Below are 144,179 nucleotides of genomic sequence, written 5' to 3'. Positions count from 1 at the left end.
GTGGGAGGAGACATAGCTGGCATTTCATTCTATAAACTATCAGATTTTTCTGTAAGACTTTACAATGTATAATAGTCCTATAATATTCAAAAAGATTTAGTGATAAAAAACACATATTTTTTTCCTCCATTTTCCTTTCAGCAAAGAACCAGAAACAGAGAGGTTCTCCTCCAGCCGTTGCTCTTTTGGGGCAACTCTCTGCTCTTATAATTACTTGCCCATTGGGTGGTTATCTACCTCCTGAGGGTGCACTGCTCTTAGAGTTGTGTTTCTACACTTTTCTTTGCCAAGATTAACTGATTTGTGCTCTTTCTTTAAGGTGTGAACTGACACCTTAAACGATCCAATTTATTTATTTACTTATTCATTTATTTCATTCCAAGCCCTTTCCTCCTCTCCTCAAAAGCATCTTGGGTGGTTTAAAATGAAACCTTCTTTCACAATAATGACACCACAAGAAACTATAGAAAAGGCACTCTTGGGCAAAGTAAAAACCAAAGACTATGGGCTCATCCAGAGGAATCCCCTCTCTGCCTCCACTTCTACTCTGTGGACCACAAATCCATGAGCAGTCTTACGTGAGGCTAGTCTCCACTTTTGTTCAGCGGATGCTCCCTTACAAATTCAAGGAATTATTTCACACATTCTCCTTTCCTAAGTCATCAGTCTCCCTCCTTTAATTGGATCATTTCCAACACAGTGTGAATAAACTGTAATTTTGGTTATGTTAAAAAAAATTAAAAATCCTCTTAAACTTATGCTCTTCTTCAGCCACTGATACTTTCCCTGCTTTTGAAAAAACTCTGGCAGTGCATACACATTTAGGATTTAACCATTTATCATTACATATTGTCCATCTTTATCACCTTGTTTATTGTTTTGAAGTAACAAATCTGCTATTTGTTAGATATTTTTCTGGTATTTGAAGTTCACAAAATCACTCAAGTCTTTTTGGTATTTGTATGGTATATATTTTTTCATCCTTTTTGTTTTAACATTTTCATTTTTAAAGTGAGTTTCTTAAGGAGAGTATCATGTTGGGTTTTGCTGTTAAAATCAGTCTAACAATATCTGTCTTTTAATTTGTATGCTTAATTATTGATATGGTTAGATTTAAATCTTATAATTGTTTTATATTAGTTCCATTTATTCCTTCCTTCTTTCTTTCTTTCTACTTCTTCTTCTGTCTTCTTTTGGATGACTTGAAAATTTTTCATGCTTTCATTTTATGGCTATTATTGGCTTATTTAAACCCATTTAAAAATGTTTTAGTCATTGCCCAGGGTTTAAAATATGTATCTTCAACTTGTAATGGTATGCTTCAAATAATATCATATTATTGTTCTGGTACTGTCAAAATCTTAACATGTTATATTTCTAATTTCTTTCTTTCCTATTTTGTGCTGTTTTGTAATTATTTTACTATGGATTGTGCCATAAACATGCAATATATTACTACTAGTTTGCTTTAGAGTCAGTCACTTTTGAAACAATTCAACCTTGAAAATAATCTTTTAAACTTACCTTCATTTTAACAACTTCTAAAGCTCTTAATTTCTTTGGGTATATCCAAATTTATGTTTGGTACCATCTTCCTTCTATCTGATTAATTCCCTTTAAACTTTATTGCAGCCATACATCTTTAGTAACGAATTCTTTTGGTTTTAATTCTTATGAAGAACTCTTTTATTTCACTTTCATTTTGTTATTGGGTTCTGAGTTAAAAGGTTTTGTGCCTCACCTTTAGTACTTTATTGTCTTCTGGATTGTAGAGATTCTGGTGAGAGTTTTGCTGAATTCACACCTGTTCCTGTTTGTAAAGTTCATCTTTTTTTTTTTTTTTTAATCTTTGGTTTTCAGCAGCTTGTATATGGTATTTATGGTTTAAAAATACTTATATTGGAGGAGTTTTCTGAAATTGTTAGATCTATGGTTTGATGTCTTTCATTATTTTGGGAAAATTTTTCATGATTACCTCTCTAAATATTTTAAATATTCTGTGTTTTCAATCTTTTATTTAGGAATTTTATTAAAGACAGTGTAGACTATTTGGTATTGTCACAAGGCTTTTAGACAAGCTATTGTGATTTCATGTGATGCTTTTATTGTGATTTGATGTGTTGCTTTTTTTTTTCTTTGTGTTTCTGTTTAGGTGATTTTTATTGAAATCAAGTTCACTGCTTTTTCCCCCTTAGCTATGTTGATGTACTGATGTGTCTATCGGAGCAATTCTCCACGTGTGTTACCTCTAACATTTCAATTAGACTTTTTTGTATAATTTCATTCTATTTACTGCAGTTCTCCATTCTAACATGGATATCATTCCAGTTTTCTACTAGAGGCTTTGACATATTAATTAATCTTAAATTTCTGTTTGACAGTGATGACATCTGATACCTCTGAACTATCTGAGTCAAGTTTTGGTCATTAATTCCTGTCCTTACAGAGGGCTTTGCTTGTGTTCTTTGTATGTGTCTCTTTCTGGCTGACTATGCATGTCTGTTTAGCAGAGCGGAGGCAGAGGTGCATGTGTCCATGCCCACAGGCAGGTGTGCCTCTTCTGCTCAGCTCTGGTGTGTGGGTCTGGGTCCCTCTAGTCAGGTGTGGCTGTGCAGGTGTCTGCAGTGCCCCAGTGCTCCCTGGTCCTCTAGTCCTTCCTTATGCTTGGATGGTTGCTGAGCTGCTGGAGGGTGGGTTTTCCTCAGTGTTCTTGTTGGGTTCTCAGAAGTCTGTGCCACAGAGGGGTCTCCTTCTGTACTCTTGTCTTTCCATAGTGCTGGAATGCAGCTGGCTGTGCTCAGAGCTCACTAGCCTGCTGGGGGTTGGTGGTGGGTTGTCTCCTGTTTAGGCCCAGTCTCAACGTTAGGCCCTGTGCCTGGATTTCAGGATTTTGGCTTTCGTGTTGGTTCTGCTCTTCTTCTCCATGGCCGACAGATTCTGTCTTAGTGGTTTCCTTGTGTAAGAAAGTTTTCTGCCTCCTGCTCTGCGGTTAGTGACCTCTGATGGCATTTATAGGGGACCTTGGCCCAGGACTGTGTTCCGCCCCTTCCTCATGGGGAATGGGTTGATCTTACTGTTCTCTTGGCAGCAAGCAGTCTTCACAGTGCGCTAGGGCCACAGGGCCTTGCTGTCCACCCTTCCCCCAGCACCTCAGGCTTTCCTCAGCAGGAAGCAGAGTCTGGGTAGTGCTTCTGCCTCTCCCATAAGGCGGCTTCCCCTTTCCTACAGGATGGCACCCTGAGTGGAGGTCCTGTTCCATCTCCTGTCTTTCTTGTGAACGTCCAGTGGAAGTACAGGGAGAAAATCCTTACAGTGCGTGTAAACTCCTCTTTTGTTTGTGGCCCCGACACTGTGTACTCTGGGGCCAGCCAAAGTTGGCTGTAGTGATTTCTCACATTTTATAGCTGCTCTTATGGTGCACAGCATCCCCTCTGCCCTGGGTCTGCTGCAGGTGCGCCCAGGTCTGTCTTCCCTAGGATTTTAACACTGAGGACACTGTGGTTGTTCTTGGTTATCAGCTGGGTTCCAGGAAAGTCATCATTGGTGGCTGATCTATAGCTGTGGCTTTTTATTTTTATCAGGTTTAGGTGACACCCTTTGTACCCTTTTGCACATCAGGCTGGGATGCAGATTTTTTATGGCACAACACTTGGAAAGCGATGTCGACTCCCAATCTCTCTCCATCCTCTCCGGGATCCACCAGAGCAGGGCTGCACCCTCCTCTGCTACAAAGTTCTATCTCTTTCAGGGTCTCCAGGGAATTCTGCCTTGTTGGATTCAGTAACTTGTTCTGAGTCCTCACCTTACTTCTCCATGGGTGTGGCCTTCCTGAGATGGTCCCTCACTCCCTCTTCATGCAAAGGCTTTCTGTACTTGCGTCCCAGGATGTTACACTTGCTTGATTTCCCCCTTCCTCAGAGGCTGCTTCTGTGGGGTGTGTGTGTGTGTGTGTGTGTGTGTGTGTGTGAGAGAGAGAGAGAGAGAGAGAGAGAGATTGGGGATTGAACCCCAAAGGACACTCTCCCACTGAGCTACATCTCCAGCCCTTTTCATCTTGAGACAAGGTCTTGCTAAATTGCCAAGGCTGGCCTCACACTCAGCTTCCCAAGTTGGTGGTCTCCCAGAGATGAGTGGCTACACCAACCTCGCAGCTCCTTCCTGATGGACTTCTTGGTTCCTGCTCTTTTCCTGACTTCTAAATGTTGACTGCTCAGAACTCAGTTTCTGGGTCCTTTTTCTTCTTTGACTACAGTTACATTATTTTTTAATGGGTTTATTAGTGCATTATAGCTACACATAATAGCAGGGTTCCTTTTGACATAATCATACATAGATCTAATATAATTTGCTCTACTTCAGTTCCCCACACTTCCACTTTATCTCCTCCTCCCCTGCTTATCTTCCTCTACTCTATCGGTCTTCCTTCTATATATATATATATATTAAGTTGGTGCTTTATAAATATTAAGGTGCAATTCACTGTGGTATAATTATGTTCTTTTTGTCATCTCGGCTGGTTTCAGGGTTTTAGTAAGCACCTATCCACTGACAACCTCCTCTGGACTTATATTTCTATACTACTAGACATCTCATTTGAATGCCTAAGAGACATCTTAATTTAACTTGTCTAAAACCAGCTCTTCCCCCAGCCAACCTGTTCATCCTCCAGAGTTCCCAAACTTAGTAAATGTGTTCTCAGTACAAGTCCTTGTGCTTGCTCAAACCTTGGAGTCATGCTTGGCACCTCCTCTCAGACACACCTAACCCACCCGCAAACCCCGTGGACTACTCGCCAGAACACCCAGAACCCACTGCTTCCCGCAGCCTCCCCCACTCTCACTGTCATTCGAGCCACGGTCTCTTTGGCTCATGTTATGGTAATGGAGTTTTTACTGGTTTATGTTCTTCTGCCTTCTTTTCCCTATCCAGTCTATTCTCAATGCTACAGTCAAACACAAAGCAATAGGAATCATAATTATCAACGTGGTTTTTCAATCAAACATTAACCAAGTTATTGTCTTAAGGGGGTTTTGGATGGTAACCAACATGCCAAATTAATTGACCTTAAGGTATAGGTATTAATGGGGTGGGCCTTATCTAATCAGGGAGCCCTTTAAATGCAGAATTTTCTCTAGCTGGTGTCAAAAAGTGATTCTGAGATTTGAAGCATGAGGCAGGTCATAGTACCATTGCTGGATTTGGAGATGGAGGCGGGTCACTTGTCAGGGAATGTGAATGGCTTAGAGGAGCTAAGGGGGGCCCAGGTGACTGCTAGCAAGGAAACGAGGATCTAAGTCCCACAGCCACCAGGAACTGAACTCAGCCAACAGCCTGAAGGAACTTGCCAGTAAATGCTTCCTTGAGGCTTCCAGAGAAGAGCCCAGACGGCCCAGCCTACAGTTCAGTCCTGTGAGACCCTAAGCAGACAGCCTTATGAGCCTGCCTACGAGTCTGGCTTACAGAAGTGCAAGATAATAAAAGTGTCTTGTTTTCAGCGACTAAATTTGTGGTAATTGTACAACAACAGAAAACTATGTAAGGAATAGCGATGGCATGTGGCCTCTCCATCTCCGAAGCCAGCAATGGTGCTAGGAAAGTGGTTCTTTTGGTGGAAACTGCTGATTTAAAAAAGTAATTCAGATTGTGTCTTTCTTCTTTTTTTTTGAGAAAATGGTTAATGAATGAAAAAAAAGGGCAAATAGCCTTTTGCATTAAGAGTAAATATGATGGATCTTTATGTATTTACTTGTTTTGGTGTTGGAGGTAAAAGAGACAAGGTGGTGGGTTGAAATGTTCCCATTACCTGGTAGAAGAAAGGTCAGCAGTGGCTGAGGGAGCACAACTTGGTTCTTGCTTGATGTTCTTAAGGAATACCTTATCTGGTACTGTATGTAAGATGCATTTCAGGCCATATTTCATAATATATTAAATAACACTTTCATAGTAGATGCAAAAGTTATATTACATGATTTTGGGGTTTGATTCTTAATAAAAATTGAGAAAATAATTGAAGCCAGGGAAAATCCCAAGGTGACTAAATGGTAATATTTGCATTTCTATTGTTAATTCCCAGAAACGTGGCGACTGGATCCAGTAATGCTAGCAACATAGGCCACCACACAAAGGAGAGGTCACTGGCAAAGCGCAGGTTCCTTCTCTAAGCCTCTGTTTTCTTTTTTTTTTTTCAAAAGAGCGATAGGGTCCTAACTCTTCCCAGAACTGTTGTAGGTACAAAGATACAATTTAAGATGCTGGCTAACTGCTGAACCAATCCCCTCCTTTACCAAATGATCTTAGGTGCATTTTCACCACAGAACCAATGGTTCTGTGATGTGAAGATTCTCACCACTCTTTATCAGACGAGGCAACCAAACAAAAGATCCACCCGAACTAACAGGGGGAGATGGCCAGCGTCACTTTGGAGAGTTCTTCTTCCTGCCCACGAGGATGTAAGCCACCCTAAAACTTAAATAAGTCTCAAATAATTAGTGAAGAACAAAACACAAATAGCCAGAAATATATTTACAAAAGCCAAGTCCCTGATAGATCTAGTCCACATGGGGCGCTGAAACTCAATAAAAGAAAGATGGCTCTGGTGGTTTATTTAGGGGGTACATGAAAGGCAGGGAGAAGGTTTCAAGGGCGGGGTCTTGCTTGGTGATGACTAGCAGTCGGCAGGTTGATTGGCATCTTGGCAGGTCACACCCATCTCAGGTGCTGTGTGGGACCTTTGGCAGAGCTTGAGGGGGAAGTTCACCTGCATCAGGTGGTCAATCCCTGTGGGAGTTGGGGGGTGCCACGGGAAGTTCCCAATGCCAGACTGTCCCCTCACTAGACTACAGTGTGCCACAATGCACCACGTAGTTCACACACAGCCCTTGGATGGCTCGTGACACAGAGCCATGACTTACTCTTCTGTCTCTTCCTGCATTCTGTCCCCGAAACCATGCACTCTCTGGAGAGGAAGACTCTCAGGTGGTGCAAACTCAGACACCAGGGCGGATGCTGCCGGTTCCGGTGGCCTTTCAGATGCTCTGTGGTCCCTCCACCTAGACCCAGACCCTCTGCTGCTGCACATGTGGACGGAAGTAACAATCCCTAGGACCAGTTCCACTCCACTCCAAACCCAAGGTTTTAGGATCAGATGAATTCCCCCCGGGTCAGGAGAACTCGACACAAATTGCTATTTTTTCATAGGTAAAGGGCAAAATATTTCATTTTTTTCCCTCAAAAGCCAATATTTGATCTTTATCTGGAGCTGAATGTAAAGCCCCTCCTAATGTCTAGTTCAATAAATTGACTTCGTTCTTCAAATTTGGCCATGGCCTCAGGCTGCCAGGGTGTGAGAAATGCCTTACAAATATCAAAGGCCAGCGAGTGCACTTCCTTCAGTGTTAGGCCAAAAACAGCCAGGACTCGGGGGATGGCCTTCTTGTCCTCCTGGCCTCCTTACTGGAGGATGGGGTACAACCTTGGGGAATGGAGGTCATGTAGCCTGGGGCTTCCAGAAGCACTGCAGCTGGGGCCCAAGATGGTACAAATTCAGGGTCTTCTGAGAGCTCCGGACCTCAGCCTAGGACACTTTATCTCTACTCCTAAGGTCTAAGCAACTGGGAGCAGATGAAGCATTTGTTTCATGGTCTAACAGATTGGCCAGTTGCTCAGACAAGCCAATTCTTTAGGAAAAAATATGCCAAGAAAATGCAATTACATTTAGCTGGAACCAAGAGCCACACACAATACAATAATGATGCCATCATTTATTTTTCATCATCCTTCGTGCCGAATACCATATGTGCACTTTGTGTCATTTATTTCACTGTGTGTCAGGGACGCCTGTCGGGGAAGCTAGGAGACAGCCAGGGAGGACCTGACCGGCCAGCAGCCCGTTGAGGGAGGTGGAAGCAGGCCCTGCTGGGGTCCAGACTTGAGTTGACCATAGCCACAGCTGGCACCCTGACTGCAGTCTGGGGAAGACCCTGAGCCAAGTCCACACAGTTGAGGACTCTCTGATTCCTGACCTTCAGAAACCAAGATCACAAGTGTGGGCTATTTCCACCTGCTCCGTTTTGGGGTAATTTGTTGTGTTGATAGGTAACTACGATAGATAACAGCCACGTGCTTCTCATGCAACACTATTCTGACGATAGCTGATGGTTTCTCATATTTTACAATAAAGGCCATGTTCTAAGTGCTTCCCATGCAGTACCTCGTGTGAGCTTTGGACAACAGTTTGTTGTCTGCATTTTAGAGATGAAGAGCAGGAACAGAGAAGGCAGGGTCCTGGCCCACAGCCTCGAACCTCTGAGTTACATGTTTGAAATGAGATCTTCCCCATGTCGTTTGCCTTCAGGAAAGGCCACAATGAGGGAACCCAAGTGTGCACCGGAAGCTACTTGACCGTGCTTGTCTGGGCTGGCTGGTGCTGCGCTCAGGTGTGAGGTGGAGGTGACTCTGGGATTTGTCCTCCTTGGAGCAGTGGAAGACGGTTTCCCCTCTGTGTCTCATTCTGAGACCACACAGAGAGGGTGGTGGCTGTCTGGGGCATGTACTTCCAAGGGGGCAGATTGAAGCTCCTGAAAGTTAAAAGGAAACTGTGAGACAGTCTCATAACCCCTGGCCTTAGCACTGGTCCACCACCATTTCTGCCCATATTCCATCAGACAGAGGGAGATACACAGCCCACTCCCACATCAATGGGGCAGTTGTGCTGATCCATAATCCAAGCTCCACCTCCAGTTCAACAGCCGAGAAATCACAGGGCCCAGGTGTGACAGGGCCAGAGCTTAGGTGCACCTCTCTGTGGCTTTAAATCCTGTGCTTTCCCTTGAAGGCAATCTCCCTCAGGCCTAATATTGTAGGGTTTTGGGATTCTCTTTGCAACAACAACAAAAACTGAGCAAACAACAAAGTGCTTTAAGCAAAGCACCTTGCATCCAAGGTAAGACTAGTTAGAAAAGGAACCTCCCCTGGGAGCAATCAGAGGCCTGGTAGAGTAAACCAAAGGAACAGGGGGCTGAGCATGGTGGGCTCAGGAAGTGAGGGGGCCCAGGCCAACAGGGAAGGAAGGCCGGTGAATGCGAGGGTGGCGTGAGCTTTCTAGGAAGCGGAGAGGCAGGCACTGAGCAGGAACTCCATGGGTTGTTCTTGGGGCTTGTGGCAGAGGGGGCTGTGTGTGAAGCATGGTGGGAAATTCTGCCAGGGAGGTGACAACTCACTTGAAAGATTATGCCAAGTCCCCTTTCCTTCCCCTCCACCACTCCTGAAATCCAGGAAGTCAAAGTCTTAGAGGAACCACTTTTAAAAAAATATCTATGTCTCAGCAGCTGGGCAGGCTGAGGCAGGAGAATGTTAGAAGCCAGCCTCGGAACCTAGAGAAGCCCTAAGCAACTTAGTGAGACCAACTGTGTCTCACACAAAAGGACCAGGCAAGACTCAGTGGTTAAGTGCCTATTGCATAGGATGTGGGTGTTTCCCCCAGAAAACCAACCCCTCAGCACGCAGGAGAAACACGCCGAGTCAAAGGCACGGTGGCAGGTCTTGTGAGGACCAGGTGAACACAAGTGCTCTTCAGAAGCCCAGGACCCGGGGATGGTGACCAGGCTCACCTGAAAGGTGAGGAGGGCAGGGCCAGGTGGAGGCTGGACAGGGAAGGAGCGAGGTGTGCAGGCTGGTTCAGTGTGATGGGGAGGCAGGGTCCTGGCCCGAGGAGCCCGGTGAGAATCCACCACAGTGGGTAGGAGGGATGGCGTCAGGCTGCTTCCTCCGGCTCCACCCGCCTCCTGGGGTTGCCATTCCTCTTCCCTCTGCTGCGGCTTCCTTGGTGATGGTCCCAGCGGTTTTCCACCAGTTACTGCTGGTGGTCGTCTTTGGCCAAAGGTTTCTTCCTATGCCTGGCAGCAGCTGAGACCCACCAAAGCCCTCTCACTGGGTCAAGGAGCCAGTTCCCTTCACTCTTCCTCAAGGCTTTCATTTTATTAGAAAAATTAATGAAAAATATAGATTTTTTTTTAAATGCAAAAGTCCCTCTTCCCCAGGCCTTGTGACTTTTAGGACTTTGAGATTTTATTCTTGTCTCCAGCTTTCGAGGTCAGCCTGAGGGGTTGTGAGGGACTTCACTGAATGAATCAGGGGAAGGAAGGTCATCTTTAGACTCTGCAGGGAATGTGAGATTTTCTCCAATCCTCTTAGCATCTCTAAAGGGGAAGCCTCACACCTCTCAGGTTGTAGGCAAACAAATCAGACCCAGGGAGGTTTAAAAATTTGCCCAAGGCCACACAGCTGGGAACAGGTAGAATTGGAGTCAGGAGCTCTGTCTGCCTGGGCCCAGGTCAGGGTCTCACGTGCCCTGCTACCTCCCCTTCCTTTATTCCATGAAGGCTGAGGCACCTGCAAATTGCCACTCCCCAAGGGTCATCAAATCTGGGCCACCTGATTGCCCCACAGCAATCCCAATGACAGCAGAAACACACCTGGTCCCCTGGTCATTGCAACATAGCTTATTTCACTTTTCACAGATGCCCACACCAAAACACTGTTTTTTATTTATTTTATTTTATTTTTTTAAGATGCCTCAACCTTCTGCAAGAATATCACATCTGTGATTGTTAAAGCTGTTGGGATATCAGGACACTGGACTTGGTATTTAGTGTCCCCCTCACCCCTGGCATGGTCTGATAACTTCTGTGGTCACAGGATCTGCAGAAGGTAGCCTACTCAAGGCATTTTGGACAAGGAACAACAGAAGCCAGAGAAACTCTGGAGTTGTGTGACTTGTCTCTTTGATGCTCAAATGCCACAAATGACCATAAACAGTAGCTTCTACCTTGCCTTGTGTCACTTTAACAATGGATCCATGAATGGCAACATGGGGAAGGAGCAAGAACGCCTTTCCTTCAGGGAACTCCATGCACATCTACCTCGCCTTTCCTCAAACTCTGAAAACAGAAGTAAAGAAGTAAACACAACCCAACAGAGAGAACCAACAGCATAGGTGCTGACGTGGATGACAGGTGACAACACACGTCTAGAGGTGTTCAACTTGAAAGCAAAGCCAGGCCAGTCCTGAGGGTTGGGGACAAAGTCCAGGCTGCTCTGCCTCCTCTGAAACTCAGGCGTGCTCTAGAATTAGAGGCCTGGGCACAGAACATGGTGACACTGAAAACAGGGGACCTGTAAGTCTGCATGAGGACAGGGTGTCTCTCCCTAGATGCCATCCTCACACCACACAGGAGCGTTCCCCCCTCCCTGGAAAGAGACCGTTTGTTCTGCACAGAGAACAGGGAAGCCAATAAGAGAACCAGACTCTCCCGCCTCTTAAGAAGGTTCGAGAGATGGAGCAGCTGCCGAAAAAACACCTGTGATACCCGAATCTTCCATTTCCCAAGAAACTTCTGGAACTCTGCCAGTCATCCCACAATGAGTGAAGCAGCCGTGGACAAGCCCTGCCAGACCCAGGAGCTTTAGTGGCTTCCACTTAGACAGGTTCAGACACAGTGGAATCACTTGAAGAAAACCCCCACCAGGACAGGAGGCAGGGCAGGTGGCCCAGGGGCTGAAGGGGGCTCAGGGCAGAGCCTGTGCTTAGTCAGGCCCTGGCTCAGTCCCCTCCCCCCACCCCCACCCCCCATGCAACTCAGAGGGAGTAGGAACAATGAAAGTCACCAGAAAACTTCAAAATAAGCATTCATATTCCCAAAGGGAAAAAAGAATAATGCAAATAGTGCATCTACGATACAGGAATGGACAGCTGTAGGATTTAGGAAATGTTGTAAATGAAAGGCATGGTGGCAGGGGTAAGTCATTCACGAGAAGAGTCACGAGATTAAATGGGAAATTAGAAAGTTCACGGAAAGATAATACGTGTGGGGAATAGAAGAAGAAAGGCAGTAGGTGAGAGATCAATCTAAGAAGCCTGACACCTGATGGAAAGCCAGGTAAAGAGGAGAGGAATTTTTAAAAAGTGGGTATGTCTCCCTCCAGGGAGACGGAGTAGAAGTGCCCCTGTTCCTTCACTGGGAGCAACTGAGACCCTGGGCAGCGTGAGTGAGGCCGACCTATGAAGCTTGCAAGGTGGAGAGGGAGGTGCAGATCACCAGCGACTCGGGACCTAGCTGAGCCATGGTAGGGAGCGCCTAAGTTTGCCTGCTGCCTTGTACAGTCCAGACTCAAAAAGACTGGCAACTCCAAAACCCCAGGGAGTGTGGATAAAGAACCCCCCTTCTCCAAAAATGTCTGCTCTGCCTAGCGAGCGATCAGAGAGAGGCAGCCTGGAAAGACAGAGACGTTCAGACAGGAGCGCCCCCCTCTAACTAGGCACCGCAGAACAAGCCATGGCCCATGACCCCCATGCTACAAGGGCTTAGTGGGACCCCAGACTCCACCTCGTGAGCCTGTGGAGGTCCAGCTGGTGGTATCGGTGAAGGTGAAGTGGGGCTGACATCCCTACTGGGCAGTAACACACCTCCTGTGTCCCCCAAGATGCCAGTGGACATCAGGTGGGCAGCCCAGACGCCCCTCCCAGACAGCAGTAATGAAGCCCTCTCCCCTTTCCTGGGAGGAGGGACAGTGCCCAAGGAAGCCTAGTAGAAAGCTGGGACTCGCACCATTGCCAGAAGCAAGGAGGCGACCACTTGGTAGTGTCAGTGGAGGTCGTGTGGAGAGCTGGAGCCCCATGCCCAACCAGCACACTTCTAACCAACTCCACTGGCAGGAATGTCCCTTGCTAGAGCAATGTCTAAAAAGGCCAGCTAAAACAGAAGGTTTAAATCAGACCCAAACTCCTAAAACATAATGCGGAAATGTCCAGGGATCCATGAAAAATCAGTCTTCTTACTGAGACATAAGGATTTATTGGTTCTGTCTTGTGAATTTGAAGAATGAGGTCCACAGACAGGAAGGGTGAGAGCAAAGTAACAAAATTATTAAATAGAAAGAAAGTGGAGCTCCCACAGGGAGGTGGGTCCCGAGACAGGGTTGCCCACGGGTATCTGTTGTCCAGGGGTTTGTGTGATATTGTTAGAGGGGAGTTAGGTGACCTTGAAGTCCATAGGCTGGAGGTTTTCAGGGAGTGGTCTTTGAGTCCAGTCACGCCAGGACACCGGGTGTTCATGAGCCCCTGTTCAACCAGGGTGTCGATCGATCGTGTGCTGCTTTGCTCCAGGGACTGGCTCAGGATTCTGGTGCAGACCTTCAGGCTCAGTGCAGTCACAGGTCACCAGCTGTCTACTCCATTTATAAACTCCCAGGCTGGGGCGGGGGACTTAACCCTGTCTGCCGAACATGTTTCCATCTCTGCTCTCAGTACCCAGAGCCAGGAAAGTCTCAAACAAAATGAAATACAAGACAGATGTCAACAGTATGATCATGATATGACAGATGTTAGAACTACCTGATAAAGATTTTTAAAGCAGCCATGATATAAAAACTGTCAACAAATAATTAGAGACACTCTAGTAATAATGAATGAAGAGGTAGGAAGCCTCGTGAATGTTTAAAATTAGAAATATATAGAAGCTCTAATGAGGAACCAAATGGAAATTTAGAACTTTTAGGACTGACAAAAATAAATAAATAAGAAAGGCTCAGTGGATGAGCTCCACAGCAGGATGGAAGAGACAGATTCAGAGGCTTAGAAGACAGAACCACAGAACCAGAACCACAGAACCCGCCCCATCAGAACAGCGGGGAGGAAGAGGACCCATGAGAAGGGAAAGCCAAGCAGGGGCCCCTGTAGCCAAGGAGAGATCCGGCATTCCCGAGTCACCGTCCCAGAGGAGGGGCCGAACAGTCCTCGAGGGTTAATGGCTATGAACTTCCCGAATTTTGCAAGAGAAATAAACCTAAAAACCAAGAAGGCAAGGGAACCACCAACAGAATAAACCCCAAACTCAAAATTCCTCTCCAACACTCAGCACGATGAACTTCTAAAATCTAAAGACAAAGAAAAGGGTCTTCAAAGCAGACGCCTTATTCAGAGTGAGAAGTAATTCACGTGACAGTGGATTTCTTACCTGAAACCATGAAGAAGACCAAGAAGAAGTGGCCCAATTTTCAAAAACTGAAAGATTCCTTACCCAGAATGCAAGCTGAACCCAAGGAGGTCCCTCCATGCCAAGGAGTATTCGTCAGCAGTAAGGGAATGAACACAGACGTGCCAGGTACCCTACAGAATCTCCACAGAATTATGCCCAATGAAAAGAGCCAGTTCCAAGGACAAATTATACAGTTCTGCTTAGAGAGCATTCTTGAAAAAAAATTATAGGAAGGGAGAACAGATCGGTGGCTACCAGGAGTTAAGAACATAGAGAACTAAGCAAAGTCTTGCACCAACAGCTAAAAGTGATGTGACTTATAACTTCCTGGGAAAATAAAAAAAGTGTATATTGAAAAAAATCCGGCATTCTAAGTTCATGACTTGGCTCAGCTCTGAACATACTTAGATCATCAGAGCATAATACAGAATACTGATTTAATCAATACTTGTGATAGAAATATAATGAAGGGAGGGGAGAACACAAGTAAGAGGTTGTGTAGGGGCAGTTTAACAATGATAACTTGCATTTTATCTAATAGGTTTAGGTAATACACTGAGACATTAAGAATGATAGTATAAACATTTTAGGTAGAAATTTAATATGTGGAGTGAATGCAGAGCATATGGCTAAGAAAGTGAAGTTGGTTACTTTCTGTGGACAGAGCAGCCGACTGCTGATTTGATTGTAAATCTTCTGGTAACTTTAGACTCTGAGAGCCATCATATGAATTACAGTGATGAAAAAAAAAGGCTTTAAAATTGGGAAGGAACAATCTGGATGCAGTTTTCTGGGTGGGTCAGGCACATTATCAGGCCCATATTCATCCAGGGATATTTTAGATGACATTTTCACACCTTCCAGAGAATTCTTCAGCTCTCTGAGTGCAGGACTGGGTGCTCCAGCAGCTGGGCCAATGGAGGCAAGGAAGGATGGTGGACGTGCATTGATACTTGTCTTCTTGGCTCTTCCCTTGGGCTCCTCTGCTCCTCCTCTGTGTGGAGACAGATAATTTGGGGCTGTAGTAATAGAGCAGATCCATGCACCACCCTGATGGTCTTCTTTTACTCCTTTATGAGCTGCTGAGGGCTGACAGACTGAAAAACAGTTGTGTTAAAATGCAGCTGCATGCACAGCTATACCAACAAAGAGGGACAGGACAAAGAACCAGCCCCAGAGATGGTTTTTCAATGGGATCAAAGGAAGAGTCATTTGTTGCTGCCCTTACTGTATTATAGGCTAAGATTTCTGTTTTGCACCATGTTCTCATAATTTGAAGATTTCTGCCAATAGGTAGTTGATCCTTTATGTGTCATGAAGCTGAGAGTTCACAAAGCACCAGCTGCCTGTCCACATGGAAAGAAACAACACCACCATTTTATAGAAGTGAGATATGCATTCATTTATCCATCTAGATAAAGAATTAGTGGAGGAAGGATAGCATCTTCAACAAATGGTGCTGGGAAAACTGGAAATCCATATGCAACAAAATGAAACTGAATCCCCTCCTCTCACCATGCACAAAAGTTAACTCAAAATGGATCAAGGACCTTGATATCAAATCAGAGACTCTGCATCTGATAGAAGAAAAAGTTGGCTCCGATCTACATATTGTGGGGTCGGGCTCCAAATTCCTTAATAGGACACCCATAGCACAAGAGTTAATAGCAAGAATCAACAAATGGGACTTACTTAAACTAAAAGTTTTTCACAGCAAGAGAAACAATCAGAGAGGTAAATCGGGAGCCTACATCATGGGAACAAATTTTTACTCCTCACACTTCAGATAGAGCCCTAATATCCAGAGTATACAAAGAACTCAAAAAATTAGACAATAAGACAATAAATAACCCAATTAACAAATGGGCCAAGGACCTGAACAGACACTTCTCAGAGGAGGACATACAATCAATCAACAAGTACATGAAAAAATGCTCACCATCTCTAGCAGTCAGAGAAATGCAAATCAAAACTACCCTAAGATACCATCTCACTCCAGTAAGATTGGCAGCCATTATGAAGTCAAACAACAACAAGTGCTGGCGAGGATGTGGGGAAAAGGGTACTCTTGTACATTGCTGGTGGGACTGCAAATTGGTTCGGCCAATTTGGAAAGCAGTATGGAGATTCCTGGGAAAGCTGGGAATGGAACCACCATTTGACCCAGCTATTGCCCTTCTCGGACTATTCCCTGAAGACCTTAAAAGAGCGTACTACAGGGATACTGCCACATCGATGTTCACAGCAGCACAATTCACAATAGCTAGACTGTGGAACCAACCCAGATGCCCTTCAATGGATGAATGGATTAAAAATGTGGCATTTATACACCATGGAGTATTACATAGCACTAAAAAAATGACAAAATCATGGAATTCCCAGGGAAATGGATGGCTCTAGAACAGATTATGCTTAGTGAAGCTAGCCAATCCTTAAAAAACAAATACCAAATGTCTTTTTTGATTTAATGAGAGCAACTAAGAATAGAGCAGGGAGGACGAGCAGGAAGAAAAGATTAAAGTTAAACAGAGACACGAGGTGGGAAGGAAAGGGAGAGAAAAGGGGAATTGCATGGAAATGGAAAGAGACCCTCATTGTTATAAAAAACTACATATAAGAGGTTGTGAGGGGAATTGGAAAAAAAAAAAACAAGGAGAGAAATGAATTACAGTAGATGGGATAGAAAGAGAAGATGGGGGGAGGGGGGATAGTAGGGGATAGGAAAGGTAGCAGAATACAACAGTTACTAGTATGGCATTATGTAAAAATGTGGATGTGTAACCGATGTGATTCTGCAATCTGTATTTGGGGTAAAAATGAAAGTTCATAACTCACTTGAAACTAATGTTTGAAATATGATATGTCAAGAGCTTTGTAAGGTTTTGAACAACCAATAAAAAAAATTAAAAAAAAAAAAGTAAGTGCCTATTGAGGTGAGCATGTTCCTGGGCACCAGGATTTAGAGATGGAAGTTGGGATCCTTGAGTTTGGGGGTTCAGTATCTTAGGAGAAGACTGAGGTAAAAGTGTTATAGAGAAGGTTGAGTACACACTCTCACCAGTGCACCAAAAAGGGATGCCGCCCACTCATCATTCATTCATAGTTCAATAAACACTAACTTAGTACTCAGTGCTCAGTACTGACTGGATGGTGGACATACATCTAGGGATAATCTAAACTTAATTCTTGTTTTCAGAGAACTTGGAGTGGAGTCCAGTGGTTCTTGACAGGCACTGGAATCACCTGCAGGGAGGGAGGTCTGTCATGGCCAGATCCACTGTATCTTGGGGCAAGAGAGGGGTATCAGGGCTATCTAAACTGTCCCAGGGACACCAACATGCAGACAAGGCATGAAGTATAATGTCCTGAAGGATCAGACGGACAGGAAACAGTCCATGGTGACAGGACTGCTGGGGTAATGAGGAACTCAGTGATGGAGAGCCGAGGGGGGATGGCTCCGCACCAGCCACCTGGCCACAGGAGGCTTCTCCCAGGAGGTGAGGCTTAATTTGGTATCTGAGAAGCAAAGATCTGGAAAGAGAATTTCAGAAATAAAGAAGGAAACTCCATGAGGAAGCAAGGAGTAGAAGTGGGCTGTGGGCCTGAGACCAGAGGCTGTGGGCTGTGCACCGGAGCCTCCCTCGGCTGGGGAAGGAGCATAGTCTGGGAGGTGCAGAAGCCTAGACTGCTTTACATAAAAATGCAAGGGATTTGTTAGTGCTGTTGAGAAGGGAAGAGGATAAAGATGAGGGATGGTCAGGGAAGGAAGGAGTAGGGGCGGAGGAGCCACAGTGCTGCGATCTGAATTTTGAATTGTGGGTAAGGTGGGGGCACCTTTTCTCTCTCCCTCCCCTCCCCTCTCCTCTTCTGTCCTCTGTCCCTCCCTTTCTTGCTTGCTAAGCATTCAGCATGTGGAATGCTAGTTCTGGGAGGATGTGGGTGCTGCGAGGCAGACTGCTCTGTCTCCACAAACCTCCAGAACAGTGGCTGGGTATACCTGGGTGTGGCCACCGCACCATGGGAGCTTTTCCAGTGAAGAAACTGAGATGCCAAGGCCTAAGGTGGGCGCCTGGCTGTGTGGCAGAGGCAGCGGGAGTGCATTAGCCCACCGGAAACATAGGATTTGGGGCACAGAATTTACCAAACCTGGGAGCTCCTCTCTCTTTTGGTACCCCAATATTCTGGCTTCTTCCCTCTGGTATCAGCTCACATTTTGTCTTTAACTAGGGATGAGAAGAAGCTTTTGGAAACATCAACATGATCAGCAAAATAAAATAAAATAAATAAATAAACACAAGCACTCTTTCAAGACTTCTCCTTACAGGTAGGATTTAGCCTCCTCCCTGGCCAACAAGCCCATGTGGAGGGGTGCCCCTGCAGCACCCTTGCCCCTCTCCTCTGCTCTCATCCTTTGCAGGCCCTACAGAGACCCCTTGGGAAGCAGAGGTGCAGTGAGTGGGTGGGTATGGTCTCAGGCTAAAGCCTGCTGGTGTTTCAGTCTCCTCTGCACAGTGGCCATGGCCTGGCCCTTTCCTTGAGCTGTTGTGACACTCCACTGGCATAGCACCTGGTCACGGCATAGTCCCCTGTGCAGGTCAGAGTGCTCCAGGAGGGGCAGGTGCAATTGGGGTGGTGTTATCAGGTACCTGGAGCTTTCCTCAGCTCGTCCATAAAGTCCTGACGTGCTGCCTCTGCCCACAGGGAAGCCACACAGGGTCATGTAAAGTTAGTCCTAGGCAAGCTCCCCACTTCAGAGAGGAAGGAAGGTGTAGCAATTCTTAGAGATAAAATTTGGTTTAATTCATTATAAAAACCTTATTAATTTGTTTAGCACATTTTTTAAGTCAAGGAAGAAGACACACACACACACACACACACACACACACACACAACATATATGCTGCAGTCTGACTGGGCACAAAATAACCGAGCCGCCACACAGCCTTGAAGGTTCAAAACAGGAACTACTTTATTCTCTGCACTCCCATGAATGCCATGCGTGGGCTTTCTCTCTGGACACACCACACACCAACTGGAAATCCCTCCTCTGGAAATCCCTCCTCTGGAAATCCCTCCTCCGGCACTTCCCCAACCAATGGGAATCCCCGAGAGAACTCCAAAGTAGCAGGCCTAGGGGGACAGCAGGGGTCTAATATGCAATTGAATACTCAGCTTAACATAATCGTTATCATTTCAATGGCTTGCTAGTGTCACCTCTCAATCACTCTGTTCTGGCAAAAATGCCATGTGTCCTTCCACCTTGCTATGGCTCTCAGCACATATACTAAAAAACATGGCTAGGATGTGGGCTTTATTATTTCTAGTTGCTTTGTTAATGCTTAGGCTTTTATTTTCTTGTTTTCTTTGTTAGCTTTCTCTTGTAATAATCAAGGTATCTAAAATATGTTAACCTTGGTTTTGCTTCACTTAACATTGTAAGTAAGCATTTTTTTTTATGTTGCACAGTGATTCCTGATATTTATAGGGTGCTCACTACTTTCCAGGAACTGCCTTAAGAATATTTCTGGGGTGCTGCTACCTGCATCTTGGAGTGGATGAAGCCACGGTCTAGTGGGTTCAGCTGGCTGCCCACGGTGATGAAGCATGAAATGGCAGAGCTGGGTTTGAGGGGAGGTTTGTCTGATGGAGACCCTAAGTGTCGGGTGCCCACCCAGCCCTCCCGCCAAGGACCTTTGCGCGAGGGGGCAGGTAGAAAGTGCAGGAAGCCAGCTGTGCCAGCATTCCAGAGCAGCCTGGCCCCATTTGGGGTCCTGGGCAGCAGTCCTCAGTGGAGAATTCCAGGAGGGAGCGTCACTCTCAGAACCCATTTTTGTTCTGCTTACATTGAAATTACAGCTGGATTTATGCTGGGGACTGCTTCTGATTCAACAGTACGACACTCTCATATTCATTTCTTCCTGAGAGTTCCTCCTAAAGTTTAATTATAGCAATGTTTAAAGAGATGGTTTAGATCTCTCATGGCCTAGCTGGTTCTATGCCGCCTGCTGGTGTCTGCGGTTCCTGGTCTTTAAATGATGTCTGGCCCTTCCCACTGCCTTGTATAGGACCCAAGAGGCAAAGTCACCTGGAAGAAAAACATATGTCCCAGGTGTTCAGGATGGTCCCCAAAGTTGCTCACCTGTTCTCTAATGACCTTGACTTGAACCTAGCCCCTCAAATTGGTTATTAGTCAAGAGGCTTTTCATTGTTGTTGTTGAAAGTGAGAGAAAACCAACCAGCTCCAAAATACTTCAGCTTACAGAAGACCCATTAGCTTTTCTGGCAGTACAGTATGATGGTTAGCTTCAAGCACAGCTGGATCCAGGATCTCAGATTATGTTGATAGCCTATATTTCTGTTTCTCCTCATTCTGCCCTCTTCTCCGTGTTGGCTTCAACCCAGAGGAGGGTAGTTTAAATCTCTCCAGCTCAGAATTTAGCAGAAAAGAGAGAAAAGGTATTTTAGTTTTTTTCCAAAATCAAAGTCAACTCTTCCCCTCTCTCTCCTGCTTTTGCTGGAAACAGTGTGTAGTGAGAGCTGACTGTAACCTGAGTCACTGTCCTGATATTATTTTGGGGAAGTTCTAGAATTCACTGTCATCTATAGCCAGGGAATTTCCCCGCAATATCCAGGACTTTCCAGATGTGGTAGCACTCAATTTGAGATTTCAAGGGACTTTCTCATTCCATCTTTTTCCTGGGAGGGAGCTGGGAGGGAGGGAGGAAGAGAGAGGAGACAGAGCACTCTTGGTGGCGGGCTCTGCCGCGCCTGTCCCTCTCCTGCCTTTCCTCCAACCTTCCGGTAACCCTGAGAGGGGAGCATTATTATTCGCATTTTACAGTCGAAGAAACTGGCTCAGCCACTAGGCAGAAGGGCCTGGGGTGAAGCCCACATGTGCTGGCAGGAGCCTGTGCCCTGGCTGGCAGCCCAGCTGCCTCAGGGAGAGGATCGGTCCTGCAGAAAGTGAGCTCATGGAGGAGCGGGCCCTGATGGACGGACCATATAATTTACTACCCTCCCTGGGGGACCACTGATACTGAAAGGGGTGCTCTTAAGCATTTACAGGGCTTACGGGACCCGCTGGGGCTCTCCGGAGCTGAACAGGGTGCAGATCACTCTAAACAAAGGCTCCTGTGTGAAGGCCACGAGAAGACGTTCCTGGGCTCATCTTGCTGATGAAGAGGTGGAGGCACCAAATTATGGTGCTGGTGCTTGGGCAGCTGCCTTCTCACCAGAGCTGTGCCCTCCCCAAGCTCATGCCTCTGTCCACCACAGTCCTGCCTTCTAAAGCCCCTGACTTCCTCTTCTCTGAAGTACAGCTCCCCTGGGAGACTCCCTCTGGGTCCAGCCCAGGGACGGGTGGGGAGGGAAGTGCTTTCCTGGTGCCAAGTGCAGGAAGCTGGGCCAGTCCCGGATTTTCCTTCCCATCTTGTCCATTCCTTCAGCCAGGACCCTCCTCACACCACATGTTCATCTCCTCAGTTTACAGTCTCCTGATCATGGCTTCAAGTCATGCACATTTATTGAGAGAGAAAAACAAAGATAAAAAACAACCAACCAACCAAACACAAACCCTCTAGGCCAGAACCTCTGTTAAGTGTTGGGACTGAGAAGAATAAGGCCCAACCAAGTTCTGAGTCCCCAGAACCTCCCAAACCAGGGCAGGAGGACAGCTCAGTAACCCAAACAGGAGGCGTTGGGCAGGAGAGAGGGCATGATCTCGGGCACAGGGGCCTGGGGGTCAGTGGACTTTAGAAGAGGTAGCAGCACCAGGCAGTTCTACTTACCTGTTCCCCTGCTTCACATCCACCTGTCCATCCACCGGCTGTGTTTAAGTACATCTGTGTCTAAGAGTCCTGACATCTCAGGGTGGTCTCCCAGGTACGGCCAGCCTCTGTGCCAGGCGCTAGGTATAGGAGTGAGCGTGTCTGCGGGGAGCAGAGTCTCCTGAACTCAGGCTCCTGATTGTACTGAGCATAACGGCCACTTGGGGAATCCCTCAGCACTGCAGATACCTGACCTCGGCCTCATAAACTCTGGGTTACTGACTGAGGAGATGCTCAGAATCGTCCCTCCCGGGCACCTCCCTGGTGAAGGGAGGGCACTCACATCTTAGGGGCATTGCTCCCACCCATGTGCAGTGGCTTGGAGAGGTGGAGGGAGCTGAGGGTCAGTGTGGACATTTCGGGTGGAGGCAGATTTTAAAATTTCAGAAGAGTGAGAGAACCGAGTGTTTAGGGAGGGAAAGCCTCGCTGGTCAGGTCACAGGATGCAGGGGACTGAGACACGTGGCGGGGCATGAGTTAAAAATGACTGGAAGGTAGAAAGAAGCTGAGTCGTGATGCAGGCCTCAGACTCACGCTGCCAAGTGGCTTTGTCTGATAGGCAATTGGAGATGAGAAGGCGTTTAAGGAGTCACTCAATAACAAGTTGCCCCTGAAGTTCTACCAGCTGGGCCTCAGACATTTACTAACCCTTTATGAGCATCAGTGTTGCCGTGAACAGCAATTCGCTTCAGATGGGAAGAGCAATGTAGACATTTGACCAGATTAAGTGGCACCCAGGCTCAGCTAATAGTAGTCCCCATGTTTGCCTGAGGTTTTGGGGATTCCAAGAGGGGTACAGGAAGTGAGTCAGCTCTCACTGAACAGCCAAGCTCCTGGGCCCTGACACATGGGGCTCCTTAGAGTGAAGGGATCACAGGGAAGGAAAGCAGGGACACCTAGGTCCCAAGTCTATTCTGCACAAAGAAGATCAAATAAAGGAAAAGAAGAAAAAGCAGAGGGGCCTCCCAGGAGCAAGGCTGGGAGGAGCCTGTATTCGTGATCACCGCAGCCGGGTATGGGTGAGATGTGCCCACCACCAGGCCTGCACCCTCTCCTCCGTGTTCCCTGCTTTCCCCTCCTGAGCTCCTCCTGCTCCTCCTGCTCCTTCCCAGTCTCTGCTCAGATGCCTCCCCTGGCAGCCAGCTTGCTGCAGCCCAGGCTCCATGGTAGGCAGCAGGGGCTGCATCTCCAAGCTCCCTGGGTTTGGAGGGCAGGCTCCGGGCACCTCCCCTGCCACCTGGCTTCCAGAAATCCTGCCTTTTCCAACCTTTGTTGCTTTTTCATGGCAAATGCCCAGCTTCACGTCTTCCCTGTCAGCTGGGTGTAGGGTTCTGGGAATAATACCCTCGATTACAGGGTCTGCTTCTCTCACTAATGAAGGAGCTGGTTGGGTGCCTAGAAGTCTATTAAAGTTGTTGATTCATTAATTTTTTTCTTCTCTCTCCCTTGGCCTAAAGATGCCAACATCATCATGTTACGATTTGGTGGCTGCCCCTGGGTGATTCAGCTAGATGGGAGAAACCTGCAGAGGAGGGGTGCAGGGCCCTCAGCACAGTCTCCACCCCGACCTTCCTTCCCAGGTTCGGGGGGCCCCTGTGGTGGGCTCGGCAAAGCAGGTGCAGCGGTGAGAGAGACGTGGTCCTGGTTCCAACAGAATGCCCAGTTGTTTTAGTCAGATTCTGGGTTGTTGTGACCAAAAGGCCTGGCAAGAACACTTAGGGGAGAAGAAGTTTATTTGGGGCTCACAGTCTCAGAGGTCTCAGTCCATAGATGGCCAACTTCATTGCTCTGAGGGGAAGCAGAGCACCATGGCGGAAGGGTGTGGAGGAGGAGAGCAGTTCAGGACATGACCATCAGGAAGCAGAGAGTTCAACTTACCAGGGACAAAATACAAACTCCAAGGGCTGGCCCAGTGACCCAACTCCTCCAGCCACTGCCTGCAGTCACTACTCATGTAATCCATATCAGGGGATGAATGCACTGAATAGATCAAAGCTCTCATAACTCAATCATTTCATCACTGACCACATGTTTTGGGGGACACCTCATATCTAAGTGTCGGGGGAGACTCATGAATGAATGCATGATCCTAGGCACATGAACCTCCATTCACATGCCAGAGCAGGTGCTGTCTGTGTCCCCCTGATGCCAGGGATCTTCTCCATCATGCACGCCCTCTTGCTAGCTAGGATCTGCCACTCTACTTTGGAAAACCACCCATGGTCCATGTGAGCCTCTCTGCCTCCCTGGGCTCAGGGATCAAGAAGGGCTTGGGGACTTAGTGGCCCTGAGTCTGTGACTGACAGCCTCCTTATCTTGGGTTGGGACAGTTCCAGATCTGCTTCATAGAACTTTGCCTGTAGTTGCACCTGTGCTTGGCCTTTTCCCTGTTCTGTTTTCCTTTCTCCTTGTCGGTTTCTTCCGAGGGCTCATCCAGAAATGACCTCCTGCCCATGAGTCCTCATCTCAGGGTCTGCTGATACACCCTGTAAACAGACCCACATAAGAAGAAGAGAAAAAAAAATGTCAAAAGAGCTGAAACTGTAGCCACCTCCTGCGGAATGACTAATGTCAGCAGGAAGAGAGACTAGGGAACATAGATATAGACCATGTAGATTTTTAGGATTCCCACAACTTGAGTCCCACTTTCTCGAGGTCAGCATTAGAGGTCACCTTCTGAAATCTGGCCCCAGGCTTGTGACCTAGATGTGGTCAATCTGACTCGCCCATGCTGGACTCTCACCCTGGAGCTGGAAGCACAAGATGGCACAGGGTCTCCTTCTCCGGCCAGGTGCAGCAGGCGTAATCTCTTCATCAGGCCAGTCTGAGGCCAGCATGGGGTTGCTCCTGCAAGTCAAGCTGGGTTGTTGTGACCCTCCCTGAGATGTGGTTGGATGTGCTCCTCTTCCCTATTATTCAGCTTCTATTGACTGCAACCAGGTGTGAGGGAGGGTGGGAAGGAGGGAGCGTGAGGCAGCAGAACCCTGTGCAGAGGAGGGAGCCCTGCAGGGACCAGAGCCAGCTGGCTGTCCAAGAACCAATGGCCGTTCTCATCTGTACACGTCCCCATTCAGACATCCACTCCCTCTGAGATCTGGGACAAGTCACTTCTCCTCTGCAGGCCTCAACCACGTGCTCCTCCCTCAGAGCAACTGCGTCCTGGGCTGAGCAGTAAACACGGGCCCTCCTCTGTGTCCTTTCTGGAAGGGCAGGACCTCTATGGCCAGAAGGCAAACTCACCGGCAGCTCATCAGGTGCTGGGTCCACAGGAGGCTGCCAGACATTTTCACCCTCGGGCTGCTTCTCCAACTGGATTGTGTGCTGGTAACAGGGGAATCTTTTGGCAGGCATCTCACTCTTCCTTATTTTCCCAGATTCGTTTGATTCCTCCGATCTTCCCAGGGTCCAGCTTCTTCACCTCTCTCTCTCTCTGCATCCATTGATCAGTTCCCTCTAGTTTTCTTCTCAGCACAACTGGAGGCTGGTGAGTCACAGAAGAAGTTCAAGTTCTTATCTCCTTCCTAGGAGAAAGGTTTATTGGGCAGCACTGGGTCCAGCCGTCCCGTGAGAAACCCAAGAGCCTGGTGGCTCCAGGCAGACAGGAGCTGACTCCTGAGGACGGCAGAGGGCCTGGCAGGGTCCTGTGCAGCTCCTGGCACCAGGACTCTGGCTTCTACTGACCTCTGCCTTGCCAAGCCTGAGTGGCCACATGTCCCAGGAGAGTGGTTGGGGCTCCAGCCACCAGGTTTGTGTTCTAGTCAGAAGAAAGGAGAGGGACATAGATGGGCATGACCTCTACCTTTGAAGATGTTTCTGGAAAGTTCCAAAGAGCATCTGTATGATCAGAAATCAATCATGTGACTGTACAGTCTTAATTTCGAGCAGCCTGTGCCCCCTAAAAATCAGAGATGAACCCCTAAGGCAGAAAGAGAAAGCAAGTGGTAGGGGCCACTTCAGTCTCTGCCACAGTGAAGAGGAAGGAAAAGTGGCCCTTGCTGGGCCAGCTTCAGAGAAAAACACGGACCGACAGGAGGCATCTTCCTGCTTTCCCGGCCACCTTCGACTGTGGCAGCCTGATGGGAAGCTTCTCTCTCTCCTCCTGACTTAGGAGAGACCACATTCCGTCAGCCTGGCCTGTGTCTCTGATTCCCTTGGTGGTGGGGCTTATGGGTTTGGGGAGGGTTGGGAAGGAGACAGGAAGGCCTCCCACCATCTCGAGACCCCAGCGACCCCAGAGCTTGCACACACCGAGCCGAGTCTGCCCTCAGAGGAGTCCAGCACATGGTTCCCATACAAGTCCCCGAGTCCTCCCCTCCCCAGCTCCGATCCCATGGAGTGTGAGGCTGCGTCTCTACTCTCATCATGAGCTGGTTTCTGTGGCTTCCTGACCAAGTACCAAAAGCAAGTGGCTGAAAACCACAGAAAGTTTTCTCACAGCTCTGGAGGCCAGGCTGACTCCTTCCAGGGGGCTGAGAGGGAGGATCCACCCATATCTCCTTCCTGGCTTCTGGTGGCTGCCGACTGTCCCTGGATGTCCTTGGCTAGCAATGCACCACTCCTGTCTCTACCTTCCTCTTCCCGAGGTGTTCTTCCCCAGGAGTGGCCTTCTTTTAAGGACACCAGCCACTGGATTTAAGGTCTACCTTAACCCAGTATGACCAACCCTCACTTAACTAGTCACAACTGCAAAAACCCTATTTCCAAAAAAAGTCATACCCTAGGAATTCATGATAGGACCTTCAATCAATATAGCTTTGGGGGAGGACATGGTTCAACCTGTAATGTGTTGAAATGATGAGCTGTGACCTTTGCTCTTCTCCTCTGTCTTTTGTTTGTTATCTGACCCAGACAATTCCATCCTTCACCCAGTCACCTGCTCAAACTTCCAGAAAAATGCATGTGACTGTAAAGTCTCCTGCTTAAAACCCATGGTTTTCAGAATAAAGTTCAGATGCATCAGCATGAAATAAATGCCCTCCCTGGTGACCAGACCTCAACTGGGCTTCTCAGTCAAGCACCCTCCTGGAAGCCCCATGTCAGGTTCACTTACTTGTCATTAGATTTCCTGTTATTCCTGGCCATCCCCATGTGCAGATGTCTTCACCTCTTCCTGGTTTCCCTCCATACAAAGTGTGTTTCTCTCTTCTCCCATCGACCAACTCTTCTCAAGTACTAGAGCCCAGTTTTAGTCTCACCTGCCCTGGGAATCTTCCTTGTTCTCATCTCTTGCCCTTATCTAGCCCCAAATAATTTGCACATTTCCTAAGCTCCTGTAGTTCTTGCATTTTGCTGACTGAGCTCCTGTCACTGTGTACCATGGGAAAGGTTGCCTGTCTCCAGCAGAGTATGAGCTTCTTATTTTGGGGGGCTGAATCCCTCTTAGTCCTGAACCCCCAATACCATTTCAGAATTTTACACAGAAAGTGCACTATAGTTGCTTGGAGGGTGAAAGGATGGATGGGTGGGTTGATGGATGGATGGGTGGGTGTAAAGATAGACAGAAGGATGGGTGGGGGAATGGATGGGTGAATGGATGGGTGGATATAGGGATTGAGGGTGGGTGGGTGTGTGGAGGGTGGTCAGGCTAATGGATGGATGGGTGGATAGGTGGATGAATGAATGGATGGATAGATGGTAGGGTGGATGGATGAATCGATGAATGGGTAGGTGGATGTATTGATGGGTGAATGGGTGGATGGATGGGAAGATGGATGACTGGATGGAAAGTGGATGCATGGCTCCTCCTGGGACATTGGTGCAGCAGCAAGTGACCCTTGGGCACAGGGTCAGTTTAGAAATGGTGCTTGTGGTGGCAGCAGCTGCAGTGTCCTCTGAAGGGGAATCCGACTGTTGTATGGTGTCAGTCTAGCTTCAGCAGCTGCTCTTACTTTTCATCCTTATTAGGAACTCCTTTTGGGGTTAAACAGGTCCCTGTTGATTTCTGTTGTCACCAAGAAACCCTTGGTCATTACAGGAAGCAACCAGGTCCAGGGTGTATGTGTGGAAGGGGTGCGGCCAGGAACTCACCACGATATTGTGGACATTTCAAGCTGGAACCTTATCTCTCAGGGTAAGAGCGCTGTCCATAGTCCTGGACTACTACCTGATTGATCAGTGCTTCTTCCTGCGTGCTGAATGGATATTGGCAGACTGGTGCTGCCTGGGTACTGATGCATGGATAGATGAAAGAGTATGGGTGGATGGGTGGATAAATAAACACATGAGGGGGAACTCTGATCAGCTTTCCTACTGGTCAGGTTTTCAGCTGTATCAGGCACTTTGACTCTCTGAGATCCTAAATTTACAACATAGGTTCTGACCTGTAATACACAATATTGGGATACTTTGTTATTACTTCCATTATTTTACTCAACACATAATTATTAGACACATATCCAGTAGATAGCAAAGTGAAACTATTAAATTCACACCTTTAAAATATATGAGGTCTGTGTCTAACTACAACTAAAAAGTAAATATTAAAAAAAATACATGAGGTCACATTCGGATGTGGCTCTGTGAGGGAAAGGATGGGTTTGAAGTTCCAGCTGGCTCATGTTCACTGGCAGTATGGACAGGCCCCCATAGCCAGGGAGATTTGGAAGCTCCTGGGATTTGTTGGTGAGATGTTCAGGAAACCTCCCAGGATGAGCAGTGCAGACTGAGCACTCTCCACACCTCGTGGAGTTAATTGATTCAAAGTCCTAGAAACCTCGGGAGGCTAATTGCTGGAAAGAACTGTGCTCAATTGCAGGCTTCGGATCCGATAAGCCAGAGAAATATGCATGAGCAAAAGCATTCACGGGAGAACTAATGGGTGCACCGAAGGGAAGGCAAGGTAATTAGGGGCTTGGAGCCTTCATCAGTAAAAGGCTGGAAATGAAGCCCGGGGAGGCCAAGGAACAGGGAGAACACAGATACGTCTCTCCAGCCCACATGCAGGAGCAGAGGTTCCCGTTGAGGTCCAGGACAGGAAGTTGGAGTGCTTTAAGGGGGAGTTTGTCAACCTCATGAGCCCTCAGCGAATCCCCAGGACAGAATACTTCAAATTGAAATTACATCTTCCCCTAGGAACATTACTTCTCTCTAATAGTCCTCCTCCTCTGCGAACTTTCATTTTGGTTTCTCTGAGGGTGTTCACAGATATTTTTAGACATTTTCCCCCTGGAGAAGCCAAGGTGCGGGGTGGAGTAACTGACCAGGGCCACACAGCCAGCATATGACCAGACACAAGGAAGGTGCCATTCTGTTGACGAGTGACTCTCTTTCATGAATGTCTAGTCATGCTCAGAGGTTTGTCCTACACGCTGTATGTCTAGTTTATAATGTTTTATTGGAATAGGGTCTGCACACGGATAAGTGCACATCCTGAGTGTACCAGGCAGATGTGTCATTGCAACCAAAGACATAAATGATCCAGAAACTGAACAGGAGACCGAGGGAAGCCCTGGCACCCCCTGCCAGGCACAGATTCCCCACTCCCACACTCCTTCCTGCAGTCTGCTGGTTTTTCCTGGTTTTGTGCACTACATAGAGGGAGGCAGAGCCTCGGGTCTGGTTTCTTTCACTCCCTGTTCAATTTGGGAGAGTCTTTCTGGCTCGCATTTGGGCTTGTGGGTTGTTGGTTCTCACTTTCTCTAGGGTGCTATTAGGTGAAAGTGCCACGATTTATTTATTCATCTCCCATGGAGAGCATGGGGGCTGTCCCCACTGCAGGTCACCATGGACAGTGCAGCTACAAACATGTCATTACGTCTCTGAGTACAGACAGGTGTGCTGTTCCCAGGGGCCCGCCCTCAGGGGTGGAGCTGCTGGGCCATGGGTGTGCCTGTGTCGCTGTTTATTGGGAACTGCCAAACAGACCTCCCAAGCCGCAGTGCATGACCACCCCTGCTGCCTGCCGCCACCCCTGTCCCCAATACTTGCTCTTTTCCATAGTTAGAGTTTTTGACATTGTAGGCTGTGGTGCTATTTCATTGTGATTTTAACTTGGACTCTGCTGATGACTAATGAAGCTGAGTACATTCACATACTTATTAAGTAAAAATGGCCAGTGTCTTGGTCAGCTGGGGTTGCTATAACAAACTGCCACAGACTGGGTGGCTTGATTAACAAACTTTATTTTTCTCACTGTGATGGAAACTAGGACGTCCAAGATCAAGGTGCTGGCAGACTTGGGGTCTGGCGAGAGCCTGAGGCCTGGCTTGCAGATGGCTTCCTTGTTGGTGTACCCACAGGTGATGGGGAGGGACAGAATAAATGAGGGAGCTGATATCTTTCTCTTCTTGTAAGGACACTTACCTCATCAGGGGGGTTCTATCCTCATGGCCTTAGATAAAAATGAATTGCCTCTCATTTCCTGATATGATCACTTGGGGGATTAGGGTTTCAAAGAATTTGGGGAGGAGACATTGAACTTTTAAGTAAGGAACAGGCTTGTCTACTCTCTCCTGGCATCCAAATCTTGACTGCAGTTGCTAGTGGGAACCCACTTGGTCCAGGCTCAATCGTAACTTTAACTCCGGAATAGTAAGCACTATTAAAATAATTCATCTAGTTACCTTCATCAAAATTAGATCCATCAGATTTACTTAACTCAATTGGTTAACATTTATCGATTAATCTTTAACCTACTTTATTATAATCATCCTAGGAAAAGAACTCGGGTGAATTTGTTAACAATGAAATTGGACGATGTCTGTGTGCGTGCAGGTTGAGTGCACACACCACGTACCCTCACGGTGCTTCCTGCCCCTGGCTTCCTGTCTCCCCATCCTGCCTTCCCAGCTCCAACTGCAGGAGAATTTGCAGAGCCCTTGTGTAGACCCAGCCAAGGAAAACATTTCCTCCCAGACCCACCTCTGTCTCCCCTTCATTCATTTAGTGTCTGCTTGCTGGGGCTCTTCAGTGCCCTGTACCTTCCACGCACAGCATCCAGCCTCAAGAGCCACCCTGGCTGAGTTTGCAGTCTTCATCTCTGTAAAGTGTAAGAAAAACAGAACTGATCACAGCAACCAAGCCCCAGCCCCGTGCATCAGGGCTTTCTGTGAAATACCAAACTGTAAACTATGTTTCCCAAATGAATCCAGATTCAGGCTTATTGTCCAGGCTTGGGAAGTGGTTTAGCTCCCTCCCTCCTCCTTCCCTCTCCACTAAGCCAGGGCTCCACTCTGTGGGAGAAACAGAGACGGGACATCGGTGACTCGAATTCACGTCCTTTTCATCATAGAAACCAAGTAAATGCTGGAGTGAAGTACTGTTGAGAAGTCAAGTTGTGTTTGCAGAAAGACCAGCTTCAGGAAAGGGAATTGACTCATGATAGCAGGGCTCGAGGGATCTGAGTGGACTCTGAGGACATTGCAGGAAATTATCTATGGAACTCCTGAGAATCTTGCTTCACCAATGAATGATGCCAATAGGCAGCTCACATAGCTCATCTCCAATGCAAGGAGATATCACATTCTCCCAATCAAATTCTTAGAGGCAATAGCTTACTTTCACTTTTCAGGGACTGAGGGATTTCAGAGGAGGGGAACTCACCCTAATCTGGACGGAGGGTGAGATGGAGGTAAACACCATTCTAGGGCCCATCTTTGTTATAATCTATAAAGAGGGGGTAATATCGTCTCCTGAGTTCCTTTTGGACATTGTGCAATGTATAACCAGAAAAATAGCCTCTTAGTTGACCAGTCTCTTTTCTGACTTGCTCATTGAGGTTTTTCATTAAACGAATCTCACTGTGATACCAATTTAAATTTCCACCAGCAGAAGCCAGCCACATCACGTCTTCCAGCTCTTATCAGCCTCAGAGGGGCCACTCTCATTCAAAGACCATCCATGAATCTACGTGGTACAGGAAGGTCGAGGGCTAACTTATATTTGAGGTCCTCAACGTCTGGCCTCCAATCTTCTGCCATAGCCTCCTGCCTCCACCTGAGTTGTGGGCAGATCAGAAAGGATGTTGGTTTTCTTGGTTGGAAAATGCCTTTGGCCTCATCTCATTGTGGTGGACCCTCTCCTCTGTGAGCAGCCTCCCTGGTCCGTGGCCCCTTTGTTTTTCCTGCTATACTTTGGGAGTTTTCCTGTGCGTTGGTTTTCTGGCTCTCAAACTGATCGTAAATGTTTCCAGAATGGCCTTTCCTGACCACGGGCCCTGAGAACCATGCCCGCCCCCGTACACCAGGCCTTCAGGGGGGGAGTGCCTGAAAGCACCATGGAGCCAGAGCGAGTGGGGCCCTAATTAGATTTTTGACCTTCAGAAATGTCTTTTCAGTATCCTCATCCTTAACGGGAGTGTGATCATGCCTGTAGCATTCTTGTGAATAAGAAATCCAGAGTATTTATCATGTGCCTGACATGTTCAGAGTGACAACAAGTGTCGGTGCCTGAGGCCTTCTCCAACAGGACTCCTGTAGACATGGACTGCTGCCCCTGGACCTAGTGATCTACTAATAACACAGTCTCCAGAACTAACACAGCTACTTACTTATCATTGTAGTTTGCAGAGAGGGAAGCGACGACATCACAGAAGGTGAGGTGAGGTGCAGAGCACGGTGCAAGTTGAGGCAAAGACAGAGCCCAGCTCAGAAGGATCAAGTGCCCAGGAGCCTGATGACAGAGGGCTCCAAATGAAGCTGGGCACTGTAGGGCAGAAGTCACCCCCTGGCTCTTCTCAGGCCAAGTCTGGAAGTGTCACCTTGCAGACAAACATGGGAGCCCCACTGGCACTTTGAAGGGGTTTCAGAGCATCCCCACCTGATGTGAGGGGGGAGGTGAGTAAAAAAGCCAGCCAGTGCATCAAAAGCTCTACTGCTGTGACAGGCAGCCATGAGTCTCCATCTGGCTGGATGCGTCCTCCTAAGCTACAGCAAGAACTCTGCCATTTTTCTGGATCAGGAAAATTTGTCCTAGACTCTGGCTGATATCCCCATTTTCCCTGCTAACATAGAATCAGTCGTCATCAGAGTATTGGTCTAGAATTCTCTTCCTTCAAGGCGGTTTTATTTCAGGGCCTGCTTTGCCCTTTTAGCTCAGATGAATTTAATGCAGTCAACTGATGTCCTTAATTTTGAATTTTGGAATGATGAAGCAGAGGTCTTCATAGACTCTCTCCGGGAGGCCTCTGGATACATTATGCAAATCGACTCCCCTCTCCCCTAAACTGCGTGCAGGGGAGGCCTGCACTTGGCCAATCTAGGAGCTTGCTTGCCCACCCCCCTCTCTTTTACACACACGCACACACACACACACACACACAGGCACAGTCACATTCTCCTGAAATTCATGCTAAAATGGATGTCTTGGGCTTTTCCTGGTTGAGGTCAGAGACTGTTTAGAAGGATATTGGGAGAGTTATGGAAAAGGGACAGAAGTGTCAGGAAAAGGGAAAGAAGAGACCCTGTCCCCAGCCTCTTCTGACTTCAGTTGCTGGGACACGAGGACTGGGCAGTGCGAGTGGGTGATGGGCAGCTCTGGGCAGCCTGTGTTCCCTCTGCTCCTGTCTGTGTGCCCTTGCCATCCCCACGCCCTCCCGCTGGGGCTCCTGGTCATTATGTTTATGGTAACTGCTGCAGGAGGACATGGAGCTTGACCCTGGCTGGAGAAGCTATTAAGTCTGATGCTCCCTCTGAGAAAACTCCCCACACAGCTGCTGCTCGAAGCTCTCTGACCTCTCTAACAGACCCAGGCAGCTGGGGAGAGTGGTCCTGAGGGCTCCGTGAAGGGAGAGGGGCCTGATGCCCATTAAATTGGAACATGCACAAGGACATAGGAAACAAGGGGGAATAATGTCACAACGTCGTTGGGGTAGGGTAGTGGGGACCTCGTCCTGGAAGGAGGAAGACCCAGCTAGTGGCAGGACCTGGGATGAGCCCTTCTGTCCTTCTGGGCCTGGATTTCCTTCTCTGTGAAGTATGGAGATTGGTCCTCATGAGTACAAAGTACTCTTCACTCCGGGGAGAGTGCTGTGAAAGAGTACACTGTTCCAGAGCTTCCTGAACTTTCTCCTCTGAACTTTGTGCAGAGCCTGTGAGCTTGCCATCCTGCTTGGTCATGAAGCACAAAGTGCTCCAGAGACTTATAAGAGAAAGCTCAAAGAAGGCCTGGCCGTCCTGTGAGTCCAGCCCTGCTCCCCAGAGGCAGCCGTCCTGCCTCCCGCACTGCCCTTGGCTAAGCCCCGTCACCACGGCCAAAGAGCAGCTCAGCTCGGCAGGAGTCACTGGGAGATCAAGATGGTGGAGGTGATTTGTGGACTTCATTTCTTGTTATCCAGGAGCCATGAAGAAGGAGAAGGAGAGAAAGAGGGGAAGGGGCATGAGGAAGAGGACTGGGGCAGGAGGGAGGGAAGGGGGAAGAGGAGGAGAGGACCAGGAGAGATGATGATAAGCATCACTTCTGGTGTTTCCTCCTGTAGCTGGAGAAGCAAGACATGCAGGAGCCCGAGCTCAGCTTCCAGGCACTGGGCGGGGGTGGGTCAGTTGGCCGAGGTTCTGAAGCCCTTCGGACTGGGGGCTACTGTTGAACCAGGGCTGTGCTGCCCTCTGGATGCTCCTGACATTCTCTGAATGCCTCTCCATGGCTGTCAACATCTCCCACCGTAACTGCTGGTTGACCTTACTGTCTCCTCATCCAAACTCTGAATAAACAAGGAGGGAGAGTGGAAGAGGCACATTTCCAGACCTTAAACGGTGACATCCTCTGTCCTGCTTCCAGTGCTTGAGCCTCCTCTGCTGTGTTTCTGAGAGGCTATCTTCTCTTCTTCTGAGGCAGGGGTGACCACCTCTCCTGCTGCCTGGGGCAGGTAAAATGACAGGCCTCTAGACATGTCCGTGTCGAAGCCCTGGATCCTGCAGGTTAGGCTACCTGGTAGGCTACCTGGTAACCAGGAATTGGCTTGCAGAAGGGACTAAGTTTGCTGATCAAGTGACTTCACGGTTTGGGTGGGCCGTTGAAGGTGGTAAAGTACATGGTAGTGATGCAGCGTGAGACGCACTTGCCCACCATTGCTGCCTGCGGGTGGAAGAGGAGACCAGTAGCCAATCCACGTGGGCACCCTCTAGCAGCTGGAAAAGTAAGGAATGTATTTTCCCTTCAAACTGCCCAGAAGGAGTGTAGCCCTGCTAGCACCTTGATTCTAGCCCACAGAGACCCACTTTGGGTTTTTAAACTATGAGGCGATTGTCTTAGTCTACTTCTACTCCTCTAACCAAACACCTCAGACTGGGTAATTCATGAACAACAGAAATTCCTTATAGTTCTGCAGGCTGGAAGTGCAAGATCAAGGTGCTGGCATGTGGGGTCTTGATGCATCTTCTCATAGTGAGACCCAGGAATAAAGGACCCACCTAGCTTCTCAACCCCAATGGTCAGGTACTGATTCCACCCACATCCTAACTATCACTCAAAGGCCCCCACTCTTAATGCTGTGACATAGGGGAGTAAGTGTCAACATAAATTTTGTAGGGGCAAAAAACACCCAAACCATATGAATAAAAGACTTGTAGTATTTAAAGCTGCTGTATCTGTGGCAATTTGTTACAGCAGCAAGAGGAAACCAATACTTTCCCAGCTGGGATCTTTCACATGGGGCCCTGTCCCTCTCCTCTCCATGGCCCCTCACCATGGAGTGATACCCAGCAGCTACCTTTGATCCTGTCCTCTCAAAGCTGGGAGAGAAATGGCTCCATCAGTCTGGCTCTTCAGATCACTTTCCTTTTGATCTCACTTGCCCGTTCCTGGCACCACAACTATCACCATGGAATCTCCCACTACTCCTGAGTCCTGACCTGGACAGCCTCTACTTCAATGGAGGAAAGCTATTGGCAGTGCCTCCCAATATCCACCTTTCTCTTGGTAAAGCTTCTCCAAGTTCCTCCTGAAGCACCCCCCACCCCCATCCAGGCTTGGTGCATGAGCGTGGCATGAATAGACTCTGCCTCTGGCTGCAAGAATGGGCATGTGACCTCATCTGGTGAATTTCAGCCCCACCTTCCACTGGCCAGAAGTATTGGTTCAAAGTGCCCTTTGGCGGATTCAGGCCTAACAGTCTGCAAAGGGACACTTGCTGGAGATGCTGAGAAACAGGTGTGTACCCTTTCCCTCTCAGCATGAGCAAAGAATGAAAGTCAGGTCTGATCAGAACCACCGTGAGAGGCCTGAGGGTAAATCCAACACTGAATATCAGTCCAGACACGAAGGGCCCAGTCCCAATGACACCAGGTGAACTCCTGGATTCTGCACTTTCTGAAGCCAAACTCCCCTCTGGGCCTTTCAGTTCTCATGTTCATAATTTTCAATAAATACTTAACTCAGTTTGAGTTGGCTTTCTGTTAGTTTCCATGAAACATCCTGAGAATTTCATCTTGTATTACATGGAACCGCTCTGTTTATGAGTTGATGCCTTTCTGTTTCTTGAGTAGGTTTTTTTTTTTTTGGATAGAGGAGAAGAAATAAATGTATGCAGTAGTTACTTTCACCTGACAGGCTGTGTTATATTTTAAAGACCTAAACAATACTTTAGTGGCATTTCTCTCTTACCCTCCAGATCCTGTGGGGATGTATGCACCTGATGTGAGCAATATTGGTAGAAAAGTTGAGAAACAATGAAGAGATATTGCACAGAGGATAGCCAACTTATCCCTTTTATTTTTAATTTTTTTTTCTGATAAAGATAAATATTTGGCTAACGTGATTGACAAATTGAATTCTTCCTCTGTTTCTTCATTTTCACCTCCTGAAGCCAAGAACCCTTAGAAAGATGATCATGCCTTGGTCAGGAATACTTTTTAAGGGGGAAAGTCAATTAATTTAAATGTCAGTGTCAACTTAATGTCAATCTGTAAAGTTGGAATTTTACTTCATTCAAAATGTCAACCCCTCTTTCTCTATGATTGATAGGAAATTGAAAATGACTTATCTAGATAAACATACATCCAAGGTAGACTCCTAGAGAATCTAAGAATGGGGATAAAGAGCCCTTTAATTGGAACTATGACAGCCAGTGGGTATAGAGTCAGCTTATAAAAGTCATGGTGATGGTGTCTGTTTAACTCTCAAAGCACAGTGGCCACTGTTACAGGACATGAACAACTGAATCTCAGGCATTAGGCCAAGAGGTATCTGGGTCCTCTTACCAGGTGTGGCCATGAGCAACTACTCACTGGGGCTATCTTGCTGGATGGGGGGACTGGACCCCAGAGGTAGCTGGATGGAGTCTCTCCAGAGCTATGATTGTGGTGAGGGACAAGCACACCAAGGCTGAGGGCTGCCATGGACAGGAGCAGCCCTGTCCAGGTGATTCCTGAGCCCAGGGTGGAGAGAGACCATAGGAACTGAGTGGGTTCAATTCAGAACTGAGGATGTGAGAAATCAGCAAGCACTGAGACCTTCTTGGGGACTGCTGGCCATTGAACCAAGACTAATTCAATCACTCAATGAAGCAGCCAAAGACTGGATGATCAGGAAGAAAGTTCAAAGAAGGAGGGAGGTGTTTGAGACCTAAGTTTCCGAGAGTATGGACTTCCATAGCATCACTGGGAGAAACAACGGGCTTGAGAATGTAAGTGTGGAAAGACCTAATATCTTGTTTGATCCAGAGATTGCAACATCCTGGTCTTCCAGATGCTCACTGATGAAGAGGCTTATCAAGTAACCAACACTACCATATTTCACCCAGAGACTTTCTCTCCTTCCCCCCCTCTTGTTTCTTTCTCTACCCCTTTCTCCCTCTCAACCTCTGGTGTCTGTGGGTCTCTATCTCTTCTGCAGTTGTTCCCTTTTGAGTCTTCATGCTTCTCTCTCAGCATTTCTGTATTTGTCTGGGTTTCACTCTGTGGCTCTTCTTCCCCTTTCCTCTCCATATCTCTCTCTCTGCCTTTTCTGTGTCTGTGTGCTTGTCTGTCTTTCTCTTTCTCTGTATGTTTTTCACTCACTCTGATTCCTTGTATTGGGGTTTATGAAAGAGCAAACAACTTTGCCTGCAGCCTCCAATTCTGTTGTTAAGTACAGGAGGTGAATTCATGTCTTTCTTTAAGTATGAATGGAAGTGCCCCACTCCCCATGTTTCATTACCCTTTGCTAAGAATAACACCAAAAACAAAAACAAATGAGAGAGAGAGAGAGAGAGAGAGAGAGAGAGAGAGAGAGAGAGAGAATATGAAATCATTTTTTTAACTAGTTTTTTTGAGAAATGGGGAAAAATCCTTTCTTAAAAATAATATATCAAAGTAATGCATGAAGATTCAAAGCCGAGCCATCCATATAAGTTTAGGTTAAAACTTTCTAATTTGGAAGAAGAAAACAATAAGGGGAAAACAGCTGGACTTCTGAGAGTCCCCCAGTAGTAGATCCAGGGCTTTGTTCCTACCTTCTGGGTAATCTCAGTCTTGTTAATTAGAGGGGACCTGGCAGACTATTGTGTACTTTCTAATACTCATCCTCTCTCAGTGGCAGCATTTTAAATCTTCTTTCATGTTTTCCCATTGTCTTCATGTTTGAAGAATATTTTTACTGGATGTAGAATTCTAACCCTTCCCCCACAACATTTAAAGCTATGTTTCCACTGTCTTCCTGGCTTCATTGTTTCTGACAAAAAGTTAGCAGTCTTTGAATCTTTTCTTCCCCAAATTATTTTCTTTCTCTTTGTAACATTTTTCAAGATTTTCTTTTTGTGTCTTTAGCAACTTTACTATATTGTGCTTGGGAGTGGTTTTCTTTAGGTTTCAATGCGCTTTTAGAATCTGCATTCACAGATTTCACCAAATTTGGGGATAGAGAATAATATTATTTTTTATGTCTTCCCTGATTTTCTATTTTTCTCCTTCCATGATTCTAATTACTTGTCTAATACACTCTTTTCATCATCCAACAAGACTGTGAGCCTGTGCGCATTTAAAAAATATTTCTCTCTTTCTCTAGTTTTTCAGACTGGATGAGTTTCGTATCTGTTAATTGTGTTTGATCTCACAGATGACTATCATTTTCAGTGTGTATATCCAGAACTTGGATTGTATTCTGGAGTGATACAGCATAGACTATCAAGTTTTCTGCACTCTTCCAAAGAGTATTTTTCTTTCCCCTCTTTCCTTCCTTCCTTTCTTTTTTCTTTCCCTCCTATTTTCCTTCCTTGAAGTTAGCTGAAACTCAAAATTCTGTTTCCCCTTCAGTGATAGCGGTTAAATCCTACTGCATTTTTCAGCCTTAACTGGGATACTTGACACTTGCTCCATGCACATGAACTTGGGGTACCAGCCAGAGATTAGGGCAAGAATTTAGATACAGAATTTAGGACTTTGCTTTCCTGAAGATCTCCTTTCTGTAATTTCTCCTGTTTCAGTTGGTGAACTTAGTGTGGAGCCTTGAACTTTAGCCTCTGCCTCTTCAGCAAGACTCTGGGTTTCCATCTGAGTTCTAAACTCAACTAGAGGAACTGACAGATTCTGCCCCCATGCAGAAATCCAGAGAAATGGAAAAGTCATTCAGTGTAATTCTCTTTTTCCACATGTACAGTCCAATTTCTGCCCGCTCTTGGTCTTCTCCAATACTTCTGTATGTGTATAACATAACCACTCTTCCCCCAATTTATATGTGTGTGTGTGTGTGTGTGTGTGTGTGTATTCCATTACTGTAAACAATGTTGTAAGATTCAATTTTACTAGACAGAAAAATGTTCTGTCTAAGCCTAGGAAGGATGAATTATGGCTGTGCACATTTTTTACTTATTGTTTATGGCTGCAATAGCAGAGTTGAGTACTTGCCACAGAGATGTGCAAAACTAATCGCCTGCAAAATCTAAAATATGTACCATCTGACCCTTTACAGACCATTTGTCCTTCCCTCAATCTTCAGGAAATATCTAAACCGTATCCTAGACAATTCTACATAATGATCATGTTTTGTGATTAGGAGTTTGAAGAGAATTAGATAGTGTATAATGTTACTCTTTCTGGCAAGAATTTGGCTAGAAGCAGTGAGTGGATATTAAATAAGATCAACATGCCTGGATAAATGGAGAGAGAACCAGGGCTTAAAACCCTCATCAAGCTCACACAGGTGTGAACCCAGATACGGGCATGGCCTACTCCATATTCCCAGGAGGTTCATGTGCTCCCTCTGCCCCACAGAACTGAGTCACTCTTGGAGAGAAAAGTCTTTTGTGAAGCTTTGTGGAGAGAGCCATGATCCGTCTGACTTGAACCACTCAACACTCTTCTGAATGCCTTTTGGGTTCAGAGCCTCTTGAGGTCAGGCCCAGGGCCTCGGCCCTCCCTCTACTCCTTCTTCATGCACTTTCTTCCCAGGTCTCTTTGAAGACAGGGACACTGGCTCTTATGTCTCAGCTTATCAATTTCTACTGCAGCCAAGGCTACAGGAAAAGACCCAGCTATTCTTGAGGTGTGTTTCACACGGTATTTGCCAAGTCATAACCCTGCTTGTCTTCTTCCTAAAACATTTTCTGTTTGTCAGTTCAATTGGGTGGATGAGAGCCCCCTTTAAGATTAGCAGTTTTGTGCAAATGTCCTTGTTCTTACAAAGCAAAGAAACATTTCTCAGGCTAGAAGGCAAACGGTCAAAATTAGAATCCCATCTCTGGGTACTCTTACTTCTTTCCCCCAAAATGTGTTTCTGCACACGAAAGCGTCATTTGTAATTTATTCCTAATATGCTTCTTGGTGAGGGGCAATGGGAAGCAGAGAGAGCAAGAGGCTGAGTAGGTGAAGTGCCATGATGGGGACTTCTGTGGAGGCTGATGAGGCCAGAGGACTCACAAACAGCAGAGTCGAGTCAGGATACAGGACTCTGAGAGGCAGGGATGTTGGCATTTGAGAGGTACATAGTTATTGAATTTTCCTCTGTTCTGGTTACATGTCAAATTTATATCAGTCGCTGGGAACTCTGCTATGAATTTCCATTTTATGCTTACAACTACTTACCTACCAATTCTACTCACAGATCCCAGACACATCTCAAACTGTGTCAAAAAAAAAAGTCAAAAAAAATGAAGGCAGGAAGAAAGGGAAGGAGGGAAAAAGGGATGGAGAGAGAGAGAGAGAGAGAGAGAGAGAGAGAGAGAGAGAGAGAGAGAGATTCATTCATTCACTTCCCTTCTATAAAACCTGCTTCGCTCTTTTGACCTGCCTGTCCCCAGGGTTCTGCTCTTCCCATTGCAGATGATGCTTTGTCCTGCTGGAGAGCTGCACTTGGAAGCAAACACTTTCAATGTAAAGTCACAGTAGATGTGTTTGCAGTTGCTTTATAATCACAGGGAGGAGACCACCTAACTTTATGTGGGAGGTCAAAATAAGGCCTTGTGTGAAATTGTTTTTTTCTTTAAGGCAACAGGGATGTTTTGCTTTGGTCCAGTTTTACCTGGGCAAGCAGGTGGAGGAGGGAGGGAAATCGAGGATGAATTAGTTCAAGCCTCTCCTCAAAGGAAAAATCTCCATCAAGCCCCCAGTGAGCTTGTAATCCCTCTTCTCTCATTACCAGGGAGGCAATTTTTCCTGCTTCTGTTTCTGTCCTCCTCAAATGGTTCATTAACTACTGAGCAGTTCTCCTCCCTGGGGTCTGCTATGAGATGTCTACATAAGGATTAGGCTGGGGTCTGACTCCTGGAAATGGTCACCTGGAAATATGGGTAATCAGTGGGACCAGGGGCCTTTTACCTGCCAGCACATTAGGGCAGGGCATAGCTCAATTCTGGAGAAGATTGTGTGTGTCAGTGTGTGTGTGTGTGTGTGTGTGTGTGTGTGTGGTGTGATGTAATGGAAAGAGATAGAGTGATGGAGACAATACAGTTGTTTTTAAAATCCCTTTTGTTTACCTCTGCTTTGGTGCACAGAGGATTACATTTCTTATTCCATTGAAATTAAATCAGAATCATGTAATTGCATTTTGTCTAATGAGATGTATAGAAATGATATAACTACTTCCAGGCTGGATTTTTATTAAAAAGTACCTGATCCATTACTCCTGTTCTCTCTCCTCTTACTGCACAGCCCTACACACCATACTGAAATGATGACACCACAAAATAGGGGAACATGAACTACATATATGAAATTTATAATAAGAATCCACTGGCCCATTGGACTTCATGCGTACTAAGATAAGTTGTGAAATTTTGAGTTTTGTCTGTTGCAGCAGCAAGAGCTTACCTACCCTGACTGACATACATAACTGTAACATACTTCAGCTCACACCTGCAATCACAAACAACCCTGCAACATATTTGTACACACAAACATGAATAGAAAATGTCATGTTCATAGATTGACACACTCTTTACACAAATACAAACAAAAACTCAATTCATGCTCACATATTTTGCTCTAGCATAATGGAACACCATTGACAGGCCATGGATAGACAAATATGGCTACATAGAGTGATCCAGTTCCTAATCAGCTGCATTTCCTGTAATGCAAGGCTTAAACTTCTTAAACCACCACAACTTTAGTCCACATCAAAACTCTGCTAATCCGCCTTAATGGGTAAAGTCTCCATGTGGAAACTGCATTTCTATCTAGATGCTAGAGACACTGAAGTTATTCCCCCAAGGCCTTTCTAGAGTGAAGTTTTGTTTGGAAATAAATGTCCTATGATACCACGACTTTCTCTGTATGAAGTCAGCCAGACTGATGGACAGAGGCTACAGGGTGTCCCTGACAGACAGCATGACAATTGAAGGGCTTAGAGTCTGAGTCAAAAGACCTGGACTAAATCTCTGGCTCTATTAGCACATGGTTCTGGGGGTGATACACCAGCTCTCTGAGCTTCAGGGTGCTCATGGGAGGTGCTTGGAGGTGCGTGCTATAAAAGCTCCTGGCAGCACTACCCTGTAATGAGCCTGGCTGGAGAGGTGGCATTATAGAGGTGGGTGGGCCTGGTCTTAGAGCTCATGGGGCTTTCTGTTTTGGAAAGAATCTACATGTAGCTTCTCCAAAGCCCGCTCTGTGCCTTGTCAGTGCTGCTGCTCTCCAGGGATGAATAGGTGCTCGCTACAGTGACACAGAAAGAGATGGCAGGCGAAGGACCCAGCACTCACAGACACCTGGGGGTGAACAGCTGGGCCTGCTCTGTGGGTCTTGGAGGACAATTGACCTTATTTCCTCAATTTCAGATGCATAGTTCCATATTTTAAAATTCTATATGAGTCTTGAAACCAAGGAAATACAATATAATACATGAATTGGCCTTCAAAGACCTATATTCCCAAACATAAATATAAGATTTTTTGAAAATGTGACTTAAAAGAATAAGAAACAAGGATCAATGATCCATAGAATAGAAATCCCAAGTGATTTTAAATAGCCTATTTGTGTGTGTGTGTGTTTTTGTTGCTAAATTTACAGGCTGGAATGCTTCTAGTTTATACATTTAGATTGGACTAGGAAATAAAGAAATAATTTCTGAACCACTCTATCACCTAACTTAAAATTCAGGTCCACTTTTTTTGTGAGATCAAGAGTTTAAGTTTCAATAGCTCTGGCTTGTGAGTTCCCCCTCTTGGGAATAATTCATGAAAAAAGATATCAGGGAGTTTGCAAAACAGTAGCTCAATTATTTTGATTTCATAAATAAAGGCATGGTTTCACTTTGGTTTTGATGTGGACAATTATTTCCTGTGACAGCGTGAGGGTCATATTCTCATGACTTTCCCACATCAAGCTGTTTCTCAGCTCACTTTCCATATCAAGGATCCAGGTTGCTCTGCATATCTGGGACCTTGGTGGGACCTCAAAGGCAGAGGTAGACCCATCCAGGTGTACAATAAAAAGCACGTCAGTCATCAGCATTAGGAGCAGGACCAGCATGGCGAGGTCGGAGGATGGGCAGAGAGGAAGTCTCAGGAAAGCCAGAAAAAGTTTTAACATTTTATTGAAATTTAAGAATATAAAATGGCTGAAAAAATTAACAAAAAACATTATCAATAGTATAGGTTCATTAGAACAAATACAAGAAATGTCATTACCGTGTGCTTTCTTCTTGTGAAGATGACATGCCTGCTAGTCAGGGTTCTCACAGGTGCACCCTCCCTCAAACACTGCCTGAGACACTCCCTTCCCCTTGGGAGCACTTTCCTGGCCTGTGAATCCTCTTACACCTCAGTGTGATTCCAAAAATTTACCTTTATGGTCAGAAAGGGTTGATGGCATTCCTCATTTCTGTCCAATAGTGAAAAACAAAATTCCTTCTTGGCTCTCCTTACCCTCACCCTGCAAATTCTGTTGTGTCTCTGTTCTCCTTGATCCCCCAGAACGCGGGCATGGTCGAAATTTGTTTAAGAGCTTTTATAAAACCGTGGCCTGCTCTTCTAAGTGCCGAGGGCAGCTTGCTTACACTCCTTCCCATCACAGGGGTCTGCTTTGCTTTTGGAAACGGAACGTCATTTCCCCAAGAGGGGCTGTCCTTGTTCCCCTGGTTCTTCACACCCTCCAGCTGTGGGCAACCTGCTTGGGTTTTGTCTCACTTTTAAGTAATGACATGGGTCTGAACACACCTGCTTTGTGTTTGACATGCATCTTCTCTGGGGAACTTTGCTTTGTGACAGTCATTGTAATAGTATTTGATTAAAAGAAGAAGTTCTTGGCATTGCTGCCGAAACTCCCTGTGGGCTGGTGGAGTCTGAGCATTGAAAATCATGTTTTTATTTGGATTCAGATAGCCTGAATAGCCTGATTGTATATATTGTAGTGGATTTTTTTTTTCTTTTAAGCTCTGAAGTAATAGTCTGGAGTGTACGTGTCCAGTGAACAAGAGAGTTTACAAACATGCATCAGGTATTGCTCGCAGTAACAATTTTGGCATGTGGATGTAGTAATGGTTACTTATTTTTATAAATGAGAAACTAAGGGTCTGAGAAGTTGGAGAGCTGTCCAACCCTCTGTTAGGAGCTTCTGATGAAAGCTTCAGCAACTGAAGGAAGGGATCAGCTCTATGGCTTTGGAAAGCCTTCCACAAGTCAATATGACACAGATATTATAATTCTCAGGTCTATGTGTTAATGATTCTTACTTCTTGTTTCTCCTGTTACATTAGTTATAGTAAAAAGCTATGATGAATTAACAATAAGAAAAAAAATTCCAGGTCTTAAAGAACAAAGATGTTTACATCTTGCTCATGTAACAGGTGAAAGCGTTCTACCCAATGGTACCTCTGAGGTAGCATTTAGGGATCCAAGTTCCACTCCCTGTGGCTTCTGGGACAGTACATCCTCAACGGCAGAGGCAAGACGGGTTACTGCAGGTCCCAAGTCCTGCCAGTGGGGAGGAAGGGGAGAGGAGGGGGCAGCACCTGTCTTAAGGCACCAGCTTGGTAATGGCCCATGTCACTTCCCCATGGGAAGTATGGGAAGGTAGGTTAAGATTCTCCACAAAGAGAGTATCCTAAAATTTCTATATCCTAGCAATCTGACTGCTCTGTTCATTTCTTCAGAGTGGGCTGCCTGTGGGATTCACTTTCTTAAATGAGTTGCTTCAGTGAAGGTGGGAACCATGCATTCCACCTCCAGGACCCGGCATGATTGATGTCCTGCATTTTCTGGAACAAGAAAAAACAGACATTCAATAATTAGACGATGACCTTTGTGACTGGGGAGGAAAAGGCAGCATTAGGTTTTCGGAGGAACAGTGACGGTGCCTTCCCCTTCCCCTTCAGTTCTCGGTGAGGCAGGGCAGGTGTGGAGGCTGAGTGGTTCCCTTCTGCTGTCCCCACGTGCTAGACTTAAAAGGAGACCTTTGGGCCAGTCAGTCCAGGGACACTCAGCTAATTGAGCAGAAAATGTAAGGAAAGGGTCTTTCTTTGAAATACAAAAAGGGAGGACAAGCAGAAGGTCGCAGACATGGAAATGTGGATTAATTATAAGTGCCTGAGATTCTGCCCCAAGTGACATCTCAGCTGTGCCGGCTTCACAGCCCATTGATCCCTTAGAAAGTCCGCCCTCACCTCACAGCCAGAGATCACGCTGGCTCTGCAGGGGAGAGCTCCGTGGGTGCCCCGCGTCAGAAGTCACAACGGGATGGTTCTGACCTCGCCGTCCCAGGAGATCATCAGTTCAACCACAGACTCACAAGTTCTTTCAGTCACAGAAAGTTCTTGAATTTTGGTCACAAGAGGTGACACCTCTGCTTTGCAGTCCACTTCTGTGGCAAAAGTCTCTGGACGCTGGGGAGCACCAACCTGTTTCTGGATGTCTTCTCCCTGCACCTGTGTGCTAGAGGACAGAGGCTGAATGACAGCCACTCACTGAACTGACCGAGTGGTCCCTGTGAGGATGTGACAGGATAGAGCACAGCAGAGTTGAGGGGCACACTGCCCTCTCCTCTCGCTTTGTGGACCACCCAAATGAGGCCCTTGGTGAGTGGACTAGCCTAGAACCCAGCTTCTCTGGGTTCCCAGCCCCAACTCCATCCCTTCGATGATGGTGATCCGCCAGGAGGGTTTGCTCTGTGGAAAGGATTTTCACACCTGATCTGTTATCACTTACAGTGTAGTTCCTTCTAGAATGTTCTTTTCTCACTGTTGGCTCCAGGAGGCAGCTTAACCTGGCCAAGGGACACTTGACCCTGTGCACTGCCACATCCTAGATCCCCTCTTCTCCTCGACTCTGAGGTCTTGTTCTCTGTTTCCTTCTATTTACTCCTCAGGGTTACATGCCTGTTCCCCTTCTCTCTCATCACCCTTAATTGTTGGTGGGCACTCTCTCTCTCTCTCTCTCTCTCTCTCTCTCTCTCTCTCTCTCTCTCTTTTCAGCAAGAATGTTTTCATCAGATTTTTAATCCTATGACCATAGTACCCGATAAGAAGGACTTAGGTGAGAGAATGTTTATTTGGGGCTCACAGTTTGAGGGGTCTCTCCATAGATCACAGATGGCCGACTTCATAGCTCTGGGCCCAAGGTGAGGTGGCGCATCTCAGGGGAAGGGACCAGCCCAGGAAAGCTGTTCAGCTCATGGCACAGTCAGGAAACAGAGAGAAAGGAAGGGATCCTAGGGAAGGTGAGCCCTCCCAGGGCCTGCCCACAGGGATCACCTCCTCCGGCCGTGCCCCTCCTGGCCAGTGTTCACCACCAAGTTAGTCCATTCGAACTGGGATGAGTCGATGAGGTCTCAGCTCTCAGTCCAATCACCCTCCTCTGACTATCCCTGCACCGACACAGGAGCTTTGGGGGACACCACAGATCCAAACCATATGGGGATTCTTGAAATGAATGGATGGGGAGTGAAAAAAAATGACCAATCAAAATAATTTGTATTTCAACAGCTTTCGTGTCTGCTCTCACAATCTGAGTGTCAGCAACTCAGGGACAGGGACCCTTAGCACTGGACTGAGGTCCTATTCACACTGTGATGGTTTGTTGAAAACATGGCTACAGGATGTGACTTGGAATTCTGTAAGTGCCTACCCTTCTCCGTCCTGTGAGTTCTTTCTCTCATTTCACCTTCCCTGTTTAACATCTCGGAGACGGAGACTGACCTGTGTGCAGAGGTCGACCTGAGCCCAAGGCCTGGCTGGCTCCCTGCCCCCTCATCAGCAAGAATGGATGGAGGAACATCCATTCTTGACAGGCAGACCTTAGATCCAAGGGAGAGACTGGGGAAGGAGTGAGCACAGAGGAACCCAGGACTGGAGACCCCACCCCTGCCCCTGCCCCTTAGAGCCCCGGTCTCCCATCCCTTTTGATGGAGTCCTTCGAGAGTGGGGCAGAAACATGTTGAAAGCCACAATGGTCCGAGCTCCCACATCCCATCTCCTCCTGCAGAGGAGACGAGAGGAGGAGCAGAGCATCACTGAGTCTGCAGTCCCGGCTTCAGAACCGGACATGTGACAACGGGTCAGTGAGAATCTCTGCTTCTCATCTGCAAAAGGGGTTGCCCTGTCTGCCCTTCAGGGCTGTGGTTAAGAGGCCGTGAACATGACATTCCTGGCCGAGCAGCTGGCTCAGAGCAAGCAGAAGGTCCTGGCGCTCACGGCTGTGGCTGTCCTGTCTTCCGCATTCTCCGGGGCTTTCCAGGGGGTGTGCTTGGTGGCAATAATATGCACACACCTGAGTACAACTGAAAGCCTTGCCAGCTGGTTGTGTTCTTGGAGGGACAGTCACCTTGCAAGAGTTGATTTACAGAGGGAGTCTGGGTTAGCCTCTCTCCACCCCCTTCCTCCTTCCCTACCTTCTTTCTTCCCACCTTTTCCCCTCGCTCCCTCCCTCCCTTCCTTTCCCACTTTCTCCCTTGAGTTTCCTTCGTTTTTTGTCTTCTATTTATTTAAACATCACATTTACTTAGAATTTACACGCTGAGTGAAATGAGCCAGACTTAGAAAGTCAAGCGTCGAGGGCTTCCTCCCCTACGTGGAAGCAAGAGAAAAGAAGAGGGGAGTGTGCTGTGGGTGTGGGGGTTCTGGGAAAACAGAAAGCAGATGAGTGGGGCAGGGATGGGAAAGGGGGTCTGCAAAGCACCAGTTTAAAAAGACAATAAACAAACAGACCAGCTGAGCAGAGGAGGAGAGAGGAGGGAAGGGAAAGAGGAAGCACTGGGGACTGACCGGAGCAAACTGTGTCCTATTCATACACGATTTTGTCCAAACCAACCCCAGTCTTACATATAACGATAATGCAGTAATAAAAACATTTTAAAATACTTGTATTTTAAAGTTTTAACAACTTGAGGCAGCTTGTACCATAAAAACAAGTTTTTGGTGACACTGTCTACACAGGCCAGAGGACTAAGAAATGTTCTAAAAGGAAGAACTGGGTTAGGAACATGGATGGAGATCCATTCTATCAAAACTTTCAACATTTGTAGGTCATTATATCAATATTAAAAGACGCAGGAAGAAGAAGTCAGATAGTCTCTACTTCCCAGGAAGTTACTGACTAAGAAAGACAGAAAGTCATTGAAAAATATCCATTGCAGCATAACATAGGCAGAATCCAATCTCAGGATTATAATTGAGCACTAGATTTAGCTGTGCTTCCTGGAAGCCAAGGCAAAAGTGTGCACAGAATATGGTGAATTCAAGCCTCCCTTTATCAGATGGAAGGGTGCATGAAAACCCAGGCAAGAAAGCTAGACCTGGAGTCCTGCTGTTAGTGACCAACATCACAGTGATGCCAGGCCACTCATAAGCAATCCCGAACTCGGAAGTGGTGTTGATAGCACATTCTCTCATCACGGAGCTACAATGCCGTCATGTGTGTTTGGGGTGGGAGAGGGTGCCACGCCATCCATTCAAAGTTGCAGGAATCGTCATGTAATAAAATGTTTGATTTTGCTGTAGGAGTACCTTGACCTCCTTTTCTGGCCTCTCTTGGCCTTGATTTTGTTCCTGACTTCCTGCAAGGTCCCTTCTCACCTGGGATGCCCTCTGACTTTCCAGGACTGTGCACTCTGCTGCCATTACGGGCTGCCCACTCCTCAATTACACTATGGCCACAGGCTCCTTGATCTCTGTGGGGCCCACCTGGGGAACCCACCTGTTCTCTGGGGTCTGATCTGTAGGAGCTGCTCTGAGAACAGAACAGCTCCTGAGAGGGTCTGGGCAGCTCTCTATCCAGGACCAACTGCTCATCTCGGGCTTTGGCTGACCCTGACCATCCTATCACAGTTGAATTATTCTCGACCCATGCAGGAGGCCGTTCGAGGAACAAAGCACACTCATCTCCTTCACACCAACTCGGTGAGATGATGTGTTTTTCTTCTGCCTTTTCCCATTTTACTTTATATAGTGAATATTTCTCTGTTTTCATCAGTGTTGCTTTTGAGCATGATATTCTGTCCTATATATACAGTAAAAAATTCTCTCTTGAAGGATAGTTAGGATGTTTCCAATCTTTATAAAGCTACATTGTGAGTTTTTATGTAGAAACCTGGGTTTCACATTGTTGTGGTGTCAACTGATAAATACAATCAATAAGAGTGTAAGTTATTGGTTATAGAATAGTAAAAAGTATAGATTATAGACATAAGATTTTGATAAGTCAGATAAGACAATTATAAAGCAAGAATTGTCATGGACAGGCCTAAGACTCCATTTTGCTGCCTTTTATTAAAAAAAAAAAAACAACTTTCCCCTTCTCGGTCTATTCCCTAAAGACCTAAAAAGAGCATGCTACAGGGACACTGCTACATGGATGTTCATAGCAGCACAATTCACCATAGCAAGGCTGTGGAACCAACCTAGATGCCCTTCAATAGACGAATGGATAAAAAAAAATGTGGCATTTATACACAATGGAGTATTACTCCGCATTAAAAAATGACAAAATCATAGAATTTGGAGGGAAATGGATGGCATTAGAGCAGATTATGCTAAGTGAAGCTAGCCAATCCCTAAAAAACAAATGCCAAATGTCTTCTTTGTTATAAGGGGAATAACTAAGAACAGAGTAGGGACAAAGAGCATGAGAAGAAGATTAACATCTAACAGGGATTAGAGGTGGGAGGGAAAGGGAGAGAGAAGGGAAATTGCATGGAAATGGAAGGAGACCCTCAGGGTTATACAAAATTACATATAAGAGGAAGTGAGGGGAAAGGGAAAAATAATACAAGGGGGAGAAAGGAATTAAAGTAGAGGGGGTAGAGAGAGAAGAGGGGAGGGGAGGGGAGGGGGGATAGTAGAGGATCGGAAAGGCAGCAGAATACAACAGACACTAGTATGGCAGTATGTAAATCAATGGAAGTGTAACTGATGTGATTCTGCAATCTGTGTACGGGGTAAAAATGGGAGTTCATAACCCACTTGAATCAAACTGTGAAATATGATATATCAAGAACTATGTAATGTTTTGAACAACCAACAATAAAAAAAAACTGTTAAAAGAGCTGTTTCTAAGAAATTAAAATGAAAGCTTTTTTCTTATATTGTTTTATGTGCTTTGGACCCCACAAAATGTACTCAATCCAGGATATGGTGGTCTGGGTGACCCAAGACTTTGAAGTGGATTCTTGCCCCCACTAACCACCTGCTCAAAGTCAGTTGTCTAACACCTACTTGGACCCAAGATTCAGTTAACTGAGTGGCAAACTAACTTTTTTTTTTTTTTTTTGCTTCTGTAGTTTGCTTGCTTGCTAACTGGAAAATTCCAGTCCTGCTTTGGGCTTGCAGGTCCCACTAGCTAACTATTGTTCTAGCTTCTGTGATGGGCTGACTCGCCTGATGCCAGGAAAAGCCCCTGAGCTGTGGTTTTCGTCCTTCAATTCTGAAGGCACCGGCCCTGAAATTGCTGTCCTCCCACAGAGCTTCAGTCTCTCCGGGTGGGCGGCAGGCCCTGGCCAGGTAAATAAAGCTCTCTTTGATTTGAATTCAGACTTAGAGTGTTTTCTGAAGTGGTTCCTCCTAACAACATCTCAGATTGTTGTCCAAAATTGGAAATCCCCTAGAAAGGGGATTTCTGAGTTCAAGTTTATGAATCATTGGGAGAAGCTTGAGAAGTTTTGATGTCCACCTTACTGGTTTTATTTTGAAGTGGGTCCCTTTACAGAGGTACCTTTAAGAATGCTGGAGGGGTCCCTCTCACTGGATCCATGAAGGGATTCAGTCTGAATAGACAGTGCAGTCTACACACCCACACACCACACACATCTCCACCCACCACCCCTAGTGACGTTCATTCCTCCCTGGCTACTGCACCCACATGTGCAATGGTGAAACGTGAGGAGGCCTGCCCCCTTCAGGGAGGGCTCTGGTGAGCAGTTAATTCTGCTGATTGTGACAGTGAACAATCACTGTGTGCCAGTATTGCTTGACTCTGTGCCTGCTCTGTGTCACTCTCCATTGATCCAAGTAGTTCATAGATCCACCTGTGGGGCATATTTCCCATGAACCTCTGCTCCTCCCAAATATGCCCTCCAATCCACTCACCTAGTTGAGACCTGTTTGTTGCTGAGCCATTCATACTTTCATCAGGGCTTTGCTGCTCTCTGAGCAGGCTTTTAATTTTAATTATTTGTTGAGCTTTGGCATGTAGCAGCTTCTGTACTTTCAAAGTGACATTGTATCATAGTGGTTTTTGTGACTGAGCACTGAGGAATGGCTGGCTTTTCTTCGCCTTCTGGTGTTTCTTAGTGGTGAATGTGCCTGGGTCTGCAAAGTCCAGAGCCGAGTGGGGGCAGGAGTGGAGAGACGCGGAGCCGGTCTACAGGTAATAAAGACATCACGGCAGACCTCATATTTCACAGGCAAAGAAACGCAGCATGTTGGAAACTGAGGGGAAAATTTAGCGCATATGTTTGGAATCTATAACAACCTAATTTGCTCCCCAAAGACAGTTCTGCAAGAAGGAAAGTCGGTTTGGTCAGACAAAGCCAATTTTAAGGAGCTGGAGCTCTCAGCTCAAGTGAAATTGTTTGGGGAGAAACCTCCAGTGGAAACCAGCAAATTCCTGCTTTGTAAACACTGCCTCAAGCTGGTTGCTTGCTGAGAGCCAATGGAGACACACCCAGGCCACCGAATGTGAATGCTTGTGCCACTCAGCATAGAGGAAAGGGTTAGTCTAATTGAGACTTCCCTGGTTCTGTGGGGAAGCTGAAGGGAAAGCCACACAGAGACTCATGAGCCTTCATGAAAGTTTAATTCAGTTTTGTGGAAGGGAAACAACTTTTATCTGGGCTTGCTGTGTTTAATATTAAAGTGAGGCTGAGGTCCAGAGACAGGGACCAGCTGGGGAAACCATTACCCCACAGTTTGATTCTGTGTGCGCGTGCGTGTGTGTGTATGTGTGTGTGTGTGTGTGTGTGTGTGTGTGTGTGTGTGTGCATGCGTGTGTGTGTGTGTGGGGGGGATCCAAGAGAGAGTCATCAGTGTATCAGACCCAGAGTCTAGGGTGTAGGAGCCTCATGTTCCCTAAAGGCCTCCAATTAGCCTTTTCTCCACCGCCTGGTGCTTAAGGAGCAATCACAGAGATGGAGTACAGCGTGGGCAAAAGTCCATCTTCTTAATAAACTTGGAAACGTGTCACCAGGCCTTGGAGTTTGATGTGTACTCCAAATTCACATTTTAAAATAAATTGTTTAGTTATCTTGTGTAAACCACATTTTATTGCTTTGCATTTTTTTACTCTAAAAGTGTTAATTTATGAAAAGGAAACACTAAAACCAGGTCACAACTTTTATAAGCCTGTTTTGGCATTTCCCCACATTTTTAGTATAATAGAAATTTAAGTGAGAAGTGTCTGGGCTGCTAAGAGGCCCTGTTTGAACTTGAACCCACACAGCATCCACAGCAAAACAGTGACTGCTGATGGTAACCAGGACTAGTCCGTGAGTCCTCTCAGCCCCATGCTGCTGTGGGCTCCATAACATCACTCCCAGGTATGAAACGTGCTCTCCGAAGCCACTGCACCTGAGCGGTGGGCAGGGCAGAAGGCCACTTTCAACCCTGCACTGTCATTTGTTCCCTTCCAGGTATGTTTTGCATTCACTGAATCGGCTGTGTTTGTTCCCAAACGAGTTTATGCCACTTGTCCTCAGGATCAAAAGTTTAATTAGGGAACATGATGAAATACTCTAGCAGAAAAAAAAAAAAAAACATTGCTAGTGCTATAAACAATAAGGTGAAAGCTTGGGAAAGGATTCACTGGGCACCTACTAGGATCTGGGCTTGCACATTAATCACCTTTTCTCCTTATAAAATGACTCCAAAACTTGGATGTTCTTACCCTTACTGCAATAATCCTCAAAATGATGCTCAGAGGTTGACGGTAACAGACTCGAGCTTACACAGTTGATAAGTAGTGTAAGCAGCCAAATATGAACACAGGCTGTCAGACCCCACAGTCCATGTGTGCCGTCCCACGGTGCATACGCAGCCCTGTCCACACTTGGCATTGCCCTGGCCTGTGGAGCAGGGCTGGAGAAGTCAAAAGCCTTTGCCCTATAGCAGCCCCGAGTCCTAGAGGACAAGTATACAAGTAAGCAAACCATGAAAACTACCTTCCCGTCAACACTGTGAGATGGGAGCCCCCCCCCCCCCCCGACGGGGATCCTCACCCAGGGCATCTGATGGAGCAGCAGCCAGCTTCCTCAGAGCCTATTCCTGGTGACTGCAGCAGGGGATGCTCCCCTTCCCCAGGCCCGTGGGTCTGGATGACACTGCTGCTCCAAGGCTTCCCTAAATTCTCTTTTAATTTTCTGCAGGGTAAATGGAGTTCTGTCAAAAGGCTAGAAATCGCTGACCTTGCCTCACACGGCAGAGCAACAGTCCTGGCAGGAGCGCGGCAGGGTGGGCAGGGGCTCCAGGGATGCTCCCAGGATCATTTGAAGTGAGAAATGCTAAGCCTGCCATATTTAACGGCCGGTCTGGGAGTATGGCTGGAACAGAAAGCGGCACTTCCCCTTGACTCTCGTGTGCCCTGTAACACTGCCTCGGGCCTTGCTAAGTGGTGACTTCATTCTCACTGAGGATGGGGCCAAGGAACCAGCAGAGATTCTCAGAAGACCCTGGCCTGCTGAGCCTGAGGGTTTCTTTCTTTCCCCCTCTCACTTTTAAAGACATTGGCCTTTCTTCATGGGGCTCTCTAAGGTTCTTTGGTGCTACGAAAAGCAACAGAAAGTGTTCAAATAGCCCTAGTGAGAGGACAGGAGGAAGGGACAGTCTCTAATGGAACCTGGTGCCCTGGTAAAAGCCTGGGTCCTGGGACCTCTTTCCCCTGTGGCTAGCTGTCTTTTAGAGTCGAATCTCTCTGACTGGCCTAGGCGGCTAATGGGAAGTTCTCCCTCTACATGGTGCTCTTGGATTAAAGGCTCTCTCAGTTCCCAGGATGGTGGTGGGCAGGGATGTCAATCAGATCCTGTGATTACATTCCAGCTTGGCTCCAGGGAGCTGCGCCTCTCCCACCCTCTGCGGCCCCGGCAACTGAGGGATCTGGATCCACAGTGAAGATGTTCCCTTCCCCACCTGCTGACATCAAAGTCTCTCCCATCAATTACGAAAAAATAAAAGTAAAAAATAAAATAAAAGCTGCAGAATCAACACTTTAAAAAGCCTTCTTCTTGCCTTTTCAGGATGTCTAATTAGTGATGTGAGTGGGCAATTTGCTGCAGCCCTCACTGATTAATTTATCAAGTGCTGAAGCCTTTCTAGTTTGTCTCTCATTTCAATTAGCTGAGGGTGGGGTGTGACAGGCGAGGCAGTATCTGGGGAACCCCTTGCCTCTGCATATCACGTGTTGCCCTGGCCCATGGCTCCTCTACCTCCCATGCCAGAGTGAATTATCCAAATTCACCCAGGCCAGTCCCTGGGTACTCCTCCCATCCCACCTTTCCTGGTATGACTGGCCCAGGCAGACTGTGGCTCAAGACAAAGCCACAAATTCATTAGCTACCCCAGAAGAGTCACAGCCACTGATATATTGTCCCAGCTCCTCAGCCTACCACTTGATTAGAATCAATTTGGTTCTTGACCACAGATCCACTTGCACCGTTTTCTACTGAGTGCAAGCCCGAGCTTACATGGGCCTCTAGTGCCATCATTGCAAGGTGGCTTTTTTTTCTGTTGCGATGAAGGGTAAAGGGAAAAAAAATTGCACCAGAAACTTGTTAAGATGGCAAGACAGATATTATTTGAGCTACTGCAGTAAGGGAAAAAGAACCTGGGACTCAGTGGTCATGGTACAGTATAGAACTATTTCCAAATACAGCAGGGATTTCATAGCCAGGGAGCAGAGTGAGAGGGTCAGTGGATGGAAGAGTACTCAAGAGTTTGATTGGAAATCAAGCAATTGGAAGTGAGCAAGTGAACTATTACTGAATTCATTGGACAGGAGTTTTGCTAAAGGCAGGTCAAGGACTTGGATGTCAAGAGGGGGATGAGGAACTTCATCAGATATCAAAAGTTGGGGATTTTCACAGACTAAACTCGCAGTCATCAGGCCACGGGCAGGATGGCAGGCTGACATCCAGTCAAGGTCAAGAAGGGAGCTCAGGGGAGCTTCAGTAAAGTAGGGTTTTGAGCAGAGGAATGACCTCCTTTCTCATTGATAAGATTGGTTATCATTTCCAAGAGGATTACAAGAAGATAACAATAGAAATAGAGTAATTAGAAGTTTGCTTTGCTAGCGCAGGTGAGAGGTATTAGTAACTTACACAGGAGATGCTTAGTGAAAATGGGCAAAAAATGTATCGATCAGAAAGTGTTTAGAAGGGAGGATGTGGGAATCTTTCAAATGGTTGAATGTAAAGGTGAGCATATTAGTCACCTGCTTTCAGGGAATGAGGAGAAAGTCAGTAGTATTTAAAGCATCCCACGTACGGTAAAAGTGGAATCCAATTGATATTAAAGAATGCAGTGTTTAATAAAGATATTAGGGAAATTGGTTCCATAGGCTAAGAGCAAGGAGAGCCTGCCTGGAGGTGGTGCTTGAGCTGAGGTTTGTAGGTTGTATGAAAATCCAATAGGCAGAGAGGGGTGAGCAGAATCAGAAGGCAAGGGGTCAGAGAAACAGGATCTGCAAACATACGAATGGAAGTGACTGCTAATGAAGACTCTGTCAATGAAATGCCAGCTACCAGTGCCCCACACGATGCTCTAAGGCCTAGTCGGATTTATGTGGCTGACTCCCGGACACAGCCATCTGTAATGAAGAAAAGACCAGGGTCAAAGCTCTAATTACTAGGAGGTAGTGTCCTGAGACAGAGCTGGTGACCTAGTCACCACCTTCCATGACAACAGGAAGGCAAGAATTCCACAATATGACTTGAGAGATGTTTATAACTCTCCCAAATCCCAACAAGGTACCTAACTCTTCCCTTATTAGCAAGGACCTCAGTTAAATGTAAGGAATAATAGGAGTAGAAGGCGTGGATTGAGATCAAAGTCTGACCTTGAGAACTGTACTAATGAAAAGGAAGACTCTATAGGACAAGATCCACAGCTGCTGGGGACTCCAGGAACTTCGGAGGAAGGAACTGAGATGAGGCGCGAAGGGGCTTCTAAAACATGTTCTGAGTGTCCTTGAGGAAGAGACCTTTAGATTCCTTGTTTATTCATTTCTCAAGCCATCTATTCGTTTATCAGGTATTTATTGAACACCTTTTGTGTTGCAGGCAGTTTTCTGGGCACCTTGACCCTGACCACATAAAGCTAGTGGGGAAAGCAGATAAGAATTGGACCCCTGCCACAATAGAGCAAATGCCTGAGAGTGTGTGCATGGTATGTGATGAGGCTGAGAGGCCATCTGATATGTGATTGGACTGAGAGGTCATCATCAGAGAGTGTGTCATGGGGAGTTCAATGTAGGGGTGTCTTAGAAGAGTCCCATGAGAATGTGATGATTGAGCTGAGAGCTATGGCATGGGAAGGAATAGATTAGGTAGGAGGTGATGGGAAAGAACCCCCAGAAGGTGCAAGCATGCACAGAGGCACTGGGGCTGGAGGGCACTGGACTGTCTAGGAACAGAAATAAGACCAGGCTGGCTCAAGAGAGTATGTAAAGGAAAGGATTGTGAGAGATGTACAGAAGAGAAAGGCACCAAGACCCATGGGCACTGTAGGCCATGCTAGGTACATTGGCACTTTCTCCAAGCACAATGAGAAGCCATGGAGATATTTTAAGCAGAGAGGTGATATAAGCAGGTGTGCATTTTGCAAGGACCCCTCTGGTCTCTTTGTGGAAAGCAGTTTGGAGGAGAACATCCTGGGAGTCAGGTGAAGGGAGTGTTGCAAATTCCAGATGATAATCACACACGATTTGAACTGGAATGGGAGTTAATAATGGACTGAAGTGCCTTAGTGTGAGAAATACTTGAAAGATAAAATTGTCAGGACTTGGAGATGAGTTAGTGATGGGGAGAGGGGTATGGGTTGGGTAATTGTGAGAATAGGGGCTCATTTAGCTCACGGTTCTGGAGCTTGGAAGTCCAATAGCATGGAGCCATCACCTGCCCAGCACCTGCTGAGGGCCTTCCTGTTGGGGATGCCATGGTGGAGGGCCACTCTTGCCATAACCATGAATCAGTCCACCAGTGCATGAATGGATTGGTCTCTTCAGAGGGTGCCTAGGACCAAGTGACCTCCTAAAGGTCCCATGACGCAAATACCATTCAGGTAAGACCTTGGGGAGTAAGTTTTGAATGCAAACTTAGGGGAAAGGTTCTTCCCATACATCTTCAGGAGGACACTTGGATGTAGCCTTGCCCAACCAGGTGAGGGGGTCATTGCCTGAACCAGGATCCAAGATGAGATACAGTTATCTGTAAACAGGGGCAATCTTGTCAATCCTGCTTCCCTTGCAGACTTGCTACCAAGCCCCAGTGAGATGAACCCTGGCCACACTTTGTAAGTCATGTGGCGCCACGAGGCACAAGCACTTCATGTTTTCCCACCTGCTGTTGTTTAGTGGCTGGATGGTGCTCTGCAACCAAATTCTTTTAGGAAATCTAAATTCTCACGGAGGAACAAACAAAACAAGTTCATCCCATCTTGGCAACAGTCAGGAAATTCAGTCATAATAACATCCTTGGGGCAGAAAAAATTCTTTGGCCAACAAACACTACAGCCCACTCAGAAACTTCAAGTTCCAATTCAGCTGAAATGTTTCACATTTGTAGTTCTTCTTATAGTTGGCAATAGATAATAGAGAGAGGGGAGGAAGCTTCCCTGATAATTAGACTTTTTTGCTCTTTCAAAATATTATTTTGAATGATAATACCCATGTGATTCAGAACTTGACTCAACTGGCTTAGAGGTAATGACAAGGTGGCAGCTATTTGTACCACCGAGTCTCGGTCTCTTTCTGTCTGTCTCTCCAGTGCTGGGACTGAACCAAGGGCCTCACACATGCTTTTCTTTTCTCTAAGGAGACATGTTTATTTTTTTCAGCCTTAGAATATAGCACAACTTATGGGTTTTATTTTCATGGTGTCCTCCAAGGAAACTCAAGGGCATGGAGTTATCACTAGGACATGACCTTCAAATTTCCATCAAGGCTTATTATTTGCATGGAAATGTCCTTGATTCTCCAACCCATCCCAGGATCCTCCTCTGTTAATGTTTCTGAGAACAAAGTCCATCCTCTACAGCATCACACTAATGGGCTATTGGGATATGACCCTTTTGGTGTCTTTCACCACTTCCCACAGTGTCATCTGACCCTACAGGATCCTCCTCACCATACACAGGCACAATGTGCCTTACCAGCAGTTAGCTTCTGGCTAATTTCATTTTATGCTTCCAGAAGAGCCTACCCCAATCCCTCCTTGAGCTCTCTCAGTAGTCGCGTGGGCTTCTATCAGCCACCCATGAGGCTTGGTGTTGGCAGGAAGGTAAGACCCACGTGGGATCTCTGATTTCGCCACGCTTATTAGCTCTATGACCTTGGCTCAGCTGCTGTTTCTGACTGTTGTGTTAACAGGCCTCCATCAAATCACACCTTCTGGTATTCATCCCTGTGCACAGTCCTACCCTGCATCTGGGCTTGACCCTGTGAACTTGCTCTGATCAGTGGGTCATCAGTGAACTGAACCTGAACAGAGGCATAATGAGTGCACTGGACCTGGTGAAGGAGACCACACAGAGGAGACCTGAGGGTTTGGCCTCCACCCACTGCCGGGTGGGAGTGAAACTTCAGCCGCAGCTGAGCCTCCAAAGGAATCCAGCCACATGAGTGGCCTGGGTGAGACCAGTCTGCCCAGGTGAGCCCATTCCAAAGTACATAATTGTGAATAACTCACAGTTGTTTCAAGCCGATGAGTTTAGAGAGTTTGACAAATGGCAACGGAGAACTGAAATATGTGGTAAGCTGGTTCAGCTCACCAGAGCACAGACCACAGACCACAGAAGCCGGATCTCTAGTGAGACAATGTGATTTTGAACTCCTCATTCTGCCACACTCACTCATGGTGTGACCCACCAGCTACTCCTGAAGACTTTATCCCCAGAAAGCCCTCTGTCTAAGCAGACTCCTGCTCATTTCAGATGGCTGGCCCAAGACAAGGGGATCCAGGAAACTCAATCCCACACAGAAGAGCCTTCCTTCTGCTGCTCCAACCCCTTGCTCTTCTGTGTGGGATTTAGCTTCCAGTTCCCTGTGTCTTTCTTGGTTTATTCGTGTATTTTTCTTAATGGTGCCATCATGTATGAAATGTCGTATGTCCTTCAATGCCCTCTTTGTTTCCTTTCTCATTTCTTGCTTTTTTTTTCTATTTTAGCCTGCATTTATTCTACTTTATCTTCTATCCATTTGTTGGGTTTTTATTCTATTGGCAAATGTTCTACTTCCAAGAGTTCTTTCTACTGTCCTGAATGTTACTCTGATATATCTTTGTTTCTTTGATGCATATATCGTGTCTCTGAGGATATTGATTGAAGAAAAGAATAGATTTACGGGAACAGTTCTTAAAAATGAATCAGGAAGCTGTAGATTCCTTTCTAAACTTTGAAACACTGAAAATTAGGGTGCTCTCTGCTCACTAAAGGCTTGTGAGACTTCACTTCAAAAATCATCAGAACCCAGTATCTTCTTTTTAATTTTTATTTTACATTTTCCAAGTTTTAGCTTTGATGGTTGGTCTATCAGGACTTTCTTTTCCTTCCATAGCCAATATCGGTAATTTTCAGAAAGTGGTGAATTCAATGCAGAGTTCTGCGTACTCCAGCGCTCCTCTTCTCACCTCCTTGGTGTGTCTCTGTGTCTGACGCTCTGGTCCTGATGGAGAGATGTGTTCAGGAATAACATGGATTTGCTTCCAGGGCCCAGACTTCCCACTCATGGTTCTGAGATCTTCAGTAAGTCACTCAAGCTCTCGAGCTTCATCACAATTCTGCCTCAGTGTGAGAATTAAACATATAATCCATTAGAAAGTATGTAGCAATGGTCAGTAAGTCTTCATGGAATGTGCTCTAGTCAACTAGAGCCTGAGATTTTCCTACACACACTCACAAGCCCAGAGGGGAATGAACAGCTGAACCGTACCAGACAGAGTGCACTCCAAAGCCAGAGCCAGACAGCAAGCTTTGAATACCCACCGTGTGCAGGGACCACACCAGGGGTGGCAGACACAGTGGTGAACAGGAGAGACGTGGCCCCTGTGGTGTTCACAGCAGAGTGGGGATCCTTGGAAAACACCCAAGGACCATAGCTTCCTCCACTGGCAACCCCCCGCCTTCTCGTCACACCTGAAGTTCCAGATCTCCCTCTGGCCTAGAACCCCCCTTCTGACCCTTGCCACCTAGGCTACTGCACTCTACGTTTCCTGTCAGTGAGTATCCTCTGATCCTTTCATCTTCCTGAAGTTTCTTTGAACAAGCGAAGCTCATGCCGGCTTTGCGCCCTGGCACTAACTCTGCCCACTGCTTGGAATGTCTCCGCACACGTTTTCACAAGGCTGACTCCTTCCCAGGCAGATTTTAACACACGTTTTCTTTCCCAGGAAGTCCTTCCCAGGACTGTCGCCTCCAGCTGTCCCTGTGGTACACATCACAACTCCATGGGGGCTTCACCCCCACCAAGTTTATGCCAATCAGAGACAAGTTGGCGGGGGGGTTCCTGGTCTTCTCTAACTTGCACTTTAATAATCCCCCACCCAACCCCAGTCATTGGATCATTTCCAGCCTTTAAAATGTATTTCACTGTACTTGACACCATGTAGAGTAATTTGATTATTTATTTACTTGCTTGTTATGTACCTGCTCACACCAGCAAGTAGGCTCCACAAGAGCAGGATCTGTGACTTTCTGGTTACTACTGTGACCCCAGTTCCTGTAGGAACACCTGGAATATCACAATTACTAAATAAATATGTATCCATCCACTCCAAGGGCTGAAATGAAGTGAGGCCTCAGAGAGGAACTGGAACCAGGAGATGAAAGGTCCCGTGCACCTGGTGACAAAGCTCACCTGCCTCTTCTTGTCTTGGTCTCCCCATCTCTGGTTCACTTTGTGCTCTGCAGATCAGCCCCCAGCATGGTAGCCTGCTTGTCGGATGGACGATAGCTTCTGCCACATTTCCATGGTACCAGTCCAGCACCACGGAGGCCACAGTCAGATACCTCCTGGGTCTGATGCCAACATTCAGAAGGGGGAATGTGGTGATTTCAGGATAGCCAGGGGTGTGACAGGCCAGTCGGCTCTGTTCAGGACAGGAGGCCCATGATGACAGTGGCTCAAGTGAGGGGAACGAGGGCACCTTCTCAAGAGAGATCTGTGACCTGGACTGGTCTCAGCTGTTTCTGACACAGTGGGTAGTGCAGCCTTGGCTGTAGCTAGGAGCTGAGCCCTGTACTCGGCAGAACTGGTCATGTGGTAAGAATCCAAGTTGGTGTAGCTTTTGGCAATCAGGCGTGTGATGTCAAGATAACATTCCAATTTACTTTTCTTATCTGAGAAGGAAAGGCACTGGCTTCCATGTTCCTGCGGTCCTTTCCAGCACCGCCATTCCAGCAGCCTGCTGCCCCCCCCCCCCCAGGTGGACCTGTGCTCCCACGGGTGCCACCTGCCTTCAGCTCATTCTCCAGCCACCGTCCAGCTCATCCCGCTGGCCCTGGCAATGTCAATGCTCGACTTTCACACTGTCCACCAGGGGCTGCAGCACGCAGAGAAATGTCAGAACTGAGGCAAAAGCAAAAACCAAATCATGCTACTCCTCGGAAAAAGAGATTGCTGTATTCTAGAACATAACAAAAACCACAGAAGAAGACTACTAGGAGAAGTTCAGACCTATAGAAAAAAACAAAGGAAGCATGTTTGAGCGGAAATGGAGAGGCTGCAAGAAAAGGTGAACTCAGCCCAGAAAATGATCAGGATGCTCAGCTAGAGAGTCCAGGGCTCCCAGATAAAGACACTGACAAACGGATTGGCGCAGTCCACTCCGCCAAGTCGAGAAGCACTGAGACTTTGGAGAACAAGTTCTAGGTCCTCCAAACATCTCCGACATTACCCCATTAGTGCCTTTCTCTGTGAGAGTGCTTAGAGCTGTCTTTTCAGCTAAAAGATCATTAAAAGCAGAGAGCTCTGTGCAAGTGGGGGATCCAAGGAGACTCAAGTGCTTAAGTGGTTCTGGCTGCTATCAGCAACTGCTGAGATGCCTGGAATCAGACAAAATTAATTGAACAATAGAGAATTGGCAGATAATGGAAAGGAGGCACAAGACAGGTGACCTGGAGAAATGCTGACGCTTCGATGAACTTTCTCTGTTTCCTCCCTAGGGCAGAGACTACTTCGAATGTGTGTGTCACTTTCCGTCCTAAAGCTGGCATGGTGCCAGGCACAAAGGAGGCATGACTTGCTGTGGAGGGAACATCCATGTTGGAAGTAATGATGCTTGATGTGCCCACAGACTCTGCAGAGACTTCCTTTGTAACTTTTTGGTCTGATGTTCCTCTTTAGCCAACCTGGATTCTCCAGGGTTCTCTCACACTGAGAAAAATTCATGTGTGCTTTTAAAGTCTTGACATCTCGGATAAAAAAAAAAAAAAGAAAAAAAAAACTGCCAATGAAGCTTCTTTTAACAACAATGACCTTAGAAACTCTTTCAACTCTCCTTGGAAATGCTTTAAATAGAGTTTGATCATTTTCAGGAAAAAGTACAACTATCTCAGCTTGGCGATCAATGTCCATCACACTCTGGTCTCTGGCAACCGCCAGCTCGACACTGGGCACTTTTCCATCTCACACCCCGAAGTTACCTGGGCCTGCCATATTTCCACTCGCTTCTGCACCTTGCACATTCTATTCTCTGCTTCGCAGGGTCGCTCATTCTCCTCCCCCATGAATCCTTGCTTTTTCATCCCATTAGGGGTCCATGTAGATGCATGTCACTGTTGGTCCTCTTGTATGCCCCCTATCACACACTGCATGATAGAACTCTAGGCTGTGTGTCATTCCTTCTTTCTTCAACTCTAGTTTAGAAGCTGCTTGAGGTTAACATTCTGTCTTTGTCATCACTGTACCCTCAGTTTGTGTGGCCAGGTTTTATATATTCTAGGTCATCCAATGAATGAATGAGGTGAAAGGCTAAAGATCAATCCAGGAAGATCAGGATGCTTTTATGCTGAAGGATCTATCCTGTCATTTCTGCACTGTTGTACTCTCCTGGAGCACCCGACTGAAGTTTCTCTCTGGGTATCTGAGGTACACAGTCATTCCTGGAGCTTGTCTAAGAAAAAAAATCAGAGTCAACTTAATAGCACCATGTGGAGAGGCTACAGGGAAGTCACATGAGGAAATAGAAGTTATTCTGTCAGGATTTCCTTCTTGACCCTGGATTCAGGCTACGATATTAATGATACTGAGAAAGAATTCAAAATAAATGCAGAATTAGCTGATCTTGTGCCACCTGTCAGTGCTCGCAATTAATAATGTAAGCCAAGACTTCAAACACTGCTGCTTTTCTCCTCTAGGGGCAAGGGGAAAGTTGGGAAGAAGCCTATCCCAGCTCCAATGAAAATCATTTTTTTTTTCTAGTTTGAAGTTCAAGTCAAACATCTATATCCAGAGTCTCACAGCTTGTTATGGAAGTGGTCAGAAAGGATGAGTGTGTGGATGAGGAGATAGATGGACTGGTGGACAGATGGATGATTGCATTGATAGTTGGATGGATTGATGGATGAGAAGGATGGGGATGGGAGGGAAGAACATTGACCCAGAAGAATTGATTGAACTTGGTAATTCATTATCTACTGGGGACAGAGAAGACAATGAAACCAAATATAAGTCACAGTTTCTAGCCTAGGAGAATGGAGGAGGAAACTAGGGGAGGAAGAAAGGTCAACTGCTTTAAGAGTAGTTCTGTGCTTAGGCTCAGAGGAGAAGCGATTTTTCTCTTTCTAAAACTAGGGATTTATTCTGATTGTAGAAGAAATTTTTATCAGAAAAGGTTTCCATGTGTTTTCAGTGCTGCCCGTGGAACTTAATATTTGTTTTCCACAACATTCTACTCACAGGGTGAATGGCTGAGTTAATAGTACATAGGCACAAGGATGTACAGGTGTGTAACCTGAAAGTGTCTCAGGTGTTCAGGAAAACCAGAGGTTCAGGTATGTGACTTAGTCAATCTTTCTGGATCCTGAGCCATGACTATTTAGGGTTGCCGACACAAGTGTTGAAAGTGGGAAAAATACATTAGGAGAATCTTATTACCTTCAACAATTAGTATTACTGCTCTAGACAGAAACAAGCAATGCAAAGCCCACACTGAAGAGAACAGCAAGGCGAGGTGTTAATTTTGGCCACGGAGAGAGGAATGTGAGGGCCAAGACTTGTCATTCTGCCATCCTCCCCCTCAACCACCTCCAGCATTTGGCAGGGCTCCACTGTGACTCAGAAGTGTGGCAGAGCAGGGTGATGAGTGTGAGGAGTATGAAGTCACCAGCCTTTGCACTCACCAGACTCACAGGGATGCCTCAGGGAATGAATGCACCCCGCCAACCTCCTGAGGGAACGGCTTCAGGGCACATTAATACTACGTCTAGATTGGAGGCTGGAACCGTGCCAAGAGAAAAATTAGCTGTAATCAAAGCCACTTGTCAAGTAGGATGGCCCAGAGTGTAGAGAAGCACGTAGACTCCATGGTCGGTGGGGCACTCTGACTGCAGGATCCAGGCAGCCGGTGGTCACCTGCTGAGTCACAACCTCAGGGAGGGTGGGGCTGCTTGGTGCTGCTCTTGCTTGGGTTTCCCTCAAGAGAATTCCTGCCATCAGCTTGTCTGCCTGCCATCCCAGAAAGTGGCTCAAAAGTACCTGTCAACCACAGGGAGAGACATGGGTCGCCCTCTGCCTTGCCTTTCTTTTCCTGGAGAAGTGGAAACAGAGGAAAGCAATATGATAGGAACTAAGGACCTCTGCTTTGGTTCTTAGACAAAAACAATTTTGTGACCCAGGAAAATGATGGGACTTCATATTTCAAAATTCAAACTCTAGACAGAGGGAAAGGCTTGGAGTGAGGAGTGAGTCCCCTAGACAGACAGAGAGCCAGAGGGAGTTTCATGAGAAAGCCAACTCAGGAGAGACTCCCGAGGCTCACAGGAGCGCTCTTCTTTATGCCTGCAGAAGAAGTGCTGAAGAGAGCACTCTCCAGCTAAGAAATTCTTGGGAAGCCTCATGTGGAAGTGAAAGCCTCAGATTTGGAGTCAGCCGAGCTCTGGGTTCAAATCCCTGCCAGGCCACTCACTAAAAGGAGGGTGGGAATCATTGATTCTGCCTCTGAGCCTCAATTTCCTCGTCTGCCATCTATGTCCTCTCTGTGGAGCCTGAAAGCAGCATCTGGTGAGTGCACCATGCCCATTCGGTACAGGAAAGGGGACTGGGAGGCTGCAGCAGGCAGGGTGAGTCAGAGCCGAGCTTCAGGGAGAGTGAGGCTCTGGAGGACTGTAGGTCACAATTGTGGACGTTTCTCCTGAGTCCCTGTCACTGAGCCTGTCTGAGACTATGTGAGCAGACTGACCCCTCACCCCCGGCAGGAGCTTCTGAGACTGAGTTTTCAAGGGTGAAAGTCAGCCCTTCTGTCTCAGAGCTGCTTTTCCCCAATAGAGCAGGCAAGTGCACTGCCTGGGGTCTTTACACAATAGGTGGTCAGGGGTGAGCCATTTTCCACATGCCTTGCCCCCACCCCCTATCTCTGATAGGTAACCTTGGGCCTTCTGAGTGGGCTCAGGACTCTGACTTGGCAGCCTGTCTGTCCACTGGGAATACTCAGTGGCAATGGCTGTACCAGGACAGTTGAGACAGACCTGTTCGAAAGAGAAAAACATCAGGTTCTGCAGGCTGTGACCTTCACCCAACCAGGGGGAGCCCGTGGGTGAGAAGGGCTCAGTGTGGAGGTCACTCCAGGCAGCACGCTTGCTGCTGGACACCCTCTGCTCCGGCAAGGTCATGCCCACCTTTGTCCGAGTGTCGTGGTGAACCCCTGACAGGGGCCGAGCACTGGGCTGGGCTCTGGAGCAGTGAAGGAGGGTGCTTACCCTCCGTCTCCAGGGTTCAGACATCCAAGGAGGAAGCGGCCACAGAAATGAGTCAGCATAACATGGCGTTTGTCAGTGAGCAGCGGGAACACCTGCTGGATGCTCAAATCTGGAGTCCTGTTGTCCTTTTGAATGCCTTCCTGGCTGGAGGGAACGTCATCAGCCCAGCACGGATCTTGTATGAAGGAGCCCTACAGGACAAGGTGCAGGAGAAGGTACAGGTCACTAACACCCACTTGACAGTGTGGATGTAAGAGTGAGGTCTTTGTTCTTAAGGTCCTCGGGGAAGTTTATTTGTACATGAAAGATAACTCACAAGTCACCTTAATTTTAAAATTTAATATCATGTACATTAACTTGACACAATAAAATATATTCTTTCCTAAGCCTTGACACTCAACCTACAAATTTTATTCTTCTATTTGCAAAATAGCAAGAATTGACAATTGATTCTAAGAAGATCTTGAATATTGCTTAGTCACATTTATAAACTTAAGGATTTTCAACCATCTTTGTAATTTTGATGCAGTCTATTTTTTTGTACTTTGATTAATAAACCAGATTCCCTGAGTACTCAAGTCTTATAAAGCTAATATATTATTATATTCATAAACATCAGGTGATTCTTATGGTATTATATATGTTCAAGTGCTGCATATAAATCTAGCAAAAATTCATCTTAAAACAACAAGTCTAAATCAATTACTAAAGTATAAATTTTAATGGTAATCACAAAGTTTAACTGCTATCCCAATTAAACAAATTCTCTGAAGTACAAAAATTTCAATGTAAATCATACATTTCTATTATAGTAATAATCAATAAAAACTGACCATAATTATTTTTCTCAGTGGTAAAAATATGTTTAAAATTATACAAGTGCATATATTAAAATATTAACAGTTGCTAATTTTGGGTAGTGGGATTTTGGCTTAATTTCATTTTCTTGTTCAAAACTTTCTCCATTTTCTAATGAATATGCACCACTTTTTAGAAAGGGACAGACTTAATTTTAAAACATTTGGTCAGTACCTGTCCTGGGATGGGCCTTACACTTGTCTCAAGGGGGTCTTTGATGGCTAGATACTTTGTATTCTCTTCAGGGGCTGCTAGAGCTAAGGCCTACTCAGTTGCAAGCAGGTATCATGGGGAATGAATTTTATCAATTTATTTCTTTTTTATTTATTTATTTATTATTATTATTAGTTGTTCAAAACATTACAAAGCTCTTGACATATCATATTTCATACATTTGATTCAAGTGGATTATGAACTCCCATTGTTACCCCGTATACAGATTGCAGAATCACATCGGTTACACATCCACTTTTTTACATACTCCCAAACTAGTGTCTGTTGTGTTCTGCTGCCTTTCCTATCCTCTACTATCCCCCCTCCCCTCTCCTCCCCTCCCCTCCCATCTTCTCTCTCTACCCCATCTACTGTAATTCATTTCCCTCTCTTGTTTTTTTTTCCCCTTTCCCCTCACTTCCTCTTATATGTAATTTTGTATAACAATGAGGGTCTCCTTCCATTTCCATGCAATTTCCCTTCTCTCTCCCTTTCCCTCCCACTCTCGTCCCTATTTAATGGTGATCTTCTCATGTTCTTCCTCCCTGTTCTGTTCTTCATTGCCCTCCTTATATCAAAGAAGACACTTGGCATTTGTTTTTTAGGGATTGGCTGGCTTCACTTAGCATAATCTGCTCCAATGCCATCCATTTCCCTGCAAATGCCATGATTTTGTCATTTTTTAGTGCTGAGTAATTCAGATAGAGCCTAATATCCAGAGTATACAAAGAACTCAAAAAATTAAACAATAAGAAAACAAATAACCCAATCAACAAATGGGCCAAGGACCTGAACAGACACTTCTCAGAGGAGGACATACAATCAATCAACAAGTACATGAAAAAATTCTCACCATCCTTAGCAGTCAGAGAAATGCAAATTAAAACCACCCTAAGATACCATCTCACTCCAGTAAGATTGGCAGCCATTATGAAGTCAAACAACAACAAGTGCTGGCGAGGATGTAGGGAAAAGGGTACACTTGTACATTGCTGGTGGGACTGCAAATTGGTGCGGCCAATTTGGAAAGCAGTATGGAGATACCTCAGAAAGCTGGGAATGGAACCACCATTTGACCCAGCTATCCCCCTTCTCTGTCTATTCCCCAAAGACCTTAAAAGAGCATATTATAAGGATACAGCTACATCGATGTTCATAGAAGCACAATTCACAATAGCTAGACTGTGGAACCAACCTAGATGCCCTTCAATAGATGAATGGATAAAAAAAGTAGCATTTATCAATTTATTTGTGTGAAGGTACTTTTTAATATCAGGCACCGGGGCTTATTTTTATTATTATTTAAGAAAGAGTACGTTGATGCTATAGCCACACCCCCCAGTCTGTGCCTTTCAGGTTATTATGCAAATTCAAGTTTAACTGAAGAAAGCACAGATTAGAATCTGTTCCCTTGAGGCTTGGTGGACAAGTTCACTATGAGTGAGTAACTGATTGCCTGACAGGCTGGCTGGCTGAAAGACTGATGAATAAATGAATAAATATAGGAGTGAAAAAATGAGTCAGTGACTAGCCCTGCATGTTGGAATAAATGAGCGAGTGAATGAGTAAAATAATTATGTAATGACTGATTGACAGATGGGAGGACTAACTGCATAAGTGAAGGAGTGAGTGAGAGAGGAGAGAGGGCAAGGATTGCCCGTGACCGAATGTGTGTGAATCGTTAACTGATTGGTGCATAAAAGATGCAATTGAATAGACGAAGCTAAAATGATTGACAATATGACTCACTAATTTGTTGATGGAGAGACTTGATAAAAGAATTAGGGAAAGAGAGAGTGAATAGCCAAGAGGGTGGAGGATTAAAGGATTGTGTTGCTGACACTGGGTGTGTGAATTAGTTGACTAATCGAGGTTTATCTAAAAGAACACAACTATTAAGTGACTACCTTGTGTGAAACCTGCCTGCCTGGCTTGGCTGGAAGGGGAGAGGCTCTCCCTGGAGCATCGTGAGGAGGTCCTGCCTCCATTCCAACACCTGAGTAGATTCAGCCCAGCTGCGTAGGTCTCCTCATACAATACACCCAGGAGCCTCCGTGCCAGGGGCCCGTTTCCCAGGACCCTCCTTGTCACTCTCCCCATTTGCCCTCTTTTCATTTTGTGGGTGGAACCTTACCTGGGTTTGAACCTGTTCTTGTTTTCAACCAATGTTCATTTCTTTGAACTCCTCTGGTATCTAAAAACACTGAATCCAGCTTGACTCCTGACTCCCTGGGAAGAATCCAGGCCCTGGAGTGTGACCTGGCTGGGGTCCTCGCCAGCCCTGGTAGGAGCAGTTCAGACCCTAGATCTCAAGGCCTGCCTGCTGGGCAAAGTTGGCACTGCACTATGAGGGGTGCCGACGCCCAGCTGCTCTTTATCAGCGTCTGGTCCTACTGTCTGAGCATGTCTGTTCTCAGGCCGTCGGGCACCGGGGCTTTGGGGCCTGGCACCCACTGAGCAGCCCCCATTACACATCTGTTGAAGGGTCCCAACTCCACCGGCTCACCTTTTCTGTTTAGGGCCGGCCTGGGTTTGTCCTCGTTTTCCTAGTTTACAGGAAGCAGACTGACCCTTTTAGTGAGTGAGTTTTTTGAAGCAAACTCCTCTTCAGTGATCCATTCAGACCCAGCACCTGGGGATGCAACCTTGTACGCCCTCCTCCTCTCTGGCCAGCTCCAAGCCACCTCCAAGGACAGGGAGATTTTGCTGAGGGAGACTCTGTGTCTTATCAAAAGATTCGTTAATTGGGAGCTCACTGTACCCTTCTTGTTCATCAGTCTCAAATCACACAGTGGATCTGTTGTCTATTTACATTCACCCAGGGAGCATTTCAGAGGGTATTTATTCTTAGAGGAAAGCTCAGAGGTTAGCCCTGCATTTCAGAGCAACGATCTGCCAAAATCCATGGCAAAGAGGCTGAAAATAGATGCAGTGTTTATTAATCAGCAGCTTCTCTGGGTGTGTTATTAGCTGTTGGCATGGAATTAGAACATCACCTGAGAGCTTCGGGCTGGGAAAAGGTGGGGCTGACATGACCGCAGAGACAGGGCCCGCCAACGGTGTGAGAAATCCTCCTGCTTGCTGCAAGCCTAATAAACAAGAAATTCTCATTAGGTATCAGTGCGCCCCTCAGGGCTTGTGGGGTGGGCCAGACTTCTCAAAGGATCTTTGCACGTGGGAAACTCACTCTGGTCCTGAGAGTAGGGAGGGTGGGATGGAAACAAGTTTATTCCTCCGTCTCGCACCCTCTGCTTCTCCCCCTCTGGATTTCTACGATCTGCTGGATTGGCACTTGGCATCTATGTTCTTCACCCTATACGTCATCTGGGTTGTGACTAATATTGGATACATATTTATTGATGAAGTCGATAAGCAAATAAATGTCAGATCCAATTCACCCTCTAAGCTTAACTCAAATTTTCATCATCACTTCATCTTCCCTGACCCTGCTTACAAGATGGCCCGAAAAAACCCCAGGAGCCGTGGAGTCAGGCCCACTTGGTGTGAGCCCCAGTTCTTGTACTGACCCCATGTGTGTCGACTCCTCCCAGCCTGTTTGTTCTTCATGATCAGCACTGCGGTCACCACCATCGTTACAATAATGGAGACTCTAGGGTGTTCGCGCATGCCCGTTTGCACATGTGTGCACCATCCTTTTAGTCTCCACGAAACTCCTTATGCAGCTTCTATTACCTTCCATGTACAGGTGGAGAAACTGAGGCACGTGGGTGTTCAAGAATAGTAGTGACTACTTTTTGGGAGAACTTGCCTTTTTTTAAGCCCTGTTCTTAGGATATTTAAAGCCCTTGAGTCATAGAATGACCAATGTGGGGAGGTTGTTCTAGAACCATCCTGAATCTAGGACTGAAGGTCCCACATCCTGGGAAAGCCCTCGGCCCTGGGCAGGTCAGGACGCTATTCACTCCACACATTTGTCAGGAAAAGTCTGAGAAAGGCATTATTCCTCCGGCATACAGAGAGGGAGGGAGAGCTGAGGCACAAAGGCACAAGTAACTTGCCCAAATCTTTGCAGCTAGAGAATGACACAGCCAGATGTCCTGCTCCAGAGCTTAGCCACAGTGCTGTGCTTTCTCTCAGGAAAAAGCAGGGCAATACTTCTCCTTCATTGGATCTGGGGAACGATTACTCTTTCTATCTTGTAGGAGTGGAGATTATCACTTACTTCTCCACCCCTCCCATTCAAAACCTTCAGAATATCTTCCTCCCTTTACATCCAGGGTTTCAAAGAGTCATACAGGTGGCCTCTGCATTCCAGCCTTCCACTCGCTCCCAACCTGGTCTTGACTTGCTTCTGCCCCTGTCACTTGTCTGAGAAAGAACTCCAGCCAAAGGTCAGTAAATGACCTGAGCGGATTGCTCTATCCAAGGGTCTCTCCATGGCCTGCATCTACTTCTCAGAAGTCTCTGAGGTAGTCTATCTGTGTTTGTTATTCTAAAGCAGATGGACATGAACTGAATTGGGATGCATTGGGGGATGTATTACAAGGTGGATATACCCTTGGCCTCCCCCTCTTGTCCTTGGAATTCCTTTCTTTCTTGGTTCCCGTGGTTCTCTAGTCATCCTGCATCTCTGAATGCTCCTTCAGTGATCTTCTTTATCTTTCTTCTTTTTAAATGTTGCTGTTTCTCAGAGCCCTTTCCTTCTGCCCCCTTTACCATCACTATGCAATCTCTCACCAAGTCAATCCATTCATTTCCTAAGCTTCATTGCCACATTTATACTGATAAATTCCTTTTTTCCTGGATTTCAGACACATATATCCAGATATATTAGTTAGGATAGCATAAGTTATACTGCAATAACAAATAGATCCTCAAATCTCATGTCTTTATGTATCAAGTCATATTTCTCGCTGATGATACATATTCAACTCAAGTTGTTGGGAAGAGATTATATAGTCATTCAGAGACCCAGGATCATGGGGCTCTGCCACCTCTGAGCACATGACTTCCTTAGTCCTGGTAGTGATAAAATAGTGGGCTGGTGGGTTATGCAATGACTCCTAAATGTTTTGACCCAAAAGAGACACAGATCACCTCTGCCTCTAGTCCATGAGTAAGAAGGAGTCATATGCATCTGAATAACAGCAAGGATGCTCAGAAATGTGAGGGAGCTCAGGAACATTTAGTGAGTGGTACATGTCTCTTCTACTTCAGCTGGCAACTGGGCATCTGCACCTCGCTTTCCAAATCAGTAGGTTTCTCTTAGGAGTCTTGGGTTCTTCTCCTTTTCTCACATTTCACATCTTATCCATGAGAAAATCTTGTTCATTTCACAGTTGATCCCCCCTATGTGTGGGTTCTATATATGCATATTCAACCAATTATGAATAAAATGTTTTCAAAAAGTTGCATCTGCACTGAATATGTGCAGGCTTTTTCTTGTCATTATTCTCTTAAAATGCAGTATACCGATTATTTACATAGCATTTGCATGGTATTAGGTATGATAACTAATCTAGAGATGAGTTAAACCATATGGGAGGATGTGTGTAGGTTATATGCAAATACGACAGCGTTTAGGACGAGGGACTTGAGCACCTGTACAATTCCATGGGGGTCCTGAGCCAGCCTTCTGCAGATACTGAGGGTCAAGTGTCCTTTCACAATGTACCCAGAAGCCAGTCAGTTCTCAGCAGTCCTTCCTCCCACTCGACACAAGCCCCCAACATACTTCACCTGAATTAATACCCGGGCCTTCTAATCTGTCATCCCAGTGTCTGCCTCTGCCCCCTTCCCTCAGTTTCATGCCCATCATGAAGCGAAGTCCTTTCACAAGCAAGGCGGTCTCATCAGCCCTGTGTGGACACTCCCTCTTTGGGGCCCTCTCCTCCCAGGGCTGCACCCAGGATCACTCTGTGGGGGTGAGCCAATCGCCTTCCCTTCACGGACATGCTAGAATTCTCTGTTTCTGTTTTGTTTTGTTTTGCTCTTTCCCTTTCTCCCCTGCTTGCATCAAAACTCTCCCCTTTGTCCCTCCCTGCCACATTTTCCGTCCCTGGTGCTGGGCGCTCTGCCCCATTGTCCCTCCCTAACTTGTGTTGCGTCTGCGGCAGGGACTGTGCCCACTGTTCACTGATGGATCCTCAGTGTCTTGAAGAGCTCCTGGACATGGTGGTGATCAACATCAACTTGTGAATTGTCCCCAAGGTCAGGGCTGACCCTCTTGGTCTAGCCTCCACCTACTTCCACGGCCCCGTGCCTTGCCGTTCTACCTTCTCGGTTTGCACCCAGCACTGCCCAAATTACAACCTTGACAAAACCAATCCTACTAGCATGCATGCCTTCAAAAACCTGACCAGGAAGTACTTCATGTTCCTGACCTGCCTGCCACCCCTCCAGGTAGGCTAGCGTTCATGATACGTAGAGCACACTGTAAAATCAAGGAGCACTGCCAGAGCTGAGCTTTGTTTCTGAGCTAACCCACTCAAGCAGTTCTCCAGATGGCTGAGGTCACCACCTGGTGCAAACACAGTTCCACTTTGTGGATTTTCTGTGTTGGATGTCTTACAGTTCCCAGAATGCAAAGACCATCTCTTTTGTTCCATTGTGTGGTGTTCTCATTCTTTTCGTACCAAGTGCTTTCCCTACACCTCCCCACACACTGCCCAGACCAAACAACATCTTCCTGCCTCTGTCCAAGAAATCTCCTCCTCTGTGAAGCCCACTCTGATACCTCACCCTCTTAAATGCTTTCTTTGTTTGTGCCCGCATCATGACCTGGACAGATGTTTATCAGAGCACTCTATTTAGTTAATGTATGTACCTCTGATTAGTTGTCACTTTCCAAAGGCCCATATTGTGACATTTCATTCTTGTATACCCAACATGGAGCCCTCTGCCTCACACATGATCTTCATTAGTGGAAGTGGCCTTCCAAGACTCTGGGGTTAGGTCACAAGAATCCATGAAACTTCTGCCTGGCTTTCTTGGAACTCTTGCTCTCACCACACTCCTATTCTCAGCTCAACTACCACTTTGAGAAGGCCCAGGCACAAAGAGCTGCCACTCGTACTGTGACCAAGAGTCATGACTGAGGTCTTAGTGGACATCCAGCATCCCCTGCAGGCTTGGGAGTGAGCCAAATGGTCATTTAATAGAGTTGACTCATGAAGACTGTGGTTCCAGCTGCTCTGATTGCCACATGAGAGATGCCAAATGAGAACCATCTTGTGGAGCCCAGTCAACTCGCAGAATCAACTAGGAATGGATCCACCATGTGAACCTCCAATTCCACTCCCTGGTATTTATCCAAAGAACTGAAATGAGCATATCCTAGCGACACACACATTCCAATGTCTTCAGCAGTGCAATTCACAATAGTCAAGTTAAGGAACCTGGCTGGGTGCCTGTCAACAGGTGAATGGATAAAGAAAATGTAGAGTATTTACAAGATAGAGTTTTACTCAGACATAAATAAGTATGAAGTTGTGTCATTTGTTGATAAATGGATGGAACCGGAGAACATCATGTTGAGTGAAATAAGCCATAATCAGAAAGTCACAGGTTAAATGATTCTCTCATATGCAGAAGCGAGAGGGGAAGAAGAGAATTAAAAGGGGGGAGAATCTCATAAAAGTTGAACCCAGATCGGTAAAGGAGAGGTAGGAATTTGGGGCAGGGTAGGAGAGGGGAAGAACACAAGTATAAATATACCACAGTGAATCCCATTTTTATTTATGATTATAATGTACTAATGAAAAAATATACATGTAAATAAATATAAGATCGAAAGAGTGGAGGAAGGGGAACAAAGGAAGGAAAGAGGAGAGGAATGGGGAATAGTGGGAAATTAATTGGTGCAAATTATGTGCCTATATGAATGGCCTATGAATCCCACCACTAGGCACAACTATAATGCACTAATAAAACTTTATAAAAAGAAAGATATAATAACAAGTTGTTATATTGCTTTTGCTATTGGTAGTAACTTGTTATACACTAATAGTTAAATGTAATAGTTCCTTTATCTTGCAATTCCATGTAAATTATAAACAAGTCTAGCCTAAAAATCCTCTTTCCAGGCAACCCTGCTATTCTTAAAGAAGTTACATCCTTTCCATTCAAAAAGTCTTACATCTGTTGATTAGTGATAATCCTCCTTCCTCCAATTATGAAGAGACCGGGATGCACCACTAGCCAGAGTCTACAGAAAAAGACCTGCTTCCTCTTCCTTTTCCTGTACCAGGCTCTAACCAGCAGAGGAGACGGATGTCCATTTAGAAACCTCTTCTGTGACTCCATCTACTCTTAGCAGCATTTACTCCTTGGGCCAGTGCTAGTACAAATAAGTTGGTAGGATCCATTATCCTTTGTCTGCAGTCCACAAAACACAGGAATTTGCTCTCCATAAGCTCAATTGAAAACTTCTATATGGCACATTCTCACTTAGGAATATTCCCAAACGCTTCCAGAGTTTACTTCTCTATGGACATTTGTGCACTAGCCCCCTTCCCTGGTTAGGCTCCCAAGGGGCTAGAACTGTGCTGTGTGTTGTACAGTTGCTCTCCTGTTTGCAGAGCTCTTTTACCTGAGGGTGGCCTTTAATTTTCATGGTGAAGTGGATTTCAATGGTTTTACAATGTCATCCACAGAGGTCAGCCTTAGTTTTCCTAAATTACAAATAATAGGTAGGGCAGAGTGCGCTACTCACTACCCCCACCTGCTACTTCCTAAAATACCCCTCAGATTCAGGGCAAGGATAGGCTTTGTCATGGGATTTAGGTTCTGAAGAAGGAGCTGTGGAGCTCTGGGCTTCCTTGAGGTGTGAAAACAGATCGCTGATAAACCCTCTGAACTTTAATCCCCTCACCTTAAAATAGTCAAAATAGTCCTTGGGATTATCAAATGAGATCACAGATTTAAAGGCATTGGCCAGCTCACTAGATAAATTCCTTTTTAAAAAACCCATCCAGGTGGGCCCACCCCCACCTTGGTGCAGGGGTTGACATGTTCTGCTAGTGACCAAGAAGAGGAGGTGGGTGAGCTGGTGGCTCTCACCTTCCTTCTCCAGTGAAGCTGGTAACTTCTCAGTTCCCTCTCCATGGAGGTCCCAGGACAAGGTCTCTTCTCAATGGAACCTGAGAGATGGAACTGGAAGTCAGTGAACCTCAAATTCACCCTTGTGCTCTTTTTCCCATGACTTTTCTACTAGGTTTGGAGCCCCAGGAGGGCAGGGGCGTATCTGATTCATGTGGAGCCCCTTATTCCACGGCACCAAAGTTGACCATGAGCATTTGGAAACCTGGCAGGGATAGTGGCCCTTCAGGGAAATGGGATAGGACATGGGGCCCTGGATATTTCAAGAAGGACACTTAAGGAATAAAAGAGGACCTCAGCACAGCTGGTCATGTTGTCTGGACTTACCACATCCACGAGTTGTCAAATATGCCACCAGAGACATCACCCCTGGTGGAGAACTCAATTGCCAAGTTCAAACACAATCCAGACATGGCCAAGCATTAAAGAATAACTATTAATATAGACATTAAAATGTGTAACTCATATTTAACAAGGAAACCGACTCATCTGCTTTTTCCCACTGGCCCTGGTCCTACCCACTGGAGGTACTGGGGCAAGTTCTTGCTTTACAGATACCAGCCCTTCAGACATTCCAGGCTTCCCCACTCCATCTCCTCTGGGTCCACACCCCAGCTCCTTCATCTGTCCTCATGTGATTGTCTCAAGTCTTGCCACCATCCTGGAATCCATTCTCTGGGCACATTTATCTCTGTTAATCTTTTTAAAATTTTTTAAAAAGTAGAATACATTCATGCACTTTGATATATTATAAGATGGGATATAATTTCTCCTTTTTCTGAGTGTGCATGTTGGAGAATCATATTGGTCATGCAGTCACATATACACATACAGTAATCATGTCTGTTTCATTCTACTGTCTTTCCTATCCCCACATCCCCTCCCCTCCCCTCCCATCACTTCCCTCTACCTATTCTAAGGTAACGCTATTCTTCCCTAGTGCCCCCGCCCCAGCCTTATTGTGATTAGCATCTGCATATGAGAGAAAACATTCAGCCTTTGGTTAATCTTAAAGCACATCTTCCTCAACAGCTTAAATCCAAGAAAAGGACTGAAGCCAAAATAAATACAGCGATGTTCTCACCTAGAGCTGCAGGGCAGATGTACCAGAGTCCTGGTGAGGTTTTCTGGATGCTTCTACATCCAGAGTGATACCATGTTTCAATCTCAGCTGTAGTCAGACCCAGAGCCCCCTGTGGGGAGGTCTGCTTACAGCCAGAACCACCTGAAGTTTACACAGGGCTTGCAGGAGCCCCATAGAGAGAGGCCTCCAGCTCTCACTTGGATTGTAGCACAGAGAGGAAAACCAGAGGGTAAGAGGTGAGGGCTGGGGAAAGAAAAAAAGTGTGGGGGTCGGGGATGAAGGAAATAAGCATAAAGTTGCCTTACTCCACCTGGTTCCATCTTTCCCTTTGTAAATATTAACCCCTGTCCCTCCATAAATATTAACCCTCCATGCCAAGGGTTGTCTCTCTCTGCCTGAGATGGCGCATTCTTCCATGAATATATGTCCCTTGCTTTACTCCAAGAGCTTCTCACCCTCAAGATGGCCTGAACTCTCCCATGAGTGTGTATTTCTTATTTTTGCCCCAAAGACATCTTTTTCTTGAGATAGACCCTGTTCTCCCTGGAATATGTCTCTGCTCTCCTAAATAAATCTGTCTGTGCCCATGAAAATAAAGAAGAAGGCAGGGAGGTTGATGTTGGCTCTTTCAGAAACTGTACTCATAAATTTTCTCCTGTGGACATCTATCATCCCGTGACTTGGAGTCCCCAACTATCAGTGCTGGCTGGTACCTATGCCACACTTGGTGGCACGAACCGTAGTGCGTGGACTCATCCTTGTTCTCTTGCACGAGTGTCTCTCCTGAGTGTCTTTCCGGCTGAGGAGAAGGCCATGATTTATCTGCCATGAGTGGGTGTGGGGAAGCTCAATCACCATCATGTGCCTTAATCACAAAGGGACACAACACAGGATGGCATCCTAAGACAAAAAGAAACATACAGTGTCATCAGGAAGACCAAATAGAAACATCCACACAAAACAAAATGAAAAGCCCTCGGGCTGTCTCGGAAAATGTCATCCCCAGATCAAGGGGACAAAGGAGAAAGCAACCCCGGAACCAGTGAAGCAGGTGTGAGACATCCAGTGTCCTGGTCAGGAGAGGAGGAGTCATGGCGGATGTCAGCCACTGTGACGATGTTGTCCAAGGGGCAGAGAGGAAAAGTCAGTGCCGCAGCGAAGACGACTGTGTCCTCCCTGTGTCTGCCCGTCTTGAGGAATCCATGTCCCACAGCCCTGGTCACCCTGTCTACACTGGAAATTACTCTTAATTGCTATGGCTGGATGGATCAAAGGTTGACAAATGACTCCCGACAAAGTAAGTCACAGGCCACATTGAGCTGGTCTCTCTTCTTCTCCCATTTCTTTCCCTGTTTTTGCTTTCATTTTTTTTTCTCAGTAATCTGAACTATGCCACAGAGTATTAGATGCTTGAATTGTGAGATCATGAGGAATTAGGGTGACCATTTCTATTCTCTGCTCCTTAAATCCTAAGAGTCAGACACAAGACAGTGTGGTGTCCCATACGGATGGCATAACTCTTATTTTGGTTCCTGTCCCTTGTGAGGCTGAGCTGTGTCTTCAGCTTGTGTGGATCAGTTGGACCCTTGCACCATTTTTCAAAATATGCGTTAGCTTGGTTAGCTTGCTGTTTATATGTTCCTGTTTCTTGCAACCAAGAAATCCTTAATGAATAAAAGACAGAGTAAAGCAGCTTGGAAATATCAAATAGTTACAGTTCTCAACCCTGTGAATTACTTTACTCCCATTCCATTGGTGGGTTCCGTGTTTAGGCTTCCCCAGTAGTCTCCAGGAATGTACCAACTCCTCCTCCTAAGGAAAAGGTAGAATTGAGACCATTGTCTCCAGCAGGCTGATCCTTCTTGCCAAGTCTGGAGTCCAGAACAGCTATAGAGGTCTGTCCTCACCCGAGTTCTGCTCTAGGGAGGAAGGCAGGCTTGGGAAGACTGTGATTTTGGCCAGTGTAGGAGTGAAGACTGGGAGCTTGGTATGACCAATATTAAGTCACTATGTGACAGGAGCAGATAATCTGCAGGAGGGACATGAAACAAAGGGACCGGATCCAACCATCACTTTGAAGATTGTTGTTGTTTGTTGGCTAAGAATCCTTACCAGTTACTTATTGAGAAAAGCAGAGATCAGAACTCATCAGGTGTCCCCTGTATAAAGAAAAAAAGCAAATCCTATGTAGTTCCATTCTACAATGTGGCTTTGGTCGGCCTCCAGGCATCATTGATCTCCGTGAATTTTGAGTTAAGACTCTCTCTGGGCTGTGACTTGGGGCAGGTATTGCACTTGTTGAATAGCTGGGCACAACTGTGTTATGACTATGAGTCCCAGAGTGGGAAACCAGAGGCCTCACCGTGGGCGGCCTTGGTCTCGCTGTTCATGTGGCTAACCATACGTGGTGGAGATAGACTGAACGTGGGCTGGGATCCCTTCTTTCCAGTGGACCACGTGGCAAATGCGTGCCTCCTTATTTCCACAGAATACTCTCATGCACACAGGCCAGTTTGTTTTTGTTATCTCCCAAGTAAAATGACATGGGATGGCTGATGAGGTTTTCTGCCGCTTGTCTTGCTGCCAGCCCACAAATCCTGTGTGGTAGGTGGAGCGGAACGCGCAAGACTCCGGCTCTGGAGCTAGCCTGTCTGGGTTAAATCCCAGCCCTAGTGCCTCTTAGCCCCTCTCCCTGGAGCCACTTGAATCTCTGTGCCTTTCCCCATGTCTATGAAATGGGGACAATATCACCTACCTCATGTGGGTTAAGCACAAGGCACAGCACATCTGCTCACAGGTGGTACTCTGAGCCCCCTCCTTGGTCTCCATGGGAAGCAGAAGACCTGGTGCTGCTCACAGACAGTTCTGTCTGGTGGTTCTACTGAAGATTCTGGAGGTCAGGGACAAATACACATACAAATGCCTCTGACTGTCACCTGAAGCCCAGCTTCTGTTTGCCTCAGAGTGCTCTTTCTATGTCTCCATTGATGTGACACCAGGGATGAAGGAAAATGCACTTGCCAGGGGACATTTTTCTGCATTCAGGGAAAGTTGTGGATGTTTCTGTGACCTGTAGTTCTGGGGCTATAGGGGTGTGCGGGGGTCACCTCTGTGCCTCCTTGGGGATTTCCAGGAAAGACGTAGGATCTTCAGTTCGTGTGAATTTCAGATGAACAACAAATAACCTTTTAAGTGTTAAGTTTGCCCTAAATATTGCATGAACATACTTAGAAGAAAAATATATTTTTGTTTATGTAAAATTAAAATTTAAGTAGACTTCCTCCAATTTTCTTTGCTCTCTCTGGCTGCCTTATCCTGCAGGCCCCTCTACATTGCCCTTCATGAGTCATTTGTTGATTGGACTTTCCTCCTCTCTCTCCCAGTCCCATGAAGGCAGAGACAACATCTAATTCAATTTGTGTCTCCAACATCTAAACAGTCCCCAGCACTTAGTAGGTGCTGAGTAGGTGTTTTCTGGACAGATGGTGCCAGGGATATCATGTGCTTCTCACTGTCCCCAATGCTCCTTGGTGCCCACACTCACATGCACACAGCAGCTTTCCAAGTTCATGGGTTTTCTTCCATTTCTCAGGAAACCACAGGGTGTTTTAATACTGGGAACCCCCAGCCACTCCCTGCCATGGCTTCAAGTCACCCCAACAGCTCTGCAAGGTCTTAGATCATAAAAGGTCAGAGCCCTCGGATCTGTGCTGATTTGGGTCACCATTTCCTTGAGACTTCCTCTGCTTCTTCTTTGATTAAAGCCCTGTTTGCTTCGCCTCTCGCTTTTTTAGCAATTACACTAATTAAGCTAATTTTTCTTTGTTCTCTCTTTACAATTTGCATAAATGGCAAATTTATATATAGTGTCCCTAATTCTCCTGTAACTGCTCTGTAATTAACAGGATGCTCAGGCTAAATATAAATAAGTGCAGAAGGAAAAACAGCCTTCTGCTAAAATACCGATAAAGGCTGGGATTAAAAAAAAAAGGCAGAGAGAAGAAAACAATTCTGAGCCCTGTTCTAAACTCATTATGTTTGATTGGGTCACAGTTGGAGGATGCTAGCTAAAGGTCAGCTCCTGCATGAGTGTCTCGTGGAGAGCCCTGCCTCCCGGAGCAATTGCAGGACAGAATGTGGCCATTCGCTTGCAATCGTAATACCATACAATTTCTCAAGGGGTGGAGCAGCATGGTATGGGAGTGATATAGCAGTCAGGGGGCTGGGGCTATAGTTCTATTTCTGACTAGCTGGGTCACCTTGAGGCAAGGAACAGCAAAACCAAGTACCTGAGCTCCGGTGCTTTCTGGTCACCACATTCTGGAACACTTGGTTGCCCATCATCCCATTATTTCCCAAGTGTGAGAGTGTCCTTGTGATGGAGATGTGCTTAAAGACAGCACTTCATCAAAATTAAGACCTCCTTCCACAAATATAAATTCATAAGTTGTCACACAGCTAATATAAGGGTCCTTTGCCAATTCTTTTGGAGTACTGGCTACAGAGGTGACCCTTGGATCGTGGTCTTAGCTCTGCCCCTTTATCCGTGACCTTGGGAAAATTGCTTTATGTGTCTAAGTTCCTTTTTCCTTGGAGTGGAAGGTATCAGCATCATGAAGCGTGGGTAGGATTAAAGATGCAGCATTAAAACCCTCAGCAGTGACTATCGCCAGCCAGCCCCCAAGGTGATTATATTCAAGGCTTCCCAAGGCACTGCTTCAGTCTTCTCTGGCTTCAGGGGAACCAAGGAAACTGTTTCCAGCATGTGGCTCCAGACCCCAAACCCTGGGTGCTTTCACCAAGGAACCCTGGGAGGGCCTGTCCAGGAAAACTTTCCCCAAATCCCAGCACTGTAATCATAATCACCCTAGAAACAATATCAATGCTTCATTTTGTCACTATTTCCAGAAAATCCTACTGAGAGTCTCCTATGTGCCAGGTAGTGCCACAATCACTTGGTACAGGGAGATGAAGGAGGCTGACCTCCAGTGGAGAGATACGGGTGAGCAGAGAACCCCAAAAGGTGAGTCCGGGCGACGCTGGTCTCAGCTGCTCAGGGGAGCTGGGGCCCTCCTGGGGACCAGAGATCTCCAAAGGCTGTTGGGTTCACACCACGGGTAGGTGGTCCATTTTGATATGGGATGATTGATTAGGACTTTTCTCCTGTTTTTTTCTTTTTCTATTTTATCCATGCCTTTAAAAAATTGTGTTTTGGTGTATGCTTCATATTATGCATTATATACTAGAATATGCATAACTTATAAATAAATAATACATATGCACAGGAGTGCCTGATCACGAGGTTTTTATGAATAGTGGAGCGAGATCAAAGGATACACAAGATAATCAGCAAAGTGAAGATCAAAGAACACAGGGTAGAGGAGGAAGGTTCCCCTGAAGAGAATCCTGGCAGCTGTGACTCTGGAGGGAGGGGCTGCTTCCCTCTTCTTCCTTGCCAAGCCCCTGCTGAGCAGAACTGTCATCTAGGAAAGAAGTGAGTGTGGAAGGGGAGAAGAGGGGCCTCCTAAACTGTCCACGTATTAAACACCGGGTGTCTCCCGTCCAAATTCATGGCTGAAGCTCTTACCCCCCTGTGTGGCCACTTGGAGATGGGGCCTCAATGAGGTCCTGAGGGTGGGACCGTGACGTGACTAGGGCCTTAGAAGAAAGAAGAGGAAGACACCGTGCTCCCTCTCCATGTGCACATACCCAGGGTATTTGTCAGCTTTGCGTTGCTGTAACCAAAATACCTGCAAGAGGTGGAAGAGTTTATTTGGGCTCCCGTTTCAGAGGCTCCGCCCACGGTGAGCCAGCTCCATTGCTCTGGGTCTGAGGCAGGGCAGAACATGATGGTGGAAGGGCTCCGTGGAGGAAAGCTGCTCACCTTGGGGCAGCCAGGAGGCAGAGAGAGGAGGGGGGAAGTCAGGGACCAGATATAACCCCCATGGGCACACCCCAGCACCTACTCCCTCCAGACTCACTCTCCCTGCCTATAGTTACTACCCAGAGCAGGAGTCCTTTCAGACTCTCCGTTCATCAAATGGGTTAGACCACTGACCAGGTGTAGTTCTCATAATCAAACCACTCCTCCTTCTGCATTCACACAGGCGTTTGGTTGGACACCGCGTATGACACCATAACATCAATGAAAGCCCATGAGAGCACATAATGAGAAGGTGGCCATTTGCAATCAGGACAAGAGTCCTCACCAGAACCCGACATGCTGGCTCTCTGACCCCAGACTTCTAGCCTCCAGAACTGTGAGAAACAAATGCTGTTGTTGAAGACACTCAGTCTGTTTTGTCATGGCAGCCTGAGTGAAACTAGACACCACAGTTTCATGACACCCCATGGCAGCAAACTGAGCAATTTTCTTAGAGAAGGGGAGGCATACCCCAGGATGAGGGAGGGACATGGGTTAAAGGGCACAGGCTGAGGCAGCTGTGTGTTTACAGGACCACAGCAGCTTGCCATAGAGTGGAATTTGAAGTAAAGTTGAAGGTATGACAGGGTCAGGTGACGGATGCCTCCTTGATCCAGCTGATGTGCTTGGCCTTCAGTGGGCAGTGGAGTCGCTGCAGGGCACACACAGAGCTGGAGCTCAAGCCTTTGGGTGGACCACTGTCTAGCAGAGTGGAGGGTGGAACACATTCACATGGACACACACTCACAGGAACACACGTCTTACTCAGAATCTCAGGGGAATTCGCATCATTTCCTCCAAGTGCATGACTGGAGGTTGGGCTGAGGGTCTATTGTCTGAGATGTTGAGAAAGTGACTTCCAGGGGGTCCCCAAGGCCACTCCAGGTTTGATGATTCCCCAGGAGGAGTCACACACAGGTCTCAGCAGATGGTCATATGACTTATGACAGTAAAAGACACAAAGCAATGTGAGCAAAGGGAAAAGTGGATGTCAGGAGTCCAGGGAAAACCGATCGGTTTTCCAAGGGTCCCCTAGCAGGGGAGTCACATGGAGAGGGCACAATTCCTCTACAACGAGTGGCGATGATGGGCACGAAGTACATATCATTGGAGATGTGCCCAGAGTTCTCCCTGAGGCTGGTCACACAGGTGCCCCCTGCCTGGCATGGGGAGGAGGTCCCAGCAGGAGAGCAGGAGCTCGGCATGAACCACATTGTTTGTACAAAGGTCTGAGGAACAGCGAGTCACCCTTATCATAGGAAATGGTGGGAACACTCCAAATTTCAAGTTCCTGGGCACTTGGTGAAGGGCCACTTTGGAAGCAGGACTTTCTAAGGATGAGCTGTCCCAGGCTGCTGTGTTAATTCTTCTCTGCAGAGTGGCCCTGGACATCAATACAATAATGTACCGGAGTAAGAAGATACGAAGCAGAATATACCAATGGGGTGGCGCGAATCTCCATGTGGCCTCAGCAGGCACCTTGGGCCCTGAATGTCATAATGTTCAGGTCCTTGATGAGAGATTGACACCATGTCACAGTGTTTATGGGAGTTAAAGGGGATGGTGTCAGAAAGTGATGGAGTGAGCACTAGATGCCCAGCATGGTGTTTGGCACAGGAGAGGCTGCCAAGACCCTTATTGATTGACTGAGACCGTGTAAAGCCGTGGCTAGCAGAAATGATCTCCCAAGAGGTGGTTCCAAGGGTCATCGAGGGTCTCAGAGTCATTTCCTTACTTTTTCTGTTTGATGGAATTCAAAGAGCCTTCATTTCATCTTTGCATCACTGGGGAAGTATCCTAAAAAATATGTTCTAAAAAAATCCAAGAATTTTTTTTCTTTTGCATTTTGGTTGGAAGAAATATTTGCAATGTTTTTGGGAGCATGAGGGTAGTTGTTTTTACTAATTATCTTGTAGTCCATATTTAATGGTGTCAGAGTGAGTGCCTTTTGTTTAACTATAGAAGCTCCTTCTAGCCTCATTATCCTCTAAAAACAGGAATAAAAACACTTCCTGGATTTTTTTAAAAGAAAGCAAGATAGAATAATTATGAAAAGCTTCTTCAAGGCAAATGCACCTAATGCCATTTCTCTCCCTGAAAGTAAATGTTGATTATTTAAGATCCCAACTTAAGCAATAGTTTTTCCCCAAACCCAGCTAATTCCAAGAGACTCCTCAAGTTAATACTTTTTGATCTTTGGCTTAAAATCCTAATCATTTTTGTTTCACTCTTAAAAGATGAGGTGCTCTCTTTGCATTAGCCCCTGGACCTCAGCTGCAACAGGAGGAACGTATTTCTGGATCACGGGGCATGTTGGCTGCTGCGGTTCGGTTTGGCTCTGACCACATGTCTTCTCATTCTGGGATCTACACTGAAGGTGCAGCCCCGACGTGGGGCACTCTCATCTTTAAAACTCAGGAGAACAGAGATGGCCATGCCAGGCCAGCAATCACACTGCAGTCTGCTCAGACGTGGCCCTGACGCTTTTGCTCACGTTGCCTCTACCAACTCCTGATGTCCATGGAGCAAAGCAGCATGGCCCTGGTCTGCAGGAGGGGGGTTCCCTACCACCAACGGCAACACAGGCTGCTGCTCAGCCTCTTAGCAATTCCTCGTGGGCCTCTGTTCTCCATTAGTGATGTCTATAAATTTGCTTTCAAGTGAAGAGAGCTTGGATATTTTTTCTTCTGTGACTTCAGAGCAGCTCTTACAGGGCTCTCGAATGCTGGGCACTGTCTCAGAGACAGCATTTCCCTAGGTATGAAGTGGGATGTTCTTAGTGTTCTTAGGCTAATTGGATCACAAGGTAATGTGGGAATGTGTTTTTTTGGTCAGCAACATAAAGTTGACTAAAATGTAGCATGTAAGTACATTTTTAAAGGAACTCATGAGGTTCTAACTCCCCCATTAAGTAGCTATTAAAGCCAAGTAACTGATCAGGGGAAGAGTCACAGGGCCCCAGTGAATGTAAACATGAGAAATTTTTTTTGAGCACAACTCAAGCCAACCCCAAAGTGCAGGATATTTAATGCCCCCCAGATCAGCTCCCAGCCAACAGGGCAGCAGATCCACAGATAAATGCCACAGGTTTGCCGACCTTCAGTGGCTCAGTTCTGCAGTTTGTTCTGCAAGGTTCTAAAATGGTCCCAGGAGGACAGGACTCCAGCTACTGGCATATGCACTGACCGACCGACCTTTCCCCCTCACCGTCACTTTTCCTGTTCCTTGATCCAGTTCCAGGGGTCACCTGATTTAGTCTGCTCTTTCATTTGTCAGCCACAAACGGATGAGCAGAGGAAGGACAATAAAGGTGACTTAAAACACAGGGAGCTCCACCTGCAAGAGGGAGGCCTGAATGTTAAAACCTTCCCCAAACAAGGGCATGTCACATCCCCCTCCCTCCCCGTGGCCTGGACCCTCCCTTATCACTGAGACCTGTGTTGCATCCCCCAATCACCCTGGCAACCGAAACATCCAGAACTTCCAAAGCTCACGGAGTGCTCTTCAAAGGGTAACAGACTGGTTATGGGGAAGGAAATGGAGGCAAAAGCAGGGGTACTCAATTTCCTAAAAACCAGCTCTGTGAGCTCCGTGCCGTCTTCCCTTGGAGGCTCTTGAAGCAGTTCCTGTGCTGTCTGTCAAAAGTCAGAAGCCTGCTTTCCTGAGCAACATGTCTGGCATCTTTCTGGCCAGATTGCAGGAATTGGGGTGAAGAGGGCCTCTGTGGTTGCTCAGTTCATGGCAGGCCTCCGCCTTGGAACTTGTGGACCCAGTGTGGCAGCAGTGGCTTGGAAACAGGCACCGAGAATGATGGGCAGGAGGAGAAGGGGCGGCCCCAGGGGGAAGGTGAGGAGGGCTTCCTGAAGGTCAAGTCCACACTTTGCTCATAAAGCCTCTTCTTTCTCAAGACTGAACCGTCTTGGAGCTTGAAAGCAGGAACTCCCCCAACCCCACGTCCTCTCTGCCTCTGTGGGGAGAGATGCTGGTGGGAGCCCATTCGCCATCCCTCACCCCTCCTGCTGCTGTGGAAGGTTCTGATAAGCGGGGGAAATGTTCTCTCTGGGGATCTCTTGCCCTTTCACTATTTGCCAAACACCTCCTCAGCCAGCTCCCCCAAACCCACTGCAGCCAACTGAGACTCAAAGAGAAAGCAGATCTAAATGGAGGGTCAGAGAGAAAGGACCGCTGCTCTCGGGCCCCTTGGCCATCCACCAGAGGCTTGGAGGCAAGCGGCCTGCCACACAGGATAGCCCCTCTCATGGCTGTGGCAGACACAGCTGGACTCTTTGAGGTTTTACATATACTTCATTTTAATTTTTGTATAGTTCTTAAACAGCCTAATTAAATAATATGAACATACTTATTATTTTATTTTTTTTCAGTGCCTCACGCATGCTAAGCCAGTGCTGTACTTCTGAGCTATAGCCCAACCCTTCAGACATATTGTTTTTTTTTTTAAAAACTCATGATCATTAACATACATTTTTGTACAAATTAATGGGCCTCACTGCAGCGTTTATGTAATGCATATCTCATGCCTTGGTCACGTCCACCTTCCCTCTGCCTTCTCCTTTCCTCTCCTTCCCCTTCCTGGATAAGCCATCTTCTACTTCGTTTTTTATTTTACTTTCCAGGTATGAGAGAAAACATGCCCTACTTGTCTTTCCGTGTCTGCTTATTTTACTCAGCACCTCTGCTTTAACAGGGAGGAGCTTGCGATGGGGAATGGTAGCTATTTGATGCACCTGAAGGCAGCTGCCCTAAGTGGTGGATTTCTGGCCTCCAGAGGCCTCAGGCATTCCCCCAGACTCTGGCACCCTCAAGTGTAGAGATCCCCTTGTCCAATCTTGTAAAAATTAATTTCCCCGTGCACTCACTGAGCTCCAGATAGGAGCCTGGCCCTGCTACACACTGGACATGAAAGATGTAAAATGCTAAAACAAAATAGAAACGGAAGAAATTGGATTTGCTCTCAAGCCCTCACAAATTGGTAGAGACACAGACCTGTGAAAAATCATTTATTGCAAATCATGAAAAGCTCACGTATCAATGTCAGTACCTACACAGAAAGGAAGAGGAACTGAGGATTGTCACAGTCTCACATCATTAAAATTCCACTTCACCCAGAACCTCAGAGTGTGACCCTGTTGGAAATGTAATGGGTTAGATAGATCCTATTGGATTAGCCTAGGCTGTAGATCCAGTGCCTGATGTCCCTGTGAGATCATATGAAGACCAGAGGGATGTGTGGACAGGAAACACCAGAACTTGTGGCAACTCCCAGAGTTAGGGACATGCATGGCCTTCAGAGGGAGCATGGCCCTGCTGACACTTGATTTCCAACCTTCATCCTTCAGAATGGTGAGACTACATCTCTGCTCTTTTAAACTACCCAGCCGGTGGCATTTTGTTATGTCAGCCCTGGGAATCTGAGACGGTCATCCAGCAGAGGAGCTTGGTTTCATCCTACAGGGTGTGGTGAGTTGCTGAAGGGCAGATTCTGTCTTTAACATTAGGCTTATTCATATTTGTATGCCTTCTTTCTGCCCTGATCACCACTGGAGCTCAAGGAAGCCAGTTCCATCCCCTACACAGACCGCACCCTGTCTGCACTCCTCCTGGCCCATCCACCATGCACAGCCCACTCGTCCACTCCGACAGAGCACCAATATATTAAACAGCTGCATCTCATGTAATTCAGTCTATTCACTGAGATGTGGACACTTTAATCTGCCCATTCTAGAGAGGAGGATGTGTTAGCTCCATCTTCCCTGGACCTCAGGGAAGTGTCCTCTTGGTTTCAGGAGTCTCCTCTTGGCTCCCTCGGCCAGTATCTGATAAGCCATCAATGAATTAGCTCCAGATGGGAAAAGCTAGCTATCCCTTAGTTGTGCCTGTCCCAAATGATATTTGCCTTCTATAAGGAGAATTTAGAAAGCAGATACCTCAACCATTGGTTCTCAGTTCTGTTACAAGATTAGAAAAATAAGATGGGTTTCCTGGGAGACTCTGCTTTAGGAGGCCTGGGTTGGCTCCATCAACTCTGCTTTTGGGAAAGTGCTATAAGAATTCTAGTGCACAACTGTGAAGTGTCTCTGCCTCAGTGGGTTCAAGCACTGGGCAGGTGAGTTCGGGTTGGACATTTTTAATGTAGATGGACTCAGGTACACTTGAAACCACACCATCCCATCAAGCCACACCATGGCAGTCACGGTAATAACCACAATGTGCCAATCATCAACTCCCACCAGGGCTAGGCACCGAGTTAAGTTCCTTAAAAATGTGATCTCAATTCCTTCCAACAACCATGTGGGACAGTTTGCTTCCATTTGGTGAAGAAGGAATTGAGGTTCAGTGGTAAAGCTGCCCTGCTACCAGCCAAAGCCTCCTCTCCTTACAATAGGACCCAGTTCCACCTCCTGCTTGTCTCCTGCCGACCTCAGCGTGGGGTTTCCCGCCACCCATAGCGTCTATCATGAACTCTAGCGCCATTCATTGTCTCCTGCCTCCTCTAGAGACAAAGCTGCTTAGTAATGTGCTCAAAACCAGGGCAGATAAGTCGGTAGCTCCCCAGCCCTTTTAGGAAGCGTTGTATAAATGGCGGTTCTCTTGATCTGGAAACCCTTCTGGGCTTTTCTCCAACATGACCGTCTTTCTTCTTTCCTACAAAATTACTCACAACTCTCCTCTTCAGTTGGTTCTTCCCAGACCCTTGATCCCTGTCATTAGGCCCTCACCTCCATTCATCAGACTGCACGAACATCTGCCAAGCCTAGTTTAATGATTTATACCAAATTCACCAGGGGCAACATGCTTGCCAGATTTTAGCTCATGGAACAGCTCTCAATAACTCTCAAAGATGTTATATCATTCCTGTTTTTCTGAGGTTTAGAGAAGCTGAATTATGGCTTGTCCAAAGTCCTACAGCTAGTAATGGGCAGAAGGAGCTCAGGACATGGCTTCTCTCTCTCCCCAGATTACGCTGTCCATGAGCCGCACTCCGGAACTGTCAACACAAAGTATAAAATCACCTCACTTCTATGTGCTGGGAACTTTCTCACTCTTCTAGTTGTTGTGGTCTATGAACTAGGAAACACTTAGAACTAGGAAACACTACAACTCTACCTATCTATGTATATTTTGGTAGCAATTCTCTAACTTCTTCCTAGTCCTCCCACAACCTTTCTAGTCTTGATGATGATTTCCCTGACTAGATCATTACAATTATATACATGTGTAAAATCATCATACTGTGTCCATACACCAACACACAGACAGACAGACACACACACACACACACACACACACACACACACACACACTGATGGCATGCATCAATTAAAAGAAAAAAAAATAACAAGAAAGAATTTTGTCACATTCTTCAGGAAAAATGTATATCCCATGGCACTTACACACTGAACGATCGTCTCCTGTTGTCCACATGCAGGGGCTGCACTTGTCAATCAAGAAGAGCTCATGAATGCCCACCAGGTCCCCTGTTTGGTTCTGAATGCTAATAACAGGAGGGCAAAAGGGACCCATTTTCGGCACTCGGGGACTGGCAGTTTGTTGGGTGACCACAGAAGGGCAACAGGGGGGTCAGGCAGGCACGTGAGAGTGTAGCCACAGAGACCGGGAAATGTTCTGGAAACCAAGAGGAGCAAGGTCCTCGGAGACCAAGGGAGGCTGCTCTTAAAGGATGCTTAGGAATTACCCTCAGAGAGGGAGATGGAGTCCAGGAAGAGGGGGCTGCATGGACCAGGTCTGGGGTCAAGAAGGAGGGCTCGAGTGTGCCGGTGGTGTGCGTGTGTGTACATGCACATGTGCTCGTGACCCCCGTGTTTACGTGTGGGACAGCACTGAGTAGCTCCTCTCAGCCTGAGGAATGGAGACAAAGGGATAGGGGTCAATATGCAGAGGCCCCTGGTCTTCCTATCTCTCACTATGTTGCTTGGACCTCATGGGAGTGGTAATTCAAAGTACAAACAGGTATTTTATGATATTATGTTTTTATCGTAGAAAATTTCCAAAATTCAGAAAATTATAGAATGCATTGACATGATAACTCAGCACCCAGAATTAGCACAGTTCAATAGTTTGTCCTATCTGTCTTCGAACTTTTAAAAAATATGAAAACATCAAGGGTGAAGCTGAGGCCCTCCTTCTATTAAAAGCTTTTATTTTAAATTGCTGTGGTGCTGGAGTTAGAACCTAGAGGCCTCCTTCTTAATGTTATAATCCCATTTTTCCTTCCTGGAACAAATACTTCGGTTAACATGCAAACATTATGCTCCAAGTGCACATGTCCATAGAGTTTTCCTTGTGGGCTTTTTGAAAATCAATTAAATACAATATTCTTTATGTTACATTTGACTGCAAATATTTTTACAAGATGTTATGTTTTGCATATATCCACCAATGTTGATATGTGTAAACCTTATTCCTTCATTTTAACGAAGACCTTGTGTTTCATGAGCACAAATAGAACAAAGTGAAAACATTCTCCTATCGGCAGGAATTTAGGTTGTGTATGATTTTTGTTATAAGCAGAGTTTTCCTAAGTATCCGCAGATGTATCCACATCTCATCTGTAAGAGTTTCACTGTGGAATATTCCCATAAATAGAGGTTTGTCAACTAGTCATTTGCATTTTCAATTCTACTACTTATTACGTAGTGCTTTCACCAGTTCACCACACGCTATATCCCTGTTGCTTGCTGCATCTCATCACCAACACCTGGTAAAATGACAGTGACTCTCACTGTATTCTAGTTTTGTTTTTCATGTAAATGAGAAATATGGCAATATTTGGCAATATTGGCATCTTTTCAATGTTTAATGAACACTGGATTTATTTTTCAAAGACTTGCCTATTGTATTTTTGTACTCAGTTGTTTTTTCCCTTGTGATTTGTAAATTATTCATCCATTCTGGAAATTAACCATTTGTCTGTTACATTCGGCAATTTATTTTTCATGGTCTTTTAATCTTTGTTATGGTGTATTTTATCATCTAGATATTTTTACCTGTGACAAAAATGTATTCATTGCTATTTTATAAGCTGTGCTTTTTGCCTTATTAAAGAAATCCTGTCTGACCTAGATGTTACAATATAGTTCTATCATTTTTTACAAGTTTTAAATATTGTTTCAATTCATCTTAAAGTTGCTTTTGTGTGAGGACAGTTCTATTGAGGTGAAATTCTGATTTTATTATTTTACATATGGTTAATTAATTGCTCAATACTATTACTTAAATAGTGTTTTCTTGTTCACTAATTTGTAGTTCCAACTTGTTTTCAAAGTTGATATATATGGGTGGATTTTCTTTTAGGATCTCCTCTATCTTCCATTTTGTTCTCTGTGAGAGTGTGTGTGTGTGTGTGTGTGTGTGTGTGTGTGTGTGTTGCACATGTGTACGCACGCTCTAATACGTTACTGGACGTCATTGGCTAATATTAGGATGTTTGCATCTTAATTCAAGGTGTTAGTGTCAAAAAGTTTTCTCTTCTACTATAACTCTCACCTGTTTGGCCTGATTTGCAGCAGCCTGATGGCTCAGGTCTTGCAATACCCTCCGCAGTGGTGTTAGTTTGAACTAGACATTGGGTTCTAGGTCTGGGGAGGTCAAGCCTGGCACAGGGTTACACTGCAGGGGGAAGGGCATCCCACTTTAGTAATCGTCTTTACAACAGCTTATCCAGCAGTCTGTTGACTGACCTCTATCTCCCAATGACACAGCTCAGGAGCCAAGAAAAGAGCACATAAGTAGATTTAGAATTGGGTTATACGTGCCACACTAAAATAAGAACCAGTATAGTTATAACAGCTCTGCAGGCCCAGCTTCCAAGTCCCCATCAGAGATATGACCAATTATAGGGTGACTGCAGGCAGAAAGCCAAAATTTTAGCTTCCCATCAGGTAGGTAAGGGTGGCCCAAGGTCCTCCTGGGAATGACACCTTTCACCAATCATGGGCTTTTCCATCTTTTCCCACCCATAAGTTTCATTTCTGGACAGAGCTGGTATCCCACCTCTATCACGTCCCAGGTTTAACCATGGTCAGATTTGTCTGTCTAGAAAGAGAAGGTCTTGTATGTTTCTTTCACTCTTTACCCACAGTGACTTTTCTGAGTTTAGAAGAGTTATATAAGAGAGGAATTGTCCTTTCCTAGAATGTTTGATAAAATTTACCTGTGAAATTATTTCATGCTGCAGATGTTTAGGGTGGGGAAGGGAGGAAGGCATGTTGTTGACCACTGACTTAATTTTCTGAGTGAACAATTCAGGGTTCCTATTTGTTGTCAAGTCTGTTTTGTCAATTTATTCTGAAAATATGGATTTCATCAAAATTATCAGAATTATTGTCATAATGTTATTCTCAGTACTGTTGAACGACTGCTAAAATTTCTCCTAAAATGGCAGTTATGTTTTCTTTGTTATTCTTACTGATGTTCATTATTAGTATTCTGTGTGTGTGTGTGTGTGTGTGTGTGTGTGTGTGCACGCGCACTGGGGATCAAACTCAGGGCTTCATGCACACCAGCAAGCACTCTACCACTGAGCCACATACCAAGCCTGACTCTTCCTTTTCTTGAGCAATCTTATCAGAGAGATTTTTATTAATCAATATTTCAGTTAATTGCTTTTTAAAAAATAACCATTTTTACAATGTCCTTATTTCTATTTAATTTTTTTGAATCTTTGTATTTTTATGTTTCTTTCAGCTTCTTCTGTAGGTTTTTCTTAACTTTTAAGCAAAATGTGTGCCTTCTGATGGTTTAATTTTTTCCAATATATACATGTAAGACAATATAGTTTCCTCTAAGTTCCCTTAAATTGCATTACTTAAGCTTTAATGTATAATCTTTTTATTATCATTCATGTCTAAATTCCCATTATGATTTCTATTTTAACTCATGAATTATTAATTATGGCTTTTTAATTTCTAAACATATGTTTTATTTGTCTCTTTACATTATTTCACTCAAATAAGCTAGCAGCAGCCTATTCTCTTTTTTTGGCAATAAAGCAGAAGGCTTTTCCCAAAATTTTGGTGGAGGTAACCAGTGTATCTAGTTTATTTTACAGAAAATTTACTTATTTTGTAGATCAAGTGCACAACTACACAGAGTGGTGTTTATTTACCACTAAATTAATCTTATTTTTATGGGCATGCAATGATGCCACCAACATTTTGTCATATATGAAAGGAATACAGTTGGTACTGAGGATGCTTTTATCAAACTAAGAAATATAAGAAATACATGAATGATTCTGTGAGAGGGGCCAGGAGAGGGTAGACGGGGTGGGTGGGGAAGGGGCACCTGACCCAGAGAGGTGGTAGGGAGTGAGGAGACTCCTCAAGACTCCCACCAGAAGATGGCTGGAATTGGCCAAAGAGTGGAGAACAGTCCCCAGGAAAGAGGAGCCGCCTGAGCACATGTGTGAGTAGCAAGAATAAGTGGACTTTGTGTGCTGCAAGAAAGGCTGAGCCCTGAGCTGTTTGTAGTCTGCAGGAGTCAGATGAACCACAGATTCCCACTAGGAGAGGCTTCCAGGTGAGGCTTGGTAAGTGGCTCCTCACGTCTGTGCTCAGCTCTTCAGCTTCTGCAAGGCTCACACCTCCCTTCCTGCTGGGCGCAGGGAGGTCTCCCTACCTTCCTCTAAGGGACGACCAGACCTGGCTAGTCTCAGAGCCACCCCAAATTGTCCAGCTCAGCTCTTACACACAAACAACATCACACGGGGGATCAGCTGTCCCCGCCAGGTGCGTGCCAAGAGACTTACACTTGACCTTGCTTAATTCCCCAGCAAGTCAGGGGCACATCCCCAGTGTGCTCCCCACTGCAGATGAGGAAGCTGAGGGTTGGGGTGTTAAGCACTTGCCCAACTAAGTCGCTCTCAACTCTCTCAACGACGTTGTCCACAGAAAACTTTCTCCTACTTTGGGGGGGAAGGATTGTCCGTGAAACTTCATGCATTGCAGTCTTAATCCCCAGTGCTGTGGTATTTGGAGATGGGCCTTTGGGAGGTAAATAGGCTTAATTGAGTCATGAGAGTGGGGCCCTCGTGATGGTGTTAGTGACCTTCTACCTTGTGCTCTGGCTCCCTGTCTTCCTCTCCCTCTACACTTTTGAGGGTATGTGAGGATCTGGCAAGAAGACAGCCATCTACCTACAAATCAGAAAGAGTCCCCAATTAGCCTGCATTTTGATCTTAGACTTTCCAGCCTCGAGACTGTGAGAAATCAACTCCTGTTGTTACGTGACCCAGTCGGGGGATTTGCTATGGCAGCCTGAGCTAATCCACATTCACAGCCAGAAAGTCGCTGAGATAGGATTTGTTTCCTTTAGGCCCCAGTACAGAAACCCATGCCTACTCCTTTGTCTCTCTAAAAAATGAAAACCTCAGTCTGTCTCATGGACTTCCGGAGGCAAAGGTGCCCATGCCCAGTCAACATTGCTAAGAGTTCTGTAGCAGCTGCACATGGGCAAGGCCTCACAGGTGAGTCAAAGCCACTTAACTCACTCACAGGTGACTTAAGTCAGGATGCTCTGAGCTAGAAATGACAGAATATTCAACTAAACATGACCTAAACCATAGGGATTTTCCCCCAATCATAAGATGTGCAGAGGCGGGTGGCCCCGGCACTGATTCAGCCAGTGCTGAGGGAGCAGCTGGATGACATCACCAAGGGTCCACGGGTTTCCCTCTTTCTGAGCTGCCTTTCTCAAGGAATCAGCCTCATCACTATGCATGGTCCCACGGGACAGTGCCAAAAGCATAAGGGAGGTGCAGCTTTTTTTTTTTCTTCCTCAATCTATTATTTCTGTGAATTTGGGAGGAACATTTTTTAGTTTCTCCCTCAATATGGGAAACTTCTTTTTATGCCCCATTGACTTAAACTGTCCCACACTGATTCACACAGGCAAGCTGCAGAGGAGGACCCAGCATGTTTGACCCCAGGATGGGGAGCAGGCTCAGCTGGAGATGGGAAGAGGGAGGACAGGTGCCCTTGGTCTGGAACCAGCAGTGTCTGCCACAGAAGCTCAATTAGGAGAGTCTTGTTGTTGGCTGCTGTTCTGTGCTTACTCTCCTATGGTTTATAAATCTCTAAGACCAATTGGGGAAACAATTACTTTATTAGCTATGAAAATCCGTTTGGTAGAAACACTTTCAACACCAAGAGTCAATTATTTATTCAGTTTATGCAAGAAATATTCACTGAGAAACTACTTCTTGCTGAGCTAAGTACTGTAGACAGAAAATAAAAATAATTTGTCATATAGATAATCATAATGATGGATTCCTTTGTGGTAGAAAAGTCTAAGAAAAAGTCTAACATGTGATTGTTATTAGACCTCCCTACCGCTAGGGGTGACAGATTCCCACTTCTTCTAAAGCAAATCTTCCATTCTGACTCAAATAAGGAATAAGCTGAAGAGACTAAAATGTGGGTCATTACATGCAAGATGTATCCCTGGGAACTTATAAGTCAAAGCAGACAAATGCCATGAGGTTATCATTCTGGGAAAATCAAACTTGCAAACCCCCAATTTTATAGGTTGTAGCATCCTAGGTTTTCCACTAGAGGATCTCAATAAGTTAAGGCTTCCCACCATCCTTCTAGGATCTACAGTCCCTGCAGGAAGCAGAGCCCCATCTCTGTGACCCCAGGACAACATTCCAGGTGCCTGGCACTGTGAGGGATGTGGGCAGAGAAGGAGGCAGCAGCTCTGCCAGGCCTGGGGAGGGCAGAGCAGGGGGCAGGCCCTTCCAGCCGAGAGGAGGTCTGCACAGGAGGCTGGGGGTGGGGCACACAATGACAGTGACAGTGAGAGCCGCTGTGTCAGGTACTCAGACACTAAATCATCAACTCTTTACTTCCTAAGGCAGCTGACCTACAGAAAGGTTAAAAAATATGCTAAAAATCAGAATAAATGAGTTTCAAACCAAGCTTTATTTTTCCGACCAAATTGTAATCACATTGAAGTAACTGGGGTACACCTGTTAGCCAGAATGGACTATTCACACAGGTTGAGGGAAGACCTATCAGGAAAGGAGAATGGGGGTGGACAGGGAGGACCAAGCACTTCTTGGGAGCAGACTCTGTGTTCATTCATTTAGTCCTACCACCTGGTCTACAGCTGGTGTCGAGGGATGTTTGTTTAATAAGTGGATGGAGCGATACATGTGATGTTGGTATTATATTCACAAACTGTGGGGTTCTTGGACTTTAATCTGTGGTTATTTGGGAGTTAGGAATATATACAAAGCAGACATAGTGATAGAAGAATGAAACTGTCTGGATGGATTTGGAAGAAATGTGCAGAATCTCTGTTCCCAAGTGCTGAGGGCAGAGTTTGTCCAATGGCACCCAATACGGGGAGTCCTGTGTGCCCCAGGCAGCTCTACCTAGGCTGGTGATCTAGGCTGTAAGTCCAACTAGGTGGAGGATGCACAACCAGGAAATGGGAGCTGGGGTCTGACCAAACTCATTACCCTCCCACAGACATCTTCGTGCCTGTTCACTCCCGGGTGAGGCCACCCATCAGAGCCCTCAGGACTCTCCCCAGTTCCCGCTCCCTCTTGTCTCTAGGGTTGAGTGACTTCACTGTAAATGCTTCTTCTCAGGTCTAGCTCATGCGCTCTGCCCATCCCCTTGAGCATGGCATCTGTTGTCAAGCCATGTTAGCATCTTTCCCTGGGGTATTTCTCTTTGTAACATTCCCCAGAGGTGTAGAAAGGAGGCCTTCTCTTTTGCTCTCACTGAGATGTCAATATCTCACCCTCCAGCTTACCGAGGACCACAGTCAGAGCAAGAGGAATAAAGATGTAGTAACAGAGGGAAGATCTCCAGCAGGCCCCAGTCTGTAGGAACCAAGAGTGTGGGGGTAGCACGGGGATTACAAAACCAAGAAGGAAGAGTTATTTGGAGGCACACCTGACTTGCCAAAGGATGAAGACCATAAGAAAACATGTCAGGAGGAGACCACAGGTATGTCATGTGTGCATGTGTGTGTGTGTGTGTGCACACGCACACACCTGGGGTTGGGTGTCCTAGGGAACTGTGTCAAATCTAGAGCATATGATCGAGGCTAAGTTTGGCTAGGTATCAATTGCTTTTGGATAGTGCACTAACTAAAGAAGATAGAATTGATGGACAGCAGTTCCTTAGAGAAAGAGGCATCCTGAACACATCGAGAGGAGAACCGCTGTTGATCAGGAATGCCTGCCAGACATACGTGATAGGAGGGGCACAACCTGTGTGCCAGGTGTCTGCTGTCTCACAGGGAGTCATAGGCTCAGCAATGCTCAAAGATGCTATGGACTAGTGTGTCAAGTTCACATTTTTGCACTGGGTGAAAGGGGCTTTTACTGCCCCTTAAAGCGTTATTAGGTAGTGAGGTTCAGCTCATTTTCTTACGATGTGATGCAGTTAGGTTTAGCTGTCCAAAAGCTCTTCCCTAGATTGGGCTGAACTCCACCCTCTTCCTTATACTGTGTTGGTCATCGTTCTGCCTCTTGAGCTGTAAGGATGAGCGAGTGTTCTCTTTCTTTCTCATGTAGCATTTGTGCTCTTTGGAGCATTCTTTCCCCTGTATCCCAGTTATTTGGTGGCTTTGAGAACCTGGGTGCTCACCTCAGTCCTCTCAGCTCAGTCCTGTGGACTGCACCTGCAGCAGGTGCCCACCTCCCCAGCTGCTGTAGGGACAACTCCAGTGTTTCCAGCACCCCCCCTTCCCAACCCCCTTAGCCCATGGCTGAGCTGCAGACTTTCAGGAGGTGATCTCCTCCTCCGTGGGGCTTGACTGTTCTCCACTCTTCTCTAGAGCATCTCCATTTTGTTCCTGCTTCTACCTCTGGGGCCACGGTGAACTAATTTGCCAAGAAGACCAGAGTGAGAGGGGATCCGTTCCATTGGCTCTTTGCATCTCAGGGTCTCCACACATGTGAAGGCTTCTTTCACAAGATCTGGAAATAGTCCTTCTGCAGTTTCAGCCTAGCTGGTCAGTACCAGAAGGCAGTTACAAGGGACAAGGACACCCAGGAAAGGACAAGTCTGTGTCCCAGAAGGCAGCAGGAGTTAAAGCAACTAAGGCAGATTGGAGCTCATGCCAACCCCACCCACCATCCAGGTGCACCGGGGATTGCCTGAGACATTCCCGTGGGCAGCGGCAGGAGCAGCTGCTGGGATGTGGGCTAAAGGATGGGCCTTCCCTTGACTGATGGAGGTGCAGGTTATGTAAGCAGATGGGACAGGGAGTGGGAGGGGGCGCAGGCAATGAAGATCGAAGAGGGAGAAGACAGCTGCTTTAGAACAGAAAAAAATGCTTAAAGGAGAGCTCTAGAAGGTGCGGTTGTTGTTATAGGTGTTGTATTTCTCTTCTTTGTAACCTTAAATAACCTTCTTCTTAAATAATAATTTTTAAAAAATCTACCTCTTTCTCGCTCAGGTTTGATGAGCTAATTTGTGATGTGGCAGAGAAGGAGCGAGTTTGAGGGTGTGTACTTGACTGTGTTGTTCTGTTCTTTGATGTTTATACGTTGAGAAAAGAATTAAAAGCAGACAGAGTCAACCTGAGAGGTCTTAGCTAAATCCAGGTTGCAGCAGATGTCAGAGCTTAGGGCCCTTCAGCATGGCCCAGGGTGAGGGCAGGCCTTGGGTGGCTGTAAATATGATGTCCTCAACCTGCTGGGCCCATTTGCAAGGCCTGTTCTCCTAAAAATCACAGACTGACAAACTAAAGATCCTATCAGGACAGTATGAGAGTTGGTGACTATAAAGATTTTGACAAATATCTCTCATATTTCTTTTAAAATGGGGGACAGGTCTCCAGATCAGGAAAACACAAAGGACGTTTTACACATCCTAAGTAGATGTCAAGGGATACTGTACAATTGCTATCCATTTACTGGTTCTTATTTCTAAGTAATTTTGAAATATCTTTTTTCCCTGCAGCTTCAAAGAGATTCGAGAGTATCTTTAACAAAGTGCAGGTTGAGATACACAGCTTGAAAACCAATTAAAACACCCCTTTTCGCCTATCACCATTTTACAATTTATGCAATGGGGCCATCCTCGCCTGCCCCTAAATAAAAGCAAGACGAGTCCCCAGCTCTTCTAGTAACTTGCAAGTAACTGGCAGTTCTACGACCATTTTAAGTCTCACCATTGTCTCGATTTAGTAACTGAGTGCTGGCTCCAAGATCAGCCCCAAACTGCCAAAGGTCTGGTCATAAGTCTTCCTCCTTCCTCAGTTCAGGTGTGGAAGCCTGTGGAATTCCAGGAAGGGGAGCTTTGGGATCGACTTCTTGATTTCTCAGAATTGTGCTTCAACAGTTTCCCAAATGTAAGCTTCTCAGAAGCTTCTGTCCCCTCTGGGGCTGGAAGGGAGGGAGCAAGCATAAGAGAATAGGGAAAGTCCTCCTTAGATGACACCATAATTAACACCCTAGCACCCCAGGACCTGGCAGGAGCCTGGGCATTCAGGGACACTTCAGAAGTCTGACCACTGAGGAACTTCCCGGAAGTTTCCCCAACCCAGGGGGAAGACAGGCTATGGGTGAACATTGCACCTCTTTCCTCACACCTAGAAATCCAGGTTCTTGATTGGGGTCTCACTACCACTACTGTTCATCGGAAGGTCCCTACTCTGGCCCTCTGTCAACACAGAGAGTTCCACGCTGACGCCTGCAAACATTCCCACGTCCCTCCATTCAAGAAACACTGGGTCTCCAAGCAGCAAGATTCCTCAGGTTCCATCCACAAAGCAGGGCCTTAGCCCTCTCCCTTTGCATTTCCTGGCAAGGAAACGAATCTCAGCCTCCAGGGACATTCCAAAGCCCTTGGGATGATCTCACTCAAGTCTCTCTCCCCAACCCTGAGGTGACACCCAAAATCCAAGAGCACCTTGGAAAAACTCTCCCCAGCAATTTTCCTTCTTTCATCCTTTTTAACTCTCTTTGGAACAACAATGGGGAAGAGGAGCTTGGACAGGCCCTGACATTCTCTTGTGCCCTCTCCGTCTTAGCTCTGGACTCCTCATCTGTTATTTCAGGGCACTCATCAGAGGCTGTGGTTTCAACATCATGCAACAAATTTGTTCTGAGATAATTTACGTGCCAGGAGGAACTTTTATTCTTTCTCTCTTTGGTCTCCCATCCAAATGTTCCGTGCCTTTGTGGATCTGTGACTCAGAAGCTAAGACACACTCTAAGTCACAAGATGGAATGACTCATGCCTGTTTTGTACTCTTCTAAATCCTGAGATGCAGAATAACTATATTAAAGTCAGCTGGAATATTCTAGAATTCCAGGTAAGGGGGCAAAGAATTCCAGGTAAGGAGGACTCCAAAGTTGGGGAAAGAATTTTGTGTGCTACTAATTTAAGGGAGAGAGCTTTGTAGTTTGCTTTATTCTGGTAAGACGGTAGCTAGACCTGAAATGCTAAGATATAGTGTTTAGTATTGATGACCTCCTGTGTCAGAAAGCAGCTTGCATTGCTTCATTATAACATCTCAGTCTGCAAAACAACTCCCCTAGCCAGCATGTATACTTTGATTAGCTGTTACTTCCTCTAGAAACCCTGTCCTGACCTCAGACTATATTGAAAGCCCCATTCCATTCTCTCAGAGCAAGCTGTAGTTGAGTGCTTGTCACATGGCATGGTAATCATCTGTGAGGTTATGCTGTAGCAACAAATGACCCCCAATCTAGGATGCTTAAAGAGCAAAGGCAGAGCACATTGTCATGCAAACCCCCAGAGACTCTCCCTTCATTGCAGGGACTCAGCCTGCCCAGTTCCTGGGATCTTGTCTCCAGTCCAGCAAAGGTTGTTGCAGTGGAGAAAGAAACAACAGGAAGGATCCATGTCAGTTGTCCCAGGCTGCAGCCTGGGCATGTGTGAGTCACCTCTCCCGTGGCCCTGGGGTCAGGACTGGTCCCGTGGTCTTGCTTCCCTGGGAGGGGCGTGGCAGTGGTGGGAGGATGCGGAGATGCAGTTGGCAAGCTGGAGTTGCTCACCTGGTCCTCCAGACCTCCCTGTCATCCCTTCAGAGCCCAGTGTGCTGAGCCCCGTGCAGGCCAGATTTGACAGGAGCTGGGATTCTGGGAGTTGTGGGAGGCCCAGCACATGAAACTCTCAGTCTTGGCAGAGGAGTCTCAATTGTTCTTTTAAACAATATGAGTGACCATTTATCGGATGGCCTCCTGCTACCTTAACTACATTATTTCTGTTCTTTGCAGCAAATCTATCAGGCAAAGACTGCAATAGTCACGTGGCTGAGTCAGGATTTGGGCCTGAGTCTATAAAGCCTACACTGTTTTGCACTATGCAAGTATTTGAGGCAAGTACAGAATGTTCAAATCTGTGTGGGAAAGAAAAACCCAGGCAAGCTATGAAAGGGAGAAGAGTCAGGAGGCGGCTAAAGGGGTCCAGTGGGAAGCTGTGGATTGCTGAACCAGGCTTGGGACAGTGGGCGTGGGGAGAATGACCTCTAAAGTTGGTGGAAATCTCTAAACCTGACCCCCATCCCTGAGGATATTTCAAAGAATTAAGGCCGGGTTGTCAGAGTTCAACGTCTTTCCTGTTCTTCTGATGGCCAGAGCAGATCACTCATCCTGCAGAAGAGTGCAGAAGCCCGTGTGGAAGTCCATACAGAAGTCAAATTTCCTTTGCTGTATTTTATTTTGGCAACTCTATTGAGTGCCTGCAATGCCCCATGGGAGCTGGGGACAGAAGGGCTTACAGGTGGGGACGAGACCCAGAGCCTCCCTCCAGGTGCTGGCAGTTGAAGGGGACTGGGCCAGGTTCAGATGGGTCCTTCAGACCACTGGAAGCCAAGGCCCTTAGGAGTGTGGCAACATGGAGCAATGTGAGTCCAAAGAAGCCACTCTGTAGAGTCTGGAAGGGAGGCTGTCAGGACATTGGTAGTGGAGGAGAGGTTGGGTTAGAATCAAGGACTGTGGGACCCTGGGGTTCTGAGCTCACCTCCCAGTGCTTCCTGAACTGGCTGATGGCCCAGAGAGCTCTGCTGTGCAAACACAGCTCAGGGAGCTGGCACAGGCATGGCACGAGGGAGGACCACCGAGCTTCGGGACTCCTCAGTCATGGCTGCCACTCTGCTGCCAATCTGTTTTATGATCTCGGACATCACTTTGTCCACTCTAGCCTCCGTCTTCCCCTGATCTCCCAGCCACCCACTAGGTAGAGGTAGGCATGGCAGAATGTCGCTCTTCTATCAAAAACAAAGCTGTGAGTTGGGGGAGGTGATCCTTGCTCTGAGGTGATCCTCGCAGTTGCCTGGGAGGTAGATCATCGTCACCACATCACTTCACAAAAGGGCAACACCAGGGAGACCACTTCCCAACCCCATGCAGCTGGCCGGTGGAGAGCAGGTGTTCCAAGCTGTGCTGAGCCGTCGACAGCTGTGTCCTTCCACTTCTGCTCACACGCGGGGAGCACGGAAGCCTGGGTGTGATTTCCTGAAAATGTGAAACGTCACCTTCACCAGAGGGAAGACTTTTGAAAAATTTGCAAAACATTCTGCCTCCAGTAGCTATTTGGTGGCTCTGAAGGCATTTGTAAGTGGAATATTGCAGAGAAGATCACAAACCTCTGCACCCCATGACTCGAAGGAACCAAGATTTCCCCCCTTCTCTAAAGCAAATTAAATGTTGCATAATGAGATCCAGGTAAGACAGAGTTAAATAACAAAACTGCGGAAATGAAGCTCTGTCCTCATTAAGCTGGAAGACACGCTTTGCCTTTTTGCCTGTCATCTGGGGTCATACCCCATCACCTCCTGGATTCCGAATCACCCCAAAGCCTGCAGTCAAAGCCATCTCACACTATTAGTCTTCTAGACTCTTTCTTCTTTAAGTGTTATTAAATTTATGAAATCCTGAGCAGAATGACTTTGATCTAGTATTCCAATTTAGAAAACTTTAGCTTAGGTGTCACAAGTCAGACAATGTGGAATCTGGGCTGTAGGCAGACTGTAATTTACTTTTTGCTTTGTATTTTTCTAAAAACCTAATGCTTGCAGTTGGAAGAACCCATTTCACTTCCATTAAGTCTTTTTACTTTTATTTCCAATCTCCTTCAAACCGACGACTCTTATTTACATCTTTATTGCTTCCTCTAGAGTCCTGGCCACCATCTCAGTCCAATTGCTCCGGCCTCCAGTTTTGCTAGGTACAGATCAATTCTATGGTGCAGTTGGGGGATTTATCACAAGTCCAAACCTGCTCTGTCACTCACCTAGGAGAACCTCGACTTCTCCACCCTCTCCACTGCCCATAGGATGAAGTCCAGTCTCCCTGGACAGGCAAGCCAGACCCTCTGCATTCTACACACCTCATGCTGGTTTTCCTGAGGCTCTGCTCCTCCTGCCCTCTGCTAATTTTCCTGGCTGACTCTTGTTCATCTTTGGATCTAAACTCAGACCCAACCCTAAAATACTCTAAAAAGATGGGCCTGACTCCTTAGTACTGAATAGGGTTGGTTCCTTTGTGTTCTCAGGGGCCCGAATACTTCTCCAATTTGGGGTGACCAATTACCCCAAACTTAATCCCATTAATTTCTCTATGTCCCTTAAGAGAGCATCATTTCCTACAAGGTTGGAATCATCAGAAAGTGTCATCAGAAAAACACCTGCTGCCGAGAAGCTCCCAGTCTTGTCTGAACGAATAAATGTTAAGACTTATTCTTCAGCGAGACCTAGAACCCTGGCAGTGAGCTCTGTGTAAGGAGACCACAGCTCACAGGTTTGAGTGATTTCTCCCCCAAGTGAGAGCTTTCCCTGATCCTCCTCTGAGAATCCCAGAGCACAAACGTTGAGCCTTGCGCACAGGAGTGCTCCACACATGTTTCCATAAGAATAAGAGTGGAGCCTGCCGGGTCTGTCTGCTATGAACATGGGGTGAGCCCCTGTGCCTCGTGGAGGGCTCCATGGCTCCCGTGGCCTCAGAGACCCCAATGTCCCCATGTCTGTCCTCTCTACAGTCACCTCAAGAAAGATCAGGAGAAAGTCAAGACAGCTGGATGATCTCATTAACAACCAATAATCTGGGAATGTTGCTAAATTCATTTGAAACTGAGCTACCTGCAATTCCCCGTGAGTCCATTAACCTGCAGCCGAAATTAGATTACGTAGGAATAACATTAAAGAGTCACAGTGCTCAGTTAATTGAAAGGCACACTTGTGAATTATAGCATCATCCTCTTTGAAAGGCAGAGGATTTCGTCACCCCCAAACCCCCTGGGACCACTCACGAACGTCCAGCTTGAGGTTTATTTTAGAGAAATCACATTTTCCATATGGGTTCTAAGATCTATTTATTGTTTTAAAAATCTGTTTGAAATGAAATAAATGGCACACTTTAGAGTGAGACCAAGGTAAGATAGAGTTCAAGCTCGGACCTGCCGTCTCCTAGCTTGGTGACCACAGGGAGGGTACGCAGTGTCTCTGAGCCTTACAATCATGTTGACGGTGGGTGGGGGGGGTGGCCATGACACACATGTCCCAGTCCTGGGAGGAAGACTGGCACCTGGACATCACCATCTGAAGGATGGAGGAACTGAGGAGAGGGTATGGGAGCACTGGAGAGAACCACCCCACCTGGCCAAGAGAGTGAAGAATGGCACCTCAAAGAGATGCCACCTGACCAGAGCCAGGAAGAAGCAGCAGGTGCAAGTGGAGTAGGTGGCAGGACACAGCACTTGTCCTGGAGACGGTCTGGGCTCTCACAACTGAAAAATACAGGAAAGGCTGTTCAATGCACTGGTCAGAACTCGGGGGGTGGGGGGGTGCTCCTCAAACGGGCAGGAGAAGGCGCTATGGTCAAGTGCCTGGGCTGGAGGGACGATGGCCCCACGACGCAGCTGGGCTGACTGAGGCAAACATTTGAGTGCAGAAGAGATGCTAGTCGCCTGGTGGGCCACCCAGCACCCTCAGAGCCCTTCACCTCTAAACAAGTGCTGTGGAAGTATTTAAAGATTGTCCCTTGGAAAGAGTGTCAAATGATTAGTCTGTGAAAAAGACTGGGGCCTCCAGAGCCTGTCACATGTACCCCACTTGGAGATGGTGGCTGCTCCCACCTGGCCCAGGACAGCCATCTGCTCTTACTGCAGGTTCCTCCACAGCCAGGCACCCCAACTCCTCCCATCACCGGCTGCCCTTCCTCGCTGCTCCCTCTCCACGCCATGTTGTCAGGTCCTCCCAGGGGACCGCGAGAACAGAGGACATGCAGCCTACAAGACCCTGGGGAAGCTCCTCTCCTGTGGAAGCCGAGCCCTCTTCCCGAGCCCGAGTCGGCCACCCTCTGCGGCACCCACACTCAGTAGCCAGGGTGCAGGGAGGGGAAATGGCGGGTGTTAGTGGAAGAGACAGTCTGTGGCTTAGCAAATCAGTGTGACCTGGGGTGGGGCCCAGAGCCTTTCTCAGTCTCAGCCTGTAAGTTTGACTTACCTGCCAAACGGGAGTTGTGGTATGTGACAGAAGGCTGAGAGGGTGGCGCCCTGCCCAACCAGCCACCGCACACCTCCATCGATGCTGGGCTTCTCCCCTCCCCCTCTTCCGTCCTCCCTTCCTCCTTTCCTCCTCCCAAGCCTCCAATTCATCTCCTTCTTCTCCTCCTACTCATATCCCGTAGGTCCTCTCGCCCTGTCCTTGTTGAAGCCCGAGGACAACATCAGTGATCACACTCTCAGGTTCAGAGTGAACCAGACCTTCCCGTTCCGCTTCCTGATGGCACCAGTTCCTCCTGAGGACAGAGCTGTCTCTGTTCCTCTGTGCCGTGGGCAGATGGCGGGGAGTGTGTGTTCCTGCAGAAGAGCGTGCTGTCCCTGCTCCCCAGCCTCCCGCGGGCCCCTTCCTGGAAGACCTCCAGAAGGACCGGCAACACTGCATCAGCTTCCCCGACCACAGGAGCACTCACGACCTTCGAAAGCACGAGGCTGAGAGGAATGACGTGGAGGGCCCCATGGAGGTCTCCAAAGCACCAGGGACCAAGGCCCTGAGGACGGCATGTGGCTGGTGAGACAGGGTCCCTCACAGGTGGCTCTCCAGTTGACGGAGGCAGCAGGAGCCGCTGTCATTGTCTCTAAAGCTTAGGAAACCCAGGTGAGATGGGCTTGGTCACTCTCCCCAAATTACAGTGAATATGGAACAGACGTGGTGACGTGCCTGGCCCTGAGAGGCCGAATCAGTGTTCTTTCACTATGATAATTGCCTCTGTCTATTTAATAAGTATCTGGATTTTCAACCAAGCCTAGATAAATAACCCAGAAGTTTCATTTTTCTTCATGGTTTGACTTTGGTTTTTTATTTTTATGGTCCGTTCTGGTTAAGGGCAAGAATCAACCTTTTCCCTATTGAAACTGTCCCTTCTGTCATTCTGCCTCTTCTGCTGGGGCTTCACGTCACCCATCATCCATGCAAAACCCGGGAACCACCTTAAACCCTTGCTCCTTCTCACACCCTCCTGACTCCCCCCAGTCAACCCAGGCCCTGTAACGACCTGTACAGGTACCTCTTGCACCTGTCCTTCTACCCCACCCCATCAGCACGCGACCCCAGGCTGTTTCCTGCCCGTGAGGAGCATGACCTCCATCTGGTGGCCCTTCTGAGGAGCCTCCTCCAGTCGATGCTGCAGACATCAGGGAGGTGGTCCTCCATGACCTCGCTTCCTAAAGGAAGCCCCGCGTAACCAGGGAGGGTCTCACAGCCGGACACAGCCTTTACACACCAGGTCCCTCACCCTCAATACCTCCCCAACTCACACGTCCACCCAGTTGGGCAGAGCGCAGCCTCCACCCCCAGCCTACCTGCAGCACGTGTGCTCCTCACTGAACCTCCCAGATGTGGACCAGTCCACCTAGCAGCAAGGTCGCCTCCCCTGCCCTCAGACACTCCCCTACCCTCTGCAGAAGTGCCCCTTCCTGGGGTTCACAGTCCCCTCACGGTCTGCATGGTCCGGCTCCAGTGCCCCTCCCCCTGTCCAGGATGCCTCCTCCTGGGCCTGTCCTCCCAAGGCCCACACAGCCAGGAGCCAAGGTTAGAACCCAGGGCCCTCCCTCTCCACCTGCCCTCCTTCCCTCTGCAGGGCCCCGTCTCCCGCACGGCAATTTCATCCCATTCTGGGTTACTCCGCTGTAATTGGCAGGGACGAGGTTGGGCAAGGCCGCTGGGGAGTGCTTCAATTGGTGGTTAATGGAAAGGGATAGGTCCCTGGTGGCTTCTTGGGGGAAATTATTTCAAGATTTATTTTCAAAATGTAGAGGAAACAGGCCTTGATTCTGGGCAGCTAATTACTGCTCTGACTGCTAAGTCGTGTTGATGAGATGACTTCAGAAGAACAAGTGCTCTGCTGAGCCCCAGGGCCGGGCACTTCAGGCTGCCCTCAGGGGTCCCTGCTGGCTGCAGCGGGCTGAGGGAGGGAACTCTCCACAGGACTCCTCGGTACTGTGCATGGGGAGAGGGTCTGACCCCTCAGCAGTGAACATCAGAGTGAGACAGGACGTCTGTGGGTACGTGCCCCAGGCTGTGAAGCTCTGCAGTGTTAGCCTTGACGGGGAAGACAGAAAAAATGAAATAATAAAAAAAAAAGGATTTGTCTTTTTGAAGTTACTAAGTGTAAAATTGCTGGTCTCCGACCAAGGCTCCCATCAACTTAGGTCCCAAGGTGCTCCAGGCTGTGTGACGGAGAAGGAACCTGTGTGCAGTTCCTGAGGTCTATACCTCATGATGATGTGGATTATGAAACTCTGATCAGAGTCAGGGGACACAGTCCTCATTCAGGTCTGCAGATGAGCCACTGGGGACCTTCAGATGTCCCTTAGCTCTTGGGACCCACATTCATGCTTTGTAAAATGAGGAGATAGAATGACTGACTGCTCTATCTTCCAAATTATAACATTCTGGGTATTCACCCACTGCTTGTTCTCTTATTTAATATTTTTCTTTCAGTTTACCTTGTCAATCCTGTTTTAAAACTTTGCCATTTTTTAAGGAATGATAAAATCGTGGGTTTGATATGCTAATTGCATATTTTCTAATTCAGTCATTCAGACATCGCATCTGTCAGGGTGTCCTTGGCTGAAAGCAATCAGAAACCATTGCAGCCATCTTTAACAGAGAGAGATTTGGGGGAAGGATATTGGGGTCTCATGGGGCTTTTGGAAGCTGGAAGGCCTTTCTGGTTGGTCAGGCTGCAAAGCACTGCTGTGGTCCTGCAGCATAAACGTGCCGGTGTCTGCAAAGCCTCACATCACAGCACTGCCACCACCGTGAGCTATCCCCAAGTCACCATGCCATATGCTCAGAATACAAAACCATGGGGCCTAGACCAAGTCACATTTGTCTACCTTGGGACAGAATTGGGGAAGATAACTGTCTGGTTCTTTGGACTTTATTGGTAGCCTAGATCCCCGGGATCACACAAAATGGGAGATTCCCAAAGGGGAGAACCAAGCACTCAATGAAAGATAAATTGAATGATGGATAGCAAAAGATCAAAACAAATAAAAACTCTCCCAAAATGGAAAACAACTGACTAAAATAAATACATAATTATGAAAATCTTCCTTCATTCATGCCCCATAGCAATGTAAGCTCATGCATCAATCACTGCATGCACCACTCTTTAGGAAAAATTGACCCTTTAGCCTTTTTTTCAACTTTTAGGTTGACCTTGTATTTTTATCTCATTTTTGATGCGTTCAGACTGCCATGCTCACATGCATGTTGCCAGGAGAAGTAGCAAGCAGCTGAAAATAAGGAAGAGCCCAAACCTCCTAGTGACCTTGAGATCTCACTATCCTTTGATCTGAGTGTAACTTCCTGGAATTATCTGGGACATTCAATGGTCAAGACGTCATCTCATGCCAGGGCTTCAGAGATGCCATGTTCAGACAGGGTGTTAGAGATACCCAGCTAAGTCGTAGTGTATTCTACTCTTCTTACACCTCTATTTGGTAATTCCTATTAAAATATTAGCTTTGGAAGGGACCTTACCAGCATTCCCATTCATTATTGAAGACAAAATCCAGAAGTGGGTTATTCAAAATTACCTCCAAGAATGGTACACTGGCCTGGAATATTCTCGAACCTGTTCTGAAGCCCATGATAGACTAGTTCAAGTATTAGGGCATTGTTTCTGTCTTAAACTGGCCCCATTTCCTTGTTAAAGAAAATCATTCCACAGTTACCTGATACAGAAAAGTAAAATAATTTTTTTTCTGGCTCCACAGACATTAAATACATGTTAATGCATAGTTCCTTATTAATAAACGATGAATGGTTCCCACTTATGCAAGCATGTGCAAACACATGGCAAAGGGAGAAATTAAACAACTTCAAATATTTGTATGTTTTGGTACATATGTGCATATTAGATATTAAAGTCAAAATCCAGGAAGAAAAGGGTGAGAAGTTGTTTCGGGTAATCATCATTTTTAAACTAAGGGATCTCAAAGAAACAAAGAAAAAGAAAAAGAAAAGAAAGGAAACAATGAGCTGGTCAAATCTTGGAAAATTTTGATTCAAACTCCGGATGGTTTTTGCTGGTGGGATGACAGCAAGAGCGCACTTACCAACAATTCAGTGGCCTCGCCATGTGACGTGCCTTGGATGTTAGCCATTGTGACACAAGAAAGAGCTGAAAAGCACTGGCTGTCAGTTATTTTCTCTTGCTTCTGCTTAAATCCTGCCACGTGAGTGAGCCTGGGGGAGCTGGTTGGAGGATGAGATTTTCTGTGGACAAGAGACAAGATATTCTAGTTGAGTCCTCTTTGATCAACCAGTCCTGACAGCCAGTGGGACTTGGCAGCAGATGACGAAAGTCTAAAGGAGCAAGCCCTGCTGAGCTTAGTCCCGTTGCCTCCTTAGGAACCATAAGCTAAATAAGTGGTTGCTCTGAGTTACTACAAAGAAAAAGCTGACACCGTATGTGTTAGTCAGCCCTACCTTACTACAACAAAATATCTGAGGCAGCTACTTTATAAAGAGAAAAAGGTTATTTAACTCACAGTTTTGGAGGCTGAAAGTTCTCAAAGTATGGACTTGGTGCCTGCCCCCTGGCTGCACCACCTCACGCACAGATGGCAATCATGGGAACACGTGCAGGAGCAAGTGACTGATCGAATATTGAACCAGGAGCAGAGAGGCAGGAAGGCTCCTCCCAGGGCATGCCCCCAGTGACCTGAGGACCTCGAAGAGGCCCCACCTCTGCACAGTCTTCAAAATCCAACCTCCAGTGCCTCTTGTTCTGTGGAACCTGTGTGTCCTGGCTAAGCCTGGTGCCCTTCCTCGGGCTCCGTAAGACATTGCACACGACTCCACTACAGCCTTAGCAGCACACCCACTGTCACTACTGTTTAAAAATGACCTGAGCAGCTGTAAGGTGACCTCCCTGAACACAGGACTGTTCGCTCTGGTTTTTCATCCTTTGGGGATAGCATGCAGCCAGGCTCTGATACCCATGATGAATTAAGGAATCGACTAACTAGACATGCTGGATGAACTTCAGAGAATAAATTTAATGCAATTTGTACTTTGTGTAAAGCCAAATTTATGATTCCCCACGTTTGGCCTGTTCTCTGAAGACTGCTTTATCATCACCCACATTCTGTTGTGTTTCTAAGGAGCCTCTTTTGGTTTCAGGGCAAGCAGCTCATAAAGGAAATAAAAAAAGTTGGTAAAAGTATAAGAAAAGCTGAGTCAAGTCTGTTTGAAGAAAGGAGCTTAGAGGAAGCTAGAGGCTCTGAGCAGCTGAGCCGTCAGGACGGCCCCTTTCCCACAGACTGACAAGACCCCAAACCCCGGGATCCAGACAGGACAGGCTAGAGTGCACCCGGGCAGCTAGCCCCAAGTCCAGGGGCGGAACAGCAAACAGTACTCTTTGCTTTTGCTGCATGAACTGTGTGGGTGGGCAGGGTGGTCTAGTCAACCTGGTCCCTCTGGGAGCTGGACCCACAGAAGCTCCATCTCAGCTCCTGCAGCCATGATCTGAGGGTGAAGAGAAACTGTGGCCCCTCCACTGGCTGTCAGAGATGCCATCTGGGAGGGACACACTGTATTGATGCCCCCATTTAATTGGTTAAAAGAGGCCATGTTGCCAGGCCTCCCTCCGATGCCAATGGCTGCGAGGATAGAGATCTTTTCAGAGGACCTTCAGTTCTCAAAATGTACCTGACCATGACCTTCAACAGGGGATTGAAAATAGGTCTCAGCTTCCTTCAGCCGGGTACAGGGCTTTTCCACAGTTGTTTCAAAAGGCAAGACAAAGTTTTCACTGCCACAAGTAACAGAAAATGAAAGGGTGGCCCAGGCACACCTTAACCCTGTACCCTCTCTTGGACACGCCCGTGAGCTGTGGCGATAGAGTGTGCCAGGTGGCGGTGGGGGAATATCGGGTGCTGTGCAGGCAGAAGGAAGGACACTGATCTTGGCAGGGAGCAACTGGGGAGCAGATGTGGTCATCACCAAGAGTCTTGGAGGATCTACTGGTGTTGCCCCTCAAAAGGACAAGGAAGATAAGTGTCCTCAGGGGAGGGACAGAGACAAAGCCCCTGTGGTCATGAATCTGGTCCATTCTGCTTTAGTCGGTCCTTAGAAAGAATTTTTGACAACTCATTTACACACCTGTGACCTGGAGTAAGCACCTTCCTCTCTCTATTCCCTGTGTCACCCTTTACAAAACGAAGAGTTGCCATCAAATCCCATTTGAAGAAAGAAACTTGACCTTTGGATGCTGAAATTCACCCAGGATAGCAAATTAGTAAGAACAACTCACGGTATTTCGAATAAGAAATACAGTCAGACCAAACTCGTCCTATAAAAATACAATCCGACTTGAGGGATATAGGAATTAATTTTGCTTAAAACATGGCAGTGTCCAAAGACCAGCCAAGTCCATTTAAAGAGCAGAAAAGAGAGTCCAGACCCAGCCCAGGAATTTCAGAACTTGTGAGAAGAGTTTCATTTCTAATCAGCAGGCAAGGAGTGAGGATTCAAGAAACAGTGCTAAGACGGTTGAATAACTACTGAAAAACTTGTTCTCTTTCAAGTCACGTCATAGGTAAAAATAATATCCCAATAGTGTTAAAGATATGTTTTTAAAGTAAAATTTGAAAATTTTACAATAAATTTCGAAGAACAGTTTTTATTAACGTAGGTTGGGAGCATTGTCCCAGAGAAGATTTAAAACTTTTGCCACCAGGAAGAAAAGACTGACATATTTGATATAAAATGTTTTTTTTAAATTCCTTTTTTTTTGTGAGAAACAACATAACAAATTTAAAAGTGACAAGTAAGAAAAATATTGCAATATACATTATAAATGATTAATAATAAGAATATATACAAAGAGCTCCTTGCAATCAATTATTAAAAATCTTCATAGAAAAATAGGCATAAATAGGCATAAATATAAAAGAACAATTAATACAAGATATATAAAACACCAATAAACATCTGAAAAAGTTCCCAATCCCAGAAAATATATCAAGCCTGTGTACACTGAAGTAAAAAGATACAATTTGCATTAAGATGGTAAAAAATAAAATAAATCTAGCCAATTAAATCCAGGGTTATTTCATGAAAATGGATATTCTCATTAGATGATAGAAAAATTCACCTGGTTAGGAACATGGGCTGTGACGCCAGATTACCAGGGATGATGTCCTGTTCTGTGTGACTTTAAGTCAATTGCTTCACCTCACAGCTCTATTTTTCTTATTTTTAGCATTGCCTTGGAGTCATTGTGATGTTAAATATGATAATCCAGGGAGAATGTGAGAACAATTACCACGGATACAAGGTGAGTGCTCACAGATGATTAGCTTTTTCACTGTCAGTGAGAGTCTCAAAACTAGGAATGCCTAGAGAATATCATGAAGAAGCAGGCAAGACCAGTGGACTAGGAAAAGGAGATCAAGAAGGGGGAGGGAATGTTGAAGGAATTTAACAAAATCATGCCATGTGCATGTATAAATATACCACGGAAATTCCACTTTTATGTACATGTAGAAAGCACCAGTGAAAACTAAATGAATAAGTGAGTGAAAGGAAGATGGGTAGAGTATAAAAAGGAGAATAGAAAGAGGGAGGAGGGGAGGGAAGGGTGAGAACAGGGACTGAAATGGAGTAAATCAAATTCCATGCATGGATGATTTTGTCAAAATGAACCCAAGAGAATGTAGAACTACAATGTTCTAATAAAAGGAAAAAGAAAAAAAACACTTGTGTAATTTAATTTATAGGAATTTGTCTCAAAGAAATAACCACCTAAGGGCATAAATTTATTTTTACAAGAACATCTTTGTCAATATTTTAATGGTAAAACATATAGGACAATTTAAGTATTAGTTAAAAGAAGAGGAGTGACATAGAGTGTGGTCATGTGCTCTTTAGAAGGTTATGCAACTGCTTACAAAGAACAAGCTTTACTTATTGAGAGAGATGAATCACTGTATATAAAAACAAAAGGAAAATTTGGAAAGTCTTTTTAAAATGTAATATTGGTAAACATATTAACAATCTTGCCTGATTGTCAGTAGTAGTTAATTTTATGGACAGGAGTGGGTTGGAAGATGCAAAGACAGATTATAACTCTTGCCTCCATAATATTTTAATTTTTCCACAACAATATGTATTTCTTTTATTATTTATGTATTTATTCATTCATTCTTTTTAGTTATACCTGACAGTAGGGTATATTTTGACATAGCCTACATACCTGGAGCACAGCTTCCCATTCTTGTGGTTGAACGTGCTGTGGAGTTACACTGGTTGTGTATTCATATATGAACGTAGGAAAGTCCTGTCTGATTCATTCTACTGTCCTTCCCATTCCCAGTCCCTCTGTTTCCCCCTACTTTCCCTATCCAATCCAGTGAACTAACAATATGGATTTCTTTATTCACTTAAAACAAGATTATTAAATTAAATGATTGAGCTTCATGTTCTGCAAATAGAAATTCTTCTCTCTCAGTTTTCTAAGTCTTTGATTTTATTCCCAGGTAATGGGGAGCCTTGGATGGCTTTTGAGGGGGAAACTGACCTGGTCAGGACTACGGGGATTCTTGAATGAGCAGCTCTGGTCTCTCACTTCCCTCACCTCCTCTCTGCACTGTCTGCGTGTCTCCTTTATCTTTGCCACCTGGCAGTGGCTTTTCTGGGACTTTTTTTCTCTGCCAAGCTTTCAACGCTCAAGTTTATTTCTCTCCTAAGATCTTAATTGTTTTCCTCTTTTCTAGTGAAACTGGCTTCTGACACCACTTCTGTCTTACTGCTTATTGAGCTTCCTGAGAGGTTGCTTATAGCCGGAGAGTTTATTTGCAGCCAAGAGGCTGAGGGGCGGAGGGAGGAGGGAGGCCCTGTGAGGAGTGCTGGGGACCAGGTACCAGGTACCCTGCTTACCACCAGCCTAGGGACTCACGGTCCCTGAGGCTCAGTTTCCACACTGACTGTACAGGGTGTCAGAGCAGGTGGTCTAAGGCCCCATCCAGTGGTGACTGTTACAGGGCAGAGGCCTTAATGTAGGTCCCCTTCCCTAGTTCTTGTGATCACACCAGAAGAGTTTCAGACATGACCCTCGGCATAGCAGGCATGAGTTTATTAGGAGTAGGAAAGCGGAAAGGGGACAGACACTCTCAAGGCAGAGACTGGAGGATGGAGCACCTCTCCTGCTCTCCTTCCCACAGTTTTATTGGGGGCCCCAGGGAAGTTTTCATAAAGCCCTGCCCAGGTCCACCTCTTGACCTTCGACAACAGGGTGACATCAGGCTTTTAAGTGCCCACTGCCATGACCACTCTAGGTCACTTGGGCCCATGTTGACCTGTTCTAATTGGAACCCATTCCTGTAGATTTTATGATTAGGGTGAGTCACCCTTATCTCCCTGCGTTCTGTGGTCCATGTACGGGCCTTAGAAGTCCCCTCTTCTGTGTATTTGGTGTTCTTTTCTGCATTTTGTGGCCTGCATTTCTCCTGCAGCTGGAGGTAGTTTGCTGAGAAGTGTAACATGTCCTCTGGACTTCAGCCCAGGCAGGGTTTTTTTTAAACTGCTTTTAAAAAAAGAAAGTCCGTGGGGGTTGCAGAGTGGGCTAGGTTTACAGAATTATTCCCCTAACCTCATGTTCCCACCACTCATGTCTGTCTGTGTCCTATCAGTGGCCATCTCAGATCCCAAGGCAATCAGGGGACAACAGAGCTCAAAAACATGGCTCAAGAGAAGGAAATGAGTCCTGAGGAGCAGCTCCTAATTCTCAGGTAAGGAGCTCCAGACTCCTGAGAGAGCTCCCTGGCCACTATCCTAGGCTGCTGTCGACCAGCCATGACCAGGATCTCCCGTGACATTGGGCTGAGGATGAAACCACCCTGGGCTCCTAGAGGTCAAAGGCCTCTGTTCCTGCTGGAAAGAAATTAAGTACTTTGGCAGGAGGCCTGGGCTGGGGGCTGGGGTGTGCAATCAGAAGCTCTAAAGAGGTGGACTCCCACATCCTCCAGTCAGCCCAGGGCCCTCCCTCCACCTGCGCCTGTCCAGGGGGGAGTCTTCTAAAGAGCTGGTTTGGGAGTTAAACGGATCTGGGCTCAGAGCTTTGGTGCGCCCCTGGCTGTGGCTGCCTTTTTGTGACAGTTCTAATAGGACGGCTCATACCTTCACAGGAGCAACCCAGCGACTTAAAGTTCTTTTCGTCTTCCTGGCTGGGCCCACCCTGCTCTGGCCCTTTCAAAGCCCTTCCCTGGTCCTGGTCCTCCCCCTTTCAGGGCGCCCTGCTCTGCCCCTGAGGCTAGTGCACCTCTCCTGCGCTCCTTCCTCCAGTTCCTCTCATGAGGGACCTGGGGTTCTTTCTCCTTCTCTATCTCCCATGGGAACTTGAGTGACAGGGAGGATGCAGCCCTGCCTGTGTGTCTCCACAGAGACGGGCACCGAGGACACAGTCGTGGACTAGGAAATCCAGCACACCCTAGAGAGACTGTACCCAGGGCACTCACCCTCTGGCTGTCAGTTCCTTGGGGCTGTGGAATTTGCCCGTGTCAGGCAGCAGGCACTAGTCCTTGCTCTGCAAAGATTGTTGCTCCAACAGTAAAGGAAGTCTTCAGAGATACGCTGTTCCTATCAGTCATTTACATCTTAGTGTGAAGTTGGCTGCACGATTTCTCTCTTGTTTCTCCTCTTGTACAAGTTTGCTCAGGTCAAGCATCAGTGTGTGGTAGAGAGGAGAAGAAAGGAAGAGCATAAGGAGAAGATGGCTTTTCTGCAAAGACCAGTTTAGCCCCTGGGTCCGCACCTCAGATAGGCTTCTCCTCCAGCTCAGAGCTTCTCTTCTGAGCCTTCTGCTCTCCTCTGGCTCCTGGAGGGTAGCAACAAGCAGAACCTCGGGGAGGGGAGAGAAGATGGCGGCGAAGGGAGTGCATCACCACAGTGCGCCGTGTCACTGAGCGGGAGAAAGACGATGTGAAACGGCCGAAGGCTATCTTGTTGGGAATTTCCAGTGAAATTGAGGTGCTCCAGAATCTAGTGGACGGATTTCCATCGTGCGAGGTTCGGCTGCGGGAGCTCCATTTCTCCGCATGGAGGGTCGCATAGCCTGATAGGCGATCGCCCCACGGCTGGAGTCTGTGGCGCGCGCTGGGGAGCGGCAAGGTACCGGAGCGGGGGTGCAGCGATACAGATTCGGGGGGCTCCCGCCAGTGGTACATTGGCAGCGCTGAGTGCTGAGTTCCGGCTTTGAGACAGAGGAGAGAAGCGGGCCAGTTTGGTTCCAGACACCGGTCGGACCACAGAGGAGGACAGCAGCCGCCATCTCGGAAAGATGATGTAATCATCCCCGTGTTCTACTGATCTCAGCTCATTCAGCTACGGAACAGGTGAATCCAGGCTGGTATTTGCCTACGTCTCGCAGACAGATTTCTTGCTCAGGCTCGGGACTGGGGAACTTGTGGAGAATACTCCTAGAGGCTCGTGCATGGCAAGGCGTGCGCCGGGCACTGAGCAGCTGGATTCTGGTTCCCGGGGCTAACTTGGCCCAGGGCTGAGGAAACGGCGGAGACTGCCGGTGGAGGCCAGCTCCAAGTGGAGCCTGCGCTGAGCTTGGGGCGACTGGGTTCTGACTCCTGGAACAGTTTTGGCCTGGGGCTGGGGAACCTGTGGGGGTCGCTCGCTGGAGCCAGCTCCCAGCGGAGAGTGTATCAGGATCAGAGAGGTGGGGTTCTGGCTACCGAAGCTGCTTTGGCCCAAGGCTGGGGAACCGGCAGTGACAGCTTCTTAGTCAGTGTCCTGCTGGGTGCTGTGGGGGCCGGGGGGGGGGAGGCTTCCGCCTGCGCCCAGAGCAGGCCAAGTGACCCGCCGGCGTGGTATCATGACACCCCAAATGCAGCTGGGGCTGAAGAGAGTAGCCGCCCATGCCTAGAATAGGACCAGCGACCCAGCGGCGTGGTAGCCAAGTAACCTCATTTGGAGTAGGGGCTGTGCAGAGCTGCCCTCTGAGCATACAGGGCAGGCAGACCTGCGGCCCACTGGCAAGACAGGCCCGGTAGCCTGCCAGCGTGGTGGACACGTAGCACCAAGGCAGTCGTGTCACACAGGTTGGAGTGGGGGGGAGCAGGGCCGCCGCCCGGGTCCGGAGGGGGCTCAGCGACCCGTTGGAGAGGTAGTCAGGTACCCCCATTGGGAGTGGGGGCTGTGCAGAACTGCGACCCACCGGCCTAGAGGCCTGCCAGCGTGGTAGATACGTCACACCAATTGGAGTGGGGACCCAGCAGAGCCGCCACCCACATCCGGATCAGGACCAACGACCCCAGGGCATGGTAGTCACGTCACCACAATTGGAGTGGGGGCAGATCAGAGCCGCCACCCGTGCCCGCAGGGGGGGCAGACCTGCGACCGACCAGCGTGGTAGACAGACCACCCTAATTAGAGGACGAGCACAGCCACTACCCGCCCTGCAAAGGAGACTTCCCAACTATACAAGAGCAATATAAATAAATAGGGGGTAAATTTCAAAAACACAACAGTTGCACCAAGCAGAAAGAAACGCGAGCAGTATGAAAAGACAAGGAAAGAAAGGACCACAAGCAATGCAGGTCAACTCAACTTTAAAAGAGGTAATAGCTGCAACAGATGGAATGTCAGATAAAGAGTTCAGGACATACATGCTTCAGATGATCTGGAGTCTCAAGGAAGACATGAGACAGCAAAATCAGACAATGAAAGATCACATTGACAAACAAATCCAGGAAGTAAAAGATGAATTTCACAGGGAGATAGAGGTAATAAAAAACAAACAAATAGAAATCCTAGAAATGCAGGAAACAATAAACCAACTTAAAAACTCAATTGAGAATACTACCAGCAGAGTAGATTACTTAGAAGAGAGAACATCAGACAATGAAGACAAAGTATTTCAACTGGAAAAGAACATAGACAGCTCAGCAAGTCTGCTAAGAAACCATGAGCAGAACATCCAAGAATTATGGGACAATATTAAAAGACCAAATTTAAGAGTCATTGGGATTCAGGAAGGCACAGAGCTCCATACCAAAGGAATAAAAAATTTATTCAGTGAAATAATACGAGAAAACTTCCCAGACTTGAAGAATGAGACAGAATCCCAAATCCTAGAAGCCTACAGGATGCCGAATGTGCAAAATCATAAGAGATCCACACCTAGACACATTATAATGAAGATGTCCAACATACAGAATAAGGAGAGAATTTTAAAAGCTACAAGAGAAAGGAAGCAGATTACATTTAGGGGTAAACCAATCAGGATAACAGCTGATCTCTCAACACAGACTCTGAAAGCTAGAAGATCCTGGAATAACATATTTCAAACACTGAAAGAAAATGGGTTCCAACCAAGAATCGTGTATCCGGCGAAATTAAGCTTCAGAAAGAAGATGAAATTAAAACCTTCCACGATAAACAAAAGTTAAAAGAATTCCCAGCTAGAAAACCATCTCTTCAAGAAATCCTTGGCAAAACATTACAGGAAGAGGAAATGGAAAATAACATTGAAAACCAACAATGGGAGGTAGGACAGTAAAGGGGGGAAAGTAGTCAAAGAGGATAACAAATCAGGTTTAGTAACATCAATAAACAAATATGGCTAGAAGAACAAACCATATCTCAATAATAACCCTAAATGTTAATGGCTTAAACTCACCAATTAAGAGACACAGGCTAGTAGAATGGATCACAAAACAAGACCCAACAATATGCTGCCTACAGGAGACGCACCTGATAGGAAGAGATATCCATAGACTGAAGGTGAAAGGTTGGGAAAAATCATACCACTCATATGGACTGCGGAAACAAGCAGGAGTGTCCATACTCATATCTAATAAAATAGATTTCAAGCCAAAGTTAATCAAAAGGGATAAAGAAGGACACTTCATACTGCTCAAGGGAACCATACACCAACAAGACATAACAATCATAAATATATATGCCACAAATAATGGTGCAGCTATGTTCATCAAGCAAACTCTTCTCAAGTTCAAGAGTCTAATAGACCACCATACAATAATCATGGGAGACTTCAACACACCTCTCTCACCACTGGACAGATCTTCCAAACAAAAGTTAAATAAGGAAACTATAGAACTCAATAACACAATTAACAACCTAGACTTAATTGACATATATAGACTATACCACCCAACATCAAGTAGTTACACTTTTTTCTCAGCAGCACATGGAACCTTCTCAAAAATAGACCATATATTATGTCACAGGGCAACTCTTAGACAATATAAAGGGGTAGAGATAATACCATGCATCTTATCTGACCACAATGGAATGAAACTGAAAATCAATGATAAAAGAAGGAAGGAAAAATCAAGCATCACTTGGAGAATGAACAATAGGTTACTGAATGATCAATGGGTTTTAGAAGACATCAAGGAGGAAATTAAAAACTTCCTAGAGTTAAATGAAAACACAGACACAACATATCAGAATCTATAGGACACATTGAAAGCAGTTCTAAGAGGAAAATTCATTGCTTGGAGTTCATTCCTTAAAAAAAGAAAAAACCAACAAATAAATGATCTCATACTGCCTCTCAAAATCCTAGAAAAAGAAGAGCAAAACAACAGCAAAAGAAGTAGAAGGCAAGAAATAATTAAAATCAGAGCTGAAATTAATGAAATTGAAACAAAAGAAACAATTGAAAAAATTGACAAAACTAAAAGTTGGTTCTTTGAAAAAATAAATAAAATTGACAGACCCTTAGCCATGCTAGCGAAGAGAAGAAGAGAGAGAACCCAAATTACTAGCATACGGGATTAAAAAGGCAATATCACAACAGACACTTCAGAAATACAGAAGATAATCAGAAATTATTTTGAATCCTTATACTCCAATAAAATAGAAGATAGTGAAGGCATAGATAAATTCCTTAAGTCTTATGATCTGCCCAGATTGAGTCAGGAGGATATAGACAACCTAAACAGACCAATAACAATAGAGGAAATAGAAGAAACCATCAAAAGATTACCAACTAAGAAAAGCCCAGGACCGGAAGGGTATACAGCAGAGTTTTACAAAACCTTTAAAGAGGAACTAACACCAATACTTTTCAAGCTATTTCAGGAAATAGAAAAAGAGGGAGAACTTCCAAATTCATTCTACGAGGCCAACATCACCCTGATGCCTAAACCAGACAAAGACACTTCAAAGAAAGAAAACTACAGACCAATATCTCTAATGAACCTTGACGCAAAAATCCTCAATAAAATTCTGGCGAATCGGATTCAAATACATATCAAAAAAATTATACACCATGATCAAGTAGGATTCATCCCTGGGATGCAAGGCTGGTTCAATATACGGAAATCAATAAATGTTATTCACCACATCAATAGACTTAAAAATAAGAACCATATGATCATCTCGATAGACGCAGAAAAAGCATTCGACAAAGTACAGCATCCCTTTATGTTCAAAACTCTAGAAAAATTAGGGATAACTGGATCATACCTCAACATTGTAAAAGCAATTTATGATAAGCCACAGGCCAGCATCATTCTGAATGGAGAAAAATTGAAGGCATTCCCTCTAAGATCTGGTACAAGACAGGGATGCCCTCTCTCACCACTTCTGTTCAACATAGTCCTCGAAACACTGGCCAGAGCAATTAGACAGACGAAAGAAATTAAAGGCATAAAAATAGGAAAAGAAGAACTTAAATTATCACTATTTGCAGATGATATGATTCTATACCTAGCAGACCCAAAAGGGTCTACAAAGAAGCTATTAGAGCTAATAAATGAATTCAGCAAAGTGGCAGGATATAAGATCAACACGCATAAATCAAAGGCATTCCTGTATATCAGCGACAAATCCTCTGAAAAGGAAATGAGGACAAATACTCCATTCACAATATCCCCCCCCAAAATAAAACACTTGGGAATCAACCTAACAAAAGAGGTGAAAGACTTATACAATGAAAATTACAGAACCCTAAAGAGAGATATAGAAGAAGACCTTAGAAGATGGAAAAATATACCCTGTTCATGGATAGGCAGAACCAACATCATCAAAATGGCGATATTACCAAAAGTTCTCTATAAGTTCGATGCAATGCCAATCAAAATCCCAACAGCATTTCTTGTAGAAATAGATAAAACAATCATGAAATTCATATGGAATAATAAAAGACCCAGAATAGCAAAAACAATGCTAAGCAGGAAGTGCGAATCAGGCGGTATAGCGATACCAGACTTCAAACTATACTACAGAGCAATAGTAACAAAAACGGCATGGTACTGGTACCAAAACAGGCGGGTGGACCAATGGTACAGAATAGAGGACACAGTAACCAATCCACAAAACTACAACTATCTTATATTTGATAAAGGGGCTAAAAGCATGCAATGGAGGAAGGATAGCATCTTCAACAAATGGTGCTGGGAAAACTGGAAATCCATTTGCATCAAAATGAATCAGAATCCCTATCTCTCGCCATGCACAAAAGTTAACTCAAAATGGATCAAGGAGCTTGATATTAAATCAGAGACACGGCGTCTGATAGAAGAAAAAGTTGGCTATGATCTACATACTGTGGGATCGGGCTCCAAAATCCTCAATAGGACACCCATACCACAAGAGTTAACAACTAGAATCAACAAATGGGACTTACTCAAACTAAAAAGTTTTTTCTCAGCAAAAGAAACAATAAGAGAGGTAAACAGGGAGCCTACATCCTGGGAACAAATCTTTACTCCTCACACTTCTGATAGAGCCCTAATATCCAGAGTATACAAAGAACTCAAAAAATTAGATAATAAGATAACAAATAACCCAATCAATAAATGGGCCAAGGACCTGAACAGACACTTCTCAGAGGAGGACATACAATCAATCAATAAGTACATGAAAAAATGCTCACCATTGCTAGCAGTCAGAGAAATGCAAATCAAAACTACCCTAAGCTACCATCTCACTCCAGTAAGACTGGCAGCCATTAGGAAGTCCAACAACAACAAGTGCTGGAGAGGATGCGGGGAAAAGGGCATTCTTGTTCATTGTTGGTGGGACTGCAAATTGGTGCAGCCAATTTGGAAAGCAGTATGGAGATTTCTTGGAAAGCTGGGAATGGAACCACCATTTGACCCAGCTATTCCCCTTCTCGGTCTATTCCCTAAAGACCTAATAAGAGCATGCTACAGGGACACTGCTACATCGGTGTTCATTGCAGCACAATTTACCATAGCAAGATTGTGGAACCAACCTAGATGCCCTTCAATAGATGAATGGATAAAAAAAAATGTGGCATTTATACACAATGGAGTATTACTCTGCATTAAAAAAATGACAAAATCATAGAATTTGGAGGGAAATGGATGGCATTAGCGCAGATTATGCTAAGTGAAGCTAGTCAATCTTTAAAAAACAAATGCCAAATGACTCCTTTGATTTAAGGGGAGTAAACAAGGACAGGGTAGGGACGAAGAGCTAGAGAAGAAGATTTACATTAAACAGGGATGAGAGGTGGGAGGGAAAGGGAGTGAGAAGGGAAATCGCATGGAAATGGAAGGCGATCCTCAGGGTTATACAAAATGTCATATAAGAGGAAAGGAGGGGCAAGACAAGATAATACAAATGGAAGAAATGATTTACAGTAGAAGGGGTAGAGAGAGAAAAGGGGAGGGGAGGGGAGGGGAGGGGGGATAGTAGAGAATAGGACAGACAGCAGAATACATCAGACACTAGAAAGGCAATATGTCCATCAATGGAAGGGAAACTGATGTGATACAGCAATCTGTATACGGGGTAAATTGGGAGTTCATAACCCACTTGAATCAAACAGTGAAATATGATGTATTAAGAACTGTGTAATGTTTTGAACGACCAACAATAAAAAAAAAATAAAAAAAAAAAAACAAGCAGAACCTCTCCCGCAGGACTCTGCGACTCTGACTCTGCGTGGGGACTGCCAGTGGCAGTGCCTTTTCCTGTTTACATGCCAGGAGACAGAGCCCTTATTTGGAGGAAAGTGTGAACAAACAGACCGGAGGCAGTTTCTTTCTTCCTTTCTTCGCTGCTCCCCCTGCAAGGCTGTCACTCCTGCACCCTCCCACCCCTTCCTCAGCACAATTCACTGCAAGGACAAGCGCAGGGATCACAGTTGCCATCTGAGTGTGGCTTCACTACTGGCAGCTCTGGTTTCTCTCTGTGTGAAATCACCCCTCTGCTAGGCAGCCCTTTCGCATAATGCCATGGATTCAGTTAGAGGCTTCATACTTTTTTTTTCAATGAACAATGATGTTTATTTTTATTGAAAACATTATTAGATCTACCCCCAAAAAAGTAGATTGCAGGTAGATTCAATACGAACTCGTAAAGAAACATAGAACATTGTTTTAGAACTAAATCAGAGAATATGGGGTTGCATTCAAGACTAGAAAAGATTTCTTGAAAAGGCTGAAATTATAAGAAAAACCTGAAAGTCAACTGTTTTAAAGTCTGAAACTTCTGTGCTACAAAAGAGACCCTGACAAGCAGAAAGGCAAGTTGAACCGGAGAAATGTTTGCAAGGTATAAGAGTGACAGAGTATTAGAATGCAGGCTGTGTAAAGAGCTCCTCAAAATCAACATTAAAAAGGTGCCTCCTAATTGGAAAAGAGGCAAAGAATACCAGGTGATTCACCAATGGGAAATATGAATGAAAAATAAAGACACAAAATTCTGTTTGTGCCGGGTATGGTGATGCACTCCTATAATCCCATTGGCTCTGGAGGCTGAGGAAGGAGGATTGCAAGTTCAAAGCCAGCCTCAGCAAATGTGAGGCACTAAGCAACTCAGTGAGACCCTGTCTCTAAATAAAACACAAAATAGGGCTGGGGAAGTGGCTCAGTGATCAACTGCCACTGAGTTTAATCTCCGGTACCAAAAAAAAAAGTATATATATATATTTCCTATGTGCTCGGCTGTGAACCCAGAACTAAGCACATGCTCCACTGCTGAGCTATATTCCCAGCTCTGGGTTTCCTATTATTTCAGGAAATGCAGACTTAAATGACAATGAGACAGCACATCAGCCTGATAGTGCTGACACACCTAGCGACAGATATGGGAAAAGGAATTCCTTACATTCTGCTAGTGGGATTTTAAAATTCTACAGCCACATCACAGTCATTTGACAATATTTGACAGATACAATGCAGCCCACTTTGTTGACAGTGGACACAGTAGCTGCAGAAACCCTAAGACCAGGCTTTGGAAGCACTACAGGAGGCCATGTAGATCGGCCACCCAGTGTGGAGCTTTATTTCCGAGCACATCCTGTCCCCACCCTCCTGATCCCTGGAGAGCTTCCTGGAGGGCACCAGGACTGGGGATCCCTGTGAGGCAGATGGGCCTCTCTTCCCTGGACCCTGTGGCAGACATCACAAGTCAAACCCAGATGTCACTTCAGGACTCTCCTCCTCACAGTGCACCTGGAACAATGACCATCTGCCAGGGCAGAAACCTAGGTGACAGTATGAGAAGACAAAGGCTCAGCTTTGGGGCCAAGCCCGTGTGGTCTGAATCGTGGTTCCTCTGACTGAGCAAGCTTGACGACTCCTTAAATCAAAGTATCCCTCCACACCTGCGGAGAGTCCATTTCTACCTGCTTCCTAAGTTCATTGTGATCATTAACGTTACACATTATGGAAGCCTGTGTACTGAGTGGGTGCTTAATCCTGTCTCTCTCCTCCTTCTCTGGTTGTGAGCCTGCTTCCCCTCTGACCCTCGGTTCTCAATGTCTAAAACGGGATCACTACGGTCATTCTTCCAAGAGCATTTTGGAGACTCAAAGTTCTGACACCCTGTATCATAAGAGATAAGCCATCTAAGGTCAAAACTATTCCTGTGACCCCTGCCCTCCTGGCTTTCCTCTGCCCACAGTGATACTCAAGCGCCCTGTCCCGTGGTCCACCTTGCCTCGGTCCCCTTCCATCCTCTGGCTCATTTTGAGAATCATCAGGGTAAGCTGGGGAAAGGGGTTTATCTTGAAGCCATCCAAAATGCTCCACGTACGTGTGGACCTGAGAAGAGGACAGGCGCGCTCCTCCGTGAAGCAGAGGCCCAGCCCGCCCTCTGGGCTGGCTCCGGCACAGACATTTGGGAGTGGAGGCCAGAGCCCAGGCATCCTGGTACAGCTCCTCGATGTCTGGGCTTCCCTCAGCCCCTCAGCTCCTTCAGTACTCCAGGGGACACACGTCCCCTCTGCATCCTCTAGGGAAGGAGCAGAGCAGATGAGGCCAGCCAGTGACATCTTCCTCCCCAGTGGACGCCATCAGCCCAACAGGGTGAAGCAGGAGGGAGCCCAAGCCCTCGAATCTGAGGCTCCTCCTCTCAGGACGGAGGGCCCGTCTTGCACTAGAGGACAAGGGCCTCCCTAAGTGCCTTCAGCTGTTGATCCCCCTCCGCCTTGCCCCATCTGTACCAGAGAGTAGAGAAGAAATTTAACAAAGGTCTAAAACCACGGGTCAGAAACCCTCAGGGAGGACTCTGGCGTCCGGTCTCCCAGGTCCACAGTTCAGTGTCACCCTGGGTGGAGGGACTTAACATTATTCACCTACAATATTTCTTCTCATTTGTAGATTGGGGATAACAGTGGCCCCTGCTCACAGTGATGTGAGAATGTGATTAGGGACTGCATTCATATAATCAAGGCAGCATTATGAAGTCTAAAAGCACAAGTTGTATCGCTATGTGCACTATTGGAAATGACAGGGACCTGGGGGAAGAGAAAGAACAAATGCTTCCAGGTGCCAGGTCCCAGGCTAGAGGCCTTATATGTTTTCCATGTTATGCCCCAGAACTATTTTCTATAGCACTGTGAACCCTTTTGCATGGTAGATATTAAAGTCACCGGGGATGAGGAACTTGCCCCAAGATGATCAGTTGGTATGAAGTCACACACATTAAATTGCAATATCTTTGCCCTTTCCTTCCCCTCGGGAGGGTCTGATTGGAAACCCATGAGCAAGGTGTGCAGCTCCCCACAGTCTGTCTTTTACAGTCACCCCAGGGCTTCTTAAACACACACTTTCTGGGATACTGGTTGGATTAGAGTCTACCGTGACCCTGTGTTTTTAGCAGGCAGCCTTGGGGCAAGCATGAGCTTCCAGGTTTGGGCAGCAAGGCAGGTGGGATGACCTCTAAGTTCCCTCTACCCCCAAATTTCTAAGTATAGCCTCTTGAGAAAGGAGAGTGAAGGCTATTACCAAATTACGAGAATAAAGTGCCTGGCTAAGAAAAGGCTGGCACTTTTTAAGGGATGTATAATTAAAGCCCAGTAGATTAGAATTCCTTTAAGAAATGAGTAATACAGAGAGGAAGGCACAGCCGATACAGCTTCCTGAATGGCTGCTCAAAGATTTATGGGCAAAGGATAAATCAGACCTGATGAGAGAGAAGATGCGTCTCATCGCTCCCATCTTGCAGAGGAAGGCGAGGTGTGCAGAGGAGGAGGGCTGGCTGGCCGGCGTCACGCGGGCACCAGGGCCTCTCCCTAGAGACAAAGACGGTCCTCTCCAAGGGAGTGGGCCAGGCCTGGTTGTCCTCAGCAGCTCAGGCACTTGGCATGCCGAATTCTTCATAGGGCCAGGCAGGGTTTTCTTTATTCTCTTCCCTTCTTCCTTCCTTTCCCTCTCTCTCTCTCTCTCTCTCTCTCTCTCTCTCTCTCTCTCTTTCTTTTTCTTTATCACACACAGAAAATGAGCAAAGGAACTTAGAGTAATTAGGAGGTAATGAAGTTGTCAGAATAAGCTATTGACCAAAGAGCAGACAAGGGAGTAGATGAAAAATTTAAACGTTTCTAATTTAGCCGACGTGGAAGCCGCACATCCTTGGGCCATCTGGGAATTGTCCTCAGCGCCTAACGAATGAGCTTTTCTGGGCAAAGCAGGGAACGTCATAGTCGGCAAAGGACGGAGGCATGGAAGCAAAGTCCAAAATAGTAGTAATAGAAATAGCAATAGAAATTAACTAGTAATAGAAATTAAAATTAATCCCTTACATTTTTATCCACCTAGGCAAAGCTCTTCAACATGTCCTGTTCAATTTGCACAGAAACTTAAGAGGGAAAATACATCTGCAGCTCTAAGTGTGGTACCCGGAAGTCAAGTAAAGGCAAGGTGGCATTCAGGGCCACTGTGCCTGCTATATGGAAGATGGCAAGTCACACCTATTTAAAGACAACACCTGCTCCTTTTGTCACCAGGAAAAAACATTTCAGTAAAGTATTGCTAACTTTAGAGCAAGGCAGGAGCAGGAACTGGGTAAGAGTGCCAATCCCCAATGACCCAGCCTTGGAGAGCCACGTGTTCGTGGGCTCCTAAGCTCTGGACATTCTCACCTCATGGTTTTTAGCCCTGAATTCCGAGCGCCATCACAGCTGACCTGGTTCTCAAGCATCTCACAAGCTTCCTGCAGCCTCAGCCCTTCACTCTCCCTCGCCACCCTCAAGGCTCACTGTGTTGCTACCTTGTACCCAGGAAAGCTCTGGTGGCTTCTGCCCAGTTAGAGCAGGGCCTCCACGAGCACCCAGCAGGGCCAGCTCCCAGGGAAGCGAGGAGATGTGAGGGGGCAGGAGGAGAGCCGGGCATGCACGGGGCCCAGTTCCTGAGCTCCAGGGCAGTTCCACCTGAACCACGTGCCCTGAGAGTGCAGCTGGCCTCATTTCAGCAGAGGGAAGGAGGCTGAGATGACCAAAGGAGGGAAGAGAGCAAATGGTGTCTAAGAGAAGTGGGCTTAGAAATTCCTGTTAGTCCCAAAGTCCTTCCCTCCAACCCAGCATGCACTCCGCTCCTCCTCTCAGCTCCTGTGAGGCTCACTCTGAAGAACTCCACTCACCCCAGAGCTCGGTGTCACGTGTCCCAGCCCCTGGCCACCTGGCAGCTGTTCCTCCTCCTGAACCATCGTCTGCCCCACGGAGGTCCTCTTGTCCCTCCTCTGCCCCGAGGTCCACCCTGGCTGTAATTCCTTCTGCTTGATTTTAGTCTCCCCCACTTCTCCCTCATTCACATCCACGTGGAGAAACCGTAGCTCTACTATGACACACCTCCTCCTCTCCTGGACCCACTAGGACATGGCAGTGGACAAACCCACAGCTGTAGTGGCTGGTCTTAGCCATCTATTTCTGTGACCACAGACCTGGGCCTCCAGACGTCTTTGTGGCTGCCAGGTAACTCTCCCCTCCTCACGTGTCTCCCTCCCCTAGGAGTGGGCCTGCTGTGTGCTCCTCCGGCCTCTGGCCTCCGCTCTCCCCGTGAGACGCTCTCACCCACTGACCTAACAGGGCAGAAGCCATCAGAGCTTTTCCCGGGAGAGAGACAGCAAGAAACAGTGAGGTAGGCCCCGGGGAGCCGTGGCGTGGGGTGGGAAGGCATCCTGAAGGGGCTGAGGCCATGTGAGGCCTGGGAGACCGAGTTTGGTCACGTCGCCGCTAGGCCACCACCCACAGCTTCTCTCCCGACCAGCCCCTAGCACCTCCCTGACTCCTTGTTCTCAGGGGGTGGCATGGCCCCTGGCTTCCCTGAGACGCTGGGGCTAGCAGACCTCCCTGTACCCACTCTGCCCTCACCACCAGGGCCCGGGCATCTGCTCTCTTCCCCTCTCACCTGGGGGTACCTGCAGCCTGCTCTTGCTCCTCCACGGTTACTCTGGTCCCTTGCGTGTCTCTTCCATCATCTGTGCAGACCATCCCCTGCACCTATTATGCAAGATTAGTAAGTTCTGGAGCTCTACCTACCATGTCAAGCTCAGGATTAATAATATTGAATTGTACACTTAAAATTTTGTCAAGAGAGTGGATCTTAAGTGCTCTGACCAATAAAGGGAAAACAAAAACCAACCAATAGGGTAAGGAGGAAACTTCTGGAAGTGATTGATGCTAAGTTTATAGCATGGACTGTGGCAGGGGTTCCTGCCAATCATACTTTAACCATGTGGTTTAAAAATTCCTACTGCTAGAAATGTGTAAAGTGGTCTCTCTTTTCTTGCTTAAATCCTGAATGATTCAGTTCTTGGAACAAGGAGTGAGTTTTATAGGGTTTATCTTCTACCCTCCAGCATAAGAAGGTTTTTTTTTTTAATTTTTATTTTCTTGTTAAGGCATCTGATTAAATTTATGATAATCTGAAGTCATTCTCAAAACAGATGATTCTGCTTTTTAAATCAGCTAAAGATATGAAGAGTTGTAACATAAATTGCCCCCTCCTTCCTGTTCCTTCAGGTCAATGTTGATGCCATCAGCCTTTGTACTTCTTCCAGAGATTGGGCATCTGCTTTGGTCCAGAGAAAAGTAATCGATGCTCTTTTGACCATAAGCAGAACACATGGGTCTGGAGTGGAGGTGGGAGTGGCCTCTAACTGGGACATCCGATGGCCCAACATGCTGTCTTGTCCCCTCAATTTTGGGCTCTGCTATTCTAGAGGTTTTGATCCCCAGGGAAGAATGCTCCCCCAGGGGACACAGCACTGGTCAGTCTAGAGTGGAAGTTAAGACTGTCAGCTGCCTAGTTGGGACCCCTCTCGTCCCTGAACCCATAGGTCAAAGGGTTCCCTGTACGACATGGTGAGTGACCTGGATGATAAGGTTTGTCACAAATGGGAGAGGGAGGCTGTGCCTTGAACTCAGTTCTGGGCATCTCATGGAGTCCTGCATCTGGTGATAAAAAACAATGGAACAGGGCAGTGACCTGGGGAGGAGGGCTGGCTGCAGACCAGGCCTTCAGGGCCAAGAGTTTGTACCACTCCCCACTCCCAGGAGGAGGAGGAGGAGGAGGAGGAGGAGGGAGGAGGAGGGGAGGAGGAGGAGGAGAAGGAGGAGGGGAGGAGGAGGAGGAGGAGGAGGAGAAGGAGGAGGAGGGGAAATGCTGGCTGAGACCCAGGGCATCACACAGTGGGTGTGCTGAAGAAGGACTCTACAAAAACCAACCATGGTCTTGTGACCAGCTGCAGACACAGGAACCCAGGCAGCTGAGCATGTCTTCCTCGGGTATTCAGCAAACAGAGCTTATTTTTTCCTTTTCTTTCCTCCTACCGTTTGTATGAAGACAGTAGCTGATGCTTAATTCACCCCTCAGAGCCCAGGCTCTCAGGCCAGATGGGCCTCACCCAGCCCCGAACGATCTGGTCTTGAGAAGTTTGGGGAAACGGAGGCACCTTGTGGCCCTTTGTCGGGGGAAGGTGGGGGTGTTTCTTCTGAGTAACAGGCTGTGCTTTCCCCAGTGTGCGTGGACACCGCCGTCAGGAGAGAGTCAGAGACCCACAGAGATGTGAGGATCCACACTGCATAGGCAAGGAAAAGGCAGTCCTAACCCTGTTGAACTGGGGCTCCTTCCTCCGTGCCTCCCCACACCTGGCTGGTCCCTGGTGCCTCCCTGGAGATCCAGGCCTTTGACTGGCTCTATCCAACTGATCACAGTGGGCGGGATGCCCTGTGGATTTTAGGAATGAGCCTGGGGAAGGGCAGGCATTTCTCCTTCCACCCTCTTGGGGTCCAGCTGCCACATGGGATATCTGCCCACCTTGGACCCTGCTGTGGGCGAGTCCAGACTTGGAGGAAAACCCAGGAACTTGGCCGCCATGAGAGCCAAAGCCAACAGCCTACGTGGGTTCCTGGCCAACACCCCATGCCCTGGCCTGCTCTACAGCACCTGGCACGTCTTGTTAAGTCCCCAGGCACATGAGCAGGTCGGGGTGGTGGTGGCCACCTGCACCCAGTGAACCAGCCTCGCCCCAGAAAGGAGCAGAGCCCCGGAGCTGGGCTGGCTGAACCCAGGCCCAATTCTACAGAATGACAACAAGCAAATAAAGCAATCTATGTTCTTAGAAATGTTGTTCTAATTGCACACGTGTGTGGGGTACCGTGTGATGATTTCACACACCGACACAGTGAGTGATGAGTCAACATTTCCGCTTGGGCGTTTGGAGGAACACGGGATACTTGACACGTTCACGAGGCGCGGTGTGTTTGGACTCCTGTGTGCCCTACGCACTGCTCACATCAGGGGGAGGAGCGCCTCCATCTTCTTTGCTTGGGGCCAGCGCCTCAAGCTCCTCCCTGTGGAGGTCGCTGTGAGCGCTGTGCTGTGGGGGAGGCCTGTGGGAGGACGCTGAGACAGCCCACTGAGGAAGCCCCTGCCATGCTGGCTTGGTCTGGCCAGGCGGAGTGTGGCCAGGGGGTCCCCGAGAGGCAGCAGGGAGGGGGAGAAGCTCTTCTCTGTGCTTGCGGCTCTTCCTGGAAGGACCTTCTGAGCTCCGGCTTTGCCAGGTGTGCCCCTGCCTCCCTTCTTTCCCCTTTTCCCTCAGCCCCAAACAGGGAGTGGCTCCTGCCCTTTCAATCTCAGTCCCTTTTTCTTTGTTCTTCCATTTCCTTGTGGTGGACGCCCACGTTTTCTTCTCTGAAGGAATAAGTCATTTCTGTTTTGCTGGTTGGACTCTGGACACATCATCCACTGCATAAATAAACTCCCCTGGTCTCCTCTGCTTCTCCTTCTCTTGCTGTGCTCCATGCCCCATCACAGTTCAGATCTGTCAGTCCCTGGGCCCTCCGGGTCGCAGCTCTCCTCAACACTGGCTTGGCCTCAGGGCCTTTGCACTGGCTGTTCTCTGCCTGGGACAGGCTTCCCCCAGCTGAGTGTGCGGCTGGTTCTCTCAGCTCCTCCAGGCTTCTGCCAGGCGCGCTTCCACGGAGGCACCCCATGTTCCTACTTAAATTCCCCCGTCTGGCCCCCCTTAGTCCTCTCAGTCCCCTTTATACTGCTTCTCCTTCCTTTCCCCACAGGCTTATCACCTCTGAGCACCCCGCAGCCTCCTATTCGGTGTGTCTGTTTCCTGTCTCTCTGTCCCTTCTACGAAATGTCCCTGGTCTCTTGACTCCGTGAGTCACTGACCTATCCACGTGCCTCCAACAGGGCTGGCGTTTGGCCTCATGGTGGGTATTCCACAAGCATTTGCTATGGAAAGAGATCAGTGTCGGAGGGAGAATCGTGTCGTCCAAGTCAGAGGAATGTCCTCTCTCTCGGTGGGTGAAGCAGACCCAGAAGGCTGAGACCCCAAGCTGCTCCCTGCCCACCCCTCTCTTTGCCTGTTTCTCTTTGGGACCTCACCAACCTGGTTTAAAGCTCAGAGCTCCAGGGGACTTCAAAAGCCCCAGGTGGCTTTGCATATGTCACTCACGTTGTCTGTCACCATATCCCATATCACCAACACTGCTGCTGAGTTTTTGGTAGGCAAATAGAAATGTAGAAGGAAACAGTGTTCTTTATCACAAGGTTTCCCAGAGCACTTAGTAGGCCCACGAGTGTTGTGAATTTCCAAGAGGGACGTGTGTGTTCCCTGAACGTAGTGACCACAGAACCCTTTTCCTATGAAAGTCCTGGGGAGGCACACGCTGGATGAGGGTCCCCTTGCTAAACTCACAACCATAATGACTCTGAACACTTGTCTCAGTCACTAACACGGAGGGTGATTCTGCCTTCTGATCAGATCCTCCTTGATTTGATCCCGACTCCTCACTACTAGATTTCAGTGATCAACTGCAGATTATCTCTTAGTCCTCTCCAGTTCAATTCCAGTCCTGAGGAGATATCAAGATGGGGAACATGGGAGGTGCACTCCGATGGGACTCAGACAGCCTGGCCTGTGGCCTGGTTGGTCACCGGGATGCCTGGGAGCAAGCCACAGCACTCCTGAGCCTCGGTTTCCTTTTGTTGACTGAGCCATCTGGTTCAGTTGCGGTGTTCAGTAAGATCAGGCTCCTGTGTGACAAGGAGCAAAGGAGGCACTGTCCCCACCTGCCCAAGGGGCTCTGTGGCCCTGGCCTGCTCTACAGCACCTGACACGTCTGGTTTACTCCCTGCTGCGGTGTGGATAGTGAGTCACCAACACCCTGTGATGAAGGCCTGGTCCACGTGGTGCTGTGGAGGGCGTGGGACCTGTGAGAGGGAAGTCCTCGAGAGTGGAGGAGTGTCCTCCAAGGGGATCTAGTCTCTCGTTCTCTTTTCTCCTCAGTGATTTTGCTGTCATACACTCTTGCCATGATGTTCTGCCTCACCACAGGCTCAAGGGAACAGTGCCAATCAGTTATGGACAGGAACCTCCAAAACCATGAGCCCAAATAAATCTTTTCTCTTGATCGTTGTTTTATCTCAGGTATTTTGTTATAGTGACAGAAGGCTGACTAACACACCCACTATAGGCCAGGCACTGTCTTCATAGTCTGTCATAATGCCCACAAAACCAGTGACCAGTGCTTCCAATAAATCAGAGTAATGAAGCAGAGACTGCCCAGGGCTCTTTATTCTGTGAGGTTGCCAGCTTCAGTGCCCTATTTATAACTGTGCCCCTCCACACACATCCGCACACGCCAAAGTGTTTGTTAGGACTAAAAAACAAGAGCTAGCAAGGGATAAATTAGTTTAAAACACCAGGAAAGTGAAGGGATTTAGAGGGAGTGAGAGGATCTGTTCCAAAGGAGACCGGGAGGCTGGCAGCTGGAGGGCATCCTCTCCTCTGCCAGAGCATTTCCATTTGTAATGAGAGGTGGGTCCCCCAAGGCTGTCTGTGAGTCCACAGCCCAGAGGTGGAAAGCCAGTTGGATCTTCTCAGTCATTTGAGCTTAGGCCAGAACAGTGGCCAGAGCCTGTCCTTCTCCAAGAGCTGCCTGGGATCCCCAAGAAATCACATAAAGCCGGTTCCTCCTGCAGGACGGTGCCACTTGGAATTTTTCAACTTTAAGGTGGTGCAAAAGTGCAATACATGCAATGGAAACCACACTTTTAATTTTGAATTTGGAGCTTTCCCGGGCTGGTGTGCTGTGCAGTGGTGGTCAGCCGCAGCTCCTGTCAGTCTGGAAGGCACAGAGGAAATGAGGGACACACTGTAGTACGCAGGGCAGCTGAGCCATCCTTCCGTGGCTGGGTGGACCACAGGCTTTCTCACCTCTAGGTATTTTAACTTACAGTGGGTTTCTGGAAACACACCTTATCATAAGACCCGGCCAAGGAGACTGGAAATCCAGCACCTATTGGCTTAGTCTGTCCCTCTACATGTGGACAGCCAGTGGCTGAGCCCATCTACAGCAGAGAAGGGACGAAGCATGGGCATAGAAACAGTTTGACCTACAATATCTCTAGGTCTTTGCACCTCTCTGAATCCTGCAGGTGACCTCAGATGCATCTAGAAATGACAGTCTGACAGTATGCAGTTGTGATCATTTGGAAATTACAAATAATGTCATCCCCAAATATTAAACTCCAAATAGAGACTTTTTCGACTCTCTTTTCCAAAACCTGAGTGAGGTTCTAACCGAGAAAGATGTTACCTGAGATTGGAGGTGGCAAGAATGTCACCTGAGGACCTGATGGGAGGGGCAGCCGAGTGTCCATCCTTCCTTCCTGTGCAGGCAAGCATCTCCACTCCATGAAAGGAGCCTCCCTCGTCTGAGAGGACGGAGTCCCTGGATTTTCCTCTTGCCGCATCAGTGCTAGCTGCTTTTTTTCTAACCATGGAAATAGAGTTTAGAATTGTGCCTAGAGTGCCCTTACCACAAGCCATCCATCCCCAGGTACTGGCACCAAAGGTCACCTGTAGAATGATGTCTTGGATGCTACGGACACTCCTTCTGATGGAAAATCCATTATAAAGACAGAGTCCTGGGTGCCCGCAGGCATCTTAATGACTAAATCCCAGCTGCCTTTACAACCAAACCTGTTGTGAATTGGCTTCCTCAGAGACCCCCCTCTCTGGGTGCCCAGGAAGGCTTCTGCCTGGCCTCCTTGGGAGAAGGGCCCCTCACCACCCCGAGGACTGATTGTCCTCTAGAGGAAGGGGAGACCCCGACCAGCAGCTGCCTCTGTGATCTAGGTCACCTCCCTGCAGCTGGCCCTGTGTTATTTCAATTTCCTTGAGCTCATGGTTAGGAGGAACCTGCGAGCTCTTGATCCACCAGCACCACATGAACATGACACTTGGTGTTCATGACTTTTCCGAGCAAGTGGCAAATGATAGCAAAACAAGTGGAGGAGAAGAACGTCTTGAAGAAAAGAAGATGCACAGGAGAAAGCAGTTATGGCTTTATGACATATGTTGGGTCATTACGTAATTTTTAATGTTAGTTTCTTAAAACTCCAGCCATGGTTTTACCCCTGCTTCCCTGGGTCAGGCATTTAGACTGGACTTAACAGGAAAGCTTGATCTTTCTTCTACCTGGTGCCAGCTCAGCAGCTTGTTGGGGGTGAGAAGATCTAAATCAGCTTCACTCGACCATCTGAGGTCTCAGGACTGGTTATTAGTTAAAAGTCTCACACCATCTCTGCCAGGTTTTTCTCTCCAGATGGTCTTTGACTTCTGGAGGAGTCAGGTAGAATAAAATACCTGAGGTTAGGTAATTTATAAAGAAAAGAGGTTTATCTAACTCACAGTTCTGGAGGCTGAAAGCTCAAGAAACATCAGAGAGCCACATCTGGCAAGGGCTTCATACTGGGTCACAGCATACAGATGCCATCATATAATCAGAGCACTTGTGAGAGAGGGGAGTGGCACTTTTGAGGGGGAAAGAAGGAAAGAGAGAGTGCAAGAAGGAACTGCCAGAGTCAAACAGTCTCTATAACAACTTGCTCTCGAGGTGACCAATCCAGTCTGCAAGCCCTAACCTATGCTCTGAGATGGGCATTATTATTAATTCCTTCCCAGGGTGGTGCCCCCAAGGACCTCTCCTCCGCTAAGCCCATCTTTGAAGATCCCACAACCTCTCAACATCATCATATTGGGAACCAAGCCTCCTGCACATGGAGCTGACCCACAGCTGTTTCTCATCAGCCAGGATCCATACTCAGCCCTTCTGCAGAGCAGCTGGCTTTTCGGTGTATTCACAATTTCCAGAACTTGCCTGTGCACCCTCCCCATAGCATTAGTCTGAGGAAGAACATCAAGAAGTCATTGGCTCTCGTGGCCGTGGTACGGAAAAGGAGTCTCTGGCTTCACACTGTCACTGGGATCTGATGACTCCTGCCTCAGACTCTCTCTTTCAGATGTGCAAAGTGACTAGGACACGGGGGCTGGGAAAGCACGGGTACCTTTCATTATTTTTCTGTCTCTGGTATGAGTTAGAGTAGAAGTCTCCGTGTGTCTCGGTGTGAGATTTCTTCTAATCTCTCCTGGTACACAGCCTTACGGGGTGTAAACCACATGTCAATTAGGAGCCCATCCTTCAAACCGTGCCCACACGCACTGCCTTAGTTTATCTCATTACCCACAGCTGCTCCGTTCCCCCTGAAGAATCCACTGGTACTCAAGCACTGGTGAGCAATGTGGACTGACAATTATGGAGTCAGTCGGGGAGTGTACCTAGCACCACCCTCAGCCAAGTTAAGAAAAAATAGGTAGCTCCTCTGAGACATCTCTGTTTTACAATTCCCTGGTCTATAAGGTCTCGGGGAGATTTTTCCCTCTCCTGTTTCCTCCTGTTACCCCCAGGCTCTGAGGGTCCTCTCTCATCTCTGCCGGGTATTTTCAGGTATTTCAATTCATTTTTCTTCTGTCGTCCAAAGCCATCCATCCCTTCCTCCCCAACACTTGACCCTTCTCAGTAAAACATTTCTGTTTTAAGAACAAAGCCCATGAACACTGCAAGACAGGAGAGAAGGGCATTCTGACCCTGTTCTAACCACCTACCCGCCGTGACATCTCCCTCACGTCAACACTGGGTGGACAACACCAAGGGATGCCACCAGAAGCCAGGCCAGGGGCCCAGGAGCGCTGGACGTAAATACGACGTACGTCAGACACCGTGCTTATCACTAGCACGAGGGTGACAAACACACGTCGAGGTGGTTCACATCCTGACAGGTGGAAGTGGACACACAAGGGGAATCGCACACAGGAGTGTGCCAATCGTAGGAAAAAGTGTGGTGAGAGGACATGGGAGAAGCTCCCTTCTCCTGCAGGAGAAGGCCTCAGGCTGAGATCTGGAAGATGGAGAAGAATCTTCATCACGCTCTTGCCTTCAGCCTGCCCTTCCAGGAAGGTTGGACAAAGAGCATGGCATGTTCCAGAGAGAGAGAGAGCGAGCGAGTGTGGGAACGTGCTCGGGGGAGGCTAGAGAAAGGCCTGAGCTGGCCCGGTGGGGCTTCGTGGGCAGGGTTCCTTCCCAGGCCCAGTCAGGGATGGAAATAGGAGCTTTTCGTGAGCCACACTGCCCACGCAGGTGGGAGGCCCTGGGAGTGGACATCTGGAGAGGGGCATGGAAGGATCAGAGAATCTGTCCCTGAAACACCAGTCAGTGGTCTGTTCCCACAGAAATCCTGAGGGGAATCCAACATTGCAAGTGAGCCAGGCCCTGAGTAGAACCATAAGGGACCAAGCAGGACAGGTCTCTGGAGCTGTCCCCTCAGGAAACAGCTGCATGTGTGGAGCTGTGTGGCCTTTGGAGCGACAGCCTCCTGCCTGGACTGACCACAGCTGGGAGGGTGAATGGGTGCAGAGGAGTGTGGGTAAGTGCGACTAGCACCTGCCTGTCACCACGGGACACCACACCTCCTGAACACCGTGACTCTGCTTTCCTCCCACCTCGGTGCCTTTCTTGTCAGACCTTAACCCAGGACCACGGAGGAAAGTGGACCTGGGAAACAGAGCCCCCAAAACCTCCAAGAGAGGGCTTGAACTTTGTGCCCACAGAAAGGAGAGCACACACGCAGCCCCTTTACCAATCCGGAGCCTTGGCAGAGACACCAAATCTCTAGCCACCATTTTCCTCTGGTGATGACCACTAACAGAGTTCCTAGACCAGGTCCTCCTTCTGCTGGATAACTGTTAGGGTCCGGAAACAAGTCAAGATGGCGCCTGGCATTTTGCCAGAGGGAGTGGTTTGTGAAGTCACGCCAGCGAGCCATTAAGTGTGGAGATTCCTTAATGACTGACTGCTGTATCTAGTTTATGTTAATTGAGTTAAGCTGTGTGTAATTAAGATGATGAGGATTCCTTGATGGCAGATTGGTGTATCTGGATGATGAGAATTGAAACAAGCTGTGTATAATGAGTTAGGTATATATACCTCTGCTGTCCGACAATAAAGCGGCTCCCGCTGTCTCAACCTTCACAAGTTGCTTGTCACCCCCGGTTATTTCGCCCAGTCAGACTGCGGCAGATAACTGGGAGTATTACGTCTTCTGCTCTTGAGCATCTTAGTCCTCTCTGCAGTTACAAATGCCAGTTCCCACCCCAATCCTCAGAGGGTTAGAGGTCAGAGGGTTGGAGACAGAATGCCCATGACTCTTTCCAGGAACTCACTGAAGCTTTAGAAAAAGGTCCAGAAATATCTGCTGAAGGGACGGATCTACCATTTCCAGGATCTTCCAACACGTATAACTGTCTTCTTATTCAAATGTTTGTCTACTAAAAATAATAAAGTAATAATGTCCAATATTTATTGAGCACTTAATATATGCCTGAACGAGGCTGAGTGCATCTTAACCATTATCTATTTTATCTTCACATTAATCCATGTGATGGATGGACACTGTCTGATCAATTTACAAAAGGTGACACTCACATGCATATGAGAACTGCCACCAGGCAGTCTGAAACAACGGAGAAACCTCCTGGTACATACGTATATACAAACTACACACTAAGAGAAACGATGGGTAGAGCACGATAGTTTAAGGAGCTAAAGTACACGCACATAACTCAGTTTCTAAGTGAGAAAGTCCCCAAGTGCCAGGAACAAAGAGGGAGCTGACAGCTTCAACGGGAAATGTGAACTCTCGTCCTGTGGTAGCAGACAGTATTGAGTTTAGACAAATGACCAAATGTTCATGGCTTGGATTTCCACTCACAGGGGCACGGGAGATGAGGTCTAAATGCTGTGGTAGGTGGAAAACTCTAACTGTAACTGCATAAAACCAATACCATAAAAACTAGAACTCTTAATGAAAGTAGAATTAGAAAAATTCTAACTACCAACTCTGGGAAATTACGAGAAGTTTCTCTGTACCCAGGGCTCTGTGGAAATAAAACATCCAACCCTTCATTGCAGACGAGGTTGGAAACAGAACTACATACTGTAAATAGTTTAGAAATATCAATCTATCAAATTATTATACAAAGTGAGCCCTAGTTCATAGCTCCCAGGAAGCCCTTGACAGAAGCCAAAACAAAGTGCTTGGAAGTATAGATTCACTCCCCAAACACATGAGCTTCCCACAAGACAAAAAAATTAGCCCTATCTGAAAATGCATTAACAAAACATATTTACAAAATATATGGAAAAGTGACTCGACACAAGAGAATTTTAATGACCATGATCATCAGGGGTACCAACACTTCCAAGATTTTGAGACAACCAAATAGTCCAAAAGGGAACACAAAATGAGATATTTTAAAAGTTTTAAATAACTAAATAGAAGGAGACAGTACAGCAGCATAAGGCAAGACCAGATTATTTCAAAAAATAAGGACATTGAAAGACCAGACATTAAAATTCAGCTGTAGAAATTAAAAGTCCAATGGATCGATTAAGTATCAGACTAGATTCAGCTGAAGAGAAAACTGGTCAACCTGAAGGACACAGTGAAGGCAGCCAAGGGAGGAAGCATGAAGCATCATAAGACCTGGTGGACATGGCGAGAAAAGCCATCATTTCACTGGTGTGGCTTGTAGAAGCAGAAAATAAAGAAATGGGGGGGGGCAATATTCAAATTTGTAGCTGTGAATTTTCCAGAGTGAAAAGACATGGTCCTCAGAACACAGGTCAAGGGTCAGAAAACCTCCTCAAGGTGAAATAATGAAGAAGAGACAGAATCAGATTCCCATAGACTCATTCTGGATGCAGAGCTCCTTATTTTAACTGGCATCGCAGACCACTAACATATCTTCAACGTTCTAATCGAGGGCTTAGTGCTATAACACACCTCCAATTATATCTGGCCCAAACCCTGATATAACCCTGAAGCTATCAGGTCGGCATTTCATAAAATGCATTTAAAAACATCTGTGCCATAACATGCTCTTTTGATGGTGGTGAAGGTTGGGAGTGAGGGGGCTACCTGTGTCAAATAAGTTCCGAAAACACTATAGATAGCATTTCTTTTGATAAAAGCTTTTTGGAAAGTCTGGAGTGAAGACCTCTGTTTGACTTCAGAGCCCACTTTTCCTTAAATATCAGGAACTCCTGGCCTTCAGAAGATTCTGTGTCACAACCACAGGGACAACTAACTATGCAACTTGACTTGAATACTTCCACTGTTAGGAAGTTCACTGCCCACAAGGCAGCCCTCTCTGTTTTCTGATGGCTGTATTAACAGAAAGTTACTTTCTATGATGAAAAGAAACATTTCATATCCTAGACATTGATGCCAATTATACCCATAAGATTTAAAAGAAAATGTCAGCCTGGACAAGTTATGCCACAGTAGCAAAGAACCACAGATTTCAGTGATTTATAACCACTACCTTATGTACACACCAGCTCCAGATGGGTTGACCTCTGTTCTTTGATCTTGATTTGAGGCAGGTGCTGGAGAAGCATGCTCTACCTTGGTCCTGGGAGCAGGGAGACGGTGGGATGGAGGAACCATGCCTGGTTCTTAAAGCTTGGATGTGGCGATCATTACTTTCTCTCGAATTTCATGGGTCAAAGGGAATCTCATGGCCCAGGCAATTATGAGAGGATGAGAAGACATGATCCTTCCAGGGGCCGGACAACCAACTTTTGGAACTGTAATGAAATCAGCCATGTGCTCAAATCTGTTAGAAATATTTGAAGATGATTAGAAAGTGCTCCATGACCTTATTTTCCCCAGCTTCTCCTATTTCCAATTCCTTTTCTATTCTTCTATAACATGATATGGACGCTCTCTGGACCTCTCATCCCTGGATAGGCTCAGATCACCACCACCACCACCAGCACCACCACCACCATCATCATCATCATCACTGCTAATTGCAAGCCTGTGACTTTGCTCTGCCCTATATCAGCACAATTTTACAATCCTCACCATAGCACTGGGTTAAGCTTTTATGATACTCATTGTACAGATCGGGAAACCGAGGCTTAGAGAGTTGAATAACTGACCAGATTCCCATTGCTGGTCCATGGCAGAGGCTGACTGAAGATGGGTCTCGACCTCTGAGGCATGCACACCCTGCCTGCCTGAGTAGCCTCCCCTGGACACACAGGACAAGATGAAGATGAGCTGACACCTTTCTCCACTCAAGAATGTGTGCTGTGGGATGCAAATGTCCAAAAGTGAGAGAGAAAGTCTGTGATTCAACCTTTGAATCAAGAATAAGAAGATGTTGGCACGTCTTTCAGAAGTGCAGTGTCGTCCTAGCACCTGGAAGTCCACCGGTGTGGTTAATGTCCATCAGAACCACCTGTGCATTTTAGGTGCCATGATCAATGGAATAATTTATGAACATCATCTGGATGCAGAAGGAAGAAAAGCGTCACCTTATTCATCATCTCCGAGTTGTAGTGACCACCTTCAGCACTGCTGAGAAGAATCCCGAGGAATCCTGGGGAAAGAGTGGCATGATCAATAAGCAATGTCGGACAGAAGAAAGGAAGAGGGAAGCCGGGTTAGGCAGGCCCAGCGTTCCACATCCCTGTCTGAGGAACCTGCCCACATGATCTGGGAAATGGATTTTCTTGGAAAAACACTGAATTCACATTGTATAAAAAGAAGGAGGAAACTAATATAAATTTAGCATCTTCTTTTAAGCACAGATTTTATTTCACTTTTCACAATACAATGCAAATGAGCCTTGTGTTCCCACTT

Source organism: Urocitellus parryii, chromosome 7 (assembly GCF_045843805.1).
Source record: "Urocitellus parryii isolate mUroPar1 chromosome 7, mUroPar1.hap1, whole genome shotgun sequence".
Lineage (NCBI taxonomy): Eukaryota > Metazoa > Chordata > Mammalia > Rodentia > Sciuridae > Urocitellus > Urocitellus parryii.
Note: the sequence above shows the minus strand (reverse complement) of the source record.